This window comes from Hyaena hyaena, unplaced genomic scaffold (assembly GCF_003009895.1).
Source record: "Hyaena hyaena isolate Hyena2069 unplaced genomic scaffold, ASM300989v1 scaffold_224, whole genome shotgun sequence".
NCBI classification, from domain to species: Eukaryota; Metazoa; Chordata; class Mammalia; order Carnivora; family Hyaenidae; genus Hyaena; species Hyaena hyaena.
The window spans coordinates 724,501-863,817 of record NW_024080854.1 but is presented as its reverse complement, the minus strand read 5'-3'; the positions used below and the strand labels follow the sequence as shown (position 1 = coordinate 863,817).

General features: G+C 42.4%; 1 protein-coding gene across 6 annotated transcripts; it reads right to left on the bottom strand.

The window, feature by feature from the left end:
- Window positions 1-19,127: 19,127 nt before the first annotated feature.
- On the bottom strand, window positions 19,128-134,343 carry SERTAD2 (SERTA domain containing 2). Of its 6 annotated transcripts, none has more exons than XM_039243147.1 (2): window positions 133,682-134,343; window positions 19,128-24,395 (listed from the first exon to the last, which is right to left on the bottom strand). In XM_039243147.1, exon 2 carries the CDS (start codon window positions 24,389-24,391, stop codon window positions 23,444-23,446), a length of 948 nt encoding a protein of 315 aa, XP_039099078.1. In that variant the 5' UTR covers window positions 24,392-24,395; window positions 133,682-134,343; the 3' UTR covers window positions 19,128-23,443. The 6 variants fall into 6 exon arrangements, 5 of the variants coding, with proteins under 5 accessions (XP_039099078.1, XP_039099079.1, XP_039099077.1 ...); XM_039243148.1 differs by lacking the exon at window positions 133,682-134,343 and adding an exon at window positions 87,331-87,456; XM_039243146.1 differs by lacking the exon at window positions 133,682-134,343 and adding an exon at window positions 40,980-41,319.
- Between the last annotated feature and the right edge of the window lie 4,974 nt (window positions 134,344-139,317).

Below are 139,317 nucleotides of genomic sequence, written 5' to 3'. Positions count from 1 at the left end.
CTTAGTCGGTTAAGCGTCCGACTCTCGCTTAGGTCATGATCTCGCGATTCGTGGGTTCGAGCCCCGCGTCGGGCTCCGTGCTGACTGCCAGCTCAGAGCCTGGAGCCTGTTTCAGTCTGTGACTCCCTCTCTCTCTGGCCCTCCCCTGCTCACGCTGTCTCTCCCTCCCTCCTAGAAACAAATAAAAAATATTAAAAACAAACAAACAGGGGGAGATTTGGGCATAGGTGGGCCAGGTCCCTCCGCAGTCACGTCCCACGTGACCCTCCCACCTGCTTCTGAGCAGCTGGGTTCGGAACGAGAGGGGCCCCTAGAGAGTTGGGGCCTCTGGCTGGTCAATGGCTGCACCTGAGTAGGGGAGACAAGACAGGGTTTGAGAGAACAGGGGTTTGTTCAGAGCCAACTGTGAGATATCAGGAGCCTTGCAAATATCCCTTCTCTTTGTCCCAACAATTCCATTTCAGCTACTGCTCCTCTGGGAATAATCAGAGAGACTGTAAAACGAGCCACAACACTACAAGAGTGGTTTAGACAGGAGGGGCGCCTGTCACATGAGAAAACAATCTTCAGCCATCAAAAACCCCATTTTCAAAGAATTGCTAGTGATCTGGGACTTCCTTATAAGGTTGAAAAGCAGCATAAAAAATAATATTGTAGGGGCACCTGGCTGTCTTAGTCAGTGGAGCTCATGACTCCTGATCTCAGGGTTGTGGGCTCAAGCCCCATGTTAGATATAGAGGTTACTTGGGGATAAAATCTTTCTTAAAAATGGCTTTGGGGACACCTGGTTGGCTCAGTCAGTTAAGTGTCCAACTTCAGCTCAGGCCATGATCTCACGGTTGGTGGGTTCAAGCCCTATGTCAGGCTCTGTGCTGACCGCTCAGAGCCTAGAGCCTGCTTCAGATTCTGTGTCTCCCTCTCTCTTTGTTCCTCCCCTGCTCATGCTCTGTCTCTCAAAAACAAATAAAAATGTTTTTTAAAAAGGGGGTCTAGCGTGTTGTTCCACTTTATGCAAAGTGCATATTATTAGTCTAATTTATAGGATTAAAAGGAAATTCACCAAAATATTAGCAAAGGTTTTCTCTGGGTGGTGGATTCACAGGTGATATGTTTTCTGTTTCACTTTTTCTGTGTTTTCCTTTTTTTTTCCCCAAAGAATGAGCACTTTTTCCTTTAGAATTAGAAAATTAGAAAAATAATTTAAGAACGTAGAATGTTCTAAGCATTGCACCAGATTCAAAGATAAATAGGATAACAAAAGCATGTTTCCTGCCCTGGGAAAACTCATAGTCGTACCCCCAAAATACCAGTTCAAGGCAGGGTAGGCTAAATCCCAAAGAGATGAGCACAGTGCAGGGGGAACAGGTGGGGGGAGGGGAGGAGAACACCTACTGGAATTTAAGCTCCTTGGGGCCAGGCACACAGGAGGTCAGTGTATACGATACAGAGCTCAGAGCATGGTGGCGTGAGAATTCCGCTCTGCTCCCTAGTGCCCTGCGACTTTGGGCAAGCTATGCAGAATTAGTCTAACTTTCCTCCTCTGTAAAATGGGATAATAAAAGGTTCCTGCGAATAGTTAATGAGGTTATGGAGATGAAGCATGGTCCCGGGCACAACATAAATTCAACAGAAATTAGATTTACTGTAAATGCTTTAGTCAAGTCTGGGTGGGAATGCGCCAGGGCTGTGAGGAAGTGACAGGGAGTGGGGTTCTCAGGGAGAGCGGGGAAGATGAGGCAGGCGGCTTAGGCAGGTGGAGGGGTACAGCTTCTGGTGTGGGCGGGGCTCAGTGCTGGGGGCGGGGCTTTGCGGGGGCTGCCGTCTTTGCCTCCCAGCAAAATGAGAAAGAGGGTGGGGATTCCAGCTGGACTCTTCAGGTTTGACTGGTGAGGGTAGGGAAAGGGCATGGAGGGGCGTACACGGAGCACCCCTGGCATTTACTCAGGATCCACAGTGTGCTACATACTCCTTTTTGGGTGCTCTTGGCAATTCGACTTCCGTTTTACAGATGAAGAAACTGAGGCTCAGGGTCGCATACCAGCACAAGATGGAGTAGGATTCAAGTATGACTTCCACCTGCCTCTGGGGCAGTAGCACCTGGAAGACCCAAGGTTGCTGTCCCCTGCAGGGCTTCAGCCACATGACCTGGAGTGGCAGCCAGCCAGCCTGGGGGTTTCCAGGGAACTTCCTGACTGAGTCACCAGAAAGGCCCTTTCATCCCATCCTATGCACCAGGTGGGACCCGTACAGCCTGCACCAGGGTGGAGCGGTGGGCATGGGGCAGGTCCTTCGGTTTTAACAGAATTCAAATAAGTTGGCTTTGACAATGTCATAACCTCTTCAGAGGACGCAGTGATGGCAGCCCTCAACACCCCCTCCTCCAGAGGGACCCCTCCCAGACCTGTGAGCCAGGGGGGTGGTTCCTTGGACCTGCAGTCCTTTCTCATGCTGACAACTGAAAAGGGAACAAATGCCCCAGAGAAGACTTTCATGCTAAACCTCGAAAGCCCAGAGAGGACAAGGTTGCTGTGCATCTGAAGGTGCGATAGAGAAGCAAACACGTTGCACAGAAACTCAATTTTATCCCCCTCCACTCAGAGCTCAGGCCGTCTTCAGGGAAAACCTTATTGCCTGAGCAAGCATTTTGAATTTTTTCCAATCCACCTGGCACAGAGCCTGACCACAGCATCTGCCTCACCCTTTTTCCTGAAGCCGTGGCCTCCTTGGTGGGATTTATAGAATTTAGGAGGGCATGCTATGTGGCTTCCCAGTTCTGCTGCCCATTTTTCACAAGAGAAAACTGGTGTCAAAGAAAAGAGAATAGATTCTGCAATAAAAGCATTTGGAGCCAGACAGGAAGAAATGTAATTTATAACGAGGGTTCTCAGCCATAGCTGCAAATTAGAAGCACCAGGACACTTTAAAAAATACTGATAGCCAGGCTTCACCAAATATTTACTCTGGGATGAGGCTTTGTTCCTTCCTTCCTCCCTCCCTTCATCCCTACCTTCCTTCCTTCCACTCTTCCTTTCTTTCTTTCTTTAAAACATCTTCCAGGTGATTCTAACATGCCAAGGTTGAGAACTACTCACCTAAATAGAACAACTGTGTTAAAAAGATTACGCAAGAGAAAAATGGACACAGGATGTGGATGGGTAATTCAGAGAAGAAATAAAAATGGCTAATAGGCACATGAGAAACTGTTGACCTTAATTAATAATTAAAGAAATGCTAAATAAAACAATAATGAGCTAGCATTTCATGTATCAAATTGTCAACCTTTTTTTTTTTTTAATGAAAGAATATTCCTAGGAATGGCAACAGTGTATTGGGGGTGTGTTTGGGGGGTGGGCTGGCCCTCAAACACTGTTTTATGAGAATAAATGGCTACAGTCTGCCCTGAGGGCTGTTGGGCACACCTTTTGCCCCATCAATTTCACTTTGAGATTCTAGATAAGGATGTACTGAGATTTTAACTAGCGCTGTTAATCATAGCAAGAACAAAAAATGGGAAATTCCTAAATATTTAACATTAGGAAATTAGTTCAATGAATTATGGTGTAGTCCTAGAACAGAAATGCCACACAGCCAATGAATGTGATATAGTAGATGAATAAATATGTCCCTGCTTGGGAAAATGTTGATAAATTATTGAGTGAAAAAAAGATTCCAAATAATAATGGTAACATTTTGCTTTGTTAGAAAAGTAGTCTAACAACGTGTATGTGTGTATGTGTCTGCACTTAGAAAGGAATTCATAAAAATACACGTAAATATATGTAAGGTTTTAGAAGTCATCACCTCTAGTACAAAAATGACATTTTTATTTTTGCTGCTCTGTATTTTCTAGCTTTGCCCTACAAAGGACATGATTGTTTGTGTCTAAAGGAAAAAATTATTTTTAATTTTAAAATTTACTTTCCAGAGCAAAATCTGCTACTCTGTTTTCTTCTGTGAGGGGTGGGTTAACATCTTGAAGCACACTCTCCAAATAACCCCCTGACCACTCATCTCCCTCTGCATCTCATCTTTGACCAAGAAGCCAAAAGAGAGGCTCAAATTGGATTTTCCCTCTCCTTCCAGGCCTTCCCCCCTACATTGCTGAACCATGAAATGGCTGTGGGAGATGCATCTGGGGAAGAAGAAGAATCCCCATCAGGGAGAAGAACCCAGGATTTGAACTTCTATTTAGCTATGTGACCTTGGGCTACGCCCTTAAACTCTGCGTGCAGCTGTAAAATGGGAATAATAATAGTGCTGACCACATATCTGGCACAAAGCACTCAACCAATGACACTTCAGATCATTTCTGATTTGGGAAGCCAGACCTTTCCCTGCCCAAGAGGTGAAAGAGCCTCTGAGGGTCCTGACACTCATTGAGGCCCTTCTGAGCATCTCAGGAAGAAAACTGGAGACGGAAGCCAAACCCCTGACCCAGAGACTCCAGAGGGCCTCTGAGACTCCGTACAGGACCTAGGTGGTCACCCATGTAAGGGGCTCTTAACCGGAGTCCCTTCTCCACATGCCCTGTCCCTTCTTTCTATAAATGTCCCCAGAACCTGGTCCCTCGTCTTGACCGTTCCTCCACAGTAGCTCTGTTCATCACAGCCTGCTCGGGGGTGCCTCAGGGCCACCCACGGCCTGTGACCTTACCTACCCTCGCCCCAACACTTGCATTGTGGGGCTAAGGGATTAGTCCCATGGTCACCTCCACTGACTCGTCCTCTCAACCCCCATGACCATGTCCATGCTGCCAAGCCCCTCACTGGCAACCCAGAAGGAAGCTCCCATCAAGGTGACCCAGCTCTTGAGTACAGAGTGGTGTGTCCACCGGTACAGAGTTCTCCTGTCAGGGCAGCGGCGGGGACCTTCACCCAGGCTTGGGGAGTTTCCCCAACAACAGTGCAGATGCCCTCTGACAGAATCGGGAATAGAGTGGTTCTGTGGTCTTCTAGAAGGTTCCATCTGGGAGCTATAGAAGCTGTTCCCCACTCCCTGACCCAGAGGAGGCTGTAGTCCCTGGAGGCAGCAGCAGCCAGCCCACCTCTTCTGCAGTCCTGTCCAGAACAGGGCTGCATGTGACCAGGCCTCAGACACAGTGCGGGGCGGGGGGGGGGGGGGGGGCGGGCCGGGTGCCTTTCCAGCATCACAGACTGCCTGTGAGGCCATCTTCCACAAAGGCCAGGAAGGGCTGGGGGAACATTGGAGGCTTTTAGTACAAAGGACCTGGTGGGCCACCCTGACTTTACCTGTGCTGAATGAATGAGCAGATGAATAAATGAATGATTTGAGTTTATTTTTTTATTTCCAGAGTTAATTAAGATAGAAGAAAACATTCATGTAAAGAAAATGTGACACACACACACACACACACACACAGAGGAATATTATTCGGCCATAAAAAAGCATGAGATCTTGCCATTTAGAACAACATGGATGAACATGAGGAGTATCATGTGAAGTGAAACAACTCAGACTGAGAAAGACAAATACCATATGTGGAATCGAAAAACAGTGCAAATCAAAAAACAAAAAGCAGAATCAGACCTATAAACACAGAGAACAAACTGACAGTTGCCAGAGGGGTGGGGAGTGGGGATGAGCAAAACTGGGGAAGGGGAGTGGGACATAGAGGTTTCCAGTTATGAAATAAATAAGTCATGGGAATAAAAGATACAACACAGAGACTACAGTCAATGGTAGTGTAATAGCCTTGTGTGGTGACAGATGGCAGCTACACTTGTGGGGAACATGGCATAAGGTATAAGGAGCTGAATCACTGTGTTGTACACCTGAAACTAATGTAACACTGTGTGTCAAATAATAATGCTTGTGAGCTGTCAGCGCAGAGTCCAAAGCGGGGCTTGAACGCACAAACCAGGAGATCATGACCTGTGCTGAAGTTGGATGCTTAACTGACTGAGCCACCCAGGTGCCCCAAAATTCTTGGGTTTTTTTTGTTGTTGTTGTTTTGTTTTGTTTTGTTTTTGAGAGAAAGAGAGGGTGAGCAGGGGAGGGGCAGAGAGAGGGAGAGGGAGAGAGAGAATCCCAAGCAGACTCCATGCTGTCCGTACAGAGCCCAAAGCAGGGCTTGATCTCACAAACTGTGAGATCATGACCTGAGCCGAAACCAAGAGTCGAACGCTTAACTGACTGAGCCACCCAGGTGCCCCAAAAATGTTTTTTAAAAATACGTAAGTGTGCATGACCATTAGAAAATAGTTAAGTAAACCCAGTCACTTAGGTGGGCATGCAAGTGTCCATAGGGAATAACATTTTGCATTTGCTGCTCAGCAGCTAAACGTGAACTTGGCCCGCGGAGCCTAGTTCAGTCAGCTACCGAATGGATGACATTCGCAGCCCTCTCCGATAAGGTCGGGGAAAGCAGAGGAAGCTCTACGTCCGTCTCCACACCACACAGAGTTAAAAACCCCTGTACTTCTTGGTTGTTATCTGAAAACTCCGTGCACATTTGGAGTCAAGCACCCACAGGTGGGAAGTTCATTTCAAACAATGAAATGAACAAAGCAGGAGGGGCAGGGGCAGATGAGGGGGTTTCCATTCACACTCCAGGCTGCTCTGCTAGCAGAGTGGTCACTGGACCAGAGCTTCGGGTGAGTAAAAGGATCACATATCACCTGTCCAGGCTGTAGGTCTTCCCTGGCAGAATTGCCCGACACTCTAAGACACACCCCCCACCCCTCTCTACGCACACACCTGGACCCTGTCCTGGGCTGTTCTGAGTGTTTGATGCTTGAGCCAGAGTTAGGGTTTGTGTGGACTGGATTCCCTGGAGGTGGGGCTTCTGGCTGGGACCAGGTGCCTGAGAACTTCTAGGGAGAACCCAACCCAGACCACTAGGGAACCTGTTGCCTCAAGGCTTCTGGCCTTATTGCTGTGGTGTTGGCTCCCTAGGGTGGCTTTGAAGCTCTCCCTGATCTGGATTACCCCCACCCTTCCCGGGACTCCAGCCTTCTGCCTGGTCCCTATCTCCAGCCTCCCAACCCTTGGACTCCCCTAGGCGATGCGCTGCCCCAGTCTGACAGGGGCGGTGCCCAGACCCTGTCAAACTGGGGCCTCAGCCCCAGGCAGCATCTGGAGTGCAAGGCAGACCCACGAAGCTGGTGTTTTTCTCTTGGAGAGTGGCCCCTTTTTGTGACTCAGACCCTGGGAATTTGGGAGCCTTGCTAGACTCTGGCTGAAGCTGGGCTCCCAGGAGCCCCCACCAGGCTCAGAGTGAATGCACTTGGGTTTCTTGGCTCCCCTGGCCCCTCCCGTTCCCCTCAGTGGGTTCCTTTTGTTGTCACTAAATCCCCTCCAATCTCCCTTTCCAAAAGCCGGCAGATCCAAGTGGAATTCAACACCCAAACACTCACACAAAAGCTAGGATTAATAGCTGGCTTTGTCTGGGCACAGATGTGCAGCAGCTTGGAAGGGGGGGCGCGCTTTTCTTGCCACTTGAGTCAGCCGGGCTCCACACTGGGGGGAAGGAGGGGCTGCTGCGTGGCCTCTCTGGGGAGGGGGAGACCATGCCCCACCTCTCTGAGCTGGTGTGTTCTTGGGGGTCTGGCCCCACCAAGGAGAACACAAAGGTCCCCCCTCGATGGGAGGCCCCTGAGTCCTCCTCCTCCTTCCAGCAAGTCACATTCAGAGGCGGCCGGCGGGCGCTCAGTCTCTGGACTGGGTCCCTATTCTTCTGGAGCCGGAGCCCTGAAACAGGCCCCAGCAATCCTCAAAGAAACCCTGTGAGCGGAGCGGGATAACAGGTCCCTGTGACCGGCACTGTCAGGCAGACAGGAAAGCCTCTTGGAAGAAGCGGGGCTTTCTCTGGGCTCCCAAGGACCGGCAGGGTCTGGTTAGGTACCAGTGGGGGAAGGAGTCCAGAAAGAGTCCACGGGGCAGGAGAGAGAAGGGGCTGGCAGTGGAACCACCGAGTTATAGATCTGGAGGAACACTGGCCGGGGGTAGGGGGTGGGGGGTGGGGATGGGGGTGGCGGGGTAGGTGGGGAGGGGAGGGTGGTGGCGTAAGGAAAGCTCTTCTGTCGTTGAGTAGAGGGATAGGCTGGTAGGGGTGGTGGCCAAGGAAACAAAGAAGTGTTGCTGGGACCGAGGTGGTTCTTACCTGGTGCTGTCTGCCTCCAGGAGAATTCCTTTCCTGAACAATCCACGCGATTTTCAACTCAGTCCTCAACGCTTGCGGGGAAAATATCATGTTTCCCTAATTGTTCTATGTCAAGTAAGTCAGGCTCCATTCCCAACAGGAAATATGACATCAGTCAAGTTTTGGAGTGGGAGAGGCTTCCCCTCCCCTACAGTGGCACACATATCTAGGGTTCTCAGCCCATCTAGTCTCTGAAGAATTTATTGGCCAGGAGAAGGTCCCTACTGTTAGGAGGTTTATATACTATAGGAAATGAATGGGTAATAAACAAGGAAACAAATAAATGAGATGACCTTACGTGGTGATAAACGTTATGAAGAAAATAAAACAGTGATGTGTGTGTCTGGCTGGGGTGGGGTTGGGTGGTCAGGGATGGCTATTCTCTGAGGAGGTAGCATTTGAGCTGAGTTTTTGGAAACAGTGGGATATATTAGATAGAACCCCATGTAATCACAGATACTCACCTTTTTTGTGGTCTACAAAAATACTAATTTCATGGGGTCCAACAAAATACAAAAATAGAGGGGAAAGGAACAGCAAATGCAAAGGTCCTGAGGCAAACCCAAGGTTAGAGTGGTGGTCCAACTTGAGAAAGTCTAATGGAGTGGCAGAGCACCAAGCAAGGGCTAACACTTAGGAAAAATAAGGTTGGGGGAGAGGACTAGTCAGGGAAGGGGTTGGGAATTTAAGTCCAGTGGGAAGTCATTGGAAGGTCAGGATGTAGCCTGATTCTTGGTTGGAATGCTGAGGTATGGAATGTTTCAGAATTTGAAATTAAAAACAACACCAGGGCACCTGGGTGGCTCAGTCAGTTAAGCATCTAACTCTTGGCTTCGGCTCAGGTCATGATCTCATGGTTTTGTGAGTTTGAGCCCCACATTGGGCTCTGCACTGACAGTGTGGAACCTGCTTGGGATTCTGTGTCTCCCTCCCTCTCTGCTCCTCCTCAACTCACGCCGTCTCTGTCTCTCTCAAAATAAATAAACTTAAATTTGTATTAACACTTTTTATACTTAGGTAAAAATCTAACAAAATATATGTGCAAAATAGATATAGGTAAGGAAGGAATAAAAAATGCTGATGAAAGAAATCAAAGAAGATCGAAATAAATGGAGAGGTATTCCTCATGTTCATGAAGAGGAAGACTCAATATTGTTCAGATGCCTCATCTTCCAAACTTAACCTATAGATCCAACAGAATCCCAGTCAGGGTCTGGTTAGGTGCCCTGACCCATATACCCTATTCTAAAGTTATATGGAAAGGCCAAAGACCCAGAACAGCCAACACAATGTTGAAGTAGAAAAACGAAGTTTAAGGTCTGACCACCTGGCCTCATGACTTACAATAAAGCTATACTAATTAAGACAGCTTGGTATAGGAAGAAGAATAAACACAAATGAATAGAAGAGAACAGAATACCTGCAAACAGACCCACACAAATATAGTAACTAATCCTTGATAAAATAGCAAAGCAATTCAATGGAGAAATGATAGTCTTCTCAACAAAAGGTGCTGCAACAACTGAGCATTCACAGCACACCAAATCTAAACATAGACGTTGTACTCATCACAAAAATCAACTCAAAATAAATCTCATGGGCTTAAGTGTAAAATGAAAAACTACTTAAACATCTACAAGATACTCTTGGAGAATATCTAGGTGACCTTGGTAATTTGGTAATTACTTTTTTGGTAATTACTTTTTTGATAAAACACCAAAAGTACGATGATCCATGAGAGTGAAAATTAGGGACGCCTGGGTGGCTCAGTCAGTTGAGTGTCCAACTTCAGCTCAGGTCATGATCTCATGGCTCATGGGATCCAGTCCCACGTCAGGCTCCGTGCTGACAGTTCAGAGCCTGGAGCCTGCTTCAGATTCTGTGTCTCCCTCTCTCTCTCTGCCCCTCCACTGACCACACTCTGTCTCTCAAAAATAAATAAACATTTAAAAAATAAAAAATAAATTAATAAGTTGGACTTCATAGAAGTTTGGCATTTCGGCTCTACAAAAGGCACAATCAAGAGAATGAAGGGAAGCCACGGACTGGTAGAAAAATCGTAGCGAAACACAAAAGTGATAAAAGAACTGGTATCCCAAATACACAAAGAACTTTTCAACAATAGGAAAAGAAACAGCCCAATTAAAAATGGGCAAAAGATCTGAACTACATCAATGAAGATATACAGAAACAGATAAGCATATGAAAAGATCATCAACATCATATGTCATTAGGGATTTGCAAATTAAAACAACAGTGAGGTAACACTACACATCTATTAGAATGGCTAAAGTCCCAAAACACTGACAACACCAAACGCTGATGGGCTTGTGAAGCAACAGGGACTCTCATTCACTGCTGGTGGTACAGCCACTTTGGAAGACAAGTTTGGCAGTTTCTTACAAAGAATACTCTTACCAGATGATCCAGCAATCATGCGCATAGCTATTTCTCCAAAGGAATCAAAATCATTTGTCCACACAAAAGCCTGCACACCAATGTTTACAGCAGCTTTATTCATAACCGCCAAAACTCAGAAGCAACCATTAATAGGTGAATGGGTAAACAAATTGTGGTACACCCAGACAGAATACTATTCAACGATAAAAAGAAATGAGCTATCAAGCCATGAAAGGACATGGAGGAAGCTGAAATGTGTACTGCTGAGTGAAAGAATCCAGTCTGAGAAGGCTACGTATCCTAACATTCCAATTATATGACATTCTGGAATAGGCCAAACTATGGAGACAGAAAAAAGACTAGGGGTTGCCAGGGGCCCAGGGGGAGAAGGAGGGGACGAACAGGTGGAGCGTGGGGGATTTCAGGGTAGAGACACTACTCTGTATGATACTGTGATTGTGGACCCGTGACATTACGCGTGTGTCAAAATCTATAGACTATACAAGAGAAAAGTGAACCCTAATGTCAACTGTGGACTTTACATAATAATAATGCATCCGATTTGGGCTCATCAACTGTAACAAATGTAACACTCTAATACAAAATGTGATAATGAAGGAAACTTTAGTGGGGCAGGGAGAAGGGATATATGGGAACTCTGTACTTTTTCACCATTTTTCTATAAACCTAAAAATGCTCTAAAAGGTCTATTAGTAAAAAAAAGTCTTCAAAAGTAATTTAAAAAAGATTTCTGCTACCCACTCCTCTCTCCTTCAGGGCAGGGCTGGGCAAGCCCTCTCCCTCAGCAGCACCTGCTAGCAGATGCTCTCCCCTCCCCAGCTAATGCCCTTGGGGGAGGTGGAGGGTGGAAGGCTGAGGCTAAATGCACAGAACTTCCTCAGTTGGGAAAGGGACCTCTCTCTCACCTGGCAGCAAGAGCAGCACACACATTATTCTCCCAATCAGTTCTCGGGCCTACAGTGACGTGCCTTGAGCATAGCTCTTCCCTCCAGGCTGGAACCATTGTGACCCCACCATCCCAACCCTCACCAATGTGTGGTGGGGGTGGGGGCAGCGTGGGGGGAGATCGTACACATGGCTGGGGCCAGGGTGCGGTCTCCCAGCTTAAGAGCACAAGGGAGTGGAGGCGATGCAGGGCTAGCCTCTTCTCCTTTCTGCAGGTTGTCCCCAGCTTTGCCCTCGAGGGAGCACAGGGTGAGGAAGTCAGGTCACTGGTCCAGGGGAGAAAAAGTGGATCCTTAAAGGGCAAGCAGACGGCTGCCGTGAAATGGGAAGTAGGTGGTAATGACAGCGCCTACCTTACTGGGCTGTCATGGGGTCGAAAGAGACGCTTCATGAAAAACATTTAGCGCAGGGCAGGCGCAGGAAGAGAGGCTGGGAAGTATTCACGGACCACAGCCCTTGGGTTACTCAACCCCATGCCTGTCCTCCTGGCTGGGAACAAGGCTGAGGATGGCACAGGGCCGGGTGCCTTTGCTCAGTCCTGGAGCCGTGGGGTCTAACGGGATCTAGTCTATCCCTTCCATCAGCAGCAGGTAGTTACTGAGGGTCGGTCGCCTCTGCCAGGCACTGGAGATACGGCCACGGCAACACGAACACCAGCCCCCGTGCACTGTGTAGTTCAGTGGGGGAGACGCCATCACACAAACACAGCGAGGGTTTCTGTTAGGAGCAGCGCATGCTGGGAGCATCAGAAGGCCGGTGGGGCTAGATCAGAGTGAGTGGGGAGAGGGGACACGTGGGGTCAGGGAAGTGGCGGGGGCCACAAAGGCCGTGAGGACTTTGGATTCCATTCTGGGAAAGCCAGTGGAGCACTTGGAGCCCAGGAGTAGCATGATCCAACACTTGGCACCTTGAGGCGTGGTGTGTGGACGCGTGTCTCCCGGGAAGCCTGTTAGAAATGCAGGGGCTCGGCCCCATTCCAGACCTGCTGAGAGAGAATCCACATTTCCGCAAGATTCCCCAGGTGATCCACGTGTACATTTTGGGGAGCACAGCAGTGATTCTTATATCTAAAGGATCATTCTGCTGCTCTGTTGACAGACGATGCAGACGAGGCTGGGAGCGGAGAGGATCTGGGAGGCTGTGTGATGATCCTGGTGAAAGGTGACAGAGCCAGTGGGGCCTACCTCTTTCTGGAAGGCAGAGTCTATAGGGTCTCCTAATGGCGGGGGTGGTGGGGGAGGGGGGAAGGGGAAGGTCAAGAAGGACCCTGAGGATTTGGGCCTCGTCGGTTAGGTGAGTGGTGGTGCATCTGGTGTACTGGGGACACCGGGGGTGAGGAGCCAACAAAGGCTAACTGAATGAAAGAACAAATGAGACACCACGAGGGTCCCCTGACCTGACCTGTCCCCGTCGGTCTTCCCTGCTGCTACTGGCCATCAGACAAGCTCATGGGTCATTTCTAGCTGGAAAGAGGTCTGTCCCCTGGTTTGTTATGACCCCCAGGGATCAGTCTCATTGGGTGGGAGCACTTCTAGCCTCCAGAGTTTCTTTCTGGCCTATTCTTCCTTGTAGCCCAGATGAGGAGGTTGGCAGGCCAGGGATGCAGACTGCTAAGATTTGGGGACCAGAACGTACTTGTGGCCCCTCATTCTCCTGAGCCAGCCCTGCAGCAGCCAGAGGCCATGTCCCAGCATCGCATGGCACCATCTCCACAATGGCCCACCGTGTGGCCCGGGGCCCACTTCACAGCAGTGTGACATGGTGCCCCTGTGCAGAACAGAGCCCTACAGGCACACACGGACACCTCCCACCCCCACCCCAAGACTCTAGTTACCAGCTATGCCACCTTGGACAACTTGCCTAACTTTTCTGGGCCTCAGTTTCCTTGAATGGATTAGTGAGAGGGTGGCCAGAGAGGCCCATTCCGTGTCCAGCAGAACGAAGTTGCTTTAAAGAAGGTAGTGTTCCTCTCCCTTAGCTCCCTGAGGGCACAGGCCCTCAGCCTCACCCATCAGCTCTCCCTCGGTCCCGCGCAGCCCCTACCCACGCTGTGCAGTCTGTTTGCAGACCACTTAGAACAGAGCGAGCCGCGAGTCTTCCGATGTCCATTCCCTGCCAGCACCGCTGGCTCCTGTCCCACGCAGGCAGATGCCTCACCTCTCCGCAGAGCTCCCGTCGCCCAGCACTGAGCCCCCACCAGCTCAGCCAGCCTGCCCCTCTGCTTAGAATCCCCTCCCTGCCTGGAGGCTGGCTGTGCCTCCTCCAGTCAGAGCTGTGGCAGGCCCACCTGGAAAACAGAGCTCAAAAACCCCTTACCCGCCACAGCTAGCTGGCTGGGCTGCCCCAGATGGGAAGCCGGGGACGGAGGGGGCAGCACCCAGGCCCCTGATGAGCAGGTGAGCCCCCCTCAGGAACCACCCCAGGCCCACCAGGACTGTTCAGGGGCTGAAGGCCAGCTCCCCAGATCCAAGGGCAGGGAGACCTGTGCCATCAGCAGACTCTGTGGCTGCAAAGCTTGCTTTCAAGTCCTAAGGTCGGGGATGGAAGGATGGAGGCAGAGAGACTGAGAGTCAGAGATTGAAGGAGGGAGTGAGACAGAGAACGAGATGGAGAGACAGAGAGACAAAGAGACTGGCGGCTAGCCTTTAGGCAGGTGGGAGAAGCTCAGCACTGGCAAGGCTTAGGGGCAGCAATCTGATTTGGGGGGGACTCGGAATTTGTCCCCAAGCTGGGAGAAACTAGCTGTGACGAGCTTTCCTTGAGGTTAAGTGTTTGGCGTGGCGACGTGGGTCACGGTCGGGCCTGGGCCTGACAGCTTGAACTGGGGAAGGCCTCTGGCTGCCCCCTCAGCAGAGCTGCCACAGCCCCCCTCAACTCCAGGGCAGAAAGAAGAGGGAGGCTCTCAGAGAGAGAACGATGGAGCTCTCAACGACTTCAGTTCCCCCTGAATCTGTCACCAAGCTCCAAGACGATGTGGGGCTTCTAGCTCCAAGCCTTTGTGCTAACCCATTATTCCTTTTATAACTAAGTTTTTGGCCAGTTTCTTTAAACTCTGAAATACCAGAAGGTAAAAAAGGTTGCCTCACCCACTAACCTCCATGGGTCCCGCTGTGTACCTCAGTCTCCCCCGGCCTGCTCAGCCTTCCCCATCGCCACCCCCTTCAGACTCGTCATGAGGATCGAATACAGCGAATGTACCAGAGCTCTGAGCTGTACACAAACGTCGAGCATGATTATCTCCATCGCTGGAACCTCTCCAGACCCAGGACGCGTTCCCTACGCCTCGCGTGCGGACTGGATTGACTTCGAGCGACACCATTTCAAAAGCACTTAGCCACCTGGCACTGTGTTGGGGCACTCGGCTGGGAGAGCGGTGACCAAAATTCCTTTCCTAGAGGCCGCCCCCGACTGTACACGAACCCCCCAGAGCAGGGCCGCACACTGTCATGGAGGCCACATCCCACGAAGACAAGCGAAGGGGACGGTGGGGCAGGTGTGTTTTCGCCAAGCCGGCCAGGGCGCAGGGGGGAGACATTTCTCCCCGCTAGCCCCACCCCTCCCCCTTTCCTCTCCAGCCTTCCCGGGCCTGTGCTCCTGCGGCCATTGCCTGTCACTGCTGAACAATAGGCCCTGCGAGCAGCTGGCAGCTCAGCCGCCCAGCCTGGTGGCGTGGGGGGAGGGAGGGAGGCCGCCGGCAGGCTGTGGGGCCGGGGTTCCCAGCTCCAGGGACAATGCCAGCGTGTGCGCCTCCTCGGTCAGGCACACGCGGCGCCTTCCCAGAAGCCCCGAAGGCCGGCACTGGTGCCCTGAGAGCGGCGGGCTCCTCCTACCAAGTGTTTCTGCGGAATCCGAGGCCTGGCTCCGGCGTCCAGGGATGCTGGCGGGGTCCCCAGGATTCTAACTTGCAGCCAGGGAGAGCCACGGGCCCCAGCATGTGGCGTGTGTGTGTAGTCCTGCCCCCTTCCTTTACCACTGAGCCCCCGAGACGGGGAGGGGCTGGTCCAAGATCACTGAGAGCCAGGATGAGAGAACGTAGGTGGCATTCGGCCCTGCAGAGAGCAGTCCTAACTCCTGGTTCACTGCCGGCCTCACTGGGACATCTTTCCCTGTCCCTTGGGGCAGTGCCTCAGGGTGTGGGAGGGATCCACACCCTGTGAAGAAGAGAGGCGAAGGGGCTTGTTGGAGGTCAGGCAAGTGGAAGAGGTAAAGCTCAGGTTGGGATGGAGTCTCCTGATTCCCTCACCTCGCCCAGCCTCGGGGCATTGGCCTGCCCCTCATCCCCCATGACCTCAGGAGCAAGGGTGGGCCATAGAAAAAGGTGCTAAAGGGATTGTAAGAGTCTGAGAGGCCCAACCCACAGTCCCAGCTCTGCCAGCTGTGTGGCCTTTGGGAAATTTCTAACCCTCTCTGAGCCTGGACTCGCTCCTCTGTAATGCTGCGGTGGTAAGATAAACCTCAAAGGGCTGGGGCGACGAGTCCATGAGATCACAGGCGGGCACTCACGGGTGTCTGGCACATGTGAACACTCAGTAAGTGGTAACCCTGGAGACTGTTACTCAAGATTCAGTCAAAGAGTCCTTTCCAAGAGGAGCAAGAAGGAAATTGAAAGCAAAGATGAAAGAGGCAATAGGCACTCTGGGACCCCGGATTGCCACACGAGCTCAGAGCACAGTGCTCAGTAAACAAACAGCTGACCACCATGACGACAAGAATGGTGTTGGGAAACGGCGGTGTCCCCGCAGAACATGCCTTCAGCATTAAGATGCCCCAGCTCTGCCTCTCGGCTCAACCTGAAACACCACACTGAGTGGAGACGAGGGTTTTAGCCTTGTCCCCTGTTGTGCTAAGCCGCAGCTAACGTTTGTGGACTTCTTTTATTAATGTCCTAGAACTAAGTGCTTTACGTGTATGGACTCATTTAATCACCGCCACAGCATGAAATCAGCTCAATCATTACTCTCATCTTCTAGAGGAGAAAGCTGAGGCACAGAGACACTGAGGAGCTTGCCCAAGGTTACAGGCTACCGATGGTGGCGCCAGGATTCAAACTCGGGCAGTCTGGTTGCTGAGCCAAACTCTGAACCCCAACGCTGTAACCTGTATCTTGCATTAGACAATAATCACCTTCTCCCTCTGCGTCTCAGCTTTTGTATCTGTAACATGGGGACTTTTCCCCACAAGAGCCATGTCTCAGCCTTCTCCCAGGTTGTAAGCTCTGAGAAGATGTCCACTCTTGGGTGACTTTGCTGACTGTTCTGCCTTCTCTGGCCGTTGCAGCCCCACCCCCCAGCACTTGGTACCCTTGAGAGTCCTGCCCCCCTCCCCCGCCCCCAAACCTATACTTTATCTGGTCCACGTAAGCCTTTGAGCACAGGAACAGTGTCTTGCCCCGCTATGGGGCCCCGGCTATGATCAGACACCGTCATAAGCATTACACGGTTTGCATAGACCAGGGTTTGGCAAACTTTTTCTGTTAAGGGCCAGATTAGATTTTGAGAGCCATATGGTATGGTCTCTGTGGCCTCGTATTAGGACAGCAGCCACAGACATACACAAATAAATAAATGTGGTTGATTTCCAACAAAACTTTACCTGAACAAGCAGGCAGTGGGCAGGATTTGGCCCAAGGGCCGTGGGTGGCTGACCTCTGGCCAAGATGAACATCACAAGGTCACAGAACAGCAGAAAGCAGTGGAGGGAAGAGACCGTACAGAGCTAACCTAAGACAGGGCAAGACTTGCTAAAAGCATTTACAGAGGTTTGCAGAGCCTTCTAGCAGAGGAAGAGGTTGGTTCTGACTCAGGGGATGCAGAGAAAGCTTCCTAGACAGGTACCTGAGCTCAGCCTGGGAATGACGGGGAGAATTTCTACAAGCATAATAGGGACACAAGCAAGGGCACACGGTGTGCTGGGAATGGGGGCATCCAGAGGGTTGAGATGGGAGCGGGCCCGGGACCCAGACAAAAAGACGGAGTTCTGGGCTTCTCCCACATGGGAGAGAAGAGAAGAACAGGCCTTTTCTCTTCTTTTAATTCAACAGATATTTTGAGTGCCTACTGTGTGCACGGTGCGGCTGTGGGCATGAAGATAGACGATGTTTGTAATTGCCATTTTCACTGCGCTGCGAACGTTTTCGAAGATTTAGGAGCTATGGCTTTATCTTGCCCTCACAAGCACAGAGTGAATGATTTGCCAAAGTTCTATGTCTAATTAACAGCAGATGCTCGTATTCCAGAGACAAACCATTCCACCGAGCAACAGATTCTTATTTCTAGCTGCCTAATGAGTATCTCCACCGGAATGTCTGGAAAGAGCTCACCCTGCCTGCTCCTCTCCCCTGCATGAGTTTGCTAGGGCTGCCCTAACAAAGGACCACAAACCGAGAGGCTTAAACTGCAGAAATGTATTGTTGCGCGGCTGGAAGTCTGAGATCCAGGTGTGGGCCGCGCTGGTCCCTCCTGAGGGCTGGTGGTTGGGGGGGGGGGCGGCGGGGGGTGGGGGGAGGAGGATGTGCTCCGTGCCTGTCCCCTAGCTTCTCGTGCTTTGCTGGCAGGCTTTGGTGTTCCTTGTACGCCGATCTCCGCCTTCATCTTCACATGGTGTTCTCCCTGTGTGCTTGTCTGTGTCAAGATCTCCCCTTTTTATAAGGCCACTAGTCAAATTGGATTAGAGCCCACCCTAATAGCCTCATTTTAATTTGATTACCTCTGTGAAGACCCTATTTCCGAATTAAGGTCATGCTCTGAGGTACTGAGGGGTTAGGACTTCACATTTTTCTGGAGCACACAATTCAACCCGTATCACCTCACCAACACCAACCCCCCAAATATTCCACGGCTGGTTGAATGGAATCCTCGGTATACAGGCCCTTTGCGTCTAGCTCGGTGCCCTCACTAGCTGGTATGGTGGCCCAGAATCGCCTGGACCAGGCAAGGCTGGAGCCCATGACTCGCATCAAAGGTGGCCCAAGGGGCTTGCACAGGATCTCCTCCATGAGCCTCTGGAAGATGAGGGAGGGCCAGATTGTGGAAGTTGGGGAGGGGAGGAAGGGGCGGCGCTGGAGGATGTGGAACCCATTCCCGAACCACTGGTGCTTTGTAATGTCAACTGTAGCATCAAGGGTGTTGGAGAAACCGATGCGGCGGCTACAGTAGATGGGAAGCTACATGGGAAGAAGAGGGCCAGGGTTTGGGGAAACCATGGCAGGGATGGAGAGGAGGTAGCAGGGGAGGAGGACCTTGGGGAACAGAACCCGAGAGGCCCCGAAGGGAAGTATCGGCGCCCCCGCGGGGAAACATGGGGAGTGTGAGATGGCAAAGATACTTAACTCCAAAGCTTGGGAGAGAGGCAGGAGCTGGAAATAACTTTTCAGAGTTCTGAGTGGATTAGGGTCCCCCTGGGAGAGAGAAGTGAGAATAAGGAGGTGGAGAAGAGGCCTGGGGGAGAAGCAGGAGGGAACCAAGTCTGGTGTGAGAAGGTCAACGGCACCAACTCCCGCAGAGGGCGCAGACCGAGGGGGGGGCTCTTCCTTATCAAAGCAAGTTGTGAAGAACGGGCCGGTTGCGCTCCGGTCAGAAGGAAAACTGCGAATACGCCTCTCTCGTCTTTTAACTGTTTATTGTATAATATAAAACTACAAAAGTAAGACTGCTTATTTCCATGTACATTGAATCTGTCCAATCGTTTAGATTACAGCCCAAACCTACATGTGAATACAGCTATCTGGGTTCCGATGTGACGTCTGTAATATTGCATAGAAAAGGCACAGCTCTCAGGTCTGTGGGGGAAAGGTTACACCTCCATTTTGACAAAAGCTTTCCTCAAAAACCATGCACCAAACATGTCACTATGTACAGCTTTTCCAAAATCTTGTTTGTTTGCTTGTATGGACTGTACTTCTCTTGCAAATGTGTTATCCCCAAAAGACATCCAAAATTCTTATTGGCTCTGTCTGCAATAGCATTTGATCCTGGCTAATTTTTGGGAACCACTGAGACTCGTTCTTAGAAGCACTGAGAACAACTGTATACAAGCAGGACGCACACACCTCGCTGCCTTTGGCAGTTACAGGAAGTTAACTATTTGCAGCCAGAACAGGTTAAATACGCTCTTTTCAATATTCTCAGAAAATGTAGAAAGGTCCAATTTGTAACAGCAAGGTTTTGAAATTAAGACAATTCATATAGAGGGTTAACAATCACTGCACAGTCTTTTTTTTTTTTTTTTTAACGTCTGTCATTTAAGAAGGCTGCCCTGCAGTATTCAGAATTCATTGTTTACCACAAAGGTGGTTAATAAATTTAAGCTTTAAAAAGGATCTGTAAGGTGATACTTTGGCTCTCTGGAGCTTATTTATTCAGGAAATTTTCCTTGATTGACCTCAGGGCAGTTGGGATATTCCACGGGGATATGGCAATAAAAGCTCAATTGATAAAGACACTCGAGGTGTAGTGGAGGCTCCGGCCAGTTCTCACCCTTTGGTGTGAACGAGGGTGTCGGTGTGATTGCCCCTTCTGTCAGAAAGAGGAAGTGTTGCTAAAAAAAAGTTTAAAAATCTCAACCCTTTGATGCTTGATTTTCTGAAAAAATTTGGAGGTATTGAAACATTCCTCATCCATACCTTTTTGCATATTTCAAACAGACCTAGATTAGAGGAGAAAACTGAATGTGGACTGAGCATACGATGACAAGACCCGGGGCTCTGGCTCGGACCCCCTCGGAATACAGACTGACATTCCTACAAGAGAATACATTCCTACCATACATTCTGCACATGTTACGATCCAGATGTTGTTAGAGCTCCACAGTAAAATAAATATATTTACACAGAAAAAAAAGGAATAAATAACTTATGAAAAAAAATCACTTCAAATTCAAAGCTCTTATTATTCTGCTCTCATCTTGTCACTTCATTGCACATCACTGTCAATAATTTTCCTCTCCCAGCCCCACCCAGCACGTCCTTCCCGTAAAGGCACCTCAAACTGCCTGCCTGACTCGGAATGCCACGTGGTGTCCTTTAGCAAGGGGGAAGGCGCCGCTGCCAGGTGGCACCTAGAAGCACATCCCCCACTCAAGACGGGGATGCGGAGGTCACCCCCGGGCCCGCACGCGCTTCCCCGCCAGGACATGGCTCTGTGAAAATAAGACAAAGATCACTTGAACACTTGACGGTTTTGTTCGTTTACAAACGGGCCGCTGATTTCCCGTGTCCTCCTCAGCGGACCTTGAACGTCAAGCATTCGTGGCAAGGGTGTCCAGAGTTAAAAAGCATTTGCCTGCTGTTGTTGGGGGTTTTCTGCTGTGATTTTGAAGCCCAGCCTCACACATATGAGAGAGTCAGAGAACCATGTTTGGGCAACACTTTGCTGTGCTTATTTGAACTGTTGCCCAACATATGGGATTTGTTTAAACACACGATTTGCTAATCCAACCAAAGTACAGTTGTTCTAAGTTACTGTAAATCAGTTTTTAACAATGGCAAATCAACCGCCTTCCCCTGTTATTGTTCAGAATAATCAACACTATTGTGTCTGTATACGTATGTGTATGTGTGCGGCATGTGGCGAGCTCGCCGGGTCCTCCGGTTATCGAAAGCATGGCGCCTGGGCTGACTTGTTCTCCACAGGAAAAGGAAGCTCTTAAACCGGACAGGCACAGTGACACCGGAAGCATCTACAACAACCCTCACCTGACCGCTACGGTCCCCGGTCCTATCAAAGGAGATGACGCGGCTGCAGCAGTAAGGGGTATCCAGGCAGAGGTTGCTCGTAGGAGAGCAAGTGCAATTTGATCTGTTTCTCACCGCTCTACTGAGTTGACAATTAGCCTTTAAAAACACATTCAAGTGGGGGAAAAGCAAATTCGAATACAGGAAAATTTAATCCTATCATACACAAATCCTTTGCTTAGATGAGCAGTTCCTTCATCACAAATGTATTTGCTTCGCCATGTGCATTATAAAAATAAAACTATCTATGGCTTGTTTAAAGTGCCATTTTATAAAGCTGTCTTTTTTAATTGGCCAGAAGGACTCAATTTTATCCATGGCAAGAAGTGAGCAGAATTGGTGGCTGAATATTGACAAATGACCAACAACAAAGACAACAACAATAACACAAATCCCATAATTTAAAAATTCTTAAATAAATATAAAAGTTATTCCTAAAGAAGCCATCTGCATTTCAGCAATATAGGTTGTAACCAGCTAAAGTACCATTGGAAGAAAGAAAAAAACTGAAACGAAAAGGCCATCAACAGTTTCGGCAACAAGCATGATACACTGCAAATGTCTTAAAAATTAAATGTACACCACTAGGGATAAAGAGCGACTTCTCAAGTGTCCTGGGTGGGGGCCGGGGAGGGGGTGGAGGGGAGGCAAAGGGAAGGAGGAGAAACATGCATAGAAAGTCCTGTCTGTGTTATTTGGGTAAAACAGCCCCGTTAAGTGTAGTTAAAGCAGTTGATTCAAGGAAGCAACCAGATTGGAAGCTGTGACATAATGGTACCGACTCCAGGTTCAAGAGCCACGGATGTTACAGGACAGCATCCCAGGCTGGGCCAAGGTGAGCGGAGCTCGCTGTGGTGATCGCGAAGATGATATTTTCAGCGCTTAGCAAGAGAGGAAGGAAGGCTCTAGGGAAGGGAAGCTGGAAAAGACAACCAAGCAACACAGTGGATGCCTTCTGGTGGTGGTTTCTTCCTTACGAGCCCTAAGCATTTGCAATAGGGTTTAGTTCCACAAAGAGGTTGGTTACTTTTCAGAAAATTTTGTTCTCGTGTAAAATTTCGGGTCATCATAAAAATTATGCCAAAAGGGAAAGATTTGGGGGTTTTGTTTAAAAAAAATAAAAACAATTAAAAGCACAAACTTGGCATAAATACAGTGAGTATTCGGTAGGCTTCCCCTCAAGAGGGGAGCTAAAGAGAACCATCATCACGTCAACCCCCATCTCCCGCCAGCTGCTTAATGCAAGTTTGATGAGCAGACGCGGCTCTGGCTTTGGAAGTCACAGTGCTGGCGGGTGTTCATGCCAGGGGGTTGGTGCCTGTGAAATTTGGGTGTGATATTGCCTGGCCCTTTCTTAAAGCAGTGTGTGTGTGTGTGTGTGTGTGTGTGTGTGTGTGTGTGTACACGCGCGCACCTGCATCTGGGGACATCAACTGCGGATTAATTTGACCCAATTTTCTCTTTGCACCAAACACATATAAAACATTACAACTCTATAAAAGTACAAGTGCAACTTGTACATCTGAAGTTTTGCAGGAACTATGTGAGCAAATCCTATCAAAATAGCTATCTCATATGTATAAACAGCATTTGTTTTTAGAAAAACAATATCATAAACTGCAGAATCTGTACAAAAATATAAAATAAATTTGGGCAGCAGTTCCTAAACAGCCATGTAAATGCAACACTTAGGAGGAGTAGTTAATGCCTCTAAAAAGGCTGAATTGCCAAGTCAACCTATACAGGGCGAAAATGCCAGAAAAGGTACTGAGATTATCTAAATAATATATATATATATATATTTTCTCTTTTTACCTCTTGCAATAAAACTTATAGAAAAAATAGACAAATATGCACATGCAATTTACAGCTTTTCCAACGTATTCCTTGTGCTTCACTTGAACTGTTTATTTTTGTCATCCGGCATGGCAACATTGTCTTCAAAAGCATTCTTTCCTGTTCCAGGGCAGCAGGTCTCTGAGAACCACTCAGAAAAGCGTATTAAAAGTGGTCAGACGTGGATGAAGGCACTCCAACTCTGCTCAAAGCAAAAACTAGTGTGATCCTTTTGTAAAACGATCTTTTCCTCTGAAAAAGGCAAGCAAGGGTGCATGCACAGTGCGGAGAGCTGTGGGGTGCGGGGACACTCGCAGGGTCTGGGCGGTGCGGGCGCCGGGCCGGGGCTCTTAGGACCCGACCAGCACCTCCATGATGTGGTCCAGCTCCGTGAGGTCCATTTTGAAAGGCTGACTCGGGGCGACCGGCTGACTGCTGTAGGGGGCCAGAGTCTTGAGGAGGTCGTCGGCCGACACCGGGGCCATCTTCGAGGCCGTCCCCGAGGCCGACGTGCAGGGGTCGAAGTCGTACATGGACGTATCGATGTCGGCAAACAGGATGTCGTCCAGGGTCAAGTCTGTCAGAAACCCCGTGGACGTCGTGATCTCGAAGTTCCCGGGCAGAGAGTCCATCAGCTTCGGGTCCTCGGGTTTCGGGCCGCCCGGCGCGCCGGAGCCCCCTCGGGAGCTGTCGGGCGCCGCCGGGGCGGCCCCGGGGGAGGTAGACGTGGGACAGAGCTCCTCGATCTCGTCCAGGGCGGAGGAGAAGCTGTCCTTCTCCGGCGGGGGCGCTGGCGCCGAGAGTCTGGCGGGCGGCGCGGGCAGCGCGGCCGGGGAAGTGCAGAACGCGTCGTCGGCGTCGTCCTCGAGCAGCGAGGCTGGCGTGAGGCAGGCATCCGGCGGCGTAGTGCTTCCGAGGTCGCAGGCGAGCGCGGGAGGGGGCGCGGGGGCGCCGGGGGCGGGGGGCGGCGCCTCCCGGTAGTTGTCGCTCAGCGCGTCGGGCGGGGGCGAGGCGGCGGCGGCGGCGGCGGCTGCGGCGGCGAACACGGGCCTCAGGCTGCCTTCCTGTTTGAGCTCCTCCTGGATGCGCCGCAACATGTTGTTGATCAGAACGGTCTTTTGCAAGCTGGGCTCTGTGAGGGGCCTGTGGTTATAGAGTTTCATAAGGGAAATGTTGAAGATAGTCTGTCGCTGTAAGGTGTAAGACACCTTGGATGGCCCATCGGAGGGAGACAGGATTTTGCCTTCCAGCCCATCTTCATGCTCGTCAAACTTCCGTTTTTCTCCTTTACCCAACATATATCTGCAAAGGAGAAAGGAAGGAAATGGAATGAATCACACGAAAACTAATTTCGCCCCGAAAAATGGCGCTGATTCGGAGGTCGGGACTTGGACTCCGGTTCCTGGCCCAAGGTGACTTAGCAGGGGCGGATTAACTGGGGGAAGCTCTCTCAGAATCCGAGAGAACTGGGAGATCTACCTTTGTATGCTGGTGGAGCAATTTTTATCACTAGGTAGTCTGGCGAATGTATTTCTTGAGAAATGTGTACGACACAGACAAGTTAAACGTTACCATGGAAACCATGATTTTGACTTTCTCCGCTCGTGCGCTTGCGTTCGCTTGCCTAACATTACCATGCAGTTTCAATTTCCCTCCCCCAAACAGATTTATTTTTGAAGCCCAAGAAAACAGATGAAGGTGTCACAGATTACATCTTGAGCGACTGAAAGAACCACGCTGGGGAGGGGGGGGGGTGGGGAGGAACAATTTTGGTAGAACCGTGTGTGCTTTCAAAATGCCTTTTCCTTCCTCATTATGCATTGAGACTCGCTGCCTGTTTGGTGACATGTGGTGAGGCACTTGGCCTGTGTGAAATGACCACAGCGATAGAGCCTGCCACCGCTTTTCAACCTAGAATAAAGTGGAGGAATGTGGTTTTCCCAGTCCAAGTTCCACGGCTCAGTTTGATTGCATACAGTTAAGTCTGAATGCAACTGGGACTAGTTTAAAAGTAATTTGTTCTGATTATAAGCATTGCTGTTTGAGTACGTGTGAGACATTTCATAACAAAATACCTACTGTGATTCCAGAGATACATACGTATTTCAAAAGAAACAAACAGACAGACAACCACTTCATACCTTGAGCATTTGGGAATGGCTTGACTCTTAACTGCTGCCCCGCCTCACCTGAGGCTCACAGCCTACGGCGCCCCCCACCCCACAACCACTCCCTCCTTTGTGAAGACCCCCTCAGTGGGCTGCGTCTTCTGGAGAGTGGTACTTCCTTTCAGAACTTCTACCATCTGAATAGAACAACTGCCAAGTCCACTGGTCTTTGCCTCACAGACCTCACTTCCAAACCATTTAATCAAGAAAGTTATTCTCATGCCATCCAGACCAGGAGACGTGGGTCTAACTAAGCCAGGCCTGTGTTTGCCGGCCCACCGTCTCTGCAGCACCCACCCACAGGCCGGTGTTCACCCTCTCGTCAGTGCCACTCACTCTTTGATAAATTCATATACGAGTACTTTGGACTTCCCCAATTTTTCGTCTAAAAGCGACTTGCCTTTTACTGAACTGCTTCGGCTGATTTTGACGGAGCCTCATTCCATCCATCCTTTAGATTTACTCTTCTGCACCTCTGCCATCTTGGGCACTCTGCCTGAAAGTGGGGAGTCCCAAAGATGAATAAGGCCTGGCCTTCAAGGGGCTGCGTATCATCTCCTACCCCTCATCATTTGGAACTGAGCCTTGTCCTAAAGGAACACAGCTAACCATAACGAAACTGCACAGCTCTTCCTTGCAACACTTTGCTCAGGAAGGCCACGCTGCCCCCCAAGACAGACGAACAACTCGTAGGTGGTCACAGAGGCTGGCACCAAGTTTCACCCGGAGCGACTGCCTTCACATGCCTTGATCTCCGGGAGAGAAAGACGGCCACACCCGTCAATGTCAGAATCAGCCTGAGAATTTGTTAATGTCCATAAAGAATGTATAGTTGCTTGTCTGAAACGCCTTCCCTCATAAACATGAAGAAAAGGGATGTCAATCACAAGGACCAAAGACCAGTCCCACAGTGTTCTCTGAGGGAAGGAAGATGTGACTTCTATATCGAATACTCCACATGACAAAAACTTTTCCCACTGTTTAGTGCTAAAAAGTCTCATTTGTATATATACTTTGCATAGAATATTTCCTATCTAAAGTATCTGTGCTACTTAAATTTGAGTGTGAATCAGAGAGGAGGTGATTTCATTTCACATTAGAAGACACTTTCTCCTTGATGCCTTAGAGGTGTTACTGGATGGCTGTGTTTTGAGACAGTTACACTATTTGTATCTGCTTAAAATTTAAGCATTTCAATATTCATTCCTAGAAAAATTCCATTTTTGCCGAAGAGCTCACTGAGTGCATTTAATTCTCAGATAAAGCTGTTAGATGGTCTACATTATGGGTTATAATGTAATTGCACCGAATACATGTAAATCTGTGTGAGAGTAGACAAATTCATACAAATACACTCTAAATCTGTTTTTCTCAAAGTGTGGTCTTAGAAGGTGCCGGTCTGAGAACTGTTACTGGCCCAGAAGAGTTAAAAAGAGATACTGTATTACTTAGAAACATTTACAGCAAATTTACAGAGTAATTGTATATCTGTAAATCTAATTTCTAAAATAAGGCTTCTATTTTGTTTTTTGGGTTTTTTTCTGAGAAGAGAGAGGGAGAGCACCAGCTTGAGTGGGGGAGAGGGGCAGAAGGGCAGAAAGAGAGAGGGAAAGAGAAGATCTCAAGCAGACTCCACGTGCAGCACGGAGTCCGACGTGGGGCTTGATCTCACAACCATGAGATCATGATCTGAGCCGAAATCAAGAGTCAGACACTTACCCGAGTGAACCATCCAGGCTCAGTACTTTTATTCCATTTCTCTAGTAAGTATATTTATGTTTTACTAAAGTAAAGGAAAAAACAAACAAGATGGTCCTTCATCACAGAAAGTTTGAGAAGCGCTATCCCAAAATGTAAACCAAATAAATACTTCGAAACAAATCAGTAACCTCACTGCCACGTGGAATTTTTATTGGTTTTCTGCAGGAGAGGTAACAGGTAAAAACAGTGTAGACTTTCCTTTTCTTTCAGTCATTAATATAGGAATGTCTTTTAAAGAGTTGTTGCCAGGATAAACAACAGGGCTTTTTCAATTACTTTCTCAATAAGGATTATTTCTCTAGAAATAATCACTGTATCTGTGAAACTCGAATATCTACCAAGCATGCGGCACCACAGGCATTTAGCAGAATTCCCACAGCTGAAGGAGATCGGTGGAGATGTCTTCAAAGAGATTTCAGTGTGAGAAGCACTTATTTCCAATTAGAACGATCCAGCTGGTCAGAGCTGTGTGACAATCCTAATGCTTCAGGAGCAATGCTGGACAGGGAAGGAGGAGGAAGGACCCTCGTAAGCAAAATTTGTGGGCAGGATAGACAAATTGAAGCTTGGATGCTTTTCAAATGTGTAAATAACCCACGATAGGATATGTCTCAAAGCAGGTTTGCCTTCATTTCTCTACAGCATTTTATGAGGCAGAACTGGCTCCACACACCCAAGTGAGATTGCAAAACACACACAATCCCGATCTGTAATCCTGATTCTAGCTCAATCTTGCTAGAAAGGTATAAATTGCAACGTAATAAAATTGAGGCTGCATTTTCACTTAGAAACTTTAACGCTTAAAAAAATTTAAAAAAAAATTTTTTTTAAGTGTTAAAGTTTCTCCAGAGTTTGCTTAACACAGTGTTTGAGTGTGACCACGTTCAGAAGAGGCCTCCAGCTCCCAGAGGGGGAGGTTTTGAGAGCGTTCACCAGCGGCGCAGTGTTAACTGTTAACCACCACCTCCTGGAGCAGGGCACAGTTCAAAGAAGAAAAGACAGCCACTCAAGAACCGGAGGGCAAAAAGCCAAATGGTGTCTCTGGACCCGGGACTCAGGCTGGCCAAAGCCAGGGTCAGCCGCTCCTTAGAAGCCTCGCTCCTCAGCTCGCTAAGAAAACAACAATAGCTCTTTAAGCACACTATCGGCGAAGCACGTGACCTTTAAAAGGCCTCACTGGGCTGCAGCCTGAAGACAAGCAGTAGCTGGGGCTCATTAAAGGCTTCAAGGTAACACTAGAGAAGCGGTGTTCTGCTGTTCCTGCCTGAAAGGCTGACACCTATACCGGGACAATGGACCTGCAGTTCACAGAAAGGAGGGGCTTGTGACAAGTGTGGCTTCTAGGCCATCCAGAGACCTGACACCCCTCTTTGTCTCCTCCTTTGGCTTGTGAAGACATAAGCCCAATGCACAATTCCTTTACCCAATTTTTCGGCCAAAAGAGGGTCCGAAAAGGGACCTTGAACTTCAGGGCTGGTTAGAGACTCCCGCCTGGAGGAGGGAGGTGGTCATTTCCTCCCGTTTCTGCCCCTCCAGGGGGCAGAAAATAACCTTTAAAAGCCAACCATACCCACTCTTCTCCTGCATATTTGGTGGTTCCTAATACAAGGTTCACGATAAAACACCCCCTTCCCAATAAACTTGCTAGAAACAAACTCCTAGCATCCTCATTTTACTTAAGGTAAACTTTAGCAAGTGTTACCTACAGCAAACTAAGTTTTGAAAATAAAGAACAAAACTCATGGGTAGCAATATAAATGAAAACCTCTCTTCCAGGGTTTTCCAAGAAGTTTAATACTGAATACAATTCTGTATTCCAAACCTGGCTCTCAGTGGCACCGCTTTCATCAGAAGGGACCCTGCCCTCAATAGCTACAATCTGTTTGGGCAGATGATCAAACAATGGGTCACTAAGACATTCCATAGGACCAGAAATACAGGGGCTGATATTCCCTGACTACCTGGGGGTGTGCAATGTAAGATTCTGAGTGACTCCTATAGCAAGGCATCAGAGAGGTCATTCTGGGCTGGGGTGATCAGGGAAGACTTCCAGAGACAGGGTGTGAGATTTATATTTAAGGTGGGATTGTCTCTTCATGCCTATTTCTTACTCCAGACTGTAAGCCCCATGAGGATACACACTCTGTTTCACTTGCCTCTGTATCCTCAGGACACAGAAGATGCCCCACAAATAGAACTATCGGTAAGCGGAAAGAATGAGGAAAGACTATGGGACAGCCGGGAAACATGTGTGTCTTTGTCCCGAGAGCGAACTGTGCCTGGGAGGGAGGGTCTGAGAAAGAGAAGAACTGAACAGACCTCCGAGGTGACAGCTGTACAGGGCGGGACGTCAGTCAGGAAACTTGGTGGGACGGAGACACATGGGGTGGGCAGGGAAGCCTTAGCTCAGAAAACTGTCTAGGGACAGTCATACGTCTTCAGCCTGGGCGAGCACCCCACTCTCCTGGGGGCTTGTCCACACAGAACACTGATCCCCCCCACCCCCAGGATTCTCATCCAGCAGGTCTAGTGTGGAGCCCGGGAATCTCCACTTGCACGTTTGCAGGTTACGCTGCTCTGGGGACCCCAACTTGCTCTTTCCCCCACCCAGCCATTCCATGTGTGAGCCTGTGGATAGTTTTATCCAACAGGGAACCCAAGGTCTTCCCTATTTGTGTCTAAGCAAGTAAGGAAAAAAGGAAAGGAATGGTGTTTTTGCGATGGCAACAGACAACGGACATTAAAAAAAGCAAACAGACTATATGCAGAATTAAGGTGCCTTTAGCTCAATTTTAGTGGTAAAGTCCAGCCTCTCAGACTGAGACATCAGATCCCACTGGCTAGGACCCAGATTCTTCTTGCTGTCACCTTAGAGTGCATGGCAGTGAGGCCTTCAGCCCAATGTCCAAAAACGAACTGAAACAGTACCTATGTGGTAAAAGCCTAACATTTCATAGCTTTTAGATTATTAAGGCATTAAGGGGAAAAATGCAAACTTAAAAAACAATCAAAAAGTTCTCCTTAACTCAATGGTTTTCAACTTTTTGAAGGCAATGTCTTAAAATGAACAAAAACTCCACTCTCCTTTAATGCTATTTGAACCGTCAAAAATAATTATATTTAAATTAAGAATATTAAATCTACTTTTGCAAACTACCACCAGTCACTGTAACCTGCAGGGTCTCCGTAGCCCTCTGTGGGTAGCATCTGTGCTGGGGCCTCTGGGGGCCTGAATGGGAAGCTTCCTTGGCCCACCATGCGGGCTGGGCTGCCTTTCCGGCTTTCTGACTATGTACTGGTGAAAAAAGGATGAAAATCATTACTTCAAAATATCTCAGCACTCAACTGGGTCATACACTGTACATTTTTAAGAGCCTGTTCTAATTTCCTTCTGTACTAGTAAATAAAAACTGGAAGTCCAGTCTTACCCATTCAGGAGTGTAGCTTCACGACTAAGCGACACATTGTTTTAAAAGCCAAGTAACAAGGCAGAACTAAGCCACGGTGTCCTCTGTGGTCAGGGAAGGGCAGTTACTAGTGGGGCATGGCTTCTGGGGAGCGTGGCCACTGACCTGCACACGTAGGACCTATGCGTGTTTCTGCATGCATGCTATACTTTACTAAACATATATTTTTAATTTTGTAAAAAATTTTAATGTTTTGAGAGAGAGAAAGAGAGGCAGAGGGAGAGCAGGAGAGGGGCAGAGAGGGTGGGAGACAGAATCCGAAGCAGGCTCCAGGCTCCAAGCGGCCAGCATAGAGCCCGACGCGGGGCTCACACCTGCAAACCGTGAGATCATGACCTGAGCCGAAGTCGGACACTTAACCGAAAGCCACCCAGGCGCCCCGTAGTAAAAATATATTTATTTTTAGTAAAAATATTTTTTAAAAATACTAGCGAGTAGCTGTCAAGGAAAAGGCCCCCAATTCAAAGGGGAGCTTTAGGAGGCCATCTCCCTAATCTCTATGACGCCGTCTTCCATGTGACCACTGGCTGCTGAAGGGCACAGAAGTACCAGTGCTGGCACTGAACTCAAAATGAAAACGCATTTACAGGGATGCTAACAATTCAGAGCAACTGTTTGTGCTCATGGATCAACCTCATTTGGGGAGGGAAAAAAAAGCTAAGAGAAGATGTGTGACAAGTGTCTTCAAAGAGCCTAGCGGAGGCGATTTCCTCATCGGACATCCTGTGCTGCCCAAACCCACAGCCCTTTAAGTGGAAACACACATTCTTCCAGTTTCTGGCAGCGGTAGCAGTAGGGGCCCCTGGCAAAAGTACTGTGTGTGTGACAGACTTCCCAGACCCAGAGAGAGGCTGGCGGGAGAGGGTTCTGAGACAGCCTCTGAAACGCGGCCGTCTCACTTCCCTTCTCCTCACCCCGTCTACCTGCCTTATGGTGCCATCGGAGCCGGTTTTTGAGGCGGTCCAAACCGAGAGCCTCTGGCCCTGAGAGAGGACACCTCCCACTAGCCACGGGGCAGAAAGAACTCTGAGGCACGGTTCTTGTACGGTCATGAGTGTCACACAGCAAGTCCCAGGCAGGAAGGAAAAGTCTGATCCAACTTCAGTGGGGGTGGGGGGGGGGCACATCTGCTTCGACAACTTTCCACACGGCTCAAATATTACACCTTAAAAAAACACACGGGACTCAGGAATCTGGTAAGGCCTGCACGTTTAACACCCTCCCTTGCCCAAGCAACAAGAAAACACACCCTGAGAACACAAAGGCCACCCTGAACGGGACGTAGTAGGTGGCGGTGCTGGCGAAATGGCTCAGAGAAACAGGCCCAGTCCTCCTAGGGCTCACGCCCACGGCCGTGCCACGCGCCGCGCTCCTCCTCGCGGCGGGGACGGATCCCCTGGCGTGGGGTTGGGGACGGGGGGTGCGCTGAGCCTCCGGGAGGGTGCGGAAAGGGGGGGGGGGACCGGCCCTCCCAAAGGCTGCCTTCAGGCCCCGTGGTGACTGCTTCTGGCCGCGGGGAATGGCGGAAGCAGGGGCAAAATTCCAACGGGGAGAAAGCCTCGCTGCTTATTTACAGACAGGGGAAGGGCTCCCCGAAGACAGGGGAGGGTGTTACTAACGCGAGCCCTAAAGCTGCCTGCGCCGGGAAAGCTTTTTCGGAAACAAAAACAAAACAAAACAACCACCGAAGCTCATCCAGGACGAGGTCCCTGCAGTAACATCCATGCTAATTGGTAAGTAAGACAAAGCCTTCCCTAACAAATCAGCAATGTAATTACGAAGCCAGTCGCTAGACGCAGCCAGCTCGGCGCGCTCGGGCGCTATTCCGAAGCCGTAACCCGACACCACTGTTTGCCGCGGCGCCGCCTCCCGGCTCGGCCCGCCGCGCGGGGGGCTCGGGGCCCGGGCGCTGCCGGCTGCGGGGCCAGGCGGCCGACGCTGCACCTCCACCGAGACCCGGGAACGGCCCTGCTGCTTTCTTGACAGCGCCTTACAGCCTGCAGAGAAAACCGAAATTCGGCCAGGAAGTCAACCCCTAACGAAAGTAAAAAAAAAAAAAAACTAACTAAAAAACAAAAAACACCCAAACCAAACCTCAAAAAACTCTTGACTGTTTGGGAATGTAATGTCTTTTTAATGTCCACAAGTTCAGAAACTCTAGCTTTCCCTCTCGGGATTTTTACATACTTCTATTAAATGGAAGACTGTTTCAGACACTGTTGGTTTGTCAAATATCATCTTTTCTCTTGGAAAAAGAAAAGGAAAAATTTAAAGGTTGACAACGAACTGCATTTAGTGGGCAAAACAGACTCAAGTTCTGGGAGAGAATGTTTCAAGTAAATATTTCTTTGGAATATATTATGGCCTTGTTAATAAACATCTGGAAAGAAAAACAGGCTTTTTCTAATGTTACTGTTAAGTAGTATAAAATGTTTCTAATATCCCGTCTTACTGGTTCCTCCACCAGCTGGGGATTTTAGGTTTTAAATTCAGCTAAATCTTACGAAGCTGGGGACACGGGTCACCTTCTTCCAAAGACAGTGGAAATGCTAGCAATTATTTTATTTTACCTAAGGATCTGGCCAAAAAAGCACCACACCCTTGAAGCAAAGACTGAGCAGAAATATATGGTTTCTGAACTTAAGTTTAACAAAAACATACTCAACATTTGCTTCAAAATCCTCAAGAGAAAACTGCCCGTGTAGATGAAACAAAACTGACAAAATGTTGACAACTATTGAAACTGGGTAATATGTATGAGGGGATGCACACACTCTTCCCTTTACTTGGGAGTGTTTGGAATTTTCCATAATAAAAAGTTAAACACACACACACACGTCAATGCATCTGTTCAAAATTCTACAAATTAAAAAAAATCAAATAAGCACAATAAATTATTTACACCCTCAGTGAGAACTATTCTATTAACTTGATAGGTTAGTTTACACAGAAGGCAGCTATTAATGCTCCATGTAAACGACGCACGCCCAGTACAGGTCAACTCCTTTCAAACTCTGAAAGACAGCACATCACGTTCAGCCACAAGGGGGCGCGGCAGAGCAACAAGGCACGCCTGAAGTCTGATTATTCACTGCAATTCTACCTATAGACCTCTCTCAAAGTATACACATTTCGAGATTGTTCCCAAATTGCAATCTACACAAGACACTGCTAGGCAAGTGAAGAGGCTTGCCAAGGCCAAACTAAATTATATTATGCTATGGTTCACACTGAATAATACTGTATGCAGAAAAAGGCTGTTGCCTGTATATGTGACACTGATGTTTCAAAAACCATGGTTAAAATCCCTGGAGGAGTCCTGAAGTGAGAACACACACAACAACACACATACAAACCCAAGTATAAGATGAGACCTTGGAGAAGCCAACAGTTTGAAATTTCCAGTGGAGGTCCTAACCACAGTGGACTCCCAACCACACGAGTTAGTCTCAGTGGTAGCATTAAGAATTTTACTAGTATTGAAAAGCCTTCAACAAGGCTTATTAAGAACTGGAAATTATTTCCACACTGAACAGATAAGGCTTCAGTCAGTTATTTGGGAAAACTTCAAAAAGGATATTGGAGGAGCCACTTAATTGTAAAATGTAACAAAGTAAACTTCAGAGAGATAATGACACCAGTTACTGTGTAACTACTTGCTGAAATATTTTTCTACTCAATTACAAGTTGATGTTCTATGATGTTGTATGTTCCATAATAATGTTCATAAGAAATTAACTACTATCACCAATCTTTCCCTTTGAAACTTTGTAAATACAAACGTTTTTTATAATAATTTATTATAATCATATAAATTATGTTGGTAATTCATACTAATTTGGTGTTAGGAACATCTTTAGCATGCTGAAGCTAAAGACTCATAATTAAGGAAAAAAATTCTTAGATTTGAATTTCTTTCTCTTACGATAATGGGCCTATAAAGGCTAACCAGCCTTGCCCCACCCCATTCCCGTGCACAATGAAAATATTTTTTTCTCCTGTACTTATAATTGCTTGGATGGGATTCTGGTTTCAACCCTCCTATATAGCATCTTTTCCCCAAAGATACCTTGTTTTTCCCCCTCACACTAGAGACCCTTAATAAACAATGTCAGGGGGGAATAAAAAGGCTTAGTCAGGGTAGAAACCAGTGCTCTGCCAAAAGTAAGTGACAGGTTTGTTTTTTTGGTTTTTGGTTTGTTTTGTTTTTAAGAGGGCCATCAGATATATAAAACAGTCACACTAAAAGAAGCAATACTTTGCTCAAATAAATCTGTGTAAAATGAAATTACATCTTTAGTTAAAACAAAAGGTTGCCTTCCACATTTTGTTGGCCAACTACTTACCACTGGATGAAATAAAAACGAAGTATGCCACATCAGGAAGTGTTTTTATGGAAGTGTTTCTTAAACATTATGGGGAGGTTTTAGTCTTTGTGTCCAAATTCAGAATGCTTTATTACTGTGAAAGATCACTTTAGAGAAGGCACATTATAAAATATTACTCACAAATATCGAAAATATTTCATCTTTTAACCTGCACATGCAGTCTATTGTTTTTTAATTTACTTACTGAGTAAAATTAAACATTGTACTGTATGGTCCAAATCTGGATTCCTTCAAAAATATCTCTACAACATGACATAAGAGGATACAAACCGAAGGTAGATAGGATAACAGAAATAGACTTAAGAGACATGTAAAAGGGAGGAAACTATTTTACTGTGTAAATCTCAGTCCCATGTAAGCCACATCCATACTCCAAATGAGTTAGTTACTCCTAAGAAGCAGGCAGGCTGGTGACAAGGTCTTACGAAGACAATTTAATCTTTATATAATATACTTGGATAATTCACAAAGTAGAAAAAGAAAATGAGGATACAAACTGGACTTGAGAGCCATGAATGATACTTTATAAATATGGCAGCCCTTGATTTTTACAAATAATCGTTTGGGGCCACTTTGAGATGAAATGTATTTCTTTCGGAGGACTTCTGCGTATTGAGAATTAATGACCCTCGGAACACAAAGTCACTTAGTCAAAGACAATGCAAATAATCAACGTACCACACTGAATATGATCCATATTTATTTTCTAAGGAACCGACCTCTTAATACTTCGATGATCTCCAGTGATCCCTAAGGAGAGCCTGCTTCCAGTCTACCACACTTGCTACCCCTAACATTCCACCCATCCTGCCTAGCTTCAGGGGTTTCAGAAGCAAGAAGACAGGTGCCACTTGAGGAGTCCACATTTTGAATCTAGAAACCAGCTACCATCAGACAGCTAACAATCATCATCAGGTCAAATCTATTTTACTTTACATTCCTGGATTTGGCAAAAAATAGTTTCAAAAAAGCGGCCTGTTTTTAAAACTATTCAGAAGGGACCATCACCAGGTTCATGATGAGCAGAAAGGCAGCCCAGAAATTTCTTGTTCAGCTGCAGACCACAAAACTCAAATTCCTCTGCTGGGTCGCTTCTCTGACAGCGGGGAAGACACGGAAATACACACGCACAAGGAGGTTCCCTCCTCAAAAACGGAGAGAAATGTGGAGAGCAAATCTGTATCACGTATTATTAGCAAATGGGATAACCACTCAGGGAGGGTCGGTTTAAAACAGGTGCCACTTCATTATCTCCTCAGCGTGGCGAGAATTTTACGCAAACCCGTTCTGGTGTAGAGAGGACCTTGGGACTTTGAGATTCCCTGAGCTGAACTCAGGCAGCACGTCTCAACACCAGGGTGGGGTGCTCCAGCGGCCCTGCTCCAAGCGGCGTGCCGGGGGATGATAAGCAGCCGGCCAGGACAGGAGAGCAGGGAGCTAAAGGTTGATCTGCGGCAAGTGGCGGAGCCGTCCGAACGTCATTTTCTAGCCACGGCTTATCCAAGGGGTTCTTTTCGCTTCTTGTTCAGCAGATTCACACAGCCCGCTGTAAACATAAGTGTGTGCGCGTGTGTGTACATACACTAAACGCCCTTAAGAGCCAGAATCCCTGCCCCTTCACCATTCCACGCGAAACTCCCTAGAAGCGCACACACACACACACACAAAAACACGCTTGGTTTGGCGTTTCTCCTCAATTAACCGCCTATGCAGATTGTTAAAGCAGAAACCTTAGAACTACTTAATAACTCTGCAAAGTTACAGGGCTTTTGCAGAGAGACAAAAAGACAGTAATTCAGACATGACTTCGTTTTAAGCACACAGGTCTGCTGCTACCTGGAGTCACTAGAGAAACAAAGCTGCCTTTGGGCACCTGAAACTAGTCAGACCTGCTGTAGCAGTCGCACCCGGTGGCTCCAGATCTGCCCTCCGCTCTCCTCCCTCCAGCCCCCGCCCCACGCATCCGCATAGCTCACTCCACTCGGGGCGGTGCCGGGCCGGCCACACTCAGCCCTAGTCCCGCCGCCGTCCCTGCTCAGAGCCAGGGCCAGCGCTCCACACAGAGCATGCAAGTGTCAGGACAGGCCGGACGGGCGAGCGGAGGCCCACTCCATTCTGAACCGAGAGAGCAGCCCCGGGTACGGAGTACAGCTTGGACAGCTTACGTGGTCCTAGGTTTCTAGAACGGATAAATCAAACTGTGGTTGTGTGTGTGTGTGTGTGTGTCAGTGAATCCTGGCAGGTATTTCTAATTAAGTTCAGATGAGGGACAGAAGACCTTGAGAGGAGACGAATGAGCCTCTCCAGCTTCTGGAGCCCTCAGACCACAAAGGGAGCAGGATTTCCAAAAGGGAGTTTGCATTGTCTATATGAAGTGCTTAGTTTCAATGATAAGCATTTGTTTTGTCCCATTAAAGGCCACATGACTGCAAAGCTACTGTGATGTTTTTATTCTGAAATTTTTATTTGTATTTCAATGAACGTTTTCAGACAGCCAAGCATGTTCTGTTTGTCTCATGATCTTCAAGAAAAAAGAAAAAAAAGAAAACAGTGACACAAGGCATCTATTTATTACCCAGAATAGGAATGTCGTCTTATTGGCCTGACATATGCCATTCACAGATTCATACAAAGAATGAACTGCCACACAGTGCTCAGGGAGAAAGACACTGCTCCACACAATGAGTGATGGGCGCTCCGGGGGACAGTTCTGCTCACAGGGTTTCCCAGCATCTGCACAGAGGGCAGAAGTCTGCTTTTCATACCAACTGCACTAGCCATTGGAGACAATAATTTTTTTTAAAGACACGCCAGCGTGGGTCAGTAGCTGTTTCCTTCAAGAATATTAAAACTAAAGTAAATACCCACATACTTTTTAAGCAGGAGTCCTAGCTTATGGGTTTCTACCATTTGTTGGAGTAATATATAGTAGCAGCAGGTAGAAAATTATGATTTATGCATATGCAGTGGTCAAATCTGAGATTTCCATGTTCTGCTGGCCAGTATTAATTCATGGGAAGACCTATGAAGGTAGGTGTTACCCTTACTGTGAGGCCATTTTTCACTTAAAACTGAAGCTTGCCCTCTGGTGCCTTTAGCATATACGTGATCTTTGGACTCAGTAATCAGAGATCTCTCTCTCTTTCTGTCCTTTGCCAAGAAGCTACTGCAACTAGAACCATCTCCTATAGGATAGATCATAACATTAAATACGAAATTTCTGTAGCAACAAAGTTTTTAAAACATTCTAAAAGTGAATTAAGGTTCACACTCCTCAATACCAAATTTATCTCTACATGTATTTAGCCTACATATAATATTGACATAGTGGTCTTGATTTTTCTGACAGAAATTAAATATAAAATAAAACTCCATGCTTTTACTAGTTTAATGAGGAACCACAGCAAAAAACAAACTCAAAAAGTTTCTGTAGTACCTTTCACTTAGTTAATTAAAGTGTAAAATATTGGGGCGCTTGGGTGGCTCAGTTGGTTGAGTGTCTGACTTTAGCTCAGGTCATCTCACCGCTCACGGGTCTGAGCCCTGTGTTGGGCTTGTACTGACAGCTCAGAGCCTGGAGCCTGCTTCGGATTCTGTCTCCCTCTCTCTCTGCCCCTCCCCCACTCACACACATACACACACACACACACACTCTCTCTCTCTCTCTCTCAAAAATAAACATACATTAAAAAAATAAAGTGTAAAATATTTTGATAGAGAGTAACCTTGTAGTCAAATTTCATACTGATAATCTGTAGTATTCTACTTTACTTGACAAAAAAAACACTATATTCATTTGTCTATATTTTTTACCTCCTCCATACTTATCTTTATGTTTTGGGTATGTGTCTTTCTCAAGTAGTGTTGTACTTTTATTCTGTCATTGGAGCAGTATGTAAAATAGTGGATGCGAAAAAGCTCTCAGTTGCTACACAAATTTGAGTTTTAAAATATCAACACTTTTATTATTTTCTATGCTCATTGTTGATAATTCAGTACATGACAACTGGGTAAAATTTATATTTCACCTTTGCACTGAAAAAGCTTTCAAGGGGGACAGTTCAGCAAACAAGAGTCTAAAGGATTTCAAAATCTCAATTAATATCCTTCTCTTAGTTCTTAAAGGGAAACAAACCTGCACAGCTGTTACCTAAGAAGCTGTGACACTTGCCTGACAATAAAACTGTTCCTTAGGACATCTTGTTGTATACTTGGCTGGTATTATAAAGTGGGAGTCCTCTCTCCTACCTGTTGTGATAAAGCAAGGAACACACTGAGTGTCAAGAAAGAAAAGAAAACAAAAAAAGGCTGTCAAGTCCATTTCCTAAGATTTCTCAGTCTGACAGCAACACGGTTATGTACGTTTTGATTAGGAGGAGAGGAAAAAAGTAAAAATTATCTTCAAGGTTTCTTCAAACTTGATGAACATAAACAACTTTACGTCACCATATAATTCCTCTAAGTAAATCAATGAAGCTAAAAGAAAACTTTCTAACATTTGTCTGTTTTTTCCCCACAAAGAAACTGATGAGGTTAACAGGAAAGCGGAGATCCATGAACAAGCTATTCCTGCTCACGCCAGAAGCTGGGTCTTCGGATGGGTATTTTCATCCTCACAGCTCACTCCAGCTCACTCAAATCAGAATAGACTGCTATAAAAAGTGGGAGCAATGGGAGGAGCTCTTGGAGTGAGGCATGCCTTCTGGTTAGCTGAGCAACTATCCCCTTCCCCCTCCTCAGCACAACAATGAAGAGACTCTCAGGTGGACTGCCCTCCAGGGGTTGAGTGGAGCCAAGAGCCCACTTCAATCCTGTCAGAGACTAGTCCCTAATTACAAAATGCTACTTTGAACACTTAAGGCCTCAAGGATCCTATTGGCTACTACAACTTCTAGGTTCTTTACACACATTATGGACATTTCTTAACATATATTGGGAAATCAAAAAGCGTATTTCATGAACAAAGCTTGAAAACATTTACTATCTTCCTTACGACTGAGGCTGCCCAATGCGATTCAAATAAAAACTGCTACAGTCTGAGGCTGTCTGTCTCACCTCGCTGATTGCCCTTCCCTATTCAGTGCCTGTAAAAACTTACTTTCTACCACCCCAAACATCCTGAAACTACCCAGTTTGAAAGCAAAAAGTTATCCTAAGACAAACTCTACCTAATCTTTTTTGTGAAATTTAGACTAAACCCGAAACCCCACTCCTTTCTCAATCTATTACTATTACTTCTGCTAAAGGTAAGATGATTGATGGCCAAGAATAAAAATAAGAACAATTTATGATTTTCTTTAGATGCAGTGGCCCTCTGACGGCACCCTCTGTCTTAATGGTACAAAGTCCAGAGCCAGGGACAGCTGGCTCCCCGCAGCCCCCTCCTTTTCAGTCATAGGCGGTTACCACCAAGATGACTTGTAGATTTCTAACTTAAAAGCCAGTGAGACGTTAAGTTTAATACACACATATATTCAAAATCAATTCACTTGTCACAGGCGAAAGGAGGATAGAGAGGGAGGTTTTCAAGCTAAAAACAGAGAAACTCATAAAACCACACTATAGCAAGTTGGATGCAGACCCGGTCACGGAACCCAAAAGTGAAGCAGCCTTCGCTCCGGCAATCCGAGCCTTAAAGAAAAGAAAAAAAAAAAAAAAAAAAAAAAGTCTCGTACGTTCACAACAACACAACGGCCACAACACGCACACACATCCCAGCTGTAAAAGCGACAGCTCCAAGCTCCCTTCGCCCCACTGCTGGGCTCCGGTTAGCTCCCGACCCCCTCCTGACCTGGGTCCGTGACTGCCCGTCCCCTGCCCTTCCCCCAGCAGATCTGGCCGGGTACGCCGGGGGGTCCCCGGCCCTCGCCCCGGGGATCTAAGGGCGCGGGGCCGGGAAGCAGTGGGAGGGGACGCTCGTCCGGGTACCTGCTCCAGGCCAGGTTCCTCTCGCCTCGGCGCCCGCGACCCTTGCGGCCGCTCGGGCCCCTCCTCCGCCCTCCGGGCTCTCCCAGCCCTGGCCGGGTCCCAACGCTGCCCCCCACCCTTCGGGGGCCCGGCGCATCCGAGGATCCCCTCCAGCCTGGCGCCGGGAGAACTTACCACATGCAGCTCCACCTGGGAACTAACGCATCAGGAGGGGTTTCTGCCCACTCCTCAAGCTACTCTCTCTCCATGCGGAGTCCCCGCTCCGGGGGCCCGAGGGTGGCGCTGGGGAGCGGGCAGGAGGCGAGACCGAAGCTAAGACTCCGCAGTCCTCTGCCGGCGCGCTCGGAGCATTATACAATGGTGGAGGAGGCGGCGGCGGCGGCAGGCAGGCAGGCAGGCAGGCAGCGGAGGAGGAAGCGGGAGGCGGGCGGAGGGGGCGCCCTGACCGAGCGAGCGGCAGCTCGTGCTCCAGCACTCGCCGTGCAGGAGTGACGTGCGGCCAGCGAGCCTCCCGCGAGCTCCGGGCCCCGGGCTCAGCAGGCCCCGCCCCTCTCCCGGCCCCGCCCCCTCTCCCGGCCCCGCCCCCTCCCCCGGCGGTCCCGGGAGGCGAGATAAATGCCGTGCCGGGCCGCGGCCGCTGCAGGAGCAGGAAGGGGCAGGCAGAGCACGGGAGACGTCGGGTGGCAGCGCCGCCCACGGCTCCCTCCCCGGCCGGCGCGCCCTTTATTTTCTCTCAAGGAAAGGCTTAAAGAGAAGGCGAGACGAAAAGAAACACTCCAGCCAAGGGACCACAACTAACCACCAATAATCCCCTCACACTCCAGAAAATACTCATGCAAATGACCGAGCGGCTAGTGACAAAGGCGGCGGCGAGTGCAGCGCGCGCACAGCCCGCTGAGTCGCGCGACCGCAAATATGACAAGCATCTGAGCTATTCGGCAACTTGGGGCCGGTCAGCAGGGCGGGCAGGGTCCCGCGGGGGAGGGGGCATAGGAGGTGAGGGGCAAAAATTTGACCCCGAGGCACGGCGTCCACGCCGCCCGCCTGGCTTTCGGGATAGCCTTCCCGGGAGGGCGGGGGGCGGCAGCATCTGCAGCTGGGACACTCCCAGACGGCCCAGTCTCCGGACACACGAGTGGCCTGCAGAGATGTCCGAGTGGCAGGACGGGGGCTCCAGCTGGAGCCGGGGTCAGAACATGCCCCTTGCGCGCGGCAGCCTCGGCCCAACACTTCGAAATGGGTCACCGAGTCAACAGTACTTTCGGAGTAGGACGGAGCCGAGTTGCGTCCTTCGTGGCCGGCTGCGCCCCGGTGCAGAGCCGGCAGCCGGCCGCCCGCGCTGGCAGAGCCCACGCAGGTAGGGGAGCCAGGCTTGGAGATGCGGCGGGCTCAGAGGCCCGGTCCTCCGCCCAGAAGTTTCATGTGGGTACCCTTTTCCCTCTCCTCAGGGAAGCTTCTGCTTTGAATTACTTTCATTCAGCAGGGAAATTTATACTAACTGGGAGAGGTGTGTGTGCCTAAGTGGTGCGAATTTAAAACACCAGGAAAAGAGCTCTCCCGGAAAATTAATGATTATTTTAAAAACTAAATGCGCGTTCAGTGTAAAGATGTTACAACAAGTAATTCAGGCATCTTAAAATTTTGGCTGCCACCCCAATCAATATCATCTCAGATATTTGGCGTTTAACGGTCCACTCTACTAGTTATATTTAAGAATAATAAGGCTTTAGGGCCTAACATGAAGGTGATTAGAAGTCACTGACATCAAGACAAGCTTAGACCTATTTGAACTGTGCTGTAATGATTTGTTATCAATCAAATTGATGATCTTATTGAAATGAAACTTAGGTTAAAATGTTGGTAGAGGGGGCAGTGTTTCTTGTGTTATCTTTAAGGGGAATAAAAAAGGTTTTTACTTGACCCTCAGTATAATTAAAATCGGATAGATTTTTCTTTAAGTATAACCAGTGCCAAAAGCTAATTGTTTGCGGATATCTTTGGAGAGTCTCATTATGATGGCGCTCCAAACGACACACGCTGGTAAGTAGTGCTCGGGGCTCTCTGAAGGTCCTGCTCAGTCTGTGCCTGGTGGCACGGCCTTCAAACATTTTGCTGTGAAGTCAAGATCTTTTTCATCTCCAGAGTTCTGCCTTTTAGAGACAACACTAACTACTAGCAGTTTCCCAACCACTCACTTGTACTTTCAGCACTCACTTTAAGGAAAAGCCATTGAAATAGAAGCTGCAATAATCTCTTCCTGTGATATCTTTGTAGCAGAGGCCAGAGGCTCTGTTGAATTTAAAATGAATTTAAACTGTTTATTCATGAACTGAAGTTAGCAGCAAGTTAGACCAGCAGGATTTGGGGGACGCTTGAATATTTTCTAGCAAATGGATTACCAAAACGCAGTGTTCCTGTAAAAAGAACTAAGATCCAAGTGACGATCTCTGCGTCTCCGGACACAGAGTGGTCCAGGGATTCTGCTAAGGCACGTTATTCAGGAAAGGTTTGCATTCTTGGGAGACCAACCTGAGTTTTCACCTTTCCACACTTTGGAAGGTATAACATCTTAACAGTGTACACATTATACAGGAGTTCCACTTCCCCCACTTTTCAATTCTGGTATCTTTCATCAAAGCATGCAGCAGCAGCTTCAGCAGCTGCTGATGTGGTCAGACACAAGGTGGTTAACCACCCCTCCCCCAGGCCAAGCCCCCACGGAGCCGGCACTGCAATCCCTGCCCGGCCCTGGGAACCCAACTCCACACAGATAAGGAGAGGCTCTCCCCAAGCTTTTTGAAGTCAACTCCCTCCTGTTGGCACCGGCATGATTTTTTTAAAAAAATCATTGCTTCTTCCCAGCACATGAACAAGAAATGTTTAGTGAACATGTAAGTGTGGTTTTCACTCCCACTCTTTGGGACATTTAAAAGCCCATTTAAAATAATCCTACCCTCAGGATTTAGGGTTTAGAGTTTCTCCTTCTCACTTTCACATATAAGAAATTAGGCCAGTCATCCACATTTAACTATCAGGAACATATCTGTTTAGGGAGAAAACAAACATTGCTTTTGTAAGTACAGAACCATGATGGTAGTGTATAAAAATACTCCCTGGTTTAGTTTCAGAGAGGGACTTCTCAACATGGTTTTGTAGTTCTGGCTACTAGTTTGCACATCACTGCTTCTCTTTGAAAGTTTCTGTACCTTCACATCTTGCAAATACTAGACGACTTCACTGACTGAAGGCCACTTTTAGCACTTAATTAGCATGCACCCAAGAAACGACACCAGGACAGGCTGGTTATATAAACAGAGAAACAGACTTAAAAACAGTTCTAAACTTTAATTTTTCTTTCTCCCTTATTATATGTTATCTTTCAGGTTCCACTTGAAATACTAGTAATAAATATCCACATCTATACCTTGAAAATATGGGTCTTAGGGAAAAGAAGAAAATAAGCATTTCAGTTATTGAAACATGCTCTATGTGGCCAGCTGGGTTAAATAATCTTTTTATGGAAAATATAGACATCCTTCCTGAACCTGGACTTCCAATTCACCGATCACTGAAAACTGTTAACTTTAAAATAAACTTCTGGGAGTCCCATCACCTAAATGATTACCAAGCAGTTGATACTGGACACAATGATTTGGAAAACTCAACACTCTCAAAAAGGTGGCACAGACAGGTTTAGCACTTTGCAGCCACTAGCAATTTAAAACTTTGCTGCACCAGTAGAACATGTTAACACATCCACTTCTGCAAACCCCCCTCCATCTCTTCCTCACCTACTTTCGTCAGGGTTTTTTTCCCCGTTTCTCCCTGAAGTCATGGTTCACACAAGCAGAACTTCAACTCCCCCAAAGGGCTGCTTTTGCAAAGCTTCCTTAATTATTATTGGACTGCTTTGCATTGACAGCCCCTTATGTTCTGAGAGAGGGTTATTCTTCTGTTAGAGATATGCCTTCTTCCCTTTAAAAAAATCTGACAATATTTTAATATTTAAAATATCTCAGTGGTAATATTTGAAGAAAATGCTTTTAAAACCTTTTTTTTTTCTAACATTGTTCATTAGTACCTTGTCACCATTACTAGAAAAAGTGGCTTCTGTTGGGCATTAGTTTCCTTCCTTTTTCATTTGCCACTATTTTCCATTAAAATCTTCAGATAGGGACGCCTGGGTGGATCCGTTGGCTGAGCTGAGCATTCAAATCTTGATCTCAGGCCACGATCTCACAATCCATGGGTTTGAGGCATCAGGCTCTACGCTGACAGTGAGGGGCCTGCTTGGGATTCCCTCCTTCTCCCTATCTGCCCCTCCCCAGCTTGTTCTCTCTCTCCCCTCTATTTCTCTCTCTCTCTCTCTCTCAAAATAAACAAATAAACTTTAAAAAAAATCTTCAGATAAACTGTGAGGTCCAATTTGGAACAGCCCTTCTTAGAGACTACAGCTTTGGCTCTCAGCCCCTCCTCAGCTGGACACTACTGGTAACACCTCTATGTCCCCTTCCTGCTAGATGCTGCTTCATAAGGACTGCTGGTGGCTTCTCACAAGCATTTCTCCTTGTCCTCAGTTCTCCACACAGGACTGCCCTCTCGGTGGCCTCTGCATGTCGACTCTGTACTTCCTGTCCACAAACCATTCTCCCTTCTTGAGCACTTTATATTGCTCAAGACACTCAGCACCCCTGGTATCCACAGAAAGCGTCAATGAACGTTTGAGATGGCACAGCCTCCAGAACTTTCCTGTCCTTGGGAACTAGCTTGAGGAGGAGATGAGTCCTGGAGTAGGGGTTTGAAGATCCTGAACAAATAAACCACTTAGTTATGATTAATCATTGACTTTTTAGCTTCTTAATCAATGTCAAGAATTAGGGTCAGCCCAGGTTCCAGGGAAGACAGCACAGGTTGTTGGTCAGGAGACTTTGGGTCTAGTTCCTCAGCCACAGCCAGCAGTGAGACTGAATAGACCCCTAGCACCACGGAGCCTGTTCACACACTTCAAAAGGAGGTGCTCAGGCTCAAAGATTTCTGCAGCCCCTTCCCAGAGCTAGGAGTCTATAAAAAAGTGATTACAATGTAGACTACCCCCATGGGGGAATGTTAGACTCAAATGAGATAATCTGCTCAAACTGGAAGACTATAAAACCAGCTTCACATTCACAAATTTCCAACAGAAAGGAGAAGTACAAATAATGATAATATACTCTATTCAATAGGATATTTTCTTGGAATTATTTTCATCTCTAGAAGGCAGATTCGAGCAATCTATCCACACTCTCCTGGATCTGTTACCTATTATGGTTCAGGTCACCCCGCCCCCAACCCAATGTCTGGATAGAAGCAGGATGGTCTACAATGCATTTTCTTTTTTTCAAAAAAAATTTTAAATGTTTTATTTATTTCTTAGAAACAGAGAGAGAGAGAGAGAGAGAGAGAGAAAGGGAGACAGTGTGAGCAGGGGAGGGTCAGAGAGAGAGGGAGACACAGAATCTGAAACAGGCTCCAGGCTCTGAGCTGGCTGTCAGCACAGAGCCCGACGCGGGGCTCGAACCCACAAACCGTGAGATCATGACCTGAACAGAGGTCGGACGTTTAACTGACTGAGCCACCCAGGGGCCCCTACAATGCATTTTCATACAGATTTACCTGTTCACTCTTCGTAACACCTTCCCTGGGCCACAGGCAGGACAGGTGCTCTATCCCACGTTTTACAGAGGAGTAAACAGAGGCTTGGAGATGAACCTGCTGACTGAACTCCTTTATCAAACTGACTCCCAGGGACAAAGGAGGTCTGGAGGCTGTTTTCATTTCTAACATTCACTGAAATTGGGGAAGCCAGGAGAGACTTGAGCTGAGTGTCTTGGGAAGAGTAGGAAGTGCTCAAGAAGGGAGGTGGCTAATAGTCAGGAAGTACAGAGTCGACATGCAGAGGCTGCCAGGAGCGGGGTGCTGTCCCAGGATCTGGACACCACTTTGCTTCGACCCTAGACTAGAGTCATGAAATAACAATTCTACTTCTTACGCAAAGAACGCCAACCCTGCTTGTTGGCACCGGTAGCATCCCCTTTTAGCCCACAAAATTAATACGCCATAAACAACACAACATAAAAGAAACGAATCTCATCACACCATTTAATTCTCTCACTCATGTTTATCGCTTTGTCTAGAACCTGACATGGCAGATATTTCTAAGTTTTCACTGCATGAATAATTTAAGGAATGCCGAAGAGTTTACACGCAGCTTCATAAACTCAAGGGGTTAACCACTCCTGCTATGAGCAATATATTGTCCTTGTAACTGCTTTTCAGCAGTTCTAAAATATGCATTTGGGTTTAACATAGTTAAAAGGACTAATGGGCACTCACATAGTACTATTAATCTATATAGTCTCACTTTTGGGGAAGTAAACTTGCAGATAAATTATTGCCATAATTCCACCATTCTGTATTCTTTATAAAGATTTTCTCTTCCTACTTACTTTAAGAATTAAAAGTCTTGGGGGGGCGCCTGGGTGGCTTAGTTGGTTAAGCGTCCGACTTTCACTTAGGTCATGATTTCGCGGTTTGTGGGTTCGAGCCCCGCGTCGGGCTCTGTGCTGACTCCCAGCTCAGAGCCTGGCGCCTGTTTCAGAGTCTGTGACTCCCTCTCTCTCTGACCCTCCCCTGCTCACGCCGTCTCTCTCTCTCTCTCTCTCCTAGAAATGGATAAAACATTAAAAAAAAAAATTAAAAGTCTTGGTCAAATGATATTTAAAACCACAGCAGCTTTTCATAATTATGGGGGGAAAAAGACTCACCTATCCAAATTTTCAAGTGATTGATTACCCGGATGGTTCAAATGATCACTTCCTACTGGCACCTTCATGCTCTCTTGGTCATGGAATATAAAAAATATGCCAATCAACAGTATCATCAACCAGTATTAACTTTCAAGTAAACTTGGTAAAATGATGACAGCAAAAATAATTTTTTAAAGTATTACTCTATAGCTGGCCATCTTTTATGTTTGAAAACCAAGCATTTATATGACTGGCTAGACTAAATTCTATTTTCTGCTGTACATGGTCTCATATCTATTATAGAAAATATCTGGGATTGTGTGCCTTTAGATCACCTCTGAATAAAGAAGTCACTTAAGAAAACTATGGCAATTTGGGGAATTTAATAATACATTTAAGCCATTTTTGAAGTCCCAGCTATGAAAATTCTACTTTGAGAAGTTAAAAAATGTCCAAGCTTAAATGTGTATACATAGATGCCCAGGAAATGTCTCTAAGTTCAGGCTACGAGGTGTCCTTAGCAAATAAACATGTTGACAGAGAACCCAGCTTAAATGGAAACATAGTATACACTAAACATGAATCCACTTGTTTGGCCTTTGAATTTTTATTGGGTTTTCCGGAAGACAGGCAACCCTAGGTAAAATGGGGTAGCTTTTATCTTTTCTTTTAGTCACCAATGTAAAAGTGGTTTTCTTTTTTAAGTTTATTCTGTTGCCATTATAAACAATAAGACTTTTTCAAATTATACAACTGTCCAATCTTACCGTAAGTCCCTTGCTTTAAATTGAAAAAAGGTTATATTTTTAAGTTACAGGTTTTTTTTAAAATTTAAAATGTCAGAAACACAAAGAGTGAAGTCAAGTAGGAAGAAGTAAAGCAAGCATCCAGATAAACTCTAACACATTAGATACCCGGTGTGACCAGCCAATTGTTTTTGCTAAACGTGCTTTAAATACTGAACAAAAAATTTAATCTTGCTAAGTAACATTTGTTTCAAAGCTGTTTTCTTAGAGAAGTCTTGTTTGAGTTATATGAAACTCCTTAAATGGGCAATTATCAAAGAAACTGGCTTTTAAGGAGAAAATAATAGTGTGAATGAGCTATATGTAACTTCCCTTTTTAAAAACAGAAGTTGAATCTGTGACCCCAAATTTAGAAAGGAGAATGAGAGAATATCGTCTATAGCATAGACGCCCACTGCTGTGCTGTTCTGTTACAAATTACACTCTACGAACTTGAGTTTGCTCAAACAATACATAGATCTAATCGTTCCTAAAAATGATTCTCTTAAAAGAAAACATACGCGTGAAATGGTTATATCAAATAAAATAAAAAAAAAACTCATTTAAAAAGTGCCAGCTTCCCTGACTTTCACTAATCATTCATCCGGCCTCATCACACAGACCAGCCTAACACTAGCTTTGGTGGGAACAACATCGGTAATTTCAGAACCATTTACATTTCCTTTTTAACTTCATTTAAGAAATTAAGGCCCAAATTGGGGCGCCTGGGTGGCTTAGTCGGTTAAGCGTCCGACTTTCGCTTAGGTCATGATCTCGCAGTTCGTGGGTTCGGGCCCCGTGTCGGGCTCTGTGCTGACTGCCAGCTCAGAGCCTGGAGCCTGTTTCAGAGTCTGTGTCTCCCTCTCTCTCTGACCCTCCCCTGTTCAGGCTGTCTCCCTCTCTCCTAGAAATAAATAAAAAATTATTAAAAAAAAAAAAAGAAATTAAGGCCCAAATTACAAAAAGGTTGACAAGAAACTGTAATGCATCAGATGTTCATCTTCAATCCATTCTCATCTGTTACCACTTTAGAACTGTTAAACATCATACTTCTAGTTTTAGTGATAAAAAAGTAACAGCTATAAAGACTTCAGATTTACTATTTTCACATTTGGCCAAAAATGAAAGTAAGAAAATAGAAATCTTTCCAAAAGTTCATCAGATGAAAAGAATAGAATTAATGGGGAATGATACCATTTATAGACAAGAATACTTAATACTGTATAAATATCACTTCTCTCTCCCCTCATCAATAAATTATATGCAATTCCAATTTAAATCCCCCTCCCCTTTTTTTCACTGAACTTGGTAAGCAAATCCAGAAATCATCTGGAATAGAAAGGGCAAACGATAGCTGTAATAAGTTTAAAGAACAAAATGAGGGATGTGTCCTGTCAGATATCAAGGCTTATTATAAATTTCTAGTAATTAAGATAGTGGTGTGTCATAGGGATAGATAAATAGACCAACAGAACATAATTGCCAGTGCAGAAATAGACCCATACATATATGGAAGTGTAAAATATGACAGGTCTGATATTACAGATCAGTAGGAAAGAACAGATTATCAATGAATGGCTAAGGGTCACTTGGTTAACTGCATGGAAAATAAAATTAAGTACCTAAATACTTTCCAAAAAATACATTTCAGATGGTGTACATCTAAATATGTAAAACAAAACTTTAAAACTTTTAAGGAGAGGGATGTCTGGGCGGCTCAGCTGGTTGAGCATATGATTCTTGATTTTGGCTCAGGTCACAATCTCATGCTTTGTGAGATCAAGCCCCACAACAGGCTCCACAGTGACAGACAACACATAAGCCTGCTTGGGATTTTCTCTCTCCTTCTCTCACTGTCCCTACCTCACTCATGTTCTCTAAATAAATAAACAAGCAAACATTTTTTAATAAAATAAAATATTTTAAGTAGAATAAAAATTTTATTTAAAAAAGTTTTTATTTATCTATTTTGAGAGAGACAGAGATAACACAAGTGGAGAGGGGCAGAGAGAGGGAGCGAGAATCCCAAACAGACTCTGCATTGCCAGTGCTGAGCCCGGTGTGGGGCTCAAACTCACGACCATGACCTGAGCCTAAATCAAGAGTTGAATGCTTAACCAACTGAGCCACCCAGGTGCCCCAAAAAATAAAACTTTTAAGGAGAGAATATAGGAGAATATGTTTATGGCCTCAGGATAAAGAATGTGAGGTTACTGTCTGTTTCCTAAGATTCAGACTCTACTTGCCTCTGCTTTGCTCTGTGCCTTGAAATGTTGACCCTCTGGGGATGAAGCTCTTTTGCCAACTAGCTGCCAGCTGGAGTCAGCAAAAGCAAGGCACCAGAAGGAGACTAGTGGGTCAGAGGGGAAAAAGGCTGGGGTGTTTCCTTCATGACCCTTCCTGCTTTGAGCTCATCATGGCGGTATCCATCCCTCCACATCCACAGCTTGTGTGGGTTGCCCCCCTTCTCCAGGGTATCAACTCTGCTGAATTCACGCAACACCATTTCCTCCCCTTTCCCCCTTAGACTTAAGGACAGGAACAGCTTCCTACTGTTGTTGGTCTTCCACGCCTCAACTTTTGTCACATTCCTGTAAAAAGTCCCTTTAATAAGTCTCCTAAGTTGTATCATTTGAATGAAATTCTGTTTCCTGCTGAACTTTTGACTTCAGAAACAAGACACCCAGTGCAGAAACCATAAAGAAAAAGATCAATAATTTGATTACATTAAAATTAAACATCTCTTAAACAAAATACATTATGAACAAAATAAAGGGAAGCTAAAGGCTGTGGAATGATATATGTGATTCATATAATCGACGAGAGATTAGTATTCAGAATAAAGAACTTTTCTGAATCAATATTTTAGAGGTCCTAAAATCCAACAGAAAAGTGAGTGAAAGAGGAAAAGAAACTTAAATGTCCAACAAGCATGTGAAAAGATACTCAACCTCATCGGTAACAGAAAAATACAAATTATAAAAAGATAGTTCACAGCTAGCAGAGTGACCATTTTGGAGATAATCTGGCATGATCTAGTGAGTTGGAGATGCATACACTCTACCCACAGCTGTGCAGTCTTTCTTACTGGGGTTCCATGAAAAAAAATACTCCTTACAGAAAATGATTCAAGTGCCTATTTCCTCAATTCTTCCATGGATGATATACAGGTAAAAACCAGCAGTGTGCTGGTAAATGTTGAACAACTGGCTGGGTGGATGCAGAAAGAAGCCTTTATTTGTAGCACGTGCTGATTTCTGTGGTGCAAATACTCCCCTGACGGCTGATTTGAAGCCCCCAAATGAAGTCAAGAATTAGAAAGGGATTCAGCGGATCGCTCTCAGGGACAGGGGCCAGCCAGTCTCTAGCTCCAGCCCAAACACAGGAATCATCCCAAATATACAGGAAGGAAGTTAATTTACTACATACAATGGATGTCTTAGGGTACTGGGGCTTAATTCTCTGGAGGAATTCTGGATGAGAAGAGCTGAATCTTCTGGATAAGAAGAGCTAACTCTAGAATCTTAGAGAAACTCTTGTTTTTATCTCCCATGGAGACATAGAAGAATATTCGTAGCCGCTTTGCTTATAACAGCTAAACACTGGAAACAACCTTAATGTTCATCAAGGTAAGAGTAAATTGATACACTTGAAAACTACAGTGGTTAAGAAGTACTAAAGGTACCATATATCATCTTGGCTAATCCTTAAAAAAAGCATAATGTGGAGTAAAATAATGCAAGCTGTTAAATATGTACAGTATAACATTATATAAAATCTTTTAACACATGTAAAATATTGCTATACATTGTTTACAAATACATAGGTATATAATGATAGAATAAAAACATTAGAGATAAGAAAACATTTAGGAACGTGGTTACCTTGGTAAACAGAGGAGGTTAATGGAATCAGGGAGAGACACACAGGGGGCTTCTCTTTTATCTATAATGTTTAATTTCTTTTTTAAAAACATGAAAAGCGAGTAAATATGTTGGAATAAGCAGTGTGAATTTATTGATTTTGATTTCATCAGGTTAAAAAAATACAACTTCTTTTCTTTCTTCCTTATGGTCCCCATGGAGTAGAACTTCAGAATTTTTTCTCCTACTATTTCTAATATCTATTAATAAAGCACTGAGCAGTATTTTATGTTTAATGCATTTATTTACTCCCCATTATTTCAGTAATAACTTATCCCTTAAACTCATTCTGATATATTATCCTCCTCTTTCTCTTAATAACAGACTGTGAAGTCCAATGATAACACTACAATAACCTCAAGTTCTTAATAGGAAGCCCAGCTGACAGGTCAAGTGTAAGAGAGTAACTGGGACAAAGCCCATGTATTTCTCACCCAACAGGCTAACTTCTATCATGCTAGAAAAGACAAAAGTTTCCTCACAAAGTATGGAAGGCTTGTTACTTCCTTAATATGCCAAATAATGCATTTAGCACTAAAAAGTGAAATTGTGTGCACGTATGTGTCTGTGCATTTTAAAACAACGGAAACACACTTTCCCCATGAAATAAACATCTCTCACTTGGTCTTGAGGTGACCACTGGCTGCTATACCAAATGCATTTTGATTCTTTTTTATTTTGTGTCCCTCCATATAGGGATAGAAATTAAGCTCTCCTGACCTTCGGGAACATGATGTTGTCTCAGTGCCTGGGTAATGTGACTTTTTTCAGAGATTGTCTTGAAATAAGCCTATGTTTTAAATACACACTTTTCTGCATGCTAGCAGGCATTCTGAAGCTAGGTGGTTCTAAATAAAGAACTCTAGTCAACAACAGGAAATAACTCCCACAGAAAAAAGGGGCAGAATACAAACTCTCACCAACTCTTGTACACAGTTCACAACGGCCTTTTGTTCTGTGCACATTAAGCCTGAAATCTTTACTTTTCAGAGCATGTCTGGGCCTTTGCGGAGCAATTAAACCTTTCTTTTCCTTTTGCTGGTGTCCTTGCCTTCTTCTCTCCGAGGAAGTTAACCTTACAACTAACTTCTTACTATGAGGTAGCAGATCAGAAAACGGAACGGTTTCTATTCTGAAACTTAAAGTTGTTGATGTTTTTTTTTTTAATGGAGCTTCTCATGGAAAAAGAAGTTCTCAGTTTAAAATTCATTTTTCCTTCTAAGGCATATAGTACTGCATAAACACACACATCCGTGTGCTAAAGGAATAGGTTCATCTGCAGCATGTGTTTCTAAATCTATCAACAAGGATATATCCTATCAACCCAGAAGTCTAGCTTGATGGGTTACTAACACTTTGTTAGTGACCTTTCAGCAAATTGGTGCAACTGGAAGATGAATTTATACTGTATTCAGAGAAGGTTTCCATTCTGAGTCTTTAGTGAAAATCTGGGAGAAAAATCCAGATCCCAAGCTAACCAAATAGAAAGATATCTGAATGATCGTTTCAAAGTCAAAGTGACTCTTGCTGGAACAGACTGCACTCTAGGACAACACAGGTGCTCCTGATGAGAAAACCAGTCCAAGGAAAGAGCTTAAATATGACCGCAAACTGCTATCTCTTCCCTCTCCTCTACATCCAGCCTTGCCTTCTCTACCGGTTCCTTCCTGAAGTCAATATATTATGGACCCAACACTCTCTATCTTCAGTTTTAAAACAAGAAGGAATCTTCCTGTGCTTCCGTGCTGCAGGGACACTCATGCCCGCTCCCGTCTCTACCCTTCACTGCTTTAGCCCCTCCTCCCTCCTGGAACCTCAGCAGGACCACACTGACCACCCCTAGAAAAGAGCACCAGGCCCTCGAAGCACCGAGGCCAATGGACACTTCCCAGTTTCTCACATTACTGAGCCTCTGTGTAGCATTTGACATTACTGACCACCTCCTCCAACCATCTCTTTCAGTGAGTTTGGTTAAACTATAGTCTGCTGCTTCTTATCTCTCTGGACACTTAGAGTTTCCTTTGCTGGCTCCTCTTCCTCTGACCTCCCTAGAAACCGAGAGTTCTTGACTTTTTTTCAAAATCACCTCCAGCTGCAATTTGGGACCACAGAGGGTTATCGAGGTGAGTGGGGAATGGGGGTTGGTCAGGATATCAGAATCTTCAGGAAAATGTGGGGACACTAGTGTTTTGAAAACATTCTGCCAGTTGATAATCACTATCTAAATGTTTGTATTCCCTATGGTTTTCTTTTTGCTCCTTCTTCTCTTCTCATCCTATAAACTCTCCCCAGGCAACCTCACCCACTCTCAGGGCATCTATATGCTAATGATTCACAAATCATTAACCACATTCCAGACCTTTCTCTTGGAGCTTCATATCTGACCTTTATATACAGAGAGACCATATATCCCAGCTTGTCAGGGTCATTCCTAGTTTATGCTTGTCCTGGCATAATTATTAATAGCACCCTGTTTCAATCTCAAAACGGCCCTGGTTTGAACAATAAAAGTATATAATTAGCCTATTTCTATCCCATTGCCTATCAGACATCTCCACTGGGTATCATAAACACACCTCCAACTCACAGCACATCTAAAATTGTCCTAATCGTATCTTCCTTAAATCTGCACCTCCTCTTGAACGCCTAAGAATGGTTAAGGTACCCCTGGTGTCTAGGTTGGAAATCTAAGATTCAGAGTATCTTCCCTCTTTCTTTCCCTCACATTTAACCACACATAAAGTCCTATCAATTTTCTCTCTTAAATATTTAACAAATTTGCCCCTTCCTCTCCATTCTTCCCACCACTGCCCCAGTCAAGACCCTAATCATCATTAATTTTGATTACCACAACAATCCATCTTCCTACTTCCAGTCTTGAATATTCCCCCTCTAATCCATCTACACCACCCATTGCATGATTGGTAGCATGCTAGGTACTAAAAATACAAAATGAACAAGAGATGCTCCCACCAAGTTCACAGAAAAAACTAACTCATCAATGTGATACAATGGGCTGTGTGGTGATAGACACATATGCAGGGTGACAATGGACACATATGAGTGGCCACGGAGCCTGGCCAGTGTGAAAGCCATGGTGCTGGTTTTGAGATAAATGGGGATTAGCCAAGGTCATTAGCAGTAGAGACAGGGAGGTGAGAAATAATACTGTATATGGGTGCAGATCTGAAGTTTAAATTGCAAGCAAGAAGCAGCTATATATAAGAGTACGGAGTTCAGCTGGGCATGTCTAGGAAGGCCTTGGGCGCCACATTAAAGGGTTCAGACTTTATATTCTGAAGGCAGTGAGCAATCATGAAAATATTTTCCATGGGAGAGTGGCATCATCTGATTTTTATTTTTGGATGTTAATTCTATATCTATTCCTGAATTTGACAGAACAATCTTAAAAGTTATTTATAATAACCAACAAATGAAGAAAAATTTTATAGATGTTAAAAAGCTGTAATAATTAATAGGGTTGGATTCTGACAAAAGAAAAATACAAATGGATCTCCAATGAAAAACTTAAGGGGCGCCTGGGTAGCTCAGTCGGTTGAGCATATGACTTCTCATCTTGGCTCAGGTCATGGTCTCGCAGTTTGTGAGTTCGAACCCTGCATCAGGCTCCTCAGTAACAGTGCGGAGACTGCTTGGGATTCTCTCTCTCCCTCTCTCTGCCCCTCCCCTAATTATGCTTTCTCTCTCCCTCCTCCCTCCCTCCATCTCTCTCAAAATAAATTAAATTAAAAAAACAGAAAAACTTGAAACAGGTCATAGTATAAAGCTCTAATATAGTCAAGATGGCATTCTTGTTAGGGTGAAGAGGACAGTGTGTACAGTAGTTTACTATTTATGAAGAAAGAATGGATGTTAGATTTTTGCCTCAAACAATGTGATAAAGCACTAGAGATTAACTAACATTTAAAAAAATGTGAGAACTAAAAGAAATTACAGATGAATAATTGATCTTAAAAACAGACCTTTCCAAACATAAAGCAAAAGAAGAACCATGAAATTAAAATGATTACATGACAAAACTATACACCAAAAAACACCATAAGCAAAATTAAAAGAAAAACAACAAACTAGGAAAAATATCTGTAACACAGTTATCAAAGACTTAGTAACTTTATAACCTAACAAGTTCTAATGAATCAACTAGAAAAACATCAGCATTGGAAGCCTGGGTGGCTCAGCTGGTTAAGCATCGGACTCTTGATTTTGGCTCAGATCATGATCTCAAGGCTTGTGGGATTGAGCCCTGTGTATAGCCCTACATTGAGTCCTGTGCTGACAGCTCAGGGCCTACTTGGGATTCTCTCTCTCTCTCTCTCTCTCTTTCTGTCCCTCCCTTGCTCTTTAAAGTTCTCTTGGGTCTTCTCTCTCTCAAAACAAATAAACTTTAAAAAAGAAAAAAAAGAAGGGCAGCTGTGTGGCTCAGTCGGTTGAACATCCGACTTCAGCTCAGGTCATGATCTCGTGGTTTGTGGGTCTGAGCCCCGCACTGGGCTCACTGCTGTGAGCGCAGAGCCTGCCTCAGATACTCTGTCCCCCATTCTCTCTCTGCCCCTCCCCCACTCATGCTCTCTCTCAAAAATGAATAAACATTAAAAAAAGGAGAAGAAAGAAAAACACCAATACTAAATTCGAAAAACATTGACACTAAATTAGAAAAATGAGCAAAGGATATAAGATAATGGTCACCAAAAGAAGAAATGCATGAAAAAAATAAATACCAATTGACCTAATCAAAACAATATAAATGAAAAGGATAGATGATTGCCACATCTCAAGCTGACTACAGATGCGTTAACCCCAGATGTGCGGGCACAGTGGGCTTGTGAAAAGTGTGACTGGATTCAACCTTGAGAAGATGGGGTTGGGTCATGTGTATGAAGAACCTTTTTAAAATATCCATATCCCGTAATGTGGTCTTTTCATTTCTAGAAATTTACTCCTTAGAACTAATCAGAGCTATGCATGAAAAGTATATTCATTCAACAACTACTTAACTCAATGCCTACTGTGCCCTAGGTTCTGGGACTTGGGATTGTGACAACAAACAAAACCCACAACGATCCCTGTTCTCACGGCTCTTACATGCTAGTGAGAGGAAAGAGAACAAAACAGAATAAATTAATAAATTATATGACATGTTAGAAATTAAGTGCTATATGGGAAAGTAAAACCGGAAAGGAGGCTGGGGAATGTGTGCCTGGTGTGTGTGGGGGGGAGTGGGGGGTGATTTGAAGAGGTGGTGAAGAGAGCCTGCTGGGAAGTGACAGTAACTAAAGACCTGAAGGAGGGGAGAACTGAAGCCAAGCACAAGAGTTTTCCCAACAGAGGGAACAGAAAATACTAGCAGTGTGGAACAGCCTGCCGGCTCCACCTCCATAAGGAAAGGAGGAGTGGAGGAACGTGCCGGGGAGAGTGGAAGGAGAGGAGGTATCGGGAGGTTGTGGAAGACCTTAATAATCCAATGCAATGACTTTGGCTTTTACCCTCACTCAGAGAGGAAGTGATCATTGCAATACTTTTGACCCCTAACTATGTATTCTCAAGACAGTGGCCAGTGATCCTTTTAAAACAAAAGTCAGGTCATGTCACTCCTCTCTCAAAACCCTCCAATGATGGCAATTTGTGTTGTAATGACTGATTTGCTTAGTGTTGCTCTGGGTTTTGAATCTCTTCAAGTGTGCCAGAAACTCTAGCAGTTAAGAACGTGCCATCAACATCAAACAACTGAGAAGCAGTTGTGTAACCAGTGGGTGCGATGGTTAAGGGCTTGAGCTTTACAATTAAGACAGACCTGACACTTAGGAGCTTTCCACCAATGAACCTTAGGCATGTTTCTCAATCTCTGATTCTTATCTGTAAAAAAACGGGAAATATCGACCCCATGGTGTCACGAAGATTAAATAAGATAATGCATTTACTTTTCAAAGGAAGGGTGCCACCCATGGTACGTGAGGTGATTTAAAAGGAACTGGCACTAAAGGATCACTGTGGGAGAGAGAGGTCACAGCGAGGTGAGAGGGGAGTGCTGTGTGAGGGGATGTACGAGGAGGAGAACTCAAGGATTCTTGCTGCCTCCCATGTTGGTGGAGGTGGGCAAGTGATGTGGCTTTGGCTAGTGGGATGTAGGGGGAAGTCAGTCTGCTGGGAGCCCTGGGGAAGAATTTTACCACCCTGACTAAAAAGTGAGGGGCACACAGGCATGCAGAGAGAGCTCTCTCCCTTTCCTGGCCATGTTGGGATGTGGTGCCCTCCAGCGTACATGGTATAAGAAGGCTACGGACAAAAGTCCAACACGCTGAGGGTGGTGGGGTAGAGGTGGAGGTGGAGCCTGGGTGCTTGACGGACCTCACCGAACTAAAGAGAACAACTGAGGGGCACTCAGGTGGCTCTGTCAGTTAAGCGTTTGACTTCGGCTCAGGTTGTGATCCCATGGCCTGTGAGTTCAAGCCCCGCATCGGGCTGTGTGCTGATAGCTCCGAGCCTGGAGCCTGCTTCTGATTCTGTCTCTCTCTCTTTCTGCCCCTCCCCTGCTCGAGCTCTGTCTCTCCCTCTCTCAAAAATAAACAAACATTTAAAAAAAGTTTTAAGAGAACAACTGACCCTAGGAATGCCCATCTCTGAACTTCCAAGGGAAATAATAAATGATTTACAGGTATGTTTATAACTCTGTAGGTGAGGTCCAAGGACCACAGGCCAGTGAATCACCTAGGGACTGGTTTAACCCCATATCCCTGGACCCCACCCAACTCTGCTAAAATATTATCTCTATGGGAGAGGCTTAAGAATCTGCATTTTAGGGGCCCCTGGGTGACTAGGTCGGTTAAGCATCTGACTTCGGCTCAGGTCATGATCTCACGGTTCGTGCGTTTGAGCCCCACATCAGGCTCTCTGCTCTCAGCACAGAGCCCACTTCAGATCCTCTGTCCTCTTCTCTCTCTGCCCCTCCCCCATGTGAGCTGTCTCTCTCAAAATACATAAGTCAACTTAAAAGAAGCTGCATTTTATACTTCTCACAGGGGTATTGGCTTCCTATTGCTGCTGTAACAAATTACCATAGACTTAGTAGCTTAAAGTGATGTAAGTTTATTCCCTGACAGTTCTGGAGGTCTAAAACTGCAGTTTTGACAGGGCTGTCTTCCTTCTGGAGGCTTCAAGGGAGAATCTGTCTCCTTGTCTCTTCCAGCATCTAGAGGCCACCTGCACTCTTTGGCTCGTGGCCCCTTCTCCCATTTTCAAAACACATCATTCCAACCTCTGCTTCTGTCGCCCCATCTCCTTCTTTTGCCCTTGACCTTCTTGCTCCCTCTAATACGGACTCCTGTGATTACATGGAGCCCAGCCAAACAACCCAGAATAGCCTCCCCATCTCAAGATCCTTAATATAACCCTATCTGCAAAGTTCCTTTTACCAAGTAAAGTAACTGTGGGGCTTGGGGGGTGGGTTGCATGAAGGGCACTATTCTGACCACACTTCAGTTGATTATGGAACCATTAAAAAATCACAGGTTTAAGCCACTGTTTGTTGGCTTTTCTGTAACCTGCACATGAAAGCATCTTAGTAAATCCCTCACTGGTCATAAAAACTTAACCCAGTGGTCCTCAATGGGAGCGGAGGTGGGGTGGAGGATGGATAGAAGGGTCGGGGAAAGCTAGGCGCATTGGAACTGGGTCCTGCTCGGACCTCTGGAATGGCACTAGCCAGGCACAAGCACTAAGCATGTCTGGCTGAACAAACCCCCACTGGGAGATGCAGCTGGAACCCCTGGCTAAAACGCACCGAATAACCTCCAACCACGCTGCAGCTCTTTTCTCTGTAAAACACGAAAATAACACATGCCCTGCCTGTCCCCGTGGTCACATGAAGAGCAAGCAAGGCAATGTGTGTGGGTGCAATTGATCGTTGGTAACGAGCTATCTAAGTATCGTTGGTAATTATTAGAGGAAACTGATACAGACTGCAAATGACAGTAGTGGCCAAGACCATTCACACAGACACTCCAGGTACTTGGAACTCAAAAAGCAGCAGGCAACAATAAATCTTTGAGAAAAAATAAGAAATCACAAAGCTCATGTACCAAACCTCATGCATTATCATGTATTTTCTGAGTGTCTATTTAATCTTAAAGATGATTTTAATTTTTTTCATCTTTCAAACCATAGATTGTAAGTAGAAATTAGGAGGGGAAATGGATTGTACATGATACTAGCCACAGGAAAAAAAAAGACAACTAACAATTTCAAATAGGAGGCGGAATTAAAATGCTGGTATTATAATTTAGTGGCGACTGGATGATATCATACAATTCAGGGGTGCTGTCAGCACAGAGCCTGCTTGGGATTCTCTCTCCCCCTCTCTCTCTCTGCCTGTTCCCAGCTAGTGTGTGCTCTCGCTCTCTCTCAAAATAAATAAATAAAACATTAAAGAAAAAAAGAGAATTCAAAAAATTTAGTGATGTGGGATTATTGAAAGTAGTGGTAAACAGCACCATGCCCCTCCCATAGCCCTGCCCAAAGGACACTGTTCCACAAAATATCTTAGCAAACTAAATGATCCTGAATCATGAATAAGAGGTACTACTATCCTCAATGCTCTCTGTGGGAAAAATATAATAACAACAAGAACAGTAACGGTACAGGGAAAGATTTTTATCAAAGAAGCTCACATCAAACAAATTTGGGTGCTTAACGAGAAACTTCAAATATCTATAAAATGCTCATATATAGAATGCCTGTATGTTGTATACATAGTACGTCACTGTATAAACCATAGCTGTTATAAATCTGTACATAAGTTCTGCTGATGTGAAGAAGTCCTCATGCATCATAAGAGCTCAATAAATCTGTGTTGTTTGGGAGACCAAAACTGACATTGTCACCTTCATGGATGAAGGATGGCATTAGATCAGGCCATCTGAAGGCTACAGAGTATACAGTTATGATACCACAGCTTTAAATCTGTGTAATTACTTATTCACACATTATAAAGCATGTTGACATCACCATCTTATTTGCTCCTCTCCCCCTAAAGCCCCAAGAAGCAGCTACTACTATTGGGTTTTAGATTTGAGAAACAGAGGTTCAGAGAAAACTTTCTCAAGATGCCACAATGACTGGGGTGCCTGGGTGGCTCAGTCTGTTAAGCATCTGACTCTTGATGTGGGCTCAGGACATGTCTCGTGGCTCGTGGTATAGAGCCACGCGTTGGGCTCTGCAATGACAATGTAGAGCCTACCTGGGATTCTCTCTATCCCTCCCTTTTTGCCCCTCCCCCCATTCTCTCTTTCTCTCTCAAAATAAATAAATAAAGATTTAAAAAAATAAAAAAGACAGCAAATGACCAAGCAATAAAGCCCAGACTGAAATCCAGATCTGATTCAAAATCCAATTTTCATTTTCAAATTTATATTATTGTAAATAACACTTCCCTTAACCATCTAATGAAGACTCTGTCAAAGCACATTCCTAAAACAAATTCAGATGGGCACTTCAAGTGTGGTGATATACCTATCTATTTATTTAGAAAGCAGCACGAACTGGAAAAAGTTTAGTATCTTTTAAAATATATATACATTATCTCTCTTTTTAATATACTCACACACTGGCTAAGCTTCTATAAACAGCTCTAGCTCAGAGTGAAATTTTATGACTGAATCTCAAACACTTAAATAAACAAAACGCTGAGATGGTCAATGCTAGTAAACAAAATCATTAGTTCTAAAACCAAAAAGCTCAAAATGTACTGATTTCACAAATATTTGGTTGCTATAAGAAATACAGTGGTGTGTTTTACTCTTATTTATATTTCTAGTGGACTACTACGTTTCCGTGCAATTCCATCCCACATACGTCAACGACACATGCAGAGCTTAAAATGCCATGATTCATCAAGGCTCCCACAGTCACACAGCTCAGTGATATACCCTCTGGATGCGAAACAGACGCGCATACTCTCCTGCACACACCGCCCCCCCCACCCCCCGCCCGCACAGCGTGTGTAACCCCAGCAGAGCGTATTTATCTACCTCTGACCCACCCTCCCATTCGAGGGAGAGACAAACCATGAAACTGAATAAAAAAGGATTATATAAAGGCACCCTTCGTCAGAAGTCACTTTTTCCTCGTTAACAATAGTAAAGTCATTACTATGACTTAGGCCTCTGGTGCCATTACCTTTTGGTTCTTTGCATTAAAACAAAAGTACAAAATACGCAGCATTTAGAGATTATTTCCCATGTAACTAAGCAAACTGTAGTCAACATTTTTTGACATGCCTAACAACACGAACTCTGGAGTCAAAAAGTCCCGGAATAGACAGGGTTTCAAGTTCCAGCCTGAGCATTTGTTAGCTGTCTGACCCTCGGCAACTTGCTTAAGCCTCAGTTTTCTCAGCTGTAGAAAGGGGACGGGACTAGGACCTGAGGCAGGTGTTACTGTGAGGCTTCAGTGAGATTATGTACGTAAAGAAGTTAGCACGGCCCCCTGAAAACCACACACAAAGGTAGCTGTCTTGGTTTTCAATAATTACGTAAGCTCAGCACTGCTCTTGTGGTCGCTGGTGCTGGAAGGAGAGCTACTCCACTCATCCCCAGTAGGCCTAGTTATCGTTGCTATGATGAATCTTACATATGGGGTTGGGATACATACACATTACAGCACACTAGACATTAGATGGAGACCCTCACACATAAGGCATCAGGTCAGATTGAAGTATAAGAAAAAGGTATCTTTACTGAATAACTCTCATCATCTGACCTGTACCTCTGTACCTGTCGTTCAATATAAAACCAACCCCACTTTTTGTCTTTGCCTAGCATTTACTGACTACCCACTATGCTAGGCCCTAGTCTAAACTTAAGAAAAGATTCTCTCACAAATATCTGAGAGAATGTTAGATGTCTGGATTGTTAATTATTTGTAATTCCATCCTTCTTGTCCCTTTAATTATATTCTGATGTGATCATGTGTACATAACAAGTTATAATAAAGACTAAGAAAAAACAGCTACTTTCTAAAATGGCTTTAAAATATAAGTAACAGGGAGCAACTAGGATGCCTCTTCCTACTTTCATTGCTATAACTGGGCTACAATACTTTCTTATTCCACCTAAAAAAGTGCCAGTAACATTTGGCAAGTGAACCCAAAGAAACAGAGAATGTATACCAAAAATGTAGAAAGCTTGAAAGCCTCATTAGAAATAAATGCACTCCTTTTTCTTTAATATCCACTATACCTCTGAGTAGCCAAATTCTCAAATCTCTTGAGTTGCTCTGAAAAATATTGGTGCTCATCTCCATTGGCTCAAACTTCTACCCCTGGGTTTGTGGGTTATGGGCTTAAATGGTATATCAGGATTTACATTTGCCTGTGAGTAAAGAAATACTAACAGGGGTTCCTGGGTGCCTCAGTTGGTTGAGCGTCCAACTCTTAATTTCGGCTCAGGTCATGAACTTGGGGTTCATGAGTTCAGGTCTCACATCAGGCTCTGTGCTGGCAGTGTGAAGTCTGCTTAAGATTCTTTCTCCCTCCTTTTCTGCCCCTCCCTGTTCTCTCTCTCTCTCTCTCTCTCTCTCTCAAAATAAATAATTTTTTTTAATTAAAAAAAAAAAAAGAAAGACTAACGGTGGTTGAAATAACAAGGAGTTTATTTTTTTCTCACAAAATTAGAAGTGTGGGGTTAGGCAGCCCAGGACTGGAAGGATGGGTTAAAGGTAACTTTCCACCATCCTTATGGTCCTCAGGGTCACATGAAGGCTGCTACCTACCAGCTATTTCCCATCCAAGTACTAACCAGGCCCGACCCAGCTTAGCTTCCGAGATCAGACGAGATCGGGCGCGTTCAGGGTGGTATGGCCGAAGACAACTACCAGCTATTTCATCTACATCCCAGGTAAGAGTAAAGTCAAAGTGTTGTCTTCATGAGGTTTTGTCTTTTTATCCAAGAAGGGATATCCTCCCCCTGAGGAGGGGGAGAGAATCTGATTTCCAGAGTTGCCACATCATTAGATACAAATGTCCAGTTTTGAACAACAACAAAAATTACAAGGCATTAAACAAAACAGAACAGGAAAGTATGGCCCAATAAATCAATGGAAAATGTCCTTGAAAAAGACCTAGTGGAGATATTCTAGACAAAGACAACTATTTTGAAGACACTCAAAGAACTACAGGAAAATGTTAAGACAGTTAAGAAAATGATGTGTGAAACAAAATGAAAATATCAATAAAGAGATAGAAAACCTTAAAAAGAACTAAAAAGAAGCTCTGGAGCTGAAAAGCACAATAACTGAAGTGAAAAATTCACTAGAAGTAGTTAAAAGTAGATTTGAGCAGAAGAAAGAATCAGCAAATTTGAATATACGACACTGGGAATTATTGAGTCTGAGTAATAGGAAGAATAAATTTGAAGAAAAGCCAGCAGAGCCCAAGGGAGCTATGGGACAAGTGAAGCAATAAACTCATCATGGGGTCTCAGAAGAAAAGAGAGAGAGAGGAAAGGGTAGAGAGAATATTTGAAGAAATAATGCTGAAAATTCCCAAATTTGATGAAAGACATGAATGTAAACATCCAAAAAGCTTACCAAACTCCAAGTAAGATGAACTCAAAGAGATCCACACTGAAACATATTATAATAAAACTTTCAAAAGACAAAGACAGGGTGAATTTTGAAGGCAGGAAGAGAGAAGCCAATTGTCATATATGAGGGAATCCTCAATCAGATTATCAATACTTTTCTCATCAGAAACTCTGGAGGCCACCAGTTAGCCGATATATTCAAAGTGCTAAAAGAATGAAACTATCAACCATGAATCCTACATCTCCCAAAACTGTCCGTCAAAAAGAAGGAGAAAGTCAGACATTTCCAAATAAATACAAGCTGGGGGAGTTCATGACAACCCCATCCTGCAAGAAATGTTCTCAGGAACCCAGCAAGGTTAAATGAAAAGACTCTGAACAGAAACCTAAAGACATCTGAGAAAATAAAGATCTCAATAAAGGTAAATACATGGACAATTACAAAAGATAGTATTATTGCAAAACTGGTTATTATTTCAAAATTGGTTTTTAACTGCACTTTTTGTTTTCAGTATGATTCAAGACACAAATAGATTTAATGAAAAAAAAAGCAATTATTAGTGGAAAAGCTAGAATTACTGTAACTTTGGTTTGTACTCCAAATCTGTTTTTTCTACAATTTAAGAGACTACTGCATAACATCAACAACCAAAAGGGGTTTTGGGATGGAGCTATAAATGAGCAGAGGTTTTGTATATTATTGAAGTTGGGCTGGTATAAATTCAAATTAGAGTGTTATAACTTTAGGATGTTAAGTGTATGGTAACTACAAAGAAAGTAGTTATAGAATATACACAAAAAGAAATGAGAAAGAAAGTTAAACATTTTGCTATACAAAATTGTCTCAGCACAAAAGAAGACATTAATACAGGACATGAGAGACAAAAACAGCTATTAAGTCATATAGAAAACTAATGCCACAATGGCAGAAGTCCCTCCTTATCAGTAATCACTTCAAATCAGTTGCATTTCTATACATAACAATGAACAACATGAAAAAGAAATCACAAAAACAGTTCAATTTACAATAGCATCAAAAAAAATAAACAGAAATTAATCAAGAAGATGAAACATGTGTACAATGGAAACAACAAAACATTGCTAAATAAATTAAAGAGGACATAAATAAATGGAACTACATCTCATGTTCATGCATTGGAAGACAATATTGTTAAAATATCAATACTACCCAAATGATCTACAGATTCAATGCAATCCCTATCAAAATCCCAAAGCTGTTTTTTCCAGGAATAGAAAAACCATCCTAAAATTCATATGCAATCTCAAGGGACTCGGAATACCCAAAGCAATCTTGAAAAAGAAGGACAAAATTAGATGACTTATACTTCCTGATTTCAAAATTTACTACAAAGTGACAGTAATCAAATCTGTGGTATTGGCACAAAAACAGACATATAGATGAATGGAATAGAACAGACAGCCCAGACACAAATCATCAGCTATATGGACAAATGATTTTTGACAAGGGTGCCAAGACCCTTCAATAGGAAAGGATAGTCTTTTCAACAAATGGTGTTGGGAAAACCAGATATCCATATGCAAGAAATGAAGCTGCACTCTAACTCTAACACCATATACAAAAATTAGCTCCAAATGGATTAAATGCCTAAATGTAAGACCTCAAACAATAACTCTCGAGATGAAAACATAGGATAAAAGCCTCATGACATTGAATTAGGCACTGATTTACTGGATAGAACACCAAAGGCACCAGTAACAAAAAGAAAAATAAAAAATTGGACTTTAAGAAAATGTACAAATTTTGTGCATCAATAAACACTGTCAACAGGGGTGCCCGGGTGGTGCAGTCAGTTAAATGTCCAACTCCTGATCTGGGCTCAGGTCATGATGTCACAGTTCCTGAGTTTGAGCCCCGCATCGGGCTCTGCTGATGGCACAGAGCCTGCTTGGGATTCTGTCTCTCCTTTCTCTGCTCTTCCCCTGCTTGTTCGTTCTCTCTCTCTCCCTCTCTCTCTCTCTCTCTCTCTCAAAATAAATAAATAAAAACTTAAAAAAAAAAACCCACTGTCAACAGAGTAAAAAGGCAACCCCACAGAATGGGAGAAAATATTTGCAAATCATATACCTGATAAGGGATTGATATCCAGAATATATAGAGAACTCCTAAAAGTCAGCAACAACAAAAATAACCAATCTGATTAAAAAATGGGCAAAGGATTTGTTTTGTTTTGTTTTTTGTTTAAAAAAATTTTTTAATGTTTATTTATTTTTGAGAGAGACAGACAGAGCATGAGCAGGAGAGGGGCAGAGAGAGAGAGGGAGACACAGAATCTGAAGCAGGCTCCAGGCTCTGAGCTGTCAGCACAGAGCCCAACACGGGGCTCAAACTCACAACCGTGAGATCATGACCTGAGCCAGTCAGATGTTTAACCGACTGAGTCACCCAGGCGCCCCAAAATGGGCAAAAGATTTGAAGACATTACTCTAGAGAAGATATATGAATGACTAGTAAGCACATGAAAAGATGTTCAACATCAATAATCATTAGAGTAATCCAAATCAAAACTACCATGAGATATCATCTCACACCCATTAGGAGGGCTCCTATCAAAAAAACAGAAAGCAACAGGGCTGACAAGGATGTGAGAAATTGGAACCCTTGGGCATCATTAGTGGGAATGTAAAACGGGTATTACGGCCATTGTGGAAAACAGGATGACAGTTCTTCAAAAAATTAAAAATAGAATTACCATATGATCCAACAATTTCTTCACGTCTGGGTATATCAAAAATAATCAAAAGCAGGGTCTTGGAGAGAGATCTGTACGCCCATGTTCATAGCAGCATGATTCACAGTAGCTAAAATGCGGAAGCAACCCAAATGCCCATCAGCAGATGAGTGGATACGTGAAATGTGGCATACACATATAACAGAATATTATTCAGCCTTAACAAGGGTGAATTTCCTGAAAGAAATTCTGCAATACACTACAACATGAATGAATCTCACGCATGAATGAGGACATTATGCTAAGTGAAATAAGCCTATCACAAAAAAGACAAATACTATCTGATTCCACTTATTTGAACAACTACTGTGGGTAGTCAAAAATCAAAGACAGAAAGTACAGGGGTGGCTACCAGGGGCTGGAGGTAGGGGAGAATAGAAGTTATTGTTTAATGGGTGTGAAGTTTCGGTTTTACAAGATGAAAAGTGTTCTGGGAATGGATGGTGGTAATGACTGTACAACAGTGTGAATGTATTTCATACCCCTGAACTGTGCACTTAAAAATGGCTAAGTTCAATCTATGTTATGTGTATTTTACCACCAAAACCAAAAATGAAAACAACAATAGCAACACAACAACAAAAGCAGGATGAAGTAACAGGGGGAACAGATATAACGTTGGTCATTAACAAAATTTGCCATAAGTGGTAGAAGACTGGGCTTAAATTTATGATTTCCTTGTGGGGAAAAGATGATTTAAAATGTCAAATGACTATTAACAATTGAAATGGCTTTGTATCGGTCAGTAATGACCACAGTGGCACCTTGGACTTATTCACATAACCCTTTTCTCTGAGGAACTCCATGTTTTCTACATGTATTAACTTTTCTCACAAGGTTAAATGAGACATTTTCCAGAGGATATCTGCATAAGGTAAAGAAAAGAAATACAGAATACAGAACCACCAAATGAACCCGCGTGCCAAGTACTATGCTAAATATGTTACTTATGTGCCTCATTTTCTCCCAGAGACCCTGTGAGGGATTCAGAAAGGTTAGGTAAGCTTTTCAAGGCCGTTCATGAGAAATGCAAACTGAGTCTCATCAGGTTCACCAAAATGGAGTGTGCTGAACCGGAGACTCTTCACTAACCCAGTGCTCACCCCTTATCAAAGAGGTTTGCAAAAGCAGCCCTTGTGAGCAGTATGTACAGTGAAACAAACAAAAAGGTCTCAATACTGAGGTCAGCATGGTGAGGTCATCAATGCCAAACCAGTAGAAAAAGGGAGGGGAAAAAAGAGGGAAGGAAGCAAGAGAGAGGCAGAGCTTTGGTCACTATGAAACAACTACCAAAGACTTAAGGAACTAAAACCATGTCACCTAAGGCATTATTCCCTTTAATTCAAATATCAGTTCACAGATGGGTAGCTTTGACTCAAGGAAATTCAACTTTAAAGAACATGTATGCAACAAACTCAAGTCCAGAATATATTCAAACTTGGTAGGATATCCTGTAGCCATTAGTTAACATAAGAATTTGCTCCTGAAGTTTCTAAGTCAATCAGAGCTTATTTCTAAGTCTTTAACCATTCTGTAGACATCTCCCCAAAAAGCAGTATTACAACATTATTACTAAGCAAATACTAAAAATGCTAAAACACAATGGAAGTTATTCTTCTTTGAGCACGCAGACAACTCCCATTGTTATTAAGAGAGCCAAGCACACACTCATTTGGAGGTAAAAAAGAAAGAAATACCTTGTAATGCCTCAGGGCTATTATAAGTGATGCATTAGCTTCCTACGACTCAACAAGAAAAGCAGAGACTGGTTAGATTTACAGTTTTCAAATATGTACATGTCCAGTCAAATTATTTATTTTGTGTTAATTTTAACTTAAAAAATTACCCCACATGAAATGGTTGCATCACTGATAGATTAGATCATAACACTCTTTTCAGAAAAGCAAAGATAAGTTTAGTAAGTTTAAATAATATACTATATAAAGGTTCCCTTTCACATCTGAGAAAACATGTGAGTTAAAATCAAGTGTGGGGACTTCTGGAGTCAGTTTCATAATTACTTACGACCCCACAAGCAGTTAGAACAAAAATTCTTTATAGGAAATTTTTTTTAAATTCACAGTTATGTGGCCACGTACATACTCACCACCAGCTATGCAGATCATAAGGTCTCAAAAGCAAATAGGTACAGTGTCTGGATTTTGAGACCTTGGTCTTTCTTTGAGGAATGGGTGTGGTAGTGGTGGGGGAGGGGGCCCTTAAAGCTAGAAGAGGCCCGGGAAGCTCACCTAAGACTTTCATTTGAAAAAGACAGATAAACCAACGCTGGGCCCACTTTACTGCCTGGTTGCAATAACGGATACATTCCTTATACCGCAGCGTGTGTGCTTAGGAGGTTGACATGGTTTTTAATTGGATAGTACCAAAAGGAGTTTACAACACTTTTTATTTTTAAACTAATAAAATTTTTTTTACTAAAACGTCTCCTGCCCTCCCTCCAATGGACAAAGACTTGGGCCCTCTAATGGCTTCAGACGAGTTGGTTTTTAAAACCTGGAAACTGATTGGGTGATATTTAATCTCCAAGATTAAAATCACTTAGTGAATATTGTATTGTTCCACCGTTCTCACTGTCATTTTGGCATTTGGGGCCTCGCTCCGCTGCTTCTGTTGGCGCCCTTACCAGCTAATGAAACCTAGCCCCGGAGCAGCTGCCTGACTCTATGTCAAACTGCATCTGGCACCCATCTATCTTCCAGCCATCTAAATTCACCTCTGAAATCATACAGAAGCAGCGCAGAGCTCCCTGCAGCCGCACCAACACACCAGGCTTTGTTTCATCAACACTGTAAAGCAATTTTAGACCTTTCAGTTTTTCAATTTGCCACATATGTTAGAATGGCAGCTTTTGAACGGGATGACGGTAAAGTTTTTTTTTTTTTTAATCATAAGACTATCAAGTCTTAAAAATATCCCGTTAAAAATTTGGTAGACCATCATTAGCACAGTTTTGGCTGAAACAGTACATTTAGGGGCTTGCCAGTATAGACACACTGGTGCCGACAGATCCTAGACAAGGAGGCGAGTCTGCTTAAAATTCTTGAGTTGTCACGGTTATTAAATATGCTATGCCACAAAACCTTCCAGTACTCAAGATTTTCTTTGTATCAGCTCTGCTAAATTATCAAAATGCAGGTTTCAGCAGGAAAATATTTACATGTGATTTCAAGGAACATCATTTTCAAGGACCATTATATGAGAAAGGTTTTCCTGAATGAATATATATTTAATAACATATATAATACATTCACTTAATATATACAAAATATAAATATTTTAAAGATGAACCTTTTTCCAAAAATAGTAATTAGCTGGATCAATCTCAAACAATTGACTCTTCTCCTGCCCTCCTGATACTAATGACTTTTATAACGGAATACTATTTGCTTTCATTTCAATGCCTAAGGCTTGTGCCATTAAAAAGGAATGTAATGGGGCACCTGGGTGGCTTAGTCATGCTCTCGCTGATCGAGAGTTCGAGCCCCGCGTCAGGCTCTGTGCTGACAGCTCAGAGCCTGGAGTCTGCTACAGATTCTGTGTCTCCCTCTCTCTCTGCCCACCCCTGTTCATCCAATGTCTCTCTTCTCTCTCTCTCTCAGAAATAAATAAATATTAAAAATTTTTTAAAAAGAGTGTAGCCAAAAAAAGGGAAGGAAGGAAGGGAGGGAGGAGGAGAGAGAGAGAAAGAAAAAGAAAAAGAGAGAAAGAAAGAAAAAAGTGTAACAAACATGTACATTCTATGTCAAAGATCTACAAGGAAACCCAATCTGAGGTGATGCCTCACGGAAACTTTGTTCTTAGATCAGAAATAAGTGAAAAAATAGTAGGGTTGTTTTTTTTTTTTCTCATTTACTGATTTTATTCTAATAAATATGTTAGAACCATACATATATATAATTTCTCTTTAGACAGTAGTCTGGCTGCATCCTATACTTCCTTTTCATTATGCATTTACCATTCCAAACTTTCTGGGTGTACAGTTCAGTGGCATTACGTACATTCATATTGTTGTACAACCATCACTTCTTATCCATTTCTACACCTTTTTTTTCATCCTCTCAAACAGAAAGTCTGTACTTAATAATGCTCCATTCCTTCCTGCCCCCAGCCTCTGATAACCTCTATTCTACATTCTGTCTTTATGAATTTGACATTTTAGGTGACTTATGTAAGCGGAGTCATGCAATATTTGCTCGTTTGTGCCTGGCTTATTTCACTTAGTATGTTTTCCAGGTCCACCTATATATATGTTTTTGCATGTATTAGAATTTCATTTCTTTTTAAGGATGAATAATATTCTGTTCTATGTATATACCACATCTTGTTTAACCAGTCATCTGTTGGCGGACATTTCAGTTGCTTCTACCTTTTGGCTACTGTGAGTAATGCTGCTCTGAACATTGGCATACAAGTATCTGAGTTCCTATTTTCAAGTCTTTTGGGTATGCCCTAGAAATGGAATTGCTGGATCATATGGTAATTCTGTAACTTTTTGAGAAACTGAAAAGTAGCTTTTTAAAACAAAGCTCCTAAAACTTAAATTTGTCCTTGCAGTGAGTCATACATCAGTTTCATGACGGAAATTCTTCCTCTCTCATGTGTGGAGATTACCAGTTCCCTCCACGTTGCTAAATCCAATGGTCATTCTCTGTTCTTCTCTTCCTTGACCTTCACAGTTGATTGGCCAATCAGTTCCTTCTCCTCTAGGAAACACGTTGTCCACTTGGCTTTCAGGATCCTACACTCTTGATCTTGCTCTGTCACCAGCCACATCATCTCAGCCTCTCTCAGCTGGCTCTTCTCCCTCTCCCTGACCTCTACAGGGTTCCTAGGGCTCAATCTTTGGACTTCTTCACTATTCACCTTCCTGAAGACCACATCTAGTTTCATGGCTTTAAATATCATATAAATGCTGGCAACTTACAAACATGAATGCTCAGTCTGTATACTTCTTCTCTGAGCTCCAGACTGGAATACCCAACTACCCATTCAACATCTCCACTTGGATGTCTCAAGTTCAACATGCACTCTTCAACTTCCTCCCAATGCTGCCCCTCACCCCTGCAGATTTTTCTATCTCCGTTATTGGCAACATCATTTGTCAAGTCCTCAGCTCCCAAACCCTGGAGTCATCACTGATTCCTCTTTCCTTCATACCCCACATCCAATCTGTCAGCAAATCCTGTTGGCTCTGTCTTCAAAATCTAAATACAAATGGACCATTTCTCATACCTCTACTGCTACCATCCCAGTCCAAATCACCTTCACGTCTTGCCTAAAGTACTGAAATAGCTTTTGAAGTACTCTTGCTTTTACCCTGTTCCTCTACTGTCTATTCTCAATACAGCAGCCAGAATGACCCTTTTGAAAATGGGAAGTCAGGTTGTGTTACTGCTCCACTCAAAATCCTCCGGTACCTCCCCATTTTACTTGAAGTAGGATCTAAAGGCTTCATGACATCCGAAAGCACTGCACTCTCGTTGTTTCTCTAACTTCATTACCAAACCACTCTCCCTCACTCACTCTTCTTCCTTCCACACTGGCTTCACTTCCTTGCTAGTCCTTGAACAAGCTACATACCTTTCTGTCCCACAGCTTTTACACTGGCTGGTCCTTCTGCCTGGAACTCTCTTCCCCTCATATCTACATGGTTTTTCTCTTAATTCCTTCAAGACTGTTCAAGTGACACTGTCCTTTGTTTTCAAATCCTGTATAAAATTGCAAATTGTGACCTTCTCACTCTTGCAGTCTTTTCTGTATCCCCAAATGCCAAACCTGAACAATCCTTTAAAACTTTTTCTCACAGCACTTAGCATCTCCCCATATACTATATAATTTATGTATTATGTTTGTTGTCTTTTGTCCTAGTTAAACTGTAAGTTCCATGAAAGCAGGAATCCCATCCACTCCCCCACCTGCTGATTTTATTCATTATTGTATTTCTGGCATTTAGAAGAGGGTTTATCTTGAGGTAGATGTTCAATAGAGAGTTTTTAAATGAAGGGATCAGCAGAGAGACCCCTTTCATTTTGGGATATGGCTACATCCCAAATATGGTTACATTCAAATGTTCAGCTTCTCTCCCTTAAGGCAACCCACAAACAGCTTTAAAGCACCTCCTATGAGTCAGGCACTGTACTAGCTGCTGGTGGAATACAGATAACCCTTCCTTCATGAGGTTCACAGTCCACTAGAGTTCTAAAGGGTTCATAAATTTTAATTTAATTTTTTGAGATAATTATCTTTTCACATGCAGTTGTAAAAAAACAATACCAAGAGATACCATGTACCCTTTGCTCAGTTTTCCCCAAGGGTGGCATCTTACAAAACTACAGCACAGGATATTAGCATCGATACAGTCAGGATACAGAACCTTTCCATCACCACACCTTCCTTCGTATTGCCTTTTTTGTTTGTTTGTTTTGTTTTTGTTTTATTTATTTCTGAGAGAGACAGACAGCGTGAGTAGGGGAGGGTCAGAGAGAGAGGGAGATACAGAACCTGAAACAGGCTCCAGACTCTGAGCTAGCTGTCAGCACAGAGCCTGACACAGGGCTCAAACCCACGAACTGTGAGATCATGATCTGAGCCGAAGTCAGGCGCTTAACTGACTGAGCCACCCAAGTGCCCCTCGTGTTGCCTTTTTATAGCCACAATCCACTTTCCTCTCTTTACTGTCCACCTTCCTTAACTCTTGGGAATCACTAATCTGTTCTCCATTTCTGTAATTTTGTCGCTCTAAGATCATTATATATATGGAATCATACAGTATACAACCTTTTAGACTGGCTTTTTTCACTCAGCACAGTTCATCCAAGTTATGGCATGTATCATTAGTTGGTTCCTTTTCATTGCTGAGTAGTACTGAACACATTGGTTAGTTTAACCATTCACTCATTGAAGGATCTCAGTTGTTTCCAGTTTGGGACTACTATGAATAAAGCTGCTATAAACATTCACGTACAGGTTTGTGCATGAACTAAGCTTTCATTTCTCTGGGATAACTGCATAGGTGTGCACCTGCTGGGTTGTGTGGTAGTGGCAGGTTTAGCCTCTGAAGAATCTGCCAAACTGTTTTCCAAAGTGTCTGCGATATTTTACATTCCTACCAGCAACGTACCTGTAACCTACTTTCTCAGCATCCTCACCAGCATTTAGTGTTGTCACCATTTTTTATTTTAGCCATTGTGATAGATCCATTTGTATCTCCTTGTGGTATTAATTTGCATTTCCCCAGTCTAATGATGTTCAACATTTTTTAAAAAATTTTTTGAGAGAAAGATAGAGGCAGCGTGAGCAGGGGAGGGTCAGAGAGAGAGAGAGAGAGAGAGAGAGAGAGAGAGATACAGAATCTGAAGGCAGGCTCTAGGCTCTGAGCTAGCTGTCAGCACAGAGCCCAAAACAGGGCTCGAACCCACAAACCGTGAGATCATGACCTGAGCCAAAGTCAGACACTTAACCAACTGAGCCACCCAGGTGCCCCAACTTTTTTTTTGTCATCTATATATCCCCTTTGGTGTAATGTCTCCTCATGTCTTTTGCTCATTTTTAAATTGTATTATTTGGTTTTTTTACTGTTGGGTTTTGAAAGTTCTTTACACATTCTAGACACTAGTCCTTTGTCAGATATTTTCTCCTAGGCTGCAGCTTGTTTTTTTCATCTTATTAACATAGTCTTTCATAGAGCAAACTTTAACTTTGATGTTCTAACCTGCCATTTCTTCCTTTCACAGATTATGCTTTTCATGTGCAATGCGATTTATTCTATAATGGATCAGAGTCTTAAATGAGTAAGAGTTTGCCAGACAGAGAAATGGGAAAGAAAACATTCAGGGCTAATGTATCAGAATGGCAGTGCTAGCTATGATGCCAGTGGCTTAAAAAATCTGAGAACTGCAGAACACTCTGACAATCTTATACTTACAATAGTACTCAATATGTATAACTTCTTTATAAGAGGATGGGAATAGCTCTGTGTTTATAATATCAAATATTTGGGGCTTGGCTAATATAGACACTTTCTTTAAAAACAAGGAAATTACTAATGCCAAGCACTCTGAGACAATACACAATTCTAGATACTAGAAATGGAACTCAGAGCTCAGAGAAAAGTTTTCTGTACATATAACGTGGTGGTAATTAAAGAGTACTGTAAATAGAGGGGCTTCTCCTTTATTTGACAGGATCATGTTTACAGAATACTCTACATAATTTTCTAGATAATTAAGGAAGCTTACCTCTTTCAGAGTACCAAAATGTTTTCTCTTTTCATCACAATGGAAGACTCTGGGTCATCATTACTAAATCTAAGTATTTTACTATGTGGTAATGTTGTTAAATGAGCAAAGCTTTGAGGCTGTGAGAGAACTGGCTGCCCTTACATCCAATTCCTCTGAACTGCCAATTCGTTTTAGCCTCGGCCTTCTGTATGTCTTATTTGTTACTGGACATTCTGCTCTCAGTTTTTGCTCTCTGCTCTCATCTGTCATGATGCCTACTTCTCACTATACTTCCTCCTAATCTGCAGTGGTTTGGGAAGCCCTGTAACTAAGCTAGTAAGAATTCTGTCTAAATTTAGAGTTATAGGCTCTGAATGAGGACATGATTTTACTCACCTCTAAGTAAAATGCATTAGTGTATGGTCACGTGATTGCCATTTGAATGCTGTTGAAAGCTTTGGGCTTTGGGCCCCAATATATAGTCTTCCTTTCTTCAGTAATGTAATTTTTAGTTGAGCTCATGACTGCTCAACCAAAGACTAAATTTCCTAGCCTCTTTTGTAGCAGGTAGGGGTGGTGGTGGCCATGTGATTATGTTCTCGCAAATGGGATAGAGAGCTGAAATGACAGCTTATGTGACTTATGTGTTGTGCCCATCTTTCCCCCCAGTCTGTTTTCCCTTTCCAGTGGCTGTTTTAGTGGGTGTTGCGCCATCCTAGACAAAGGTAATGCTCCAGGGTAGTGAAGCGAAAAGATAAAGAGTGATAGGATAACAGTTCTAGCGCACTGTTCCCTGGCCTTTTATCTATTACATCTTGGAGTATCACTAATATTTTTAAGAGATGCCATAACATTTTTAATAAAAAATGAATTCTAAGTTAATATACATATTACGGAGAACTTTCTGGGAGGAATGTTGTGGTAGACGGCCCCTAGCATGGTCCCCATTGACTCCTGCCTCCTGGTATTCAGGTCCTTGTGAAATTCCCTTGTCCTGAGTATAGGCTGACCTGGTGACGCACTTCTAACAAACAGACGCAGCAAATGTGATGGGATGTTGCTTTCAAGATTAGATTTACAAAAAGATTGTGGCCTCCATCTTACTCACCCTTTCTTGCTCAATTGCTCTGATGGAAGCCAGATGCCATGTTGTGATCTATTCTAGACAGAGGCCCACAAATCAAGGAATTCCTTCCAACAGCCCATGAGGGACTGAGGCCTTTATTCCAACTGCCTATGAGGAGCTAAATCCTCTCCTCCACCAGGTGAGTGAGCTTAGAAGTAGATCCTCCCTCAGCCAAGTCTTCACATGAGACCACAGCCCTGCTTGGCACTGAGAGACCCAAACACCGACGCACTCAACCCGGTTGCACCCAGATTCTTTACTCACAAGAACTAAAATGATCAATACTTATTGTTTTAACTAAGTTTTGGGGTAATGTGTTATACAGCAATTGATAATTAATACAGCTTTTCTAAAATATAAATGGTAAGAGGTCATAGTTTCAAAAAGTCATACATAAATTTCATTTCATGGTTTTGCTGCTTTTATATATACTAGAAATTTGTAGGTAGTGCTTATGTGAAAATGAAATATATTATACTAGAGTATAGGAAAAATAACTTTATCATTATACAGTTGGACACTAGCAAATCATAATTTGAAAGTAACCTAATAGTTCATTTTACTAAATATTTTACAACTAATGATTTCACATCAAAACAATGATCTATATTACATAATTATAAAGGTTTCTTACTCCTTTCCACCAAAATAAAATAGTGTCTTGATTATAATTTAGGATCAAACTCTAGTTGTGACATTTATAAAATGTTATAAAATCCATGAGATATCAATAATAACAAGTATATTTCTATATGTTCAGCTTTGGAAATGTTTAATGATTAGTAATTTAAATATTTATATCTTGGTAATCCCAACTCCCTAAGTAGAGAGCAATCAACTTTTTTTTTCTCCAGAGTCATTTTTTTCAACTCAAATGGAGCAGAGAAATTTTTTAACAGGTTTACTGAGATAGAATTCACATATTATACAACCCATCCCTACAAAGCATCTAATTCAATGGCTTTTAGTATATTCACAGAGTCACACAGTCAACAACTGCTTTTCGCAGTTGGTGTTTTGAGAGGCCAGGATGGAAAGAAAATAGAAACTAGGGACACAATCTCCCCTTTTCAAAGGCTAAAGTCCCATCTTCCAAAGCTAAACTGCAGGAATTTTCCCAAAGTTTATTCCCCTTCAGACACATGGCCCAAATTCCTAGATTCCTTTTCAGTCTGTAGTTTACTACTCTGCCCTCCATCTGCAGCCCTACATTTGCTCCCGGCCACCACTCTTTCCCCTTCCCTCCTGCTGCAGATGCAAGCACACGGTAGGTACTCCCTAGTGCAGAGCTCCTGTACAGTTGTGCAAAATGTCACAAAGGGGCGACAGGTCTGCTGAGATGCTGATCCCTCAGTCTGTAGGGCAGCCAGAGGGCCCAAAGTAATGGAAACTCTTCAGCCAGTGCCTCTGCTCACCCTCTCTTTGGTATTTTCTATGTGTCACAGCATGAAAAAGATTGTGACGCATTATTCTAATTTGACTTATTTGGTGAGCATCGATACCAACCAGGTTCCATTATGCTGCTTAGGTACTGGGGCAACAAATAAAAAGACAGTCCCTTAGAGTCTGAAAACGGGACGTATTAAGTAATTACACTAATGTGAGCTCCAGAGTAATGGTGTCACAGAATGTAACAAAGAAAGCTCCTAGAACTGGTTTGCAAAGCAAAAGAGAGGAGAGAAGGAAAAAAAAAAAAAAAACGGGTGAGAAATGGCTACCTGTGGCTAAGGAACTGCCTTCCCAGGGAAGCTGGAAGGTTAAGTGCCACCTTCTTTACCTTATCACCCTGTCCCACCATCAGCACAGGGCTGGGCTTATTCCAGGTAGTAAACAACTTGGCTGAAGGAACAGAGTTCACATGCCTTATGCAATGTGACCCAATAACCAAGGGTTCTCTTTTGCCAGACTCTGCAGAATTACAAAACTTTTGGAACATGTGATCTTTGTCTTTAGTAGCGCTTAATTGATCCTTTGGGGAGACTTCTATGATCTGGTATTTTTCAATTCTTTGTTAAATGTAAGCATAAGAATTCATTTAATTTAATTCAAGAAATAATTAATGAGTGTCCACTATGATAGAAAGCCTTTACTGGAAAATTTACAGATTTCACAACACTCATTAAAAAAAAAAACAAAAAAAACAACACTATCTGCCAAATAAACTTGGTAAGAAAAACTAGGTTCTAGGAAAGTCATGCCCTTTTTTTTTTTTTAATCTTTTTCTTTCTTTCTTTTTTTTAAATGTAAGGAAGAACTTCTGACATGAAATAAACAAGAACTGCCTTGCCCAACAGGAGACACCTAGGAATGTTAAGAAAGGAGGAAAACATCGTAGAGAACTTGAATTCAGAACAGGGAAACACTTACAACAAATCAGAAAGAAAAGCAAACTGAGTGCAATGGTCACATTCATTTTTATATATCCCTTTGTGATGGCTTTAGACTTCATCCTCTGCAACAATGTACAGTAGAAGTTTGCTTGGTGTTTATTTTCCATTACCTTTTAACTTTTTTTAAATTTAAAGTAAGAGTGAAAGGGGCCAGGGAGAGAGAGAGAGAATGAATCCCAAGCAGACTCCATACTCAGTGCAGAGCCTGATGCAGGGCTTGATCCCATGATCCTGGGATCATGACCTGAGCAGAAATCAAGAGTCGGATGCTCAACCGATCAAAACACCTAGGCACCCCATTCCCATTACTTTTTAAATACATCTCCAGACAAACAACACCAAACTCTCCTACTAGAGAGTAAAAAAGAAAATTACAGAAAATCCAAAGTGATGGCTATAGCACATTCTATTTATTTTGAACTATTAAAAAATACCACCGATGCAGAGCTGTCATATATAGCAAACTCAAAAAATGTAGAAAGAGGACATGCATATAGGAAACAAGAGTGCAAATAATAAGTGTAACTATAACTCTTTCACACTTAATCCCTAGGATCCAAAGCACTTAAGGAATTCCTAGTAGGTGAATCTATACAACAGGAAGAGTGAGTGATATTCCTGTCCTTAAGACTAGCTCTTTTCTGGGCCAGCCAGAATTCTCCTTTTAATTGTGAACATGGTGCCCCATCTAATCAAAGCATCAAAATTCCCCCAGAAAATGAACCCTAATAAAGTTTTCCTTTAGTCTGTCCTTGCAGTTGGTTACCTGTGAATCTTCTGCCTGGGGTGAAAAATCATACTTCAGAGGGGTGATTATCAAAACCAGAAAGAAACTATTCTTGAGAGGCAGGCGGACAAGCACATTACAAACACTATTAGATGATTAAATGAAGTTAAAAATCAGAATTTTGAAATTGAATTCCACCTATAACCCTAACTCCTAATTTTGGTTGTCTTACTGTCATGTATCCTTCCTTCCTCCACCCCTACCCCCTACATGAAGACACTTTAAAAACCTCATTAGAATGTAGCATAACTGACTGGTTTGGTTTTAAGTATTTCTTCCTGTATCTGGGAGGCTCATAATCAGTGAGGTGTTTCAAAAATGAAGAGCAAAAGGAAACTGAATGAGGGGGCTGTATGATGTAATTTGATTCTAACAGAAAACTTGTATAATCCATGAACAGAATGATCAGGTAATGAATTATCAAGAAATGATTTAAATATTCACCAAATATCCCAGTGATCAAGTGAATTTTACCTGATTTTATTTTTTCCTTGGGCTTGTATTATTTGCTGAGCATTATTACAAGTAAGTAATTTATTATCTTCCAAGTCAGATAAAACTGAATATTTAACATCATTTTCATTAAGGACAAAATGACTCCTTATACATTTTTACCTCACTTCATTTTTTTGCTTTAGCAAAAGTGTTTTGTCACACGTAACACTACAAATCGTGACACGGATTATTTATCAAGGGATCTGATAACTGAAAAGATCAACTATGAAGATTGTGCATCATCATTTGGCACATAAATGGTTTGGTCTCTAGTTTTCTTGCAGCAGGTATTTGTTTATAATCAATGGTACTGAATAACACTTTGCAGTGTGTATAGTATGAAAATATGTTCCTTGTAAATGAAATCTATAAATGCTCAATATGTACTTTTCAACATCTTTAACTGGATTTTCCTGGAACTTATCTTATTGCTCTTAATCTCAAACTTTTTACTGTCTGTTTTATATGCCTTTTTTGTTCAAACTGAAAACAAAATGCAGAACTTAGAAATTATGGAGAGCTTCTTTTTCTTTTTATCTTTTTTTTTTTTTTTTTACAAATACTCTCCATAAGTATAACTAATTATCTTTCCAAGGAATCTTTCTGAAATAAATTGATCATAACTAAACTTGTATCAGAGACCTGTTTAAATAAACTTTATTGTAGCTCAATACCCAGCTCTCAAAATAAGGTCATGTATTTTAAATGAAAGACAATTAAGGAGTCAACTTTTTAGTTTTCAAAATTTCATTTTAAAAGTGTACTGTACTGTATTTTAAGGATGCAGACAGGAATAAGACTCATGATACATTTAATCAATTTTATTCTTTGCAAAGAACAAATTTTCGTTTCACAGTTTTTAAAATATCCTTTGCTCTTTTTCCTATTTTAGTTATTGATTTCTCTTTATTATTTTCTTCATTGTATTTACTTTAGGTTACATTTGCTCTTCTTTTCCTAGTTTATCCAGGTAGAAATTTAAGTCATTGACTTTTGTTATGTTTTCTTTTATAGTGTAAGCATTTAAAACTGTACATTTCCCTCAGCACTGCTTTACCTGCATCTCACAAATTTTAATACACTGTGATTTCATTTTCTTTCGGTTCAAAATATTTTCTACTTTCCCTTATGATTCCTTTAAACCAAGTGTTGTTTTAAAAGTGTAGAGTTCCGAGGCGTCTGGATGGCTCAGTCTGTTATACATCCAACTTCGGCTCAGGTCATGATCTCACAGTTTGTGAGTTGGAGCCCCACATCGGGCTCTGGGCTGACAGCTCAGAGCCTGGAGCCTGCTTTGGATTCTGCGTCTCCCTTTCTCTCTGCCCCTCTCCTGCTTGCACTCTGTGTCTTTCTCTCTCTCAAAAACAAATAAGCATTAAAAAAAATTTTTTTAAGTGTAGAGTTTAATTTCTAAATATTTGGGAAATTTCACAGGTGTATTTCTGTTGTGGATTTCTAGTTTGACTCCACTTGTGGTCAGAGAATACATTCTCTATGATTTCAATCTTTAAAAGTTTACTGAGACTTTTTCTACAGCCAAGAATATGGTCTATCTTGGTGAATGTTCTAGTTCACTTGAAAAGAAGGTGAATTCTGCTGCTACTACTAGGTGGAATATTCTATAAAAGTCAATTAAGTTGGTCGATGGTGTTTCTCAAGACATCCAATTCCTTTCTGATTTTTTTGCCTCTTCTATCAATTTTTGAGTAGAGGATGCTGAAGTCTCTAACTCAAATAAGGATTTGTCTATTTCTGCTTTTAGTGCTGTCAAGTTTCACATTATATAATTTGAGCTTATATTAGTAAGTACCTACAGATTTAAGATTTGAATGTCTTCTTGATGAAGCAACCCTTTTTATCATGCTATTAGGTCTATTATTGTATAACAAATAACCCTGAAATTTAGCAGCTTAAAACATTTGTTTTTTAATATAATTTATTGTCAAATCAGCTTAAATACAACACCCAATGCTCATCCCAACAGTGCCCTCCTCAATGTCCATCACCCATTTTCCCCTCTCCCCTTCCCCATCCAATCCTCAGTGTGTTCTCTGTATTTAAGGGTCTCTTGTGGTTTGCCTCCCTCCCTCTCTGTAACTATATTTTCCCCTTCTCTTCCCCCCTGATCTTCTGTTAAGTTTCTCAAGATCCACATATGAGTGAAAACATATGTCCTTTACTGACTGACTTATTTCACTCAGCATAATACCTTCCAGTTCCACCCACGTTGCTGCAAATAGCATGATTTCATTCTTTCTCATTGCCAAGTAGTATTCCATTGTATATATAAACCATGTCTTTTTTCTCCATTCATCAGTTGATGGACATTTAGGCTCTTTCCATAATTTGGCTATTGTTGAAAGTGCTGCTATAAATATTGGTGTACATGTGCCCCTATGCATGAGCACTCCTATATCCCTTGGATAAATCCCTAGTAGTGCTATTGCTGGGTCATAGGGTAGTTCTATTTTTAATTTTTTGAGGAACCTCCACACTGTTTTCCAGAGTGGCTGCACGAGTTTGCATTCCCACCAACAGTGCAAGAGGGTTCCCTAAAACAACATTTATTATCTCACACAGGTTCTGAGGGTCAGAAATCCAGGGGCAGCCTCAGTTCCTTACCATATGAACTTTTCTATAGAGAGAAACTGTGTTGGAAGCTACAGTATCTTTTATCTTTTCCATCATATTCTATTCATGAGTTACAAAATCCAACCCCTACTCAAAGGGAGAATTAGCTTCCACCCCTTAAAGAAAGGTATATCACACAAGTTGAATATACATTTAAAACTATCACAATAATTAGGAAATGTCTCTCTTAATCCCTAGTGATATTTCTTACTTTACAATATAATTTGTCTGATCATGATACAGACACTACAACTTTCTTTTGATTACAGGCTGTACAGTTTATTTTCTCTATTCTTTTACTTTTAATCTATCTGTCTTTATATTTTAAGTGTATATATAAAATATAATTACAGGTGTTATTATATAGTCGGGCCCTTCTTAAAGATAGTATATATAGTTCACTCTTGTTTTTTAATCCAGTCTCTTTTCAATTGGATTGTTTAAACCACTTACACTTAATGTAATTATTAAACTACGTTGGCTCTAAATCTAGCATCTCATCTGTTTGTTGTTCATTTTCCTTCTTTTCTTCCCTTCTTTTGGACTATGTATATTTTACTATTTCATTTCATTTCTTTATTAGTATTTGCAATATGCATTTAAACTTAACAAAATATACCTTCAAATAATATTATACACCTTCACATATATTGTAAGAACCATTCCTGGTACTGCTGATGACATTCAATTTTCTTCTACATAAGTAATAAGACCCACACTATAACCTATTTGTTTGCTTTGAATAGTCAATTGCCACGAGTATATATATTTTAGTATTACATGGGGAAAAGTCTTTCCCATTTATCCACATATTTAACACATCTATTCTCTTTATTCTTTTGTACACATCTAAGTGTCCATCTAGGATCTTTTTCCTTCAGCCTGAAATTTTTCCTATTATATTTCTTGGTATACAGATGTGCTGGCCATAAATTCTCTCACTTTTGTTGTTTCAAACATTTACTTTGTCTTCATTTTTGAAGGATATTTTCACCTAGTATGCAATTTTATATTGGCTGCATTTCCTTCAGCAATTAAAAGATGTTATTTCACTGTCTTCTGATTGTATAGTTTCTGATGAGTAGTTTATGATACTTAAAAGAAATTCCCTGTATATAAATGTCTCTTTTTATGTCTTTTTTCCTTCTGGCTTCTTTTAAGATTTTTATCTTCACATTGGTTTTCAACAATTTGGTTATGATGTACCTTGGTGTGGTTTCGTGTTTGTTTTGCTTCAGATTCATTTAGCTTCTTGAGTCTGTAGGTTCAGTTTTCATCAAATTTGGCTATTTTTGTGCTTTATTTTCTAATTTTTTTTCTCCCTCCATCCTTATAACTTCAAAATTACATGTCTATTAGACCAGTGATACTGTCCCACAGGTCACTGAAATGCTGTTCATTTTTCTTTTCTTTCTTTTTATCTTTTCTTTTTTTTTTTTTTTTTGAGTCATTTTTCTCCATGCTTCATATTGAATATGTCTTCCAGTTCACTGACCTTTTTATTCTGCAATTCTAAACTGCCAAGAATCCCACCCAGTAAAAAGTTTTTTTCAGACATTGTATTTTTCAGCTCTAGAAGTTTCTAAGTATTTTCCATTTCCATCCTTATTTATATGGTTATGTTTTATTTTAAGTCTTTGGTCATACTGATAATAACTGTCTACTAATTCATCATCTTCATCATTTCTACCCCCCTTACGCTAATTTTTTTCTCCTGGTGATGAATCATACTCTCTACTGCATGTCTAGTCATTTTTTATTGAATACTGGACATTATAAATGTTGCATTGTTAAGTGTCTGGATTTTATTGCCTTCCTTTAAAACCTGTCATTTTGTTTTGACCAGCATTCAAATTACTTGCAGATCAACTTGATCCCTTCTAGGCCTGTTTTAAAGTTTTGTTAGGATTGCAGGCTTTCTCAACCTTGGCTCTACTGATATTTTGAGCCATATAATTCTTGGTTGTAGGGAGCCTGCTTTGTGGATTACAGGTTGGTTAGCAACATTCCTGGCCTCTACTCATTAGCACCTCCCAGTTATGATGACACAAAATGTCTCAAGATATTGCCAAATGTCTTCTGGGGGGATAAAGTTTTCCCTGTTGAGAACCACTGGTGTAGGGCAGCTTTTACTCTAGGGCTGGTTTAGACCTATTTCCAAGATGTGACCTTTCTGGTACTTCTCCCAAATGACCCCCTGGCTACTCAGAACTCAAACAACATAATGCCGTAGGTGAGGTCTGGGAATCATTAGCTTATAGGTCCTCCCAGTTCTTTGTCTGGTGTGCAGAAAACAGTTAACATAGCAGGCCAGATTGCTATCTTTTGAAAGGCCTCCTGGAAACTTGGACTTCAGAAGTGTTCCCAACATACTAACTGATAAGAGTGGCTCACTGGGCCTACAATGTTTGTACAAACAATATGGTTTATGCTGAACATCTGCTTTCTTTGTGAAAATCTGGGATTTTGGTATGTGTCAGGTAGAACATGCCTACGTGATGAGCTCCTAATAAAAACCCTGGTACTAAGCCTCTATTGAGCTTCTCCTGTAGACAACATTGCACACATGTTGAGATAGATGATTTACAGAGAAACTGTGTCCTATGTGACTCCACTGGGAATGGAATCTTGGAAGCTCACACCTAGTTTCTTCCGGACTTCAACCCATGCACCTTTTCCCTCTACTGACTTTTGCTTTGTATTCTTTCATTGTAATAGATCTTAGCCAGGAGTTTGACTATATGCCAAGTCCTGTGAGTCCTCCTAGAGAGTCAGCAAACTGACAGAGATCTTGGGATCACCAACACAACCAGCTTTATGGAGTTTAACCACAGACATGAATAGCTTAGTATCCAGCAAGAGACTCCAGGGACACCTATGCAGATGTCTGCATAGCTCCCCCCTCCAGTACTTGGCCTCACAAATTCCAGTCTCTTCAGCCTCATTGAACTCTAGTCTCTCTCTCTCCTCAGCTCAGCTACAATGTGGACAAAGAGTGCTCCAGGCAGAATCCTGTGATGATCTCAGGGCTTACTCCACTTTCCTCTTTCAGAAATCACAGTCCTACACTGCCTGCTGACCAGTTATGCATCTGCAAAGAACCAGCCATCCATGGTTACTAATACTGATTATATTCCCTGTTCACTATTTATCAATGCTTTCTTTTATTCATTTTATCTACTTTTTGATAATTTTTTTACTTCTTACCCACATCCTACTGAATAAGACCATTTCCAGCACTCTGTCCCACATGCTTCTTCATCTGAATCATATTTATTTATTCAACAGATATTTATTATGTACCTACTATAAGGGAGATATTTATTATGCACCTACTATTATGCACACTATTAGTGTGATGGTTAAGAACATGGAATCTATAACCAGGATGTCTGGGTTCAAATTCTCTTTCCTCCCCTTAACAGCTATGTAGCCTTGGACCAAGTGCTTAACCTCTCTGTGCCTCAGTGTCCTCATCAGTCAAATGGATACAATAGTATCTCCCACGATAGGGTTGTTATGAGGGCATGTGACCCTTTCAACAACCTTATGTGGGAGACACTGTTAACAAAGTTTTTAGAACTGTCCCTGGCACATAGGAATATCTACAAAGCACTTACTGTTACTGCTGCTGCTGCTGCTGCTGCTGCTCCTACCACTATTACTAATGTCAAGCATTTTCGCAGATGTTGGACAAAAGTAAAACATAGCCCCTTTTGTACAAGGAGTTTAGAACCCATAGGAGGGCACACAACAAGAAATAACGTAATAATATTTCAGTAGTTCAAATAGTTATTGTAAGGCAATATTTACTGAGCACTAAATAATTTTATCTTCCACTTAATCTTCACAGCAGCTCAGTAAGTTACAGATTATGATGCCCATTTTACAAAGAAGGAAACTGAGTACTTGAAGGTTTACCTCATCATCCAACGTCATACAGCTGCTATACAGCAGGGATTTGTACAGCATGCCACAGTTAAAGGATGCACTTACTGGTTGCTAGATGAGACCACTGGAGACTGTGGGTACCCGTGGCCACCACTGACCCCCTTCTGCACTCAAGAGCTGAGAGGATTGGATATGGAGCGTGAGGAGGAGAGCTGGGGTTCCAGTTGAGATGACAAAAGCATGGAGAGAGATGCCCTAAGAGGAGATAGAGCATTTAGCAGGATAAACTGGAGTCTGGGGAGAGATAATAAATTTAACTCCGGATATGGTGAGTCAGAGTACTCACATAGTACTCACAGAGTACAAGACAAAAGAGTACTTTGCAAGACCTTACCGGAGATTGGATGGAAGGTCTTACCCACTATCTCCTTTTCTTACCTTAATTAATTACCTTTAGTGTTTTTTTCAACTCACATGTTCAAAGTCTTCTGGATGTATGAAAAAGAACACTACTGAATATGTTTGGAGAAACAGTCTATGAGTTTGGGGAAAAAATGGAAGGCTGAGAAAAAGGGTCAGAATGAAACTTTCCAAATTTTTAGAAAAAGTGACAAGTACAGCTTCTGCTGTGCCCTTACAATAAGAGCACAGTCAACAAGCAGTTTTTAAAAGTTAAGTAAACAGGTGGTAACCAAACAATTGGATTTACTAGGTATTAGGGAAGGTAGAATGCAATTGTGCAACACTGGAATTTGACCAGACCATTGGGGTCAAGTAGTTAAAAGTAAAAGGTGCTTCTGATTGCCTAGAATGTAAAAACGCCTGCTATCTTATGCATCAAAACAAAATTTCTAATCATACTGACTTTCAGTTCAGTTTTTCCTTAATTTTGAAAGTAATCAACACAGTTAGGCAAGTGGTGCAACCAAAGGACAGAAAAGATAATACCCAAAAAAGTATACATGGGAAAAATCTTTTAATTAGTGATTTTGAAATAGTTCAGTATGTGTATTAACAGCAGTAGTTCTGTAGAAAGAAACCATGTGGAGAAGATACCAACATTTAGTTTATGTTTTCACAAGTACATGCTCACTGTCTCATAATGAAGTACACAGAGCTCAAAACAGCCAACGCTACAGAGTGCTTACACTGACTGTTAACCATTACAGAAGAGGTTGAGAGATATTTGCTAATGACTACCATAAAAGGAATGGATGACTAAGAACGGAGAGGATGTGTGACTAAAAAGTCCCACTACAGTTCTTTGAAAATTCCCTGAATAACTAGGCATGCCAAATGTGGTCTGTCATAAAATTATTTGATGCTAAACTCTGTAGTTAGACAACAGATACATGCTTTTGCCCAAAGGATAAAGGCTTTGTGTAAGTCATTCAATTGCAGAATGCCAAAACAGCAAGGCCACTAATAAGTGACGGTGTTAATCAAATTAAAGTGTGGCCCCAAGTTCAAATGCTGCTAGGCCAGATTAGTCTAACTCCCCAGATAGTCCCTTCGATTCCTAGGGTGCTGGACTACAGTGCAGTTACCAGGAACATCAGGCTCCTGCTGTTTTCTCCTAGACCTGAAAATGTACAGAAAGTTTCTCACAGATCGTCAGACACTAAAATAATCCAAGTCAGCACGTTATAGCCTATCTTGGTAAATCAACCTTTTCACCCCAAAGGCTCACCACAGCTATATTCAAACTACAGGTATCAAAAGAAAATCCCAGGACACAATTGGGAATATGCATTATATTTCTTTCATACACACGCTGTCTCTGAATATGCTGACACAACTGACTTTCCAAACCAGTGTCATTTCACCCCAAATAATAATTCCAAACTGTGGGGCGCCTGGGTGGCTTAGTCGGTTAAGCGTCCAACTTTCGCTTAGGTCATGATCTCGCGGTTCGTGGGTTCGGGCCCCATGTCGGGGCTCTGTGCTGACTGCCAGCTCAGAGCCTGGAGCCTGTTTCAGTCTGTGACTCCCTCTTTCTCTGACCCTCCCCTGCTCACGCTGTCTCTCTCTCTCTCCTAGAAATAAAATAATAATAATAATAATAATTCCAAACTGTAATAGCAATGATACTAGTTACTATATAAACAACGTCACTTCATTCTTAAACTCATGAGGTACACATTACATCATTTTTCAGAGGGGGATGCATGCTCATGGTCACATCATTTAAGATCAAATTGAAACTCAAGTTTGACTGACTCCAAAACTCATGATGGTTTCACTATACTTCACTATTTCCTGATATTTTTCTGTTTGTTGCCAGCACTCTTGGTAGAAAATACACTGAGCAACTACTGACTCAAATGTGGAAACAGTTTTGAACGACTACAGAAATACCTTGTAACATACAACAGTGACTTTTCATGCCATGTAATTGAGAGTATAGGTACTTTTCTTTTCAGTTTTATATTTTTGACTTTCCTAACATGTATATAGCATGTTATCATATTTTAATAATATATGAGTTTTTAGTAAAATACACATCTCCACCTTGTATGAATCTTGCACCTTTAAGAACTCATTTTTTTTAATGTTTTATTTATTTTTGAGACAGAGAGAGGCAGAGTGAGCAAGGGAGGGTCAGAGAGAGAGGGAGACACAGATCCGAGGCAGCCTCCAAGCTCTGAGATAGCTGTCAGCACAGAGCCCGACGTGGGGCTCGAACCCATGAACCGTGAAATCATGATCTGAGCTGAAGTCAGACGCTTAACCGACTGATCCACCCAGGTGCCCCAAGAACCCATGTTCTATAGATACAATGAAAAAGTTCTTTGTTCCTCCATACAGCTGTCTTTCATTCAGTATAATTGATTCAAAATGAAGGATGAAACTTACTTTCCTTATTAGGATTTTAATATTTCCTCTACCTAGTGACTGATGTACAGTAAAAAAGAACTTATTTAATAAAAAGACATTTTAATTTTCTGAAACAATAAATTACAAAGTGGGATTCTGCTCTACTGAAGGAATGCAGAATTCAGCATTATTAAAAATGTCAAATACCATCATTACAGAGGACATCTGTTGCTTTTGTTGCATCTATTCCCCCTTCTTCCATAACAGTGCCCCACTTTTTCTTGTGAGCCACCCCTCCCTTTTTTCTCAGTCCAGCTGATTCTACTCTTAGCACCAGATATGGGGCACATGACCTAGGCCTGGCCAGTCAAAGCATTCCATCTCCCTTGCCACAGTGATTGGTTCACAGAGGCATACATGTCCCAAAACAGACCAATGAGATCTTAATGCCAAGATCTTTGCACAAACTACTGGGAATGAAGAGCCCTCTTTCTGCTAACAATGCCAAAAACGTAAGACCATGGCTTCTGGCTGTCCCACTACCACATGGGGACAATATACCTAAGAATGAAGACACTACAGGAGAAAACAGTGAAGAAAAGTAAGAAAAGATTACATATTCCTGATGGTATTTTTGAACAGTAGCAGGTTCAGAATGGGAAGACTGGTGTTAAGAATCTACCCCTGTCATGTGGCCTTATTCTGCTACAGACCACCCAGCTTCTCTTGACCCCTTGTTTCTAGCCTTCCAGGCAATTTCTGGCAATTCAGGAGAGCACCTGATACCATTTACAGCTTAAGTAGAAGAACAAAGTCAGTTTCTGTTTTTGCAACCAAGAACTCTAGCTAGTCCAACGGGCAAACAATTTTATGATCTCATGGTGGAAAAGGCCTGCCTAAAGAGATAGGTATGACTATATAACAATCTAAAAATAGTAATCACTAAGAAAAAATAAGTTATGAAAAATAAGTATGTGAATATGCAATTCATAAAAGACTCCTAGTCAACACATACAGTTTAAAAATTTCAAATTAATGAGAAGAAATTAAGAATTAATTAAATTAGGTCTCCCAAAACACAAATCCTGGGAAGGCAAAAACGATTTCTGTGTTGTTTATTATTGAAGCCCTAGCCCACCCTGGCACGTAGTAGGCACTCAGATATTGATTACACAAATGAATCCGCTTAGTAAAGAAGCCCTTGGGCATAATAAAACAGATCTCTCATGTACTGTTAGTAGGAGCACACTGTAAGACAGTGGAAAACAAATTGGCAATATTATAAAATGTTTTAATGTACATTCTACTAGACTCAGCAAACCTATAACAAATTTATCTTACTTTGAAAAATGGAAAAGTGTGCAAAGATGTAAGTGTAAGTGATATTCCCAGCAGTACACTGCTTCTAAGAGAACAAATGAAAAACAATACAAATGTCTGGCAATAATGGTTTAGTGAGTAAGTTATTATACACCCATTCACATTGGAATACAATGCTGCTATTTAAAAAGATAATCTGTATTGACATGGAAAGGATTCCCTGCCTGAAAATAACATAAAGCAAAATGGCATCTATAGTATGACTTCATTTAAAAAAAGTTATTAATTTCTATGTATCCTCTAGGGGTGGGTCCAGAAGATAATTCAACAAAATGGTGCCAGTGAATTCTGAGTGGACGGCTTAAGGGGATTTATACTTTTATGGTTTGGATTTCTTGAACAAACATATATTATCTTTATAAACATACAACATAATAATAACAATGACATATATATGCATACAAACAGAATTATTTCCTTTAAATCCAAAGGAATTAAATTCAGTATATAGTCAGGTAAGATATGACAGACTCTTAGTCATATGGCAATGAAGCCTAAAACGGGCTAAGTTGGCTTCCTAGGGAATAGAACCCTCCCCTGACCCCACCTTCATGCTAGTGACATAAGGCCCAAGGGAAAGACAGACGCTAGAGAAGCTACCCAGGTAAAGCATCCTGAGGAGAGAACTCGTTTTATCTTACAAATGATGCTATCCTAAATTAACACAAGAAGCAGGTAAACTGAGGAACTATAAGGAACAGACCAAGGCCATCGGTCCCGCATCAGTTTCAACCAGTCAGAAAACCTACACTTGAGAACACATCCAAAATGCAATGGAGTTCTTTTGTCTGACGCCACAAAAATGTCTCCTATTTTGCTGCAAACTCAAACACAGTCACTCACTATTTATTCCAAAATCCTCAAACATAAAATCAATTTAAAAAGTAGTAAGTAAATTGTTTGGCATGTAATATGGAAAGCAAGACTGATTCAGGAAGAGGTAATGTAAGACAAGCTGTCAGGCTAATACAGCAAATAGCACAATGAGCACATCTGAAAAGGCCTGTAATATCCTGAAGTACTCAAAATCTCAAGAATTCTGCCCTTGAAACAGAAACTCCTTTGCAGGGTACCATAACCTGTACAATAATTCCAAGTTAATATTGTAAACTCTCTCCATTTCTTTAAAAAATAAAATACATGGGGAATTCTAGTGTGTTAAAGTCTATCTCAGAATTTACATGTTCAAGTACAGCAGAGTAGCCTAATAGTTAAAGCCTTGGGGCCAGATGGTATGAGTACAAGTCTCGGCTCTGCCCACATACTAGCTATGAAATCCTGGGCAAAAATAAGACCTGCTTCAGAGCTGTAATGATTAACTGAGTTACTACATATAAAGCACTTACAACAGTTCCTCACACAGAGAATGCTCAACAAATGTTTTAGCTATTATATGATTATGGGGCATAAATGAGTCTAGTACTCTATTGCTGCGGAATAGCCTTAGAACTAACCAAGCTAAATTTAACTTTTAAGGCATTTATAATTCAACTCACTATGGTTCTGACTTTTTAAAAAAGTGGTGAATAATTAATTTTCATTCTTTGAGGTGCTTTTAAAGCACCTTATATAGTACAATTGTTTCAAAGAGTTCAGAGCCTTAATCTAATTAATTTTCTGAGCCAAAATGTGGCAATTTTTGTTCAAATAGACAGTTTGTAAAAGTGAGTATGTTTATCGGTTGCAGGGTTTATTCTGAAAGAAAAAAAAAATCTCTGCCAATGTGACACGCGTACTTGTTCAGAGAACTGGAAATGAGCTTACGCCAGCAATTACCACAAATTTGAAAGGTACCATTGCAAAATCCAGCTATCTGAAAAGCCTAGAACTAAGAAATGCTCGAATCTTAGATGTACTTGCCCCTCCCCATTCTTTTAAAATAAAGCTTCTTTCTTTTTATGTCTTTATCACTCCGTTTTGAGCCATCCCTTAACTTCATTATCACATCATTAGACTTCATTGTCCCTTTACAAGAGGGGTGCTCTTTTAAAATAAATGTCTATTTTAGCAAAAAATCATGAGGCCTCAAATCTGGGCATCTGATCGTATCATTTCATTTACAAGAGTGCCTCAACACATAGCGCGGTTTTGGTAGAGACGATCTGTAAAACATATGGTACTAGAAAATCTACTACCTCCCGGCATATGTACCATTTATCTTCGTGTTCAGACAGTGAGTTGGTATGATGACTGGTGATCTGTTTTGTTCTGAGACTTGAGGAAGACCCCAAGGCAGCAGGTTCGATGCTTTATAAGTCATAAATATGGCTCCTTTTTTGGTAGTAAAACATCTGAACTTTGCCAGTGGCTCTTTCACCAAGTCCTGGATGTGAAAGGCAAAGACTGTCAACTGGGCCATAAATCTAAGGTCTGGGAAAAGTCTGACCTTGTGATGTAAGCTGTAGTCAGATCACACTTAGGAAGCAGCACGTGCCATTCATTGTTACTACAACAAACAATAATAATTTCTGCCAGTATTGAGTGCTTCCCATGTATCCACTTGGTCCTCACAATAAATCTATGAAGTAGATAGTATTTTCGTGCTGACTTTACAGATGAGACACATGAGGAAAAGAGATTAAGTAACATGTCCAAAGTCACACATGTTCTAAGTGACAGTGACATGTTGTGAACCCAACCCATGCTTGTAACTACTGTATTAAATTCTCTCAAAGAGAGTTTGGGACAAGCAAGCAATAAATACAGTAGTGTGAGCTGAATTACCATGCATTTAATTCACTGAAATTCAACTATATGTGCTCAATTTAAAAAAGGAAACTGGGGGCGCCTGGGTGACTCAGTCACTTATGCCTCTGACAAATGATTTTGGCGCAGGTTATGATCTCACAGTTTGTGAGATCGAGCCCCATGTTGGACTCTGTACTGACAACGCAGGGCCTGCTTGGGATTCTCTCTCTCTCTCCCCCTCTCTGTCCCTCCCTCACTTGCATGTGCATGTGCACATGCGCACTCTCTCTCTGTCTCAAAAGTAAAAAAACAAACATTTTTTTAAAAAAGGAAACTGGAAAATAACAATTTAGCTAGTAAAGGCAACTCCTCCTGTCTTATTCACTGTATGCTCTGGACAGAAGAAGGGAAACTAATTTTGTACTGTTAGTCCATTTCAGTATTCAAGTACCCCTCCTTAATGACTCAAGAGAGTAATTAGGCTGAGTGTGGTTTTAGTATAAAGACACATTTTTTCATAGAACATTAGTTATATGCAAGTCAACTGTTTTATCTGTGCTCCACTGAAGAAACAGTGATTATTCCACTGCTGCCAGGGAAAACTAGCTGTCTGGGGAGATGGAATGGCGGTCCCCACTGTGCACCTTACTCGGGGATTTACAAGAGCAATTCTGACCAAATGCAATTTTGGCCTTACATGCTATCTTCAAAACTTATCTCCTGCCTTAGATGCCACTCCACCATGTGCATCAGCACTGCGTGCGCTACTTCAGTAACAGTGAGGGACAGAGGCCAGGTAATTACAGAATGCAGTTCATGCTCATCTTCTCTATTACTGTGGCTTTACAGTTTCTTACAATTCCTCATAGCATCTGCTCCATTTCTTCCCCACTGTCCACAAGTCTCAAATAGATCCACACCCCACTTACGGTTAGTGGCTGACAACACCACCTACCTTATAAGAAGATGGGAGCCGTGCAGCCTCAGTTCTCTTCATTTACTTTACTTTTCCCACACTGGCTGCATCTTCAGCCAGCCCCTCCTCCTAACAGATTGGAATCTTGTCTCCCCACTTTACGGAAACTGCTCTTCAAAGGACCCTGATAACTTGGTTGCCAAGTCCAATCACATCTCAGTCTTCATCATTCTCTCCCTACAGCAGTGATTCTCAGCCCTGCTACAGTATAGTACAAAGAAAATACTGATGCCCAGGCCCCACCCGCAGACTGCAGTCGAATTGGTCTTGGGTTGGCAGAGAGGTGGGTCCTTGGGTAAAGTTCCCCAGGTGATTCTAATGTGCAGCCAGCATCAAGAGCCCCAACTCTACACTGACTCTATTCCTCAACTCACCCCTTGTGCTTGAAATTGTCAGTCACTGTGACATCACACTCGCCGGGCATTTCTATTTCTCCTGTTGTTCCTCTTCAATATCTTTTTCTGGGGTCTCTTCCTCTGAACTCTCTGCTCTGCCAACTGTTAATTTTCCTCTCAATACTTAAGGTTCCTAACAATCCCAAATCTTGTATCTAATCTTGAACTGAAGCTTCAGCTCCAGACCATCAGCTCACATAGATGTTGTCCCTATGAATGCAAACTCCCCATGTCCAAAGCATAATACTGTGCTAGTTGCCCCTCTCCATTCTACACAGTAGCTATTTCAAACTTTCTGCATTTTTCTTAAACTGTTCATTCTACCACACCGCTCCTTGTTCACAGGAGAAAACCTTGCTCCTACTTCACAGGGAAAATAGAAGCCTTCATACTCTCTTAGCTTGACCACAACCTGACAAGGTCATCTACACATGTACTCTGTCTCTGCACCCCAACCCCTTGGGGCTCTATAGTTTTCAGCCACCCTAGAGAACAGGACCTGTCCATTATTTCCTTCCCCTCTTCTGGATCCTTTCCACCAGCATCTAAGTATACTGAAACCTTTTCCATTTTCAAAACAGAAACTCTAAAAACTGTTCAACTCCAGTTGACCGTTCACCTCTTAGGTACCACCATCTCTCTTCTCTTTGCAGTCAAAATTCTTAAGAAGTGCCTATATCCACTTTTTCCCCTTCCCATTTGGTGCTCAACTCACTACAAGTTTCCACACCACCACTCCACCAACTGGTTTTTGTCATAGTCAGCGAGGGCCTCCTGGTTACTAAGTACATGGAAATGTTTCAGAGCTTAGCTATCCTGATCTCCTTGCAGGACTGTATACTACTGGTCTACATTCTATTCTTTTTAAATGAGCTCTTCCCCTGGATTCCAAAACACTTCACCGAAATTTCTCCCCACTTCTCCCCACTAGGTCTCAGTCTCTCTTGGAGGCTCCTCTCCCTCATGTATTCCTGAGGATGCTGTCCTCACCTGCTCACTCATGTCCTTTCCCTGTACACCCACATCTACTCCCACACACCAATATTTCTTCACCCGGATCTTTAATGAGATTTGGACTTACAAACTCAAAGGCCTAACTCTACTTCTCTTCTGAGAAGTCTGTCTTCTTGGTATTTCAAATTCAATACATCCAAAACTGAACTCATTCTCTTCTCAAGCCTCTCCTCCAATCTGCTGCTCTTGCTGTTTCTCAATGTAAGGCATCATCTTCACCCATCCAGTTTCCTAAGCCAGAAATCTGGGCACCATTCTCATCCCCTCCTCTTTCTAAACCCACAATATTCCAGCAAACACCAAGCTCTGCCCATTCCACTCCAACTGCTCCAGTTCAGTTCTGGCTGGGACTCTCCTGCTTGAATTTTATCAGGACAGAATCCTAACTGGCCAGTGCAATCTCTCTACAATGCAAACCCTATCATGTCACTCTGCTGCTTAAGACTATTCAAGGTGGTACATTTATATCGAAAACAGGTTTATGGGATGGAATAGAGTTCAGAAACAACCTAAGAAAAATAATTTTATATGTGAAGACATTTAAAGCGGCATTTAACGGGCGCCTGCGTGGCTCAGTTGGTTAAGCACCCAACTTCGGCTCGGGTCATGATCCCACTGCTCATGAGTTTGAGCCCCACATCAGGCTCTGTGCTGACAACTCAGAGCCTGGAGCCTGCTTTGGATTCTGTGTCTCCCTCTCTCTCTGCCCCTCCTCTGCTCTCTCTCTCTCTCAAAAATAAACATTAAATAATAAATAAAACAGCATTTAAAATCAGTGCGAGAAGATTCAATTAATAGAGTAGGGATAAATGGCTATTTAGTTAGGAAAGATGAAAGTTGCAGCCTTACCTCATGTAATGAATGGGTATAAGCTCCAAGTAAAGATCTAAATGTAAAAAGAAATCATAAAAGAAAATAAATGAGAATATTTTTCCTAATCTGGAGATGACTAAGTCACTTGAATAAAAGGCCCCAAACTCTTTAGAAGGGTGTATAAGGACCCTTGCTCACCTCCTTAACATCATCTCTCCCTGCTTCCCCTATACTTCCTCTCCAGTCATGGGAGTTTCTTGCTTCAAGAGATGCACCACGCACACTCTCCCATTTCAGGGCCTCTGCGACATTCTCTTTGTTCTCCTTCTAATTTACTGAACAGCCCATTCTCTTCCCTCTGATTTCAAAAGCTGTATTTATCATATATTAAACTTGGCTCTATGTCTTTCTTTCTTTTTATTTTTTATGGATTCTGTTCAGTTCCATTGATCTGTTGGTTTCTCCCTGTCTCAATGCCATAGTTTTTTTTTTTCTTTAATGTTTTAATTATGTTAGACTTAAGGTAGAAGTATACCTGGTAGAATTATTCCTTTCATTCTTCTTCATTCAAACTTTAAGCAATAGAATCAGCTTACAAAATTCTATTAAATTTTATTAGGACTTTTGGTTGTAATTGCATTGAATCTACAGATCACTTTAGGGGAGGACTGGCATCTTCTTATCTAGGAATATGTCTCCCTCAAAGATTCAGTTCTTCAGCAAAATTTTGTTATGATATAATACCTTACAAAATTATTACTAGAATTTTTTCCTGGGCATTAATTGCTATGGTGATTCAGGCTAATTATTTCATTATATTTTCTTCTCTCTTTTTTTTAACATTTATTTATTTTTGAGAGATACAGACAGACAGAGTGCTAGCAGAAGAGGGACAGAGACAGAGGGAGACACAGAATCTGAAGCAGGCTCCAGGCTCTGAGCTGTCAGCACAGAACCCGACACAGGGCTCAAACTCACAAACTGTGAGATCATGACCTGAGCCGAAGTCAGATGCTTAACTGACAGCCACCCAGGCACCTCTATATCTGATCACTGATGAGTATAGGAAGGCTATTGAATTCTGCATATTTTTTTTGCATCTGGCCACCTCACTGTTTTTCTTACTAATTCTAATAGTAGCTAGTTACTACTAATAGTAACTATAGTTATAACTACTAATATTTATTCCAGGAAAGTGAAAGAGTATTAGATTCCACAGGAAAGAAAAAAGACAGGTAGCTGAAGAAGGTTTGTATGCAACATAATGAGGTTCATATAAGACAGGTTGAGTTTAAAGTGACAGTGTTATACTTAACTGGAGATGTCCTAAAAGTGTACAGAAATACAAAATTGGAACAGAGAGGAGAGGTGATGACTGAACAAGATATAGGAGTCACATGCATATAGGTAACAGTTGAAAACACTCCTAAAGGTAATGTTGATGCCAAGTTTAATGAAGAAAAAATGTTTGTCTATTGTAAAATCTGCTATAAAAAATAAAATAAAAATGACATTTTTTTTTTCATTGTATCGTAGTTTCATAGTACAATTACTGTGTACAGACCTGTAAAATGTACTTTTCTAAAAAGAATTTCAGGAGACCAAGGGTGGGGTCTTCCAATGGTGGGCCTGACTATTACATTACTACCATGGGATTCATGTGAAAAAAAGTCCTGATGATCAAAAGCAAAGGCAGGAAACGGGTGGAGGGAAGGGGAAATGCTGAACTACAAGGTCATGGTCAGGAAACCAATTTGGCAAGGTATGTGGAAAACCAGCACATATAGAATCAAGTACCACATACAGTAGTGCACAGTCCAAAGGCAGCTTTGTTTTCCTAACAGGACTCAAATGGCAGGGGGAAGGCCACCGCCTCTGATCCAAAGAGGGAACCACCTCGAAATTCCCTGTCAAGCTTGTTTTCTTTTAGTCACTCTTACTACTGAGACAGACTTCCAAATGGAACTCAGACAAAAGGTTGCCTAGCTCCTCAGAAATGTGTAAGTGATAAATGCCCAATGTTGATTGTCGGCAATGTACACAAAGTGCCTTTACATTCGTTTCCATTATTTTTCCCAACAAGTCAATGGATGGTACTTATCAATCACACAATGAAAGAAAATTAAGATATAGTATGTACAGCCAAATGCTAATTTTATGAAAGAAAGGTTTCTGTGTATGTATACAGTATATATGTATGTTCATATTGTGTGTGTATTCATTGAAAAAACAGTAGAAGAGCATTTGTCAAATTTAAAAGTTAATATCACTAAATACCACAATGCAGCATAGTTTTATTTTTTTAACTTATTCTTTTCTGCATTTTTACATAGTTTTCTACAATGAATATATGCTGATTTTGTAACTTAAAAAAACAATAGATGTTGTAAAAAAAAAACCAGAAATCAAAGATTCAGATAAAATTTTAATATCAAAGAAAAATAACCACAACTGTAACACAAAATTTTGGATTACTTAGGAAGATAGGTATTCTGATTAAATCTCCAAATTTTTAGAGTATAAGTAATAAAAGAGGTACACCTAAATTTCTCCTTTGGAGAGAGCTAAAATAAAAGGGTCTTTTAGGGAAGAAGTGTGAAATCCATAAATAAGTGTAGCAGCATGAAAAGAAGATGTAGCTGATACTCTCACTATGCTGGTAGACTGGAAAGAAGTCAGAGAAGACAATCACTTCCAAATCGACCCCTTTAAAACAGCAAGTCAAAACAGGATCAGACTTTTGGGAAATGGATGCAACCCCTCTCTGAACCCGACGAGGTGTACAGGGCAGGAGGGAGCTGCTTCTTGGCGTGGTCATGGGGGAAGGGCAAGATGGGAGGCAGCTAACCCTGCCTTCCCCTGAGACAGCGGTTTCCCAGGCTGGACTCTTACCTTCCAGCACACCCCCACTCCCACCCCTACCCCCAACTGGGGTGCCTTCAGGTGCCTGGTCCTCCCGGAGTCCCTGTGACCCAGACTCCCATCCGCTCCCCTTCAGGACTCAGACATTTTTAAAGCTCAGAAAGAAGAGGCTGGGACAGCAGCTAAGGGCATGAATTAAGAGTCCTCTGATTTGAGGCTGGAAGACAGTCTGCCAGGAGACACCTGCCTAAAGCCAAAAGTAGTGTACTTGTGATCAAATGTGAAAAATGGGGATGTTTATTATACTCCACTGAACACATACTTGTTAAGTGTCGTCTACAGATGAGGTACTTGCTAGGTGCTGCAGGGGTTATGAAGGAAAATTACTCACCTTCCTAAGGGAGCTAGCATTGACACATGTTGGGGGGTGGGGAATAAAGTAAGCCAATAATAATGCAATACAAAAATGAGAATGAACACTGCACAATGGGTGAGAATGGGCTCTGGAGTCAGAGAACTGAGTCTAAATCCATGGTTTCCCAGCTGTGTGACCTTGAGCAAGTCGCTTAACTTCTCTGTGTCTTAGTTTCTTTATCTGTAGAATAATGGTAGTAGTGGTAGCACCTCATAGGGTTAATGGGAATGGTAGTTAAAACATAAGCACCTGGCATGTAATTGTGTGCCCACTATGCAGCAATGTGCTAATATTTTATATCTTATATATATTTTTAAAAGTTTATATCTTATCTGTTTTTTAAAAAGGGAGGCATTATTAGCCCTGTTTATAGGTGAGGTAACTCAGGGTCAGAGAAGTCGTTTATTTAGATAAGATTTAGAAAGAAGACCTGAGTTGTGATAGGAGCCCACATCTCATATGGGCTTCGCCTGAATGCAAAACTTGCAATTTTTATTACTACTCTACCACTACTACTACGAAACAGTAGCAGCCAATATTTGTTGAGTCCTTACCCTGTACCAGTTATCGTATGCAGAACTGCAATTATCCTCACAAGATACCATTTGACCCCATTTTACAGAGAGAAGAAGAAAGCCTAGGCAGAGAGCCCTGCACCCACACTGGAAATCATTAAGCTGGTATGTGGCAAAGCCAGGCTGTAAGTCCGTGTCTGCCCTTTTCCAGTACTACAGTTGGTCACTCCTGTCCTGTGGTGCTTCAACTGTGGAGTTTCAAGAGAGGCAGATTTCAGAGGGTCCTGCCCCAGGAGGTTTCCGGGGTAGGGAGCTGTGGGAGCATGCGAATCTCTCCACCAGTGGTTCTCATGAACCTGCAAAAACATGTTTTGTCCTAGGCCTTAAATGCTAAGGTAAAGAGTTTATACTCAACTCATCTAGAAACGGGGAGTCAATTAAGGTTTTTCAGTGAGGTTTTTCAGTAAGCAGTGTTTTAGGAAAATTAATCTGGGAGTAATGAATAGGATGGACTGGAGGGGAAAGAAAAGTGTGGCAGAAACCAACTGGCGAGGAGACTATTCTGAGCCACAAAGCTTATTTTAGTCTTAACATAGCTATATATCAGACACACAGAAAATGAGTCCTTGGAAAAAGACCCACCTAAACACAAAATGACTTGCAACTTGCAGAAAAATGTATTTTAATATACCAGATCAATATATAATAGCTCAGATAAAGCTTGGGTTTTCCTTTTTAAAATTAACCAAAAAATACACAAGTGTATGCACAAACAATGTTTAAAGGAAACACTGAGACACACTGGGTATATAAATATGGCTGAACTGATCTAGCATATTATGAAGAAAAGAAAAAGGAGGATTTTAAAGGGATTTATACTTTTAAAATATTAGTCACATAAACTTTCTGAGAAGATAATGTATGGCGTTTATTTTATACAATAAAGGATATAGGTTATTTAGATACCTAGAAGCTCATCAGCTGAATTTATTTTTAGTTTATATTACAGCTCTAAATATACCTATGGGATCCTAAATTTAAGGAAATAATAGTTGTCAATTTGAGATCAGAAAACTAAAATCAAAATTTTGGTAAAATAAGACAATTTTATAGTTTCTCGTTTCATTACCAACAGGGCATTGAGAAGATACAGAAAGTACTCATTTTCAGAAAGGAACTGTGACAAACACCATAAAGATATTAAGCCCTTTGACTAAATAAATCTACTCTTAGGAATCTACTCCAGGGAAACAATGGAATAGATGGCAAACAGCACGTGGGAAAGATTCACAATGCAGTGTGTCTCTAGTGCTTAAACACAAGACACAGTCAAAGAAGCCAGTATTAAAGAGCTGCCTGATAAATCATGATTTATAAACCCAATAGAATATGTATGATATATGTATTGTATATATATCATATATACAAATGACATAAAGACACAAGATAATGGCTGTTATATTTTAGTGCATATTCCAGAATACATCATTGCATGGATATTATCTACCTATATATACGCACACATTCATGGAAGAAGGCAAATGTCAAAAAGTAAAAACAGCAGTTCAATGGCCATGATAAGGTGTCTTTCCAAAATCACAACTTTTAATATTGCCCTATTGTCTTTATATCTGTACCAATTTTTCAGTTTCTTTAAGGTGGCAGAAACCTCCTAAGGCAAGGCCACCTCCCACCCTAATCCCGGATGATAACTTCTCCCATGAATGGATTTGCCTAATTAGTCTCTTTTCTAAGGCAGCAGTAACAATAGCCTTTCTTCTCATTCTTAATATTTATATTAACTAGAAATAACATAAATTGCTGTCCTTTCTCAAGAGATTCCGAGTCCAGGGCAAATCCCAGCAAATCCAGGAGAGATGCTCCCACACCCACAAGCGTTCCTGAATTTTTGGATAGCAGAGATCAGCAGCCACACGGGTTGGCTTTCAACAAAACCCTCCTATTTCTAAATAAAGTATTTCTCTGTGCTCATAAGTGGAAATGCACTCAGACTCTAGCAGAGTTCATTTTATCTGGGCCATTAGATAAAGAATGCCTGACAAAGGGAGAATGAGATTCAGGGAAGTGAGAGCTGCAGATGGTTTTCCAGAGAAGTCTTTCTACTGCCAGGTTTTCAGAAATAATTTGGGGGTGGGGAGGGGATCAGCAGTCATGAGCAGGTTGCAATAGGAACACCTTATCTTAAACAATTTTCCCAATGTTCTATACTCAATTTCAGGGGGAAAAATTTTCAGGGGAAAAAAGGTAGTTTTCAAAAACATTTTCCAGCTTTTTTCTGCACCTTTGGATCTTGAGGAATAACCCTCACAGTGGTTTGAAATGGGCCGATGCAGATCTTGCAGAATAACATGTATCAGGCAACAACAGGTCGAGTCAAAGAATGAATTTCCTCTCTTCTGATCCAGCCGCCTCCCCTCCTATTTCCCATTCTCTCCATGTCACCCCACCACCACTGTCCACTGTCCACCACATGCTGTTCCCTCACTCCATCACGCAGCTCCTGGTCCTCAGAAGAGACATATGTGTATGAAAATGCATCTCCTTTCCAGTCCTCTATCCTCAGAACCATCAGGAAGATACACCTTCCTTAAAACACAGCTCTCTACAAATTACCCTCCCCTTCAAAATCCGCATTAACTTGCCAAATTCCTCAGCATAAACTTCAACTCACGCCCTAGCTGGTCCATCTATTGTTTCCATACATGCCTTGGGCTTTTCCACCTCTGCATCTTGGCTCACAACATTCCCTCTCTCTGAAAGGCCTTTCCCTTTTCATCCTCACCATCCAAAACCCTACCCATCCTTTAAGATTCAAGTCAAATTGCACTTCCTCTAAAAAGCCTTCCCTGCTAACACTCATGAGCACTCTGTCCTTCCTCTGAACTGTCATCCTAATTTATGCCTCTATTAAGGCACTCATGATATCTTGGAAATTTTATAGTTATTTGTAAATAAAGCTTACTTCTCTACCTTAAAAGCATTGACAATAACATCTCCTCTACACTCCTCATTGAGTGTAGAATCAGCCAAGAACTAACTTTTGGTGAAGTTAAGACTGTTTATAAGCACATACGCATATGTGTGTGTAAGAAGCTCCGACTAGTTTAGAGCTTGGGATGGGCAGGTTTCACAAGCATACTCAGCCCACAAGCAGCTCGAGTGCTTCTAAACCCTGGCCGCACATCAGTTCCCTGAGGTGCTGCCGGGTCTCACCATCTCAGAGATTCAGATCTGAGGGACCGGGGCAGAACCGAAACAGGGCACTTTGTTGTAAGCTCTGTGACTGAACGTGCAGCCAGAAGGCAGATGTAATAGTAACAGTCCCAACCTGAATTTGGGGTCCCGGCAACAATGTGTATGTGGTTCAAAAGGGAAGAATTCTCTCCATTTTCTGGGGCAAGAATCCACCCAGTCCCATCTCTTAATCTTCTTCTCCCCAGTTAACAGGACCTTATGATGCTCTGAACCTCTGGAGTTTCCCACCCTGACCTGTCCCTTTCCAAGCATCTCTATGTTAAAAGCTCCCTCCTGTCCTGTCCCTCTTGAAATGTCAGTTCCTCCAGGGAGTAGAGTTCAATTAGATATTTGCAACAAAGCACTGTCATAAAGATCAGATACGCTGCGGGGATCATCAAAGAACCATTTATTTTTTTTGCATATATGATAAGAGCTACCATCTGCTGAGAGCTTACTACATCCTAGGCATGGGATCATGTCGAGCATATGTGCACAGGTCTTACTTTGATCCTAGAGTAACCTTGGGAGGTAGCTGCAATTATTCCCGCTCACAGAAGATAAAATAGACTTGGAAGGTGAAGTAAAACAACCTGCCCAAAGGTTACACAGCCGGAAAGTGATTAACACCCAATTTCAAGTCTGAAGTCTCAGAATCCAAACTCACACTCTTCTTGTCCTTGCTGTATGTTAAAGAAGACTCTTGCTACCCCACACCTGTTACTCTGGTCACTGGCACTTGACAAGGATAAGTGGATAACACGCACTCCAGTAGCCAGCAAGAAGGCAGGCAGCAGCCACGGTACGACCAGACTGGCTCTGTCCCTGGGGTCCACTCCCCTGGCCACGGTTTCCATGACGTCCCCGCCTTCCTCTACTCCGACCCTCTGAGTCTCTGAGCATGGACAACACTTTCCGTGGCAGCAGCACCTGGGCCTGGTTAGAAGGGGAAAACTGGGCGGCAGCCATTCGTGTGTGGGGTTGCTTATAATTAGACTGCCCTATTTGAAATGCATCAGTAAAAATGCAATTAGTAGATTCATTTCTTAGATTTCTGTTATATCTCACTTATGAAAGACTTGGATTAAGACCTAAATCTTAGAAATAATATCCTGGTAGGAACTGATGAGAAATATATGTACTGACTGTGGGTCCTGGATGTGAAACACAAGGCTGATAATATCCAAATATGTTTTTATTTATCCAGGGACACTTAACCCTTAACAAAGGTAAATATTACTTAAAAAAAAAAAAAAAAGATTAGCCTAGGCAAACTATAAAAAGAGCCTTAATTTATTTTCTGCTGCCAGATATTCTCAGCCACTTTTGTGAAGGCTTCGCATGCCCATTTAAATCAGAGCTCGTTCTGCGGGCATTCCATTCCACACAGCCTCCGGGGTCCAGCAGTCTTTGCCTAATCTGCCGCAACCATGCTGCGTAATTCTGTTCTCTTCGTGCACACGCTCTTGCACACACAAACCCAGAGTGTATGAACCCCTGCCACGGAACAAGGGGCTAGTCCTGTTGGGCGATCTGGCACAGCCAAAAGTTAACCGGTTTTATCCACAGTCCAGCTCCACCACTCTCCAGTCATCCCGACGTCTAAAAAGCAGAGAGTAAACACTCCCCTTGCTTACGGCACAGGGGTTTGGGTTGAAGGATATGATTAGTAGCAGAGAATGCACACCTCCATGGATGCAGTTTCTAACAGACAACACTGAAATTATTTTGGTCTTTGTGGTTTTCTAAATGGTCTCATTCCAAGTCTCAGAACGTAAGGAAGCACAGTAGATGGTGCTGATGTACATACAGAACACTGACTGATGTTCCTGATCAAAAGTGGGAGAGCCGGAGCCAGGCTTGCAGCGAGAGGGCCAAAGAGGTAAAGATAAAAGAGTCCACATTTTGATAACTATCTTCAATTCCTGATAATTCAAGCGGCTTCGCGGGAAAAGCAAATTCTAGGAGTCATGAAATCAAGAACAGTCCTGGCTTTGCTACAGAGTTAATTACTGATCTTTTCTGTGCCTCAGTTATCTTACCTATGAAATGCAAATCCTAGGACCTGGTGGGCTTATTTCAGCACTACGGAGATAAAATTTGACCACTAATAGTAGCATGACCAAAAAGTAAGGTAATACAGTAATGCTGAAATCTCATTACTATTTCTTATTTCATTTATAGTCACCAGAGTTTTATGATTTAATAGCAGCAGGAGTTAGAAATGGTTTTAGTCTCCACTTACTCAAGTACTTACTCAAGTCACCTTCACTTTGTTCCCCTTCCAGAAAATAAGGATATGGGAACAGCTTCTACAGAAAGGTTTCTAAGTCTCAAATAACTAAGCACTATATAAATCTTGAATTAAAAAAGTTTCCTCATCATAATTTTTACTGCCTTGGCCACATCTGTAACTGAAGGGGAAAACACCTTGAAGTATTTGAATCCCTGCCTTCACCGTGACAGAACCAAAGGAACCACGGCCCCAAAAGCAGAAAAGGTGGGACAAAAACATCCGGCGTCCAGTACAAAGAAAGGAGCACTGAAGGGTGGTTCCTCCCTTCTCAACACCCCATATTGCTAAACCAGAGCCCAGCAACAGTAGTAAAAGTCAGAGAACTGGGCTTTTAAGTAACAAACAGAGACAAGTGCCTAAATATAAATGGGCAGATCTGCATATTATAGAACGACATCCCCAACCAGGTGGAGAAACAAAGCACTGTCAGCATGCCAGGAGCACCCTCCCCAGTGTGCACCCCTCCTCCATCAGATGCCCCCCCCCCCACTCCCACTGACATGCATACACCCTGGTACAGGAGAGCTGTGCTTTCTCTAGGGCAGTTCTCAGGTGTGGTCCAATTAACTCCTGGGGTGGAGAGGGGTCCTAGGACCCCTTGGGGTCCCAGACTCCTTCACTATTGAAAACCAGTGAAAAATTGGGATGGGTTCAAGATGACATGAACAAAGGCAGCAGCACCATACTGTACTAGCTAATCACTGTATTCCTCACATCCACACACTAAACAAAACATGCCAGGTTCACATTAAAATGTCCTTGGTGGAGCAGTAAAGATATTAATTGTATTCAATCTCTACCCTTGAGTACATGTCTTTTTAATCTTCTGTGTGACGAAACGGGAGAGTCCACATAAAGCGCTTTTGCTGCATACCAAGGTTGCCTGGAGAAAGACACTTGGGCAACTACGTGCCTTTGAGCTGACAGTAGCTGCTTTTTTCATGGGACACCACTTTTACTGAAGGAATGACAGTCAGACAAACTATGGTTATTCAGACTTGAGCATCTGGTAGACACGTGAGCCTATCACTTCAGAAAAACAACTGACAGTTTTGGTGCCACTGATAAAATTCGGGCTTTCAAGAGAAAATTAGATTTTTGGAAAACTTGTATCTGCCACTATGTGCTCGACAGCTTCCCGATACTTAAACACTTTTCTGATGAGATCAGACGTGAAGTTAAAGAATGTGACATCCTAATATTGTATAATGAAACGTGTCGGCAATGAGAAGATCTGCATAATTCAGTAAGCCAAGATTTTCAAATAATCAATGGTTGGTGTTACAAGACCGTGCATGAGTAAAAATCTATGCAACATGCAAGATAAACTAAAATAACGTAATTAATAAGTAATTACAAGCATACTGATATGTTTGCAGGTTTCACACTGCCACTAACCTTTAAGAAACTACCATTTGCAGTTTTAGCTGAATATCGAAGACAAATACCTACAATTTTTTGAAAAGGTTATTAAAATACTCCTCCTTTTTCTGACTACATACCTGTGTAAGGCCACATTTTCTTCATATACTTCAACCAAAACAACATGCCACACTAGATGAATGCAAAAGTGCAGATATGAGGATCCAGCTGTCTTCTATTAAGCTAGACATTAAAGAGATTTGCAGAACTGTAAAACGATGCCACTCTTCTAATTTTTCTTGGTAAAATTCAGTTATTTTTCATTGAAAATGTTATTTTTGTTAACATGTAATGGGCTTTTCAATGAATAAATGGTTTAAAAATTTCTCTGTTTTCTAATATGGCAGTTGATATTAACAGATACAACCCATAAACAAAAGTTCTCTGAGGTCCTCAATAATTTTTTAAAGTATAAAGTAAGTTGGGGCACCTGGGTGGCTGGGTCAGTTGAGCATCTGATTCTTGATTTGGGCTCAGGTCATTATCCCAGGGTCATGAGATCAAGCCCCACGTTGGGCTCAGCACAGAGCATGGAGCCCACTTAGGATCTTCTCTGTCTCCCTCTACCCCACTCATTCTCTGTCTTTCTTAAATAAATAAACAAATAAATAAATAAGTGTATAAAGTGAGATCAGGAGGTTTGAGGAGCTGCTGTTTTACAGTGGAAACTGGGAGTGAAGCTGATGGACCACAGGGCATCTTAACTTCGGCTCCATTAGATACCACCAGACTTTTTCCTAATACGGTTGTACCAATTTACACTCTCACGACAGCTCTTTCTATTCTCAACATGAGTCCTCTGTCTGTTGTACATGTTCTAAAGACTTTTCTCAATCTGTTTTGTCCCATCTTTTTAGTGAAGAGAAGTTGATCAACCGTAGTCAAATTTATCAGTCTTTTTCTTTATGGTCAGTACTTTTTGCGTCTTGTTTACAAAAATCTCTCCATATTCCTAACTTTGTATTCTCCAATACATTCTTCTAAACATTTTACTGCTTGGTATTTCACAGTGAGATTCATGGCACTGCATGCTTATAGGTTATTTAGGGCCTCTACGGGCTGCAGACGGCTTGCAGAAAGGAGCATTTCAAGAGTCATTCTATATGTACAACTGCTTTAACTTTCCATCTGAATATCTCAATTCCACTTAAGAGAAGCCTGTCAATTCAAATGTCTCAGTTAGAAGATAAAAAATAAGAGACCTTGGTTTTTTAACTGGCTCTTGGGTTAGCAAATGTAGCATCCATCTCGTTATAGTGCCCTTCATGCTGCCACAATGAAGTTTTCAAGAAAGTTGTGTTGATGTTTTGTTTTGAGAGAGAACTGAAAGCACTTTGGGAAATTTTCTAGGTCCACAGATTTCAGTATTTCTCAGCATAAGGTAAACCCAAAACAGAGTGAGGTGCAGCTGCTTGCATATAGCGCTTGTTTTGTTTACTTTAAGTTACAAAGGGCTGGGTAGTGGCTCCAGGAGGTTCCTCAGTAGGAAAAGCACCAACCATAGCCACCTTGGGAATTGGACAGGGCATTCGTGTCACATATTTGTCACCCTATGAGACTCCAGCATCTTTCTAAAATGTAAGTTATTTCTTCAACGAGACTCAGTAAATATTCATGTCCAAGTACCTGTTTGCACATGAACTACCTGCTTTTATGTATAGCACAGTATTTTTCAAACTACGGATCGTTATCCATTAGTGAGTCATGAAATCAATTAGGTAGATTATAATCAGTATTTTTTTAGTGAACTACAATGGAATGTAATAGAAAACATCAGAATGTCTTAAATTATGGTGAGGGTGAATATTGCTTCATGAAATGTATCTCAAACATGTGTATATGTTGTGTGCCACAATGTAAAATGCATTTTTTACTGTTTCTGTCAAAACACTTGAAAGGCACTAGCTTAACATGTTGTAATGAGCATACGTGCTGGGGAATTTTCTTCCCGACGACCATCTCTTATCCGGGGAAACACTCATCCACCCACCCACTCTAGTCGTACGGGTAAACACATGTGTCACCATGTCTCTACATGACCCCCACCTCCCTCAGTCCTGCTGAGTGTTCCAAGGATGCACATGTGATCTATATTGATCTGATGAGTTCCCTATGATTTTTTTTTTTAACTTGGCCTCCAGAGAACCTTTCAGCGACAGAAACCATAAAATAAACTGCTAGTGGCCAGGTTTCCAACCATGTGGGAAAATGGTCTGCCATAAGAAGGAATGAAACAAACATGCAGAAAGAGGTGAAAGAAGAAGATTTCTGGCCACGTTCAGGCCAGCTTCAATACTGCCCTTCCACAGTTTGGTGACCCAACCCTCTCTTAGATTTTGTAAGTCAAGTCTCTGTTTTCTAAATTGGTTTGATAGGTTTCTGACACGTTCTGTCAAACAAGGAGGTGTGCAGTGCCTGTTTCTCCTCCTCAAGTCTTGGGGGCTGAAGAAATGAATTGAAAATTTAAATCCCAATGAATGATGAACTGGGTTCTTGCCCTAAAAATCTATGCAACTCTCCCCCGCCCACTTCACCATTTATCACCTAAGAGGGAAAACTGGCACAAGTCATAAAAAGCCACAAATATAAAAAGGCTGTTATTGAATTTCAACTTTGATCTTCACTACCAAAATGAAATAAAGAACACTTTGGCATAAACATGGTAAATGGGGGTAGGACCCTCAAAGCCTCTTAAGCAAAGTTCACAAACGCACCATTTGTAATATTTTGCCTCTGTTTTTGGCCATCAGAAGCATTACAGTAGAAAGGTACTGCACACATTTTAGTCGATGGGATATCCTTTTATTTTTCACAAGTCAGTTCAAAATCATTCTATCAAGTTCTTGGGCCCTGGAGAACAGAGGGAGGGCAGAATCGCCTGATTATAACCAAGTACTGCTAAGTGTGATTCAAAGACTTAGAGGCAGAACCATGGGAGAATGAGGGGAGAAACTGGCTGAAGAGTAGAACCTAGAGCTGAGGTGAGTACAATCCAAGCCAAGAGAATGGGAAATTGATGCAGCTTTTAAATTAAAGGGAAATTTCTCTTCCTCTCAGAATATAACATAGCTTCCTCGTATATCTGCTTTACTGGAGGCTAGTGTGCCCTTGACATTTATAATCCAACTGCCTTTGTGTATACCTGAACATCTCATGCAGAATACTGCACAAACTGACCCATTTACATAATGCAGTTTGTTCAGCTTTAGAAACAGCTACTGAGAAAGACAAGTTTAATTCTGGTGCAAGTAAGGTTTATAAAGGCATTCCGTGAGTGTTTTGGTTGGCAAAGTGATCTCTTATATAATGGGACTTGTAATTATTCTGATCATTTTCTGCATTCCCTATCAATTCGGCTTGACTTGGAGACTGCCCAAATTACCAGAGGTTTCAAAAAGGCTCTCCGGATTCTCAGCTGAACAACACTCATGGAGGGCTAGCAAGCATGTGACTTGCTTGCCTTTAGCTCTCTGAAAATGTATGCTAAGGAATGAAAACTTATCAGCAGAGCTTTTACAACATGGGAAAAGTAATATAGAATGTTCTCAGTCACAACTTGTAGTGACAACACCTGGGGCACCTGGGTGGCTCATTCGTTTGAGTGTCCAACTTCAGCTCAGGTCATGATCTTGCTGTTCTTGAGTTCAAGCGCTGCACTGGGCTCACTGCTATCACCCTTTCATCACAGAGCCCGCTTGGGATCCTCTGTCCTCCCCTGTCTCTCTCTCTCTGCTCCTCTCCCACTCATGCTCACCCACTCTCACAAAAAGGAAATAAATTTTTTAAAAAACTTGTAGGACAACACCTAAAGAAAATTCTGGTGCCAACAATCTCAATTTCATTTGCTTTTTATTTACTTTTAATGTTTATACTTCAGCTTCTCAGGGATGAGCAGCAGGTTTCTGAAATGTTCCAAAGTGGTCACAATTGTCCTTTTTTTCATACAGCTAGAAGGTTAAATAAGAAAGAGCTTCTTCATAAATGTTTCCAAAAGACTGAGGCCAAATCTGGGTTATCCATGAATCTATCTGTGACATTCCTAATCTTTTTTTTAATGTTTGAACACTTAGCGCTGGGCGCACCTTACCTTGGATGGAGCCTCCCCCCCGTACTCCCACACTCCTGCAGGTGTGGGTCCGGAACAGGGCAGGTGCTCAGGAATGCCTGCGGGAAGCTCAACTCCAATTGAGCTTCCCTCAATGGGAATGGAATGGGGACAGTAGCCTCTGCTTGAAGAGGTGTCCTTATTTTTTTTTTTTTTTTTTAAAGAATGAGCACACTGGTCTGAGTCTGGGGAATGAGCCCTAACTCTTAGTCTCTGCGATTCACTAAAGTTGCACTTTCCTTATGGAAGAGCTTTCCTCTAGATAAAAAATATATATACATATGTATATACATAAACTGAACAGTACCTAAGGTTCATTCTGCACTACCATTCTGATTCTAAGTAAGAATTTAAAAGACTCCCATCTTTTTTATCGGAGTATTAACTTCAACGTCAGTCCAGAAGCTGCCTATTGATGATGCAGGTGCTCGTCCTCAGAGGAACACGAACTGGTCACTAACCTGGATTTGCTGACTGTGGTTTTCTGTGCAGAAACGAGAGTGAGAGGTGGGGGGGACCAGGAAGCTGGCTGTTCTCCACTGCTCGTTCCTGGTCTGGTGAAGGGAATATTGGAGCAGGAGGTCAAAAGGTAGGGATTCCCGATTCCAGTCTCGGCTCTAGCACTTACTCCTATGTGCCCTGGACAAGCCATAAACACTCAGAATTCTGCTCCTCATTTAGAAGAGGAAAGAGCATGACTCACGCGGTGGCTGTGGCCGTGGCCTAGGACACTGCCCCTGAGAGTGCTTACCAACTGCAATGCACCACACACACCTACGTGGTATCATCATCTGTAACAAATGTGCCAAAATACTAGTTTTCAACAAACTCTGAAGTGTGAAAATAAAAAGCGAATGCTTTTACAAAAGGTTAAAATTAAAATGCTCCTTTGGTTTCTGTTCGCATCATATCCACCATGGAACAGACAGCAGGATCATCACGTAGGAGTTAAACGCTGAGCCCCACCTGGCTCTCCCGCTGCTCCCCACCACTGACTTCAGTTATCGAACATCTGTCTCTGCCCCTCCTACTATTTGTCTACAATTACAAACAGCTTCTTGCAGCGATGTGAAACCGCACTGCTGCTCACTGCTAAACTGGGACACTTCAGGCCCACTTTCTAAACTTCAAGTCGGCTGGGCAGACCCCCTGCGGCCATTCCCGTAGGCCGTGGGCGCGGGCTTCCCCAGGGCACTGCTGGGGAAGCCCGCCCGTGCCACCCTGCGCTGGGCCACCCAGCCGCAGACCCAGACTTGGAGAGCTCTCTGCACAGCAGAAGTGAGAGGCTTGGCCTGGAAGCTGTTACTGACTCCTTATTCTCTGTCACCCACAGGAAAAAGGGAAAGACAGGGGAAAAGGTCGTCACTTGTTCTCTCTGTTAAAGCAGATTTTGAGGACTTCTCTATTCCTTCGGCCTTCCCTAATATTGAAAGCCAGTGGTGTTGGTTTTTAAAGGCAAAACTATTTTTTCCCATTTGATAAAATAAAATCCAAAATAAACAGCTCTTTTGGTTCATTTTTATGTGATGCAATAAAATGTATTTCTTCCGCCCCAGATGTACTTTTTTTTCTTGGGTATGTTTTAGTCAACTACTGTACAGATGCTAGCTTAGAGAGGTCGCCAACATAGTTAACTTCTGATTGTCACCACTTCATTTTAAATTCATTTTTGAGGGGCGCCAGACTGGCCCCATCAGTGGAGCATGCGACTCTGGACCTCGGGACTGTGAGTTCGAGCCCCATGCTGGGTGTAGAGACTACTTAAAAATAAGAACTCTTTTAAAAATTCATTTTTGAGTGCCTACTATGTACCAAAGTATAGTTTTAGATAGCGGCTTTTCTAAAGATTGTATTTGCCTTTTTAATACATAGAGTTGTAACCATTTTTCTGTCAGGGCTAAGCTAAAATCAATATCAATTTGCATTCTCTAAACATACACCTCACAATCAGAGGGGCTGGCTCAAGATGGGGCAGGCAGCAGAGAAGTTCAAGTACAAATAATCTCTTGTGGATAGGCCACACATATTTAAACACCCTCCCTACTGATTCTTTTTTTTTTTTTTAATGTTTAGTTTTGAGAGAGAGAGACAGAGAGAGAGTGAGGGAGGGAGAAAGAGTGGGAGACAGAGAATCCCAAGCTGGCCTCTGTACTTTCAGTGCAGAGTCCAGAGCCCAATATGGGGCTCGAACTCGTGAGTCATGAGATCCTGACCTGAGCCGAAACCAAGAGTCAGACGCTTAACCAACTAAGCCAGTGGCCCCCTGCCTATTTATTCTTATTGTCACACTGAAAAACCAACTCAGAGTCACAAACAGAAAACCAGGAGTTATCTACAAATCTAAAGTATCCCCAAGCCACATATGCAACTATAAGTCATAGAAGGTAAAACTGTTCTTTCACTTTTTGTAACTGTCTGAAAATACACTAGAAGCGGGCACGTGAGAAAGACAACTATTTTACATAACAAATAAATTATATTTTTACCAGTGGCTCAACACTCCCCTCTTTCCCAATAAAAATCTGACTTCTAACTAATAGAACAGTTCTTTCATGTTGGTTTTGTCTCTCCCAGTTAATAATACAAAAGAACTGTAATCATTCATTCTCTCAATTTTATGTCGCTTTCAGAGCCCAAATGAAAAACAGGATCATCTTGTTAAATCTTTCCAAGTACACTGGAGAGTGTAGACTTACACTAGGTTTTTTCAAAAGGCTCTCTCGGAGGCAAGGCAGTGGGTTACCTGAATGTCAAAGGAGTTCCCAAATGCATCAAGACTATATATGATTTTCATGCACAGATGTCTTGACTGGAAAAAAAAAAAACCTCATAAATCATCATCTCCACACATTTTAGACGGGAGGGGAAGTAACAGAATAGAACAGTTAACAATTACTAAAGAAGCTATTTCATATAGTGGAAAGACAGACAAAACCATGTTTAGAAAGCCTGAATAGCCGTCATTCCAAAACTTGTTCACTTTTTAATTCTCTGGACTTGAGTCAGCTCGTTTCTAAAACAGGAACAACTCCAATTCTCCTGCTCATCACACAGGTTTCTTGTGAGGATTCTATGTGCCAGTTCAAGGATAAATACTTGACAGACACTTTTAAAGGGCTAGCCAGTATCCCAGACACTAATGAATTTCCCTGCATTGCTCGAGTGTGGCTGAAGATGACCAAAGCCAGGGACAGCCCTTCAACTGTTCTGCCAACTGAGAATCTCTAAAGTGGGTCCGCTATCACCGCTGCATGGGGTGACGTCAGGCTGTTGTTTACAGGAGAAGAAAGGCTGCCAATTTCCACTGGGCAGAAGACCGCAGTGGCCAGCCGCCTTCAGCTGCTTGTGAGCAAGAATGGACTCTTTATGTGTGGCATGTGTGTACATGCGATGGTTCACTGCGGTGGGGGGGGACCCTGAAACATGAAAACTGCTTTGTATGTGCATACCAGCACATGCTTTGGGTCTTATGTTTACACTAAGACAACTCATCAAAACTGATGAAAATGCAGCTTTCACTTTTGTCACTCCGAAGAAAAAAAATGCCACTCCCAGAAACTTCATCATTTAATTTTCTAAAGTAAATTTTATTTTTAAAGCAGAACAGTCAATTCTCCTCAAGTTCAATAAACAGCCAGTAACAGAAAGAACTAGGGAAGATCTATTTCAAAGCACAAACTATGTTCAGACTGCACTAACCAAGTTTTATAGGAACGACTTTATTTTCAGAGTGGTTGGTACTTCCTCCTATAAGTTCCGGAAGTATTCACTCAAGTATTAGCATACACCAACTGAATCCACTTCGGGGAGATACTCTGTTAGGTTTATTACTATAAAGGGGAAAAAAGGTCTGGCTTATTAACGTATGCCCATTCATGAAAATTCCTGGCAGAAAGTAAATTTATATTAAATCAAATTTAGAAAGGCAAAAGAAAATAGGGGCTGCATTCATTATATTCTTTCTTCAACTATCCATCACCTTCTGGGACAGCAGTCAAATCAGGAATAATATAGCAACAGATCATGTTTATAACTGGCACTGAAACTTGACTTCAGACAATAAACCTAGTGTATATCCTAATATTTGAACACTGAAGAAGAAACGTGGGAAATATTTTTGGTACCTGAAAATGTATTTTCTTTGGTCCTGTTGTTAAGTGTAGTGGAAAAGAAGAGAAACTACAGCCCAGTAACAAATGAGGTTGAAGACTGAGGACGAATTCTGAGTTCTGTTTTTGGCGGCCTCTGAAACTGATTATAGTATAACACTAGGTCAAACAGCCAACGTGAGCCTTATCCTCAGTATCTGAGAAATGGGGGTGATAGCAAATAATTAGTTTCCAATTTTTAGGAAAACATAAGAAAAAAGAAGCTAACCAGTTAAAACCTTATGTAACATTACGTTACATTACAGGAATTAGAAAATAATAGAAACATGGTCTGGGAATCCAGCCTGATATTGGCCAACTCCTTTGAGAGCTGGGGAGGAAAACGTGCTAAACAAGTAGGAAGTGTTATTAGCACTTCTTTCATTTTATAGTTAGACATAACAGTAGCATGAAAAATATGGCACCAGTTCAACTTTTTTAGGGCCAGTTCCAGCAAGTAACATTGGCTATATATTCTTAAATACATCAAGAAACCTGAAAGGCTATCTCTGGGCTAATCCCTAACATGAATGATTTAAAAAAAAAAAAAAAAAAGGTATATATATACATACACAGAATAAAGAAAGTTTTCCATAGAAAACCACAGAAGCAGGCTTAAATTACACTTAAAAATGGCTATTACCAGGGGTGCATGGGTGGTTCAGTCAGTTGAGTGTCCTACTTCTGTTCAGGTCATGATCTCACAGTTCGTGGGTTCAAGCCCCACACTGGGCTCTGTGCTGACAGCTCAGAGCCTGGAGCCTGCTCCGGATTCTGTGTCTCCCTCTCTCTCTACCCCTGCCCCATTTGCGCTGTCTCTCAGAAGTAAGTAAATGTTTAAAAAAAAAAAGAAAGAAAGACAATGGCTATTACCAGCTTCATTTCTTCATGTAGTGAAGAAGACCTAAACACACAAGTCAATGATGATGTAAAACAATGATCAAATGGTGGCACACAAGAACATTAAGAGTCTAACAGTCACAGATGTTTTACATTACAGGAATTTTACTGACTGAACAGAACAGTGATTACATCAGAAGCTTCACACATCCTGAATCAGTACAAAATTCAAGAACTTTATTTTTAAAAGAAATAAAACTCCACATAAAGTAAACCAGTCAACTGATAAGGAAACCAGGAAAAGGCAACCAGTAAGAGAGACCAAATTGACAGTAATCCTCATACTTAATATTTTCCCCTATCCAACTTACTTAAAAATTCTAAAGTCAACCTTTTGGGATTTACTTTTGTTACTCTTTCTGGTTGTCACATTGGTAGAGTCACTATGAAGCAATTATAAATGCACACTGAGAAAACGAGGGCATATGAGGAATAGACAGTTATCACTGGATTGACCAAGTGCCTGAGTTTCCACTTGACACGTCATGTTGTAACTGCTACACACCAGTTCCCAAAACATCAACTGCTCTGTGGATTTAGAAAAGTCAAAATATACTTGCTTGCCATACACTTGCTTCATAAACTGCCTCATTGGGAGTATAATGCATTCCAAGAACTGGATACACTAATGCTCACAGGTTACTACTGAATCATTTCAACTTCAAAGACACATCTAATAAAAGGAAACTCATCAGTTTCATCTCAGTAACTGACCGAACGGGACAGAACTTCTCTTTGCCAAGAAGTTCTCGCTAGTCATAAACATGTCTCTTTTCTTCCCATCATGTAATGGTGTGCTGAGTTTACACTAATGCCTGCATCCAATACTCAAAAGAATAAATATTCTGAAGTGCATCTCATTTTGTATCCTCAGGTTCAAAGGAGGGATACTGCTAGCTGGAATGTCATCACTTGGAACAAAAACCAACTTGAAAACTTTCAAAAAGGGGCACCTGGGTGGCTCAGTCGGTTAAGCATCCAACTTTGGCTCAGGTCATGATCTCACAGTTCCTGGGTTCGAGCCCTACGTTGGGCTCTGTGCTGACAGCTAGCTGAGACCCTGGAACCTGCTTCAGATTCTTGGTCTCCCTCTCTCTCTGACCCTCCCCTGCTCTCTCTCTTTCTCTCTCTCTCTCTCAGAAATAAATAAAAAACATTAAAAAAAAAAAGAAAACTTTCGAAAAGAGGAATTCTCACACCAACAATGCCTATAAGTGTGCAAATGACTAGTAAAAGATAAAGCAGAATAAACAAACAAAAGGCTTCCACTTTATTTCAGGAAATGGCAAATCCATTTTTAAAAAACACTTTCTTATTCATACAATTATTCAAAAATATAAGTCACAGTTTCTGCAAAGGAAGTGAAACCCAGGTCACCAGAACAGGTGCCAGAGGCCGTATGAAACAATTAGTAGATCACACCAACAAAAAGTGGTGGTGGCCACAAGCAACTCTCCTCCACCACCCCGACAGAGAGGCTTTGCCCATCTCCCTGTCCAGTCATCACTTGAGAGCAAAACATCGAAAAAAAAAAAAAGTGGCAGGGGGGAGCCTGGGTGGCTCAGTCAGCTGAGAATCTGACTTCGGCTCAGGTTATGATCTTGCAGTTCCTGAATTCGAGCCCCACATCAGGCTCGCTGCTGTCAGCGCATAGCCCGCTTCGGATCTTCTGTCTCTCTCTCTCTGTCCTTCCCCCGCTCGTGCTTGCTCTTAAAAATAAATAAAACATTGGGGCACCTGGGTGGCTTAGTCAGTTAAGTGTCCGACTTTCGCTTAGGTCATGATCTCGCGGTTTGTGGGTTCGAGCCCCAGGTCGGGCTCTGTGCTGACTGCCGGCTCAGAGCCTGGAGCCTACTTCAGAGTCTGTATCTCCCTCTCTCTCTGACCCTCCCCTGCTCACGCTGTCTCTCTCTCTCTCTCCTAGAAATAAATAAAAATATTTTTTAAAAAAATAAATAAATAAATAAATAAATAAAACATTTAAACATTTTTCAATTCTAATTTAAAAAAGCAGTCAAATGCCTTTATGCGTCTATTGGGGATCCTAAATCAGACCAAAAAGAAATGCTTCTGTTGTCATCATAATGTCTTACGGTGCATAAGTAATGAAAAGGACAAAACCAAAAATTTGTGACCCACGTCAGTGTAGCACACTCACCACTTCATAGTGTGTTAGCAATAACATGTGAAAGGAGCCACGGCGAAACTTGACAATGCTGAGAAGACAGGCATATCCCCATACTACCAGGTTTCCGTGCTCAGCTGCGAGAAAGACGCGCTGCGTCACCCGCAGGGTCCGTGACTCAGCCCACAGTGAAACTAAATATATGGCTGGTTACAAATTTTCTGACAATCAAGCTTTTTCAGCCATAACACAATTCCAATAATACTCTCAAACGACCCTGTGCTTTTGCCCAGCTGCACAATTTTAAAAAAATTTACTTCTCAAAACTAAGTTGACCAGTATCACCAAATAACTTCGTGACTCAGTCACACAGCATATAGCTGAAGATGTATAAATTGAATGGAATCATGCTCAGTCGGGCAAAATGGACTCACGGCCCTAAAATTTTCTGTGGTACTGGGTCTTTCAGAAATAATAACAAAAATGATTCTCCAAATATAGTCTCTTTTCTGAATAATTTTTTAAAAGCTCCTATAAGGGGGCGCCTTGGTGGCTCAGTTGGTTAAGCATCTGACTCTTGGTTTCAGCTCGGGTCATGATCTCACAGTTTCAGGAGTTTGAGTCCCATGTCAGGCTCTGCGTTAGCTGAGGGATTCTCTCTCCTCTTTCTCTCTCCTCTCTCTCCTCTCTCTGCCCCTTCCCTTCTCATGCTGTCTCTCTCAAATAAATAATCTTTCAAATAAAAAAAATCTATTTTTCTTAGCTAGTCAAGAATTTTTCATTGATCATGCTGTGATTTTCAGTCAAAACAAGAACTCCATATGAAAAATGAAATAATAAATGACTTGGGACAAAAGCTGTTTGCCGTCAGAATCTATTCCATACAACTTTAGATCCCATACATAAGAAGCTCCAAGACAATATAGAAATGATAGAATCAAAAAAGAAACAAAGACAAAGCTCTGGCAATTACTCTATCATTAAAGTCCTGGGTAACAAGTGGTGGATAACACCTTGCTCTCCTACCCGCTATCACTTACATTTTTGTTCCATTCTCTCAAGAAGCGCAGTTGAAACATTTCTCAGTAGGGAGGTAAAAAAGTTGAGTCAATCCCAACTGCTTAGCCTTCATTGGTTTTTACGTGCCTAAGTGTCTGAAGACGGGAATACATGCCAATCCAACTACTAATCCCAGCAATTAGCATGGCCAACTGTATAGCTATGAACAAATGTTTCCTACATGTGACTGTTCACATCACGGCAAAGCCAGCCTTATTCAAGTTAGGAAATTAAATTTTAGTTTGAGCTTTTGGGTCTTGATCTTCGCTTTCATTTCATTTCTTTTTTTAACACTGGGTAGTGGAAATAAAAATAAAATCTGGTATTAGATGGGAAACAACAGCCATTTCACTTTTCATCTTAGCCTCTGAGCCACTGGTAGCAAACCTTAACTAAACAGTAAAAGCATTTGTTACACAGCAAAGGGAATCCTGTCCACAAAACTTTCCAGCAAGGGACTAAAATTAAAAATCTGCCCAAACAGGGGCGCCTGGGTAGCTTAGTCGGTTAAGCGTCCGACTTTCGCTTAGGTCATGATCTCGCGGTTTGTGGGTTCGAGCCCCGCGTCGGGCTCTGTGCTGACTGCCAGCTCAGTGCCTGGAGCCTATTTCAGAGTCTGTGTCTCCCTCTCTCCCTGACCCTCCCCTGCTCACGCTCTCTCTCTCTCTCCTAGAAATAAATAAAAAATATTAAAAAAAAAAATCTGCCCAAACAAAACCAAGCTTCATAAGTTATAATCACATATCACCCTTTTTAAAAGTAACCAATGGCAGTTCGAGAAAATGCAATACAAGTTTCAAACTTACTTTTCCCCCCCTCAAACTCTAGCACTTTTAACTAGCGTTATAGCCATAGTGTCCCTTATCTGGCTTCTTTAATAAAATCATAATTTATTTCAGAGTTCTGCTTTGATTGAGCTGCTTCATAATCAAACATATAAGAAACATCAACACACACTTAAATTGTTCCTTTAAAAACAAATCCCTCTGGCTGAAATGATTCATGCCAGCAGAAGGTTTGAATTAGGATGATGGAACCACTCAACATCTGACCATTCTCAGTATTCAAAGAGCTTACTCAACCAATAGATAACTCATCAACAAAATTAAAGACAAAGTAAAAAAATTGTAACCAAAAAAGGATGAGCCATGGTCCAGCATCTTTCAAGTCAGAAGAGACACTCGGCTTGTCACTGTTCTTCAATTTCCTCGCCATGGAAGTCAGCAGGAATTAAATATTCTACTTGGAGGGGTCAAGAGGGAGCGGTAGCTCCCCTTCAAGAGAAATCCCATCCCGTCATTTGGGGAGAAAATTAAAAAACAAGGTGATGATCTTCCCATGTGATTGGACTGTAATAATTTTGCAGAACTTCACAGGTGTTTCAGAAGTGCTCTAGAAATTCCATAGGGAGAAAAATATGACAGCTCTTCTTTACATATTTTGAAAAGGGCATGCCTGAACAAACACCCTCCAGTGTTCGCATATGTTGAAAAACATGTCTTCGGAAGATGATTTCTCACAGTGGATAAGAGAAGGTTCAAGACTAAACTATCAAAAAAAGATCTGCTGACAAACAAGATTTTTCCTTTTAGAAAGTAAGTTCTAGAGAAACCAGAGTGGCTAAATGATGATAAGTCTAGATTTTCCCAAAGTATCAAAGACCTGGTCTATCCTGGACAAATAAGAGACTTTGCTTCAAATACAGCATTTTATTTTATTGACTTTTTCACAGGTCATGGTGCATTTACTTTCATAAAAGGGGAAACTTATTTCAACTTTTTTCTTCTTACAGATAGTGAAATTAAAGAGATTTTTGTTCACATTGGATCTTGATCTTGATAAATATGTATCCACTGTTGACAGTTTCCTTTCTCTGGCTTTGCAATGATATAAAGTGAAGTTGAAATATATAAGAAAAAATAAGATGGGCCAAAATATATCAATATAGGGTATCTGACCAATCTGAAAAGTTCACATAAAATGTTTTGCCTTGGGGCGCCTGGGTGGCTCAGTCAGTTAAGCGTTCAACTTTGGCTCAGGTCATAATCTCATGGTGCGGTTCATAAGTTCGAGTCCCATGTCGGGCTCTGTGCTCACAGTTCAGAGCCAGGAGCCTGCTTCAGATTCTTTCTCTCTTTCTCTCTCTCTCTCTTTCAAAAATAAATATAAAAAACATATATTAAAAATGTTTTTTCTTACATACTGAGGTGAGAGTACACATAAGAGACCACAGACATTTATATGTGCTTACTAGTATGCAGTGCAGTAGTGTCCAAATTTTCTAGAAGATGAAAAGGAGAGAAAAAATAGGAATTACCGTCATTAAACATCAGCTTTGTGTTTGTTGCTTTACCTGTTTCATGTCAGTTGATAATAACGGAGATAGACATCACTGTTCCCATTTTACAGCAAAGAAAGGTGGGATTTGGAGGAGTAATGGATACGGTTAGTGGTACCCAAAGTCCATTCCTGCCTTCTTCTCCCTAAGAAAACCCCATCCCAAGTTACTGGTCTGGAAGTGGGCAGAGATGTCCTAGCAGATACAAAGACAGACAGCCCACACCTGTGAAGAGGTCTCTGACTTCCTCTGAATACCATACTGTATGGATGTGAATCACCTTGAGGAAGAAGCCAAAAGAGAGGTTGGAGCCAGCAAGGCATCTGATACAATGGAAAGATGCCAAGTACCTACACTACAGAGCTGCCCAGCCCGGAGCCTGCCCTACCTCTGGATATCTTGTGAAATGATACATTTCCTGATCACTCCAGTGAGCTTGAAGGCAGTTTCTGACAGTGTCCTAACTGACACAAGAACTTTATTTCTCAGAGGTCATCTGCAGTAGGTGGCAGAGCAAATGTTGAACCAACACTGTTCTGGCTTGAAACTGGGCTTTTTCCACTAAACCACACTGTGGCATGAACTTTGATAAGTGTTTTTTCTCATGACATGATCATGTGACATGAGAGCTAGGAAGGATCTTACTTCACCATGTGTAGGAAAAAGCATTTCCCTCACCAAAACGTTTTCAGCAAATGCAGAGGAGAAACATATCATTAGCAAGAATTCCCAGGATTTCATATTCTGAAGAACTTCTCATTTCATATGCATTTAATTTTTAGTAGAACAGTAATTCACATGCCTTTAACAAATGGAAGTGAGGTCTTAAAGAGCATTCTAAGTTATTATTAATTTTCTTAGGTGTGATAATGGTATTGTGGTTATGTAGGAGAATGTCCTTGTTCCCAAGAGATGCATACTAAAGCATTTAATGGTAAAGAGTCACGATGTCTGAAACCTATTTTCACTGGTACAATAAAGTGTACATGTAGAGAAAAAGAGAGAGGGAGAGTCAGAAAGCAAACTACTGAGTTTGGGTAGAGGGAATATGGGTCTTTGTCAAATTTTTCTTCCAAGTTCTCTACAGTTGAAAGTTTGAAGGTGGGGGAATATGATGCAGAGACAGTGTGGATGTATACTGGAATAACCCAGGGACTTTACAAAATCCGTATGGGACGGCCTCACCCAGGATTGTGGCCTGGGCACACGTAATTCTAAGGTGTGCTCTTGGTATGGTGGAAAGAGCCTGAGCTTTGAAGTCACAACTCTGAGAGTCCCAATCCCAGAAAGACAACTCTGAAAACTTTTCAGGCTATTTTTTACTCATGAAAAATTGCCAGCGTTTTAAACATAACATAAGCAGTAATCCAACAATAAAGAAATTTCCCTCAAATGTACACTGGGTGACACAGGAATATTCAATTAACAGTAAACCATCACTTTAACAAAACATGGATTAAGCCTTCTGTGCGTGGGGCACGAGGAGCGGAGCTGACTTAGTTCTTCCTAAACAATCTATTCATGGAGTTCATGGCTCAACATGCCAAAAATTAGTTTATGAAAATGAAAAAAAGAGGACAATATTTAAGAAGCAGCATTAAGCCATTTAACCTCTCTTAAGAAAAAAAAGGTCTTACTAAAATCATGTTCTTTATTCCATGCCAAAGATGAGTCATAATGTGTTAAACTATAAGGAAAGGAGGATTTGTTGAAAAACACACAACTCCAACTCTCCACATTCAAATCTGTGTAATTTACTTAAAAATACTCCAGTGAGCCTTACATACGGAAAAAAGCTCTCTAAGGTCCCATATCTAAATTTCAGCTGGCGCACAGGCCTCTCAGTTCTATTTGTCTTTCTTAAAACATATGTGTCTGGGGTATGGGTCAGAGTGAATAAATGGTAGATAAAATAGAGAAATAAAAAAACAAATGACAAACTTTAAAAATAGAATTCTTATAATAGGGATTTACCTTGAAAATACACCTTATGACCTAGGAGGCTTTCTAAGAGGTTTACCGATATACAGTAAATGCACAGATTTCAAATGTATAATCTAGTGCCTTCTGACACATGTATATATCCCTGAAACCATCACAGCAATGAAGATAATGAACTATCCTAAGTGGCCTTGAATCAAAGAGAAGTGTGACGATTCTTGCCCAGATATAGTTTTCAGGAAAAGAAATCCTTGATGGAAACTGTTATTTAAAACAACAAGAACAAAGAAATCTATATACAGGTGTCCAAATAGTTTCATCAACAGACAAAATACACACCGAGGCTTTGGATTTTTTCCCTCAATTTAAATCTAAGAGACAATATGGATGTGTTCTTTCATCTTTGATTTGGGCCCAAATAAACAAACAAATACGCTCTAAAAACAAAAAGATTCTTAATGTTGTCAAATATCCAGGAATATGAAAACAAAAGCCATGGGCACACAGCATTGTCTGAGGATTTACATACACACACACATCAGGAATTTAAGCTAATTCTAAAGCAAAATAATTTAGAAAGATTGTATCTACATTATTATAGCAATAAAGACTTCCTAAATTTGGCATACTAGGCGCAGAGTATGCCCATCTCACAGACGGGGTTGTTTCAGGCAAAACTAAGGAAGAGTGTGTCTCAAGTCACTGCCAAAAGGCTCTGTCTCTCCCCTTTCCTCCCTTCTTGGTGCTTCTTCTGTTTCTCAGGGAACCCCCCTTGTTTACGGGGCTCTCGTTAACACATCAGTGCTCCCAAACCTATGGAATAATTTTTGGCCTCAAGAACCTAAACCATATCCATGGTGTGTCTATATACATCCCATTCCAAGCGCAGTTTCTGCTTCCAGCAGGCATAGCTAACAAATGTAGTAAATGGCTTGGGTGTGTGCTCTATTCCCTTTCCTTCCCCTTCCTGAGTTGCTGCAAGAGCTGGAAAGGGTACTTCACTGCCCTCAGGTGCCTAAGGCACAAAGAAGGCTTGCTAACCATCTTTGCCCTGAGCTGAACAGAAAAGATGGATTCCCATGAAGACCAGCCAAGCGTGTCCATTTGACCCAGGACTCAGCTTACGGCAGCCTACAGCAGACTGCCCATCAAGCTACACCCCATACTGCCTAATACAAGAGATTTCATTTTCGTGTGGGGATCTTTTGTCTCCCCAAATGTGAGCACCATTATGAACAGGTGCCATGTCTTATGTGTCTCCGATACCCCCAAGCACTTGGGACATGTATTGAATATTTACGAATAAAATTTAAGGGGCACCTGGGTGGCTTAGTCAGTTAAGCGTCCCACTACAGCTCAGGTCATGATCTCACCGTTTGTGGGTTTGAACCCCCGTGTCGGGCTCTGTGCTGACAGCTAGCTCAGAGCCTGGAGCCTGTTTCAGATTCTGTACCTCCTTCTCTCTCTGACCCTCCCCACTCACGCTGCCTCTCTCTCTCTCTCTCTCTCTCTCTCAGAAATAAATAAAACATTAAAAATTTTTTAAATAAAAATCATTATAATAGATTAATCATATTAACGCTATTCGTGCTGCAAAAACACTTAGATGTATCTCCTTTACTGTCTGAGGTGGAAATGTATACTAAGAGTTTTGTTTGTTTAGGAAATTACATGATTTTGACAATCATGGAAATAGAAAAATTAGTTCTTTACATATACTAGACAAAGCAAACTTAAGATTTTGTTGTTAATTGTGCAATATAGCCAAGATGACTACATTTCCATTGTGCAATTTTCAGTGTTACACATTTTTTTCAGGCTCTGTCACAAAGAAAACAAAGCAAAGGGAGAAAACAACTTTAAAAGTATAAAGAAAAACCAAGGAGAAATTTCAAACAGTATCCACTGTTAGGTTTCCCAGGGTTCATAAATGAGGATGATTTCATGATTTCTAGTGGAAACATCCAGCAACATTTTATGTGTTTAATATTTCAACTCAAACTCAAATTGTACATTCAAAGGGAGTTTTGTTTTAGAAGTTAGGATTCCTTTATTTTTTTTTTTTTAATCTCGGTTTATTTTGAGAGAGAGAGAGAGAGAGAGAGAGTACATGCAAGCAGAGGAGGGACTGAAAAGAGAGTAAGACAGAGAATCTCAAGCAGGCTCCATGCCCAGCACAGAACCCAACAACATGGGGCTCGATCCCACGACCGTGAGATTATGACCTGGGCCAAAATCAAGAGTTGGACGCTCAACCGACAAAGGCACCCAGGTGCCCCAGGATTCCTTTTATACCAAGTCAAAGGACATAAAATCCATACAAACAAATCTTACTTTTTCTTCCGATAGTTATTACACAATGTTATGACTACTTCACATAGTAAATAATAAGCTCTCTACACACCCGAATGGTTTGGAATGTAATTTCTACAAGGACAAGAATATTTGTCTCTTTTCTCCACTGCTGTAATATACGTGCCTAGTAAGAGCAGCTGGCACACAGTAAGTGTTCAATAAATATCTGTTGAATGAACTGATTGGATGAATGAATAGAAGCCAGGAAGGAGCTATAGGTGTACAACAACAACAACAACAACAACAACAAAATCAAGTTTTTTTCTATGAAGCACAGATATCAAAAAATGCAATTTCTGGAAAAATCTCTTATTTAATCACTCTAAAATGCAATGTATCTAATCTTGTATTTCAATTGTTAAATAAAAAGTAACAATGGTCTGTTTGTTTTCTAAATCAAAAGGAGGAGTCATCTTGTTTAATCAAACGGAAAGGTTTTCTACTACTGGTGTCTGAATAATGTCAGGTATTTAGAGAAACTTTTAAACATTCTCTCCAAATCAATGGATTTGGGTCCTTAGGAAACGTTCTACTCAAGGGATTTTTATGTAAATCTTTTTTGTTGAAAAATACATATTCATTTTCATACCCTTTGATTTTCTGGGTGAAAAGAACCCTTAAAATCAAAACAAAAGTTAACTCAAAGGGATACATTTCATTTGAGTTGAAGCAATGGAAGACAATAGAGCTGATGGTTACTTCACCAGAAACCATTAATCATTCAACAATGGTGAACCCTGGAAAACCTCACACTGGACATGGTCTGATGTTCTGTCTGGTTTTAAGGATTTAACAACAAAACACAACAAAACAAAACAAAGGAGCTGCTCTTCCCGTCTAACTTGATGTTCTCAGGCCAGCTACCCCCAACATGGTCAGGTGGCGATGGTCATTGCTGAGGCAGCTCCAGAGCTCACCAGCACACTGCGTACGGAGCGGAAGGAGCACAGCGAAGCTTGTATGTTTAGACGTTTCAAGGTAATGTGGACAGAAAAACGCTGTGCGTATCCTCCGATGAAAGAGATTAACAGAAAAGTAGTAAATAATAAACACATCACAGTTTTCCCTTTTCCCTACCCCACGTAAACTAAAACTTGGTTTTAGGTTTACAAAATGGCCCCTAAAGTTTTGCATAGTTAAGATGATCAGAGAGCTCATCTGCTGGGATAAAGCAAAGCAAACTGTATATGGAGAAAATGTTAGATTTTGCTTCAGTCTCATACAAGCAGACTGAACTATGTGAAACCCCCTACTCCATACCTTATCCAGAGGCAAAGGCAAAAGAGAGCTAAAGAAAAAAACCTGCTGTGATGGAAGAAAAGAAAACCGATGCAAAAAGAAGACAGAGCAAATAAGAAAGATGCTGCATTAAAAGACACAAAAACTCACGTGGAAACACTAAGTGAAAACAATGGTAGAACAAAAGGGAAGGGGGTTGTAAAAAACAGATCAAATTTAAATAAAGGATGGATTGCTTTGATCATTGTATTTAATGTGTTAAAAGTAAACATTCAGTTATACATACCACCACACAAAATTATAAACATCAATGTAGACTTTAAATTCAAAAGCAGAGAAGAAATCTGATCGTTCCAAGTTTCCATCAGTTGGAAGCTAAACAATAAGGACAAAAGACAATATATTTTTCAAAGTTGCCTTCTACTTAACAACCTTGCATTTGAGGATGTTAAGTTCCCTATACTTAATATTAAATGGAATAAATACTATTTCTCATATGTCCCACTCGTCTTAAGAGGTCTGACTCTGAATACACTAGAACTTCATTTCCACTTAAAAAAGTAACATCATGAGGTTATGACAACTCTAACAACCAAAGAGAGGAAAAGCTATATTCAAAGAAACTTAACATAATGTGCTAACTTCGGGGTTTGGACTTTTAAAGACCGTTAACTCGTTTTTATGGACAAGAGAAAAAAAAAACTAGTTGCATAAAATACAGCCTTTCCACATGTGTCTTCACTCACCTTCCTAAATAAAAGATTAACTGAAATAAAAGAAATCCTCCAAGCCACTGTACGTATTCTGAATTATACACACTTCACCGCATTCAAGGTATAAAATAAATGAGCATAAGGAGGGGTCCTTCCTACAGCCAAGTAATCCTTTCAAAATTTAAAAGTAAATAATGAGACTGATTTTTCTCTTTGACTATACTTCTAATGAAATCTGATGTATGTGGACATTTTTTTCCTGAAATGCACGCCCAGGTTTTAGAAGCCTTAACTTAATAAAATGTGTTATCTTCTCAGTACATATTCTTCAACATCAACATCTGCTATAACCCAGGATATAACAAAACTCAGTGTTAACATTAAAATCCCATTCAATTGAACCAAAGTTCCTTGCCTCTTTAGGAGTTACCTTATTTATTCTTGTGAACACACCAATACGAAGTCTCTTCAAATATAAGTTAAAAGGAAAAACACCCTTCAGACAAACAGGCTAAAAGGTTACAATTTTTAAATAATGATAAACAAATATCCATTTCTAAATCTTAATGTTTATTTTGTGTTTGCTTACAATTTGTCCTTTTTCAATGCTGTTAAAAAGCACTTATTATAACCCCTACAACGTCCTCTCTGAGTGAGGGCAGGGTAACTGCTTTCTCTCCTCCCACTGAAAGGATAAGAACATGAACAGTAGTGGAAGTGAAGTGTAGCGTTCAAGGGCCCGTGCCAATCAGTAGCACTGCTCTGTCTAGAACTCCATGGACCTCAATTCTAAGTTTGTCAATAGATAACGCATATATTATTCTCCTCTCCTTTTGATCACTGACAAAATATACAGTTATACATTTTTCTAACATGAGAAGACAAGGATAGAAATCACAAGTCCCAAAAGTTATTTCTATCTCTCTTTCCTCTTCTTTCCATGCAATTCTTCAACAGAAACACAGCTCTTTTAAAAGTTGGAGCCATCACATACATCTGTAAAATGCTAATCAATATTCCAATGCCTTCACAACAATGTTAAAGAAAAGGGATATGAGCTGCAACTAAGTCATGCTAAATTGTGTCAAGAAAAATAAACCACTTTCCATCTCACAGACCAGACACTTAACGTGTAGTTTCCAAGTACCCATAACTTTTTTTTATATATTTTTTAAATTTTATTTATATCTGAGAGAGAGAGACAGGGTGAGCAGGGGAGAGTCAGAGAGAGAGACACACACGAAATCTGAAACAGGCTCCAAGCTCTGAGCTAGCTGTCAGCACAGAGCCCAACGCGGGGCTGGAACCCACGAACTGTGAGATCATGACCTGAGCCGAAGTTGGATGCTTAACCGACTGAGCCATCCAGGTACCCTTTTAAGTGCTCATAACTTAATGTTTTTAAGTTTCATCTGAGATTGGCTGCTTTAAAAATATATGAACAAAAAAGGAGCAAGCTTACTAAATTAATTGTTTTAGTCAATAAAAATGCAATATATTCAACTAAATTAGATAACTGATGATTCATTTAAAGTATCCACATTGTAGTAAATAGTTCACATACTTGAAAAGTTTTAACAATGTTGTGAAACACTATACACTTCTGAGTAGATTGGTATTCAGGTTTCTTTGCTGAGGATATCTCTTTCAAGAAAGCTATTTCTTGCATTTTATCATTTCAGAGAGCACAGTAATTAAACTGAGCATTTTACTGACAAGTAAAACAGAATGATTCTATAAATGAAGCAGCTGGTAGGTTCCATCAATTGCTTTTTAAAAAAAAATATATATTTCCCCAATTGTGTAATGCCTGTTAAGTGTGCAGTGAGGTTTAAAGTTTAGGTGTTTTACTTCCTAATTACATATACCTGCTTTATGATTCCTATTACACTATTTACTACAGCTATTTCAAAAGTTAATTATTTATTAAAACTGCTCCAGAGAAAGAGTTTCACTCTTGAATGGAAAGAGAAATAAAGCTTTGGCCCTTAAGGAAATGATGCTGCTTTATTTTCACAGTGTGAAATTGAACATTTGTCTTTATTATTATTAATTCTGTAGCCAATGACAACATCACATCATTATTTGGGACATTCAAAACAGAATCCGTAAAATTCATGTTAATGATAATAACATCCAACTTAGTGGCAGAAAAGTGTGGGAGTCAGAAAGTTTTACAATAAAAAATGGACATGTCATATAACAAAGGAAGACATTCAATATGTACTTTTCGGACTATTTTAAGTTTAATTTTCAAAATGAAAAATATTTTCTTAACAGAACATAAGATATACTCTAATTCCCCTCATTGACTCCCAATTTACAAAAGTAATAATTAAGAATGTAAAAATTCAATTAAGCAATACTAATAATAGTACTCTCCATAGTACAACTTATAATGTCATTCAACTACTCATAAACAACTAGAGAATAACAGTATTTAATTCATTATACAGCATTCATTAAGCTTCTTTATATATCCAACACTCTGCTAGGCACCAGGGATTAAATTATGAATGAAACACTATTCGTACCCTCAAAGAGCATTCTGTTTAGTAGAGGAGAAAATCACAGGTAGCAGCAAATGTGTGATAAGTACCATTATAAGAGAGGTATGTATATTCTGTTATGCATATTTCAATGAAAGACTGACCAACTCAACTCATCTAATAACTAAATTTCATAAAGACTCATATAAACTCTGGTTTAATAGTATAAATCCAATAAAATGTCATACATATTGATAGGAATTCTGCATATTTCATGATAGCTATCATTCTTTCTCTTCACCAAAAATGTATTTCTAAAAAATATAGTCATCCACGTTTCAAGACATACGAGGAACGCTACAGAGAATTAAATTCGAAAAGACGTACCAAACACCAGTCAAGATCTTTGCATATATGAACTCATTCCGACCTCACAATAACCCTATGAAGCAAGTGCTTCTATTATTCCCATTTTACAGATGAGGAATCTTAAGTTCACTTGACCAAGGTCACAGAGATGACACCAAAAGGAAATTCTGGGACCTGAACCGAAAGAGTGTCACACTCTCAATTACTACCCTAGACCTCCTCTCTGCAGATGGTGAGGATGAGGGACAACTAACACCCAACACTCTGTGACAGTCACTCTCTTATTTACCCTTCTAGCAACCCGCGGAGGAAAAGTCTTCCTTTGCATTCACAGGAGAAAACCGGCACAGGCCGGGTTTGAAACTTGCCCAAGGTCAGACAGCCCTCAAGGGTAGGCGGCAAGATTCAAACGCAGGCAGCACAGCTCCACTGTGTTATAAGGCCTCTCAGTGATTCAGCCATAGACTCAAGAAAAAGGACACAAGAAGAAATTTATTAAACAATTCCAAAAAGCTTTGTATAAGTCTTCCGGAAACACTTTGCAAGGTTTTGGGGCTTATGACAAGCACTTCCTTACAACAGCACTTACATTTGAGTCAACATTACTACTTTGGGTTGATCCTAAACACATTTCTGCTCTTTAAAAAGAAATCTCTGTAGAAACTTGGCAGATTTCAGTACAGGAACAATTTATTCTTTAAAATTAAATTTAGCAACAACTTATTCTGGTTAGTCTGAAAGAGAAGGAGGGAATGAACTACTAAGAGGCCTTTCCTATACTTTAATATTTCAAAACATGTTTGGTTTGGCCTAATTTGAATTTTGTGGACAACTAGACCAGACCTTGATTCAAAAAGAGTAATACCAGTTTTAAACAGGCTGAGTTCTCAAAAGTGACCTCAGAGTAGCTACTTCTCATAATTTTTCCTGCTATCTCAAATTTAATATTAAAGATGCATAAGGCAAGATTCTCATAAAGCACATATGGGCAGCAGGTAGGTCTACCTTTGAATCACCCACAACCAAGAAACCAAATTAAATGTTACAAAATATTGCAGCATGACTTTGTTTAAGAGCAATCAAGTATACAAAAGACAGACGTCAAAAGAAAACAAAACCCATATTTATCCTTAACACATCCCACTGTGTCCAGTGCCTGAGAAATAAAAAATTCTGTGCTGCAATCCCTCACTTGAATAGAGGTGAGAGAAAGATGAACTGTCAAGCTGGACTTCCATCTTACCTTGCTCTCCTCCAACAAGTTCAAAGACTTCATAATCTTTAATACTGAAATCATATTTTTTTCCAAAAGGGAACCCATAAAACTATCTTAAAATAAAAATACTAAGCCATGCCACTAGGCAACCCGTCTTCCCTTGCTCTATCCCCACACATCCAAATTAAAAATACCTTTTGCTCTGCCTTCATTAAATAAAAGTTTAACTCTGATTTAGAGTAAAATGTACCCATTAGACGTTTTGCACTTTTTACAGGTTATAGAGTCTATCAGATCCCATCGCTGACTATTGCCGCTCACTAAGCATCCTAAGACACAAAACATGCCATTACCGCTCATTTTATAAGCGTTATAATGCCCCGATGGTGGAAGTCTGGCAATACCTAGAAATACAGCAAGGCTGGTGAATAAGGAGTCGAGGGGCGGGGGAAGAGCGAGCGAGCGAGCGAGCGAGGGAGGGAGGCAGTCGCCACCTCAAATCCACGCCGGACCAGGAACCTCCAGCCCACAACGTGATCCCTGCCTTCCCCAAAGTGGACCGGCTACATTTTTCCAGATCCCACCCACCCAAAACCCAACACGGTACTCACCCTTCTGCGAAGAAGTCGGCACCGGGTCCAGCTCCGAGTCGGGCCGGGGTGGCAGCGAGGGAGGGGACGTCTGGGCAGTGGGCGGGGGGTGTCGGTGCGTCACTTGAGTGCAGGACGGTGCGTTCAAGGGGTAGGAACGGAGGGGAGCAGGGCAATCAAGTCACGGCCGAAAAAGGAGAACCGGGGATGGGGGTGGAGAGCCCCTTCCTTAAAATAAACCCACCGGCTCCGGCTACCCCTTACCCCAGGGAGGGAGAATAAATCAGGGGAAATAATAGACTGACCAATAAATCTCTAAACGACGAGGAGCGAGGAACAGACTTTAATTTAAAGGGGGGAAATTGAGCGAGGGCTGGAGGGGAGATACAGAGAAGTGGCTCTGGATCTATCCCATGCCTTTGCAGTCCCCAAGCAGAGGAGGCTGGCAGAGGGGAAGTTGCAGCGGCTCCTGAGGAGAGGGAGGAGGAGGAGGAGGAGGAGGAGGAGGAGGAGGAGGTTACACCGTAACAAGTACAGACAGACAGCCATGGATCAGAGGGGCGCTGCGAGCAGGGGCGGCCGCGGCGGGGCGAGCGGCGGCGGCGGCAGCACCCCCTGCATGGCTCGCTCGAGACATTTAATTGGATTGATGGGTTGTGCAGTGACTCACAGACTTTACAGAGTCGTACAGCAATCCCCGCCCAGCTGGACAGGGGAGATGCGGCGGGGACGGGCGGGGAAAGGGGGCCGAGAAGAGCCGGGAGGGGAGGAGGCGACTGAGAGGGCGAGGCGTTGGGGGGGCGGGGAGCGGAGCGGAGCAAGTGGCGAATGGCAAACCCCGCCGCTCCGACGGGCGTGGGCGTCGGCCAATCACGGCGCGGCTCCATAGGCGGCTGGCTTCGCCCCTGGCCCAATGAGTCTTCTAAGGACACTGCCGCGAACAGGGCGGGGGAAGTGGAGTGGGGGGTGGGGAGAGGTGGGTGGACGTTTAAGTGGGGGGTGGAGGGAAAGACGAGGCGCCGGAGACCGGCGGAGTCACTCTGCCCTCCTAGCTCCAGAAGTGCGCCTTCCGCCAATCCAAAGGCTGCCTGGGGGTGATGGACGCCAGTCTGTGACCAATGAGGAGGAGAAGGTGCCGCCCCGAGCCAGAGGGGAAGGAGTGGGCGGGCCAACGTCTCCCCTCCCTCCCGCGGGGTTCGGGTCAGTCACGCAAATAACAGTGTGAGGGCTGGGGCCGCGGGGGGGTGGGGGGGAGGCAGAGGGGCCTTGCTGCTGGCGGCGTGACAGCGATAGGGACTGGCTGTGCTGCCGACTCCGCACCGGCAGGAGGAGGCGGCGGCGGAGGCTGGCTCCTTACTCAGCTTGCAGGCTGCTGCTGCTGCTCATCTCCTCTGCCTTGTGCTGCGGGAGAGCCCTTGTGGCCGAACCCCACTCCCGAGGGGCAACCAGATGTGGAGTGAATCGGTCACAACTTCGCCCCACATCCCTGCAGTGCCCACTCGGAGAGACAGCTCCTTGTGACGTCCTGCGGGGTTGTGCTCTGGGATCTGAGGAAGCTGGAAGCCAGAGACCCGAGGCTTGGCAATGGCATGAGCCTCTTTGCTTGCCTGTTTTCTGGGGAAGTCAGGGTAGGGTGTGGACAGGTTGAAACAGCTCCCGAGTACATACCATTTCTTTACTGAGCTTCTGGAAAAGGCACTTCTTAACCTGGCAGGAGCGAAGCTGTATGGGTTCTGCTTCTTAAATACGTGTATATGCCTCCCTTCCCTCCCACTCTACTCTTTTCTCCCACTTCTCTGCCCACCCTCCTCACCTGGTACCCTGATGGCAATGCCGGGGAGCGCTCACTACTAGGTCTTACCGCAGCTCGTTCCCCGGAGTTATGGCTTTTTCTCAATTTCTTGCCCACGGTCCAGTAATCATTATACAGACCTTAACACTTTCTACGCACTTTTACTTGGAGGTAACTTTAATTGCCGGTAAACCTGAATAGAGATGCTCACAAAAGCAAAACATTGGCAAAATTCCACCTTTCCCACAAGGTGCATTTCGGTGCATTATTTGAAATGTACAGCAATTGCTTCCCATCAAGAAACCAAGGAAAGACAAATTATATGTTGCATTCCTACAAAAATAGTTTCAAATTCTCTTAGAATACCCCATATCCATTTTTCATAGACAAGTAAACTAGAGAGACCTAAGGGTTGAATAAGAGTCCTAAAGTGAGAAAGATATTGTTGCTGTTGTTTTTCATAATTATAAGATTAAAACCTACAGAGGTCTGGAATTCAGAGGACAGATAACACATGAACACAAAGGCTAACTCTAGCCATGTTGAGGTTTTCCTTGATTACTGTCATTTTAAGGTACTGGTCCTTCCCTTGAGCCCTTGTTGTGATACTCAACCTGACTCGTCTTACCTCTCCTCTGATTTTCACCCTACTCCATGATTTCAGCCTGTAGACTTGAGTCCTGGTGAAAGTGTCATCTTACATACTGTGGAGGGTACTAATAACACAGAAGAAGATTTTGAGTCTAGACATACACTAGCATCTTCCAGAGGATCTCCAACTACTCAAGGGTTAGCATCCTGTGGCGGAAGTTGCCCTCTTGTCAGTTGCTACTGGCCTGCCTTCAATGTCTCCCATGTGTCATTTTCTAATTCTGTGCTCTGTCAATTCCAGTAGTTCTTAAATGATTGTCTAAGCCCCACCCAGATTACTAGATCTGCACTCAGATCTATTGGACGGACGATCATTTCTGTAAGTGGGACCTGGACATCTGCTTTTTAAACAAATACCCCAGCTGACTTGAATAAATATTAAAATAAGAAAATAAATTTGATTTGAGAACCATTATTTATTCCTTCCTTTTGAAAGTTAGAAAACTCATGTTTATTTGGATTTTTCCCTTATTTTCCTTTTTCACACATATCTGTTTCCTTTCTCCTATATATTTCCTAGTTCTTTTGTTTATGACCACTTCCTTTTCTAAATTTCTTGTACACAGGTCTGTGTTATACACTGGCAGGGTGATCCCTAGAACGGAGGTTGAAGCTGGCAAATTGTCTTTCATAAATATCACAAGCATAACTTATAACACTTAAAAGTATAGGGAAGTCAAATAATTTTATAACCTTAAAAATATTACTGTAATGGATTTTATGTATGAGCCTACAATATGTGTGAAACTTACTAGTTTATAGTTTCATAGTACACAGGGATAGGATTTTTAATATGTATGCAGTCACATTTCAAAATTCAAATTTCACCATACAAAAAATATTTTTATATTATTACCATAATTTTTCTTCTCACCAGTGGAGTGAAACTAATGATGTACTAACAACTTTGATAATTACAACAAAAAAGTACTTTATGAGATTTTTGTTGCCTCGAAGAGCTTATTATCTAACTGAGAGTCTCAAAAAGTATACGCAGGCAGCATTTAAATGGGAACCTGAGGAAAAGCCTAGGAAGATTTTAAATATGTTTGTGACAGATAAACAGGACTTAGTTCATTTTTATCTAGTTTTCCTTTTGCTTACTTATCTGTACTTTTTAATTGGTTATAATTATAAGTCACAGGTATAATTTTTTAAATCAAAAAGTATCCAAGAAATATGTGATTACAATATAGTTCCCTTTTATTTAGTTATTTATATGATTGTAGCTGATCTCAATTAAATTATGACCTCTATTTGAATTAGTTTGAATATATACTACCCACATGGATCAGGAAGCAAAAGCATATCCTTTATGTTTTTGGATAAAAGATAGAGAATTCAAACCAGGCCTCACCAAATTCCCACAGATAGACACTAGACAAACATGAGTTCACAATCCAAATTACAAAACAAATGAAGAAAAAAAGCTATCATGAGCGAAAGGAGACAGAAACAGAAAAAAGGAAACTAGCAGAATTAGATTCTAAATCTAAGTTTAATTCCAAATTTAATTCTAAATTTGAGTTAATTAGAATCTAGATTCTAAATTCTAATTCTATAATGGACAGTTTAAGAAACATATAGGCTCATTTCACTTATCAACATAAGCACAAACATTCTAAATAAAACGTTAGGTGAGCAAATCCAACATGCCTACTTCAGTGAACTAAGAGAAACCTTGAGCCTCATTTTTCTATCTTTAGTTTAGATATCTATCTAGCCACCACTCTAGCCATCTATCATGAAAGGATAATAAGTCAAGTAGAGTTTATTCCAGAAACTCAAGCATGATTTAGCATCAGAAAACCTATCCTTAATTCACCTGAAAAAGACTAAGAGAAAAAAGCATTTGAGAAAGTGCATCACATATTAATAATAAAAACTTATAGAAAGTTAGGAATAGGAAGAAATTTACTTAACTTTGTAAAGAACCAAAATGTACAGGAAACTCTTACTAATAGATTTACTTAAAACGCATTCCATTTAAGTGTGGCATCAAGACAAAGTTGCCACTGCTATTTAACATGATACTGAAAATCCTGGCTAACAGGATAAGATTTGTGAAAGGAAGAAGAAATTAAATAGAAGAATCCGAGAGAAAGAGATAAAACTGGGATTGTTTATAGTAAGTTGATCAACTGTATAAAACACCCAACAAAAACAAACTATTAGAAATAATCAGAGAGGGGTGCCTGCGTGGCTCAGTCGGTTAAGTGTCTGACTCTTGATTTTGGCTCAGGTCATGATCTCACAGTTCATGAGTTTGAGCCCCACGCTGGGCTCTGCGCTGACAGTGCAGAGCCTGCTTGGGAGTCTCTCTCTACCTCTCTGTCTGCCACTCCCCCATATTCTCACTCCCTCTCAAAATAAATAAACATATGTTTACATTTTTTTAATGTTTATTTATTTTTGAGAGAGAGAGGAAGCACGAATGGGAGAGGGGCAGAGAGCAAGAGAGACACAGAAACTGAAGCAGGTTTCAGGCTCTGAGCTGTCAGCACAGAGCCTGATACGAGGTTTGAACCCCAGAACCATGACATCATGACCTGAGCCAAAGTCGGATGCTTAGCCGACTGAGCCACCCAGGCGTCCCAATAAGCAAACATTTTTTTAAAAAGGGAATAATCAGAGAAATCAGCAAAGTGAAGATTCACTTTTCTCCCTTTCTTCCACAGCACTCTGCTTTTTTAGATGGCACATAGCCAGCCAGAACAAAGACAGCATTGGCCGGCATCTCTTACGGCTAAGCATTGCCATGTTTCCAGGCAATAGGTTAAAGGTGAAATGGTACATAAATCCTAAAAGGGAGACGGTATGCCTCATCCTTTTTTCTACCATCTGGAATGAAGACAAAATGGCTTGAGCTTCAGCAGTTATCTTAGACCATGAGCTGACCTTGGGTACAGAAGACACACAGTGGAGAAACAAGACAGAAGACATCTGCTATACCAGCACTAGCCTTACAATATCTACCTCCAGTCTTCTTGAACTTCCTGAATAAACCTCTAATTCATGCTACTGTTATTTTAGATTATGTGTGTGTTGCGATTTACTTATAGCCAAACCCAATCCTAACTGAGACAGCAAGATCCCCAAATACCAAAGTAATTCCTGAAAACCAAAAGTATTCCTACACAACAGTACTGACAAACTAGAAAGAAAGACACTATTTACAATAGCAACAAAACTATAAAGTCTCTAGCAGTTAACC

Bases quoted from the DNA above. Each gene is read 5' to 3' on its own strand.
- SERTAD2 (XM_039243147.1), bottom strand. From the start codon at position 24,391: ATGTTGGGTAAAGGAGAAAAACGGAAGTTTGACGAGCATGAAGATGGG.